The 144,179-nt window shown below is 42.1% G+C and overlaps 2 protein-coding genes across 10 annotated transcripts; both read left to right on the forward strand.

The window, feature by feature from the left end:
- Window positions 1-2,166: 2,166 nt before the first annotated feature.
- tbcela (tubulin folding cofactor E-like a) lies at window positions 2,167-32,607 on the forward strand. 3 transcript variants are annotated; one of them, XM_075474053.1, is made up of 9 exons: window positions 2,167-2,451; window positions 10,142-10,310; window positions 10,899-11,038; window positions 11,643-11,824; window positions 12,006-12,262; window positions 18,331-18,457; window positions 18,606-18,722; window positions 19,048-19,159; window positions 25,819-32,607. In XM_075474053.1, the coding sequence occupies exons 1-9, from the start codon at window positions 2,398-2,400 to the stop codon at window positions 26,023-26,025; spliced, it is 1,365 nt and encodes a 454-aa protein (XP_075330168.1). In that variant the 5' UTR covers window positions 2,167-2,397; the 3' UTR covers window positions 26,026-32,607. The 3 variants fall into 3 exon arrangements, with proteins under 3 accessions (XP_075330168.1, XP_075330167.1, XP_075330170.1); XM_075474052.1 differs by having other exon boundaries at window positions 2,169-2,451; window positions 10,139-10,310; XM_075474055.1 differs by having other exon boundaries at window positions 2,396-2,451; window positions 10,092-10,310.
- Window positions 32,608-36,939: 4,332 nt separating this feature from the next.
- usp2a (ubiquitin specific peptidase 2a) lies at window positions 36,940-119,361 on the forward strand. 7 transcript variants are annotated; one of them, XM_075474059.1, is made up of 15 exons: window positions 38,320-38,426; window positions 39,187-39,302; window positions 39,509-39,563; window positions 64,459-65,251; window positions 101,087-101,137; window positions 103,259-103,382; window positions 103,683-103,794; window positions 103,913-104,023; window positions 107,160-107,224; window positions 107,432-107,535; window positions 107,775-107,855; window positions 115,603-115,681; window positions 116,573-116,677; window positions 116,849-116,969; window positions 118,007-119,361. In XM_075474059.1, exons 4-15 carry the CDS (start codon window positions 64,517-64,519, stop codon window positions 118,089-118,091), a joined length of 1,773 nt encoding a protein of 590 aa, XP_075330174.1. In that variant the 5' UTR covers window positions 38,320-38,426; window positions 39,187-39,302; window positions 39,509-39,563; window positions 64,459-64,516; the 3' UTR covers window positions 118,092-119,361. The 7 variants fall into 7 exon arrangements, with proteins under 7 accessions (XP_075330173.1, XP_075330174.1, XP_075330171.1 ...); XM_075474058.1 differs by lacking the exons at window positions 38,320-38,426; window positions 39,509-39,563 and adding an exon at window positions 36,940-36,964; XM_075474056.1 differs by lacking the exon at window positions 39,509-39,563.
- The last annotated feature ends 24,818 nt before the right edge of the window (window positions 119,362-144,179 follow it).

Below are 144,179 nucleotides of genomic sequence, written 5' to 3' on the forward strand. Positions count from 1 at the left end.
ATCAGAAGCAGGGACCTAAAAAGACAACAACCTGATAAAGAAGGCTTGTTCTGTTCTGGGGATGGCTGTGGAACCTCTGGAGACAATAATGCAAAGAAGGATTTTGCATAAAATCAAGAGAATTATGGACAACCCTGAACATCCTCCCAATGAGACTGTTATCGGAAAACAGAGTCTCTTCAGTCAAAGGCTTCTTCAGTTTGGATGCAAAACTGACCGCTACAGGAAATCTTTCCTGCCCACAGCCATCAGCATCTATAATAACTCCTTGATTTAATTGAGCTACATCAACATTTAATTTCCCTCTGGGATAAATAAAGTATTTTTGAATTTAATTGAATTGAATTGAATTGAATTTAGCTGTGGGCAATACATTCCATCTGTTTTTGACATGTTTGGAGTGTATCGTCTATTCCATCTGCCTTTATACAGGTTTTAAGTGCATTTGATAGTCTTGAAATGTGTATTATGTGTAGGCTGCTAGTTACCTTCGTTTCCTTTGGGATCATTAAAGGGATTCAAATCTACTATACTACATTAAGCTCACATTAAGATCACCTACATTATGATCACCTCACACAAATGAGTGCTGTTCTACATGCAGCTCAGAAGGTGGGGCGGAGGGAGTGAGAAAGACTGTTAATATTGTAAATATAAATAAATATTTTTTTTCTGGTTCAGTTCCTTCAGCATTATGAACTACATGTACACAGAAACTATATTGTTAGCTTAGTCATTGGTAATTTTACATGTTTTCTGGTGGGCATTGAATTAATTTGAAGCTGAATAAAACATAATAGTCAAGCTGGAACATCTCCTGGATAATGGTAAGTTCAGTGTGGCTACTCTTTATAGAATAGTTAGGCCCGTTAACAGGAACAGATGGATATGAAAAAGAAAACATTTTTGTCCAATAACACATAAAAACTAGATACAGCTTAATTTGATGGGGGGTGCATAATTGAAATGCATGGAGCAAGTGCTCCAGATTGATTACAGATTGTTATCTGTAATCAACTTACATTTTAGCGAGAGTTCATTGAAGTTTATAGAGCCACTGCTCCTGATTGATTACAGATAACCTAACTCATGTAAGCAAGAGTTCACACGGGATTCGAAGGTGCTATTTTAAGAGGCATGTTGAAACGTGGTCGCTGGCCTTCGGCCAAGGGATAGCCTAAAGAAGAAAAAAAACTTAAGAAACGGGCTTGGTTAGAGACAAGAGAGAGTATGAGGGGAAAACTGAAATCGCCACCGCGGGATTCGAACCTGCACTGCCGCAAGAGATTTGCATGCTAAGCAGTCACTCTAACCACTGTACCACCACTTTGTTGTGTTGAGAGGAACTAGTCCAAGTACCAACTGTAACGCACAAAACATTAGTCAGCAATGTATGTCGATGGAAAACACTTTTACACGAACAAATGCATGGAAATGGATTCAAAATAACAGCGAAGTGCATGTGTAGGAGTTGTATTCCTAAAATTAAAGCTTTGTGAAACGACAATGCAGTGAACTTTGGCAACATTGCCACACAGAGATCTGTGCAGAGTTTTCCACAAAGCAGATCTGTGCTGAACTATCTTGGTCTGGCTGCCTTGATCAGCGATTGGCCGCAACCACGTCAAATGCATTGGCTGTCGGAAAAGAAGGAAGGACATTATTATTTTTTTATTTTTTTTTATTTATTTTTTTTACTTTATTTAAATAAGGTAAACACAAACAAGAAAATACAAACAAGTAAGGCAATTACAACAATATAATTTGTAGATAACATAGTAGAGGCATAGTATTTCGAAAAGGGTTAAGGTATTGTTGATAAGAAAAACTAAATAAAGAAATAAAATTTACAGCAAGGGGATTCGTATATTAGGATTGACATACATTGGTGGGCAATTCAATCAAAAATTCCATCAGGACTTTGTATGATTCAATACATTTCAGAGATTTTAAATATAATTGAAATTCAGATAAAAATATGTTAAAGACTGGGGATGATCTTAGCGAAGGACATTATTATCATATTAGGAAAACGCACGTCTTGAACGCGCTTAGATGCGCAATGTGGCACTTTAGGCTTGCCATAACTGGGGAGTTTGCTACACTTGTTAAACCCGGAAAAGCACACCGAGGACCAATCACAGCCGCTTTTGTCTGCGCACTTCCGTTGGTGGTCTGCGTGCGTCTGTCGCGTAGTCAGGATTTTTTTGAGGTGCAGAGCCTCTGCGTGGGGGAGTGGTCAAGATTTTGACGCTCGCAGAGGCTATGCGTCCGAGCGTCAGAGGCTTTGCGTCTGAAGCATAAATCAGGCTTTATACATCCATGGCAAAGACTGTTAGCTGGAAATGTGAAAGCCAAATGTGGGCGGACGTCACTTCCGGGATGTAGGGAGACCGAATGACAGCTGGTTTGTGTTCATCAACAAGGGGAATTCAAAACAGCAGTAAAAAGGTACGTTTAACGATCGCGTAGATTGTATCAGTTTCTGAGCTGTTTTCTGAGCGCGTTGTCATCATCTGGAGATTATTGACAGTATACTCATATCATTGTCATCTGTAATCCACGTCCAGTTGCATCGAGCTGCTGCTGGGGGTCAGACTCTCTGGACACTGCTGCGACTCGACCCTCAATCAAAGGCAGTGCGTGTATTTCGTTTAGCAGTCGGTTAGCAGTGGGTTCGTTTACTTGATGCCAGACTGAAAAATGATGTTGTTACTGTCTGTATTCGGTTGGCTGTGCTTTTGATGACAAAGCCAAATTTCAATGAAACATCTGTCAATTTTAGAAGCCATGGGCCTTTCTCCCCTATGTACGATATAATAACACTAATATTACATATTTCTTCATTCACCAAGATTTAAAGATCCGATCGGCGCTGATTTTATAGAACAAGAAGCTGTTAGCTAATAGGTTAGCTACTTCTCTTCCTTCTGCCTGATGTTGCCAGGTGCATTTAGTTAATTTCCTTTTAGTGATGGGTTGTCACTATACCACGTTGCATAAAAAAGTTACAGTTTTGCATAAAATAAATAAAGATTTGCTAAAAATGTACATGAAGAATTTACATGAACATAGTACTTAAAGCAATACAATGTAACTTCTCAAAAAGCCCATTATGGAGCTCCCCCTACAGGCTTGGAGGTAATGTACGGTTACACTGTCAAGGATTCAAAGGATTCAAAGGTTTATTGTCATATGTGCAGTTAGAAACGTGTTTCCCAGAACAATGAAATTCTTTTCTTTGTTGCCCGCACTGGATGTCCAAATGTATAATAATAAAGATAAGAAAGAAAGATTTACTGTCGTAAATACAACGCCCTTTCGCTTTTGACGAACCGGCGAGGAGTCAGAAGGTGCAAGCTATGTCGACCGAGAAGGTAAGAGTAATCAAATGTACCTGGGAGCGTGAGAGGGGTCTATTTGTTTTTGCGGTAGGTGTGCCAGAAAGCAAGTCGAAGTACTTCCGCTCAGCTCCCGGGCCGGTCCAGCAAAGTTACATAGCGCAGTTATTCCAACTCAGACCCCCGAATGGCATAGGAGAAAGGCCAATGGTAACATTAAAACAATTTTTTTCAAGCTTTTATTTTAAGGTAGAAATGTTACATAGTATTGCTTTATCTCATTTCGAGACGTTAAGTGACGAGAGCAACCACCGATAAGCGAAGAGATGTGCGGCTTCATTACACTGCGGTCAAGTGAGCAGATGTTCGTTTTTTCATGGTAAAGTGAGCAGGCGTTCGTCTTTTCCTGATTTAAAGTGCGCCCGCATTACAGAATTTATGGCAAATGCAGGAAGTCCATGATACAGAGCGTGCAAATATTTTACTCGACTGTAAAATCCTTTTGATCCATAATTTCTGACAATTGAACTCAGGACAATCCTGACTGTTCACTTACTCAGTATCAAACATATTCACTGTATCATTTTGGAGAAATTCAGCCTCAAAGTTCATTATTTTGAAGTGAAAAAGGCATTATGCGCGATATTTATGCTACTGTAAAATCCCTTTGATCCATAATTTCTGACAAAGGCTGTACACTTGAACTCAGGACCATCCTTACTGTTTAGTAATTCAGCCTCAAAGTTCACATTTTTAGTTTGTAAAAGGAGATTTTTTTTTTTTTTTAAATATCGGTTTTGTTTATTTGTTCAAAATAAGAATGAAGCTGAACAAATCAAGAGGATTACACTCCAAACAGAGGGAAAACTAAACAACTCAGCTGAAAACTGAAAACATCATTACAAACCCTCCATGACTATAAACTGTAGATATAGTCTGAAATCATTGTTGACGTTGTTTATTCATTGTTCACAAATCACACAATTCCATTCACTACCCTTTGCCTGCTGAAATGTTTCCGAGTCCTTGTTGATGCACTCAACATGGAACCACCTGCAACAGGTGTCACACTGCCTTCATGGAAATCACTAAGTATATTATGTACTGTTCTACAACCTATCTTCATTTGATTATTCTCCAGATCAAAATGTTGTCATTGTTGAAATCTCAATCTAATGCACACTTTCTTTTTGGAATTGTTGATAGGAAAACATGCATATCCCTATGGCTGAGGAGTGAACCTCAGATTGTCCTAGCACAGATGATTGGCTGTCATTTCTAATCCTTTTAGGCTCTTGTTTGCCGTCATCCACTTTTAAACAAGGCATGCAAAATGTGCGGAGAAAACCTTTTAAACAACTTACCCAGTTTGTTAAGTCAGGCCCTTTAAGTGGTGGTTTGACTGCTGAGCACATGGCACAGCTGGTCTCTGTGTTAATCACAAACAGAAAATTGAAAATATTAGATTTACCACTACTGCCACCACTAACAATTGTTCTTATGATAAATAAAATAATGATTTACTTGTTTTAGCGTATAGAGAATAGGTTTACAAAGTGTTTTTTTTAGAAAAAATTCACTAAGCGAGTGAATCAGTCAAAGTTTCTGTCATGACTTTGAATTTCGCATTCTTCAGAAATAGAACAAAATTATTTGAGAAATATCAAAAGAATTAAACTGCAGTGACAGTGTTTGATATAGAATCAGTTCTTGCAAACCTGGCTGATGTAATGCGCATAATGCCTTTTTCACTTCAAAATAATTAAATTTGAGGTTGAATTTCTTCAAAATGATACAGTGAATGAGCTTGATACTGAATGAATGAACAGTCAGGATGGTCCTGAGTTCAAGTGTACACGCCTTTGTCAGAAATTATGGATGAAAGGAATTTTACAGTAGCGTAAATATCGCGCATAATGCCTTTTTCACTGCAAAATAATGAACTTTGAGGCTGAATTTCTCCAAAATGATACAGTGAATATGCTTGATACTGAGTGAGTGAACAGTCAAAATGTTCCTGAGTTCAAGTGTATCAACCTTTGTCAGAAATTATGGATCAAAAGGATTTTACAGTAGAATAAATATTGCAAATAATGCCTTTTTCATTTCAAATGAATGACCTTTGAGGCTGAATTTCTCCAAAATGATACAGTGAATGAGCTTGATACTGAGTGAGTGAACAGTCAGGATGATCCTGAGTTCAAGTGTACACACCTTTGTCAGAAATTATGGATGAAAGGGATTTTACAGTAGGATAAATATTGCAAATAATGCCTTTTTCACATCAAATGAATGACCTTTGAGGCTGAATTTCTCCAAAATGATACAGTGAATGAGCTTGATACTGAGTGAGTGAACAGTCAGGATGATCCTGAGTTCAAGTGTATGAACTTTTGTCAGAAATTATGGATCAAAAGGATTTTAGTTGAGTAAAATATTTGCACGCTCCGTATCATGGACTTCCTGCATTTGCCATAAGTTCTGTAATACGGGCGCACTTTAAATCAGGAAAAGACGAACGTCTGCTCACTTGACCGCAATTTCTTTACGCTGGTCCTAAAACAGAGCAACAAACAAATCTGTAACTTTGTAAGTCAGCATGTCCTAAAATGTAGTTATACTATTAAAAAACAAATCAAAGCTTGAACATAATGTCTGCATAAAGACAAATGAGCACTTACCGCTTACTTTCATGGTCAATTTACAGTTATCCACTGAGACTAAAGCTGGATTTACAGTTGACGCGTCGCTCACGGCGGTGGCGGCTCTTGACGTCAAAATGACGTTTCAGGCCTGGCGCTTGCCTTGAAAAGACGACGCAGCGCGTTGTCGTGCACCAGTCGATTTTTGTAACTTGGCTGCGCCGAGAACGAATTAAATTGAATTAAAAAAATAAAATTATCCAGATACTGCAGCAGTAAAATTGATGACAGTGTTCCTGCTCTTGACAGTGAACATGGTTTTCTTCTCGACTTTCGTAGTTGTAGAGTAGTGGTAACCTTCACGTTGCAGCGACACCTCTGTGACGGAGAAAATTGCAACTACTGGCGCATCGACATACATTGGTCCAAGAGACGTTCGATGAGACCTCTCTCAGACCGTCACCACGGTCTTTCTAGTGTTGTGTCGTTCGCGAACGATTCGTTCGAAGGAACGAATCATTTGAGTGAATGTACTGAATGGAATCACTTCCTCAGCTGATTCGTTCCTTTCTCGGTTCAGTAGTTGAGCTCAGCAGCGACCATGCAGGCCGGCAAGGGAACTGGTGTGTGGTCTGTGAATCACTGAATCACCCGCTGCCACCCAGAGACCTGTTGCTGAGGACGTGATTCACGTTTGCGCTGCCACTCACTCACATGGAGTCAAGCCATATAAACATAAACACACACCTCTCCCATGTTTAAACAGATTTAGTTTCTCGAAACAAACTTAAAATGTCATGTAAACAAGTACTATATAAAACAAGTAGCAATAGAAATAAATATGTGAGTGGCTGAAAAAATAGTGGTAGAACAAATATACAAATGTCAAAATTATGAATAGAATTAAAATATGAAAATTGCAGAAAAAAATATGAATGACAGCTTATTACACATTTCAGATTATGGCAACAAATATATGAATAAAAGACCACAATATGATTAGCAGAGCAAAAACTGAATGAAGTACAAAATAAAGCAACAACAAAACAACGTTAAGCTTTTACTCCAAAGGCTATTTGATAGTCCATCCATCCATAATCTGCCGCTTGTCCGGGGATCGAGTCGCAGGGGCAGCAGCTTGAGCAGAGAAACCCAGACGTCCCTGTCCCCGGCCACTTCCTCCAGCTCTTCTGGGGAACCCCGAGGCGTTCCCAGGCCAGCCGAGAAACATAGTCTCTCCAACGTGTCCTGGGTCTTCCCCGGGGCCTCCTCCCAGTGGGACGGGCCCGGAACACCTCACCAGGGAGGCGTCCAGGAGGCATCCTAACCAGATGCCCGAGCCACCTCATCTGACTCCTCTCGATGCGGAGGAGCAGCGGTTCTACTCCGAGCCCCTCCCGGATGACCAAACTTCTCACCCTATCTCTAAGGGAGAGCCCAGACACCCTGCGGAGGAAACTCATTTCGACCGCTTGTATTCGCGATCTCGTTCTTTCGGTCACTACCCACAGCTCGTGACCATAGGTGAGGGTAGGAACATAGATTGACCGGTAAATCGAGAGCTTCGCCTTCTGGCTCAGCTCCTTCTTCACCACGACAGGCTGGTGCAGAGTGTCACTCATTTTAAAATGTGGTAGGTCACAACAAGTCATATGAGTATGCGCCGCGCCAAAGTGTAATTCGATCTATTTGGGCTGCACTGGTCATTGAAGGGTCAACCCACTTAGAGACACAGACAAATGAGCGCGTGAGAGAAGGCGGAACTTTGATTCGGCACTCGGTCGTAAGCCTCGCCCATAGCCTTGTATGTCATGGCCACAGCTAATCTGATGGACAGGCGCTCCGCAGCTGAAATGGAGTCGTGTCTGTGACATGCAGATGGGACTGCAGATGGAAATTAGCTTCTAAACTACAATCTGGTGCAGGTCATCTCTTTACTTTGTAATTAATGTACTTTGCACATGGTCCCTGACTAAATAAAATAAAAAAATAAACTTGAAATCACGGCACCGATTTCAGGTGATCACGGCACCGTAGCTCCATTTCAGCTGCGGAGTGCCTGTAGTTGGTGTCCTGCCGAGAGATCACGGCACCGATCCTCCCGAGCAGGTCATCAAACTGGGTCCTGGTGAGCCTGAAATACCGCTGGAAGCGGCTGTCATCCAGAACTCCTGGAGAAGACGGTGAAATTATCCGAGCTGAATGCACCACCGGATGATGTCACAGACCCAGACACGACGGCGTGTGCGTTTCAGACGAATCTCGGACTGCCACAGCAGGTACAAGGACGCGATGGTACTTATATCAGCCATGGTTGATGAGAGAATGAAATGGATAGCCCCTTGAACTATTTGCTCGTTTTTTACTCGCGCGAATAAGGTGAGTAAATTCAATTTACACCCGCGGCAATACTCGCGCGAGTAAGGCGGTGCGAATACATTAAGACACGAAGACATGATTTTATCCGCCAACTTTCACAAATTCACAGCAATGATTGCCAATCATTGCAGTGCAGCAAGAAACTCCGGGCACAGTTCAAACATAGCGCGCTGCGGGCTGGCAGTGGCACAGCTCAGCTGGGGTCTAGGGGGTGTGCCCCGTGACGTTTTTTTTTTAGAAACCAACCAGAGGTGCCTTATTGTCACGTCGCGGATATTCATAAGGAAAACCGGAAAAGCCAGTCGTTTGCCACACAGGCCAATTCTAGCTCACACAAAACAGCTTGAAACAAGGAGACAAGGACGATATTTTTGACAGAAACGATGCACAATGCATTCAATCATAGTGGTGACCACAGTAATATGTATATTTGTAAATGAAATAACGATGGAAGTGGATCTTTAAATGGTAAAATAAGGTGAATAAAGTAAAAAATCAGGGACATCCTGGATCTGTTTCTTCGCCGTTCTTAATTTTTTTTTAATGTACTGTAAAAGTATCAGATTGGGACTCGGTATCGGCAGATACTCAAAATCAAATGACTCGGACTTGGGGGCAAAAAAACCTGATCGGGACATCCCTACCTAGGAGTGAGTGCGAGCATGTGTGGGGTTGTTTGTCTCGTTTGTCTCTATGTGGCCCCTCGATGGACTGGCGACCTGTCAAAGGTGTACTGTCTCGCCCAATGACAGCTGGGATAGGCTCCAGCCCCCCTGCGCCCCTAAAATTGGATTAAGCGGGTATATATAATGGATGGATGGATAGGCAAAATGTGTGAATTTAGGGGTGCATTATGGTCTGTTTTTTGTCAATAGAACTGAGGTCCGTTTTCACCCTCTAAGATGTAGGATACATTAATATACCCCAAGGGCTAATCCTTTGACCTCAGAGGGACTATTGCAGGGATGTCCGCATCCGGTCCTCGAGGGCCGCTGTCCTGCAGGTTTTAGATGTTTCCCTACTTCAACACACCTGCTTGCTCACTTGACTAGCTGGTGAGCTGTGCATTTTCATAGAAAATTAATATAACCATTCTGATACTTAGGGATGCACCGATACAAGTATCCATGTGCGTGTACTCATACACAGTATTCATTAATACTGTACAAAATACATTTTTTACCTTGTTTATATGTCCACTGCCACTCACCACTCTCTGCCATTCTTATGACACACTGACCTTTTTAAAAAACTAAATATTTTCATTTAAAAGAAAATAACTGATATGAGGATGCTGCACAATAATCCTTAAAGGTGGGGTATGAGATCTTGGAAAAACGGTTCCTGCAAGCTATATTTTTGAAAATACACAACCTTGCCTCTCCCTTCAGCCCACCCCTTGAAACCACGCCTTCAAAACACATGAACGAGTCACGAGTCTGTGAATGCGCAGGGAGGAGGGGTGAGGGGGGCTGACGGTTGATTGGATTAATTAAACAACTGAATACCACGAGAACAGAAACAAAGACTGATCTAATAAAGAAAACACAAAGAGCACTGAATAAAAATACCAATAACTAAGTCACAAAAACATAACCGAAAACCCAGATCTTGACACAACCATGCTTCTGACTAGCACAGCTGTGTAAAAAGTCTGCATTCAGTCTAGTGCAATTATAATGTAGAGTGTAGAGTTTCTGTGAAACACCCACACTTTGCTGGTGCACAGTTAAAACCTGTGCATGCATACATCCAATCCCCTCCACTGCTGCACAGAAGGCTGCTCAGTGGGGAGAGGCCATGGAGCCACCAGAGGAAAAGGAGGGCCGTTCCTTTGTGGAGGTGATCAGTGAAAAGTACAGCCCAGAGAACTTTCCGGTCCGCAGAGGGCCTGGGATGGGGGTGGTGGTGGTGCCCACTGCAGGTGTCCAAGGCTCCCCCATGAAAGGTGAGTTGAAGAGAAATTATGGCTGGCTGCATAACTATCACACAGGTCTGGACATGATATTGTTACCTGACCTCATCATAAGGTCTGCAGAATAAGGCCAAGTCTTGGTATAGTTAAACATTTTGTTGTTGGTAGAGAGTGACACTTGTTCGTCATTTCTAGTCTCACACATTATTTACTGTAAATGTTCTCCACATCCATATCTGCACCTTTAGATTTGCATACTGACAATTGTGTTTACTATTGTCACCCAATCAGAACATTTCTAAATTTTATGATGCTTTCTAGTGGTGGTCAAATTGGAACAGTAAATTAATGAAAAGCTGCACCTATTTTCTTTTACTCTATTTCCAAAAAAATTATACTACAGTGAATCTAACGTACTGGCAAATTCGTTGCATAAACACTTGATAGTTTAAATCAGTGTAAACTATGATGATAACACTGATCTTGAACCATGACATCATGTCGTCGAGGATTGTTTGCTTTTCACCCATTTCATGTTTGTAACATCAACACACAACCTATCCTCCTGTTTGAATAATACTTACACATCCCTCCTTCTTTCTTGTCTCTCTTTCCTCTTAGACCGTCTGAATCTGCCCAGTGTGCTGGTGTTGAATTGCTGTGGCATCAGCAGGGCAGGAGACCAGGCTGAGATTGCTGCATTCTGTGCTCATGTCATGGAGCTGGACCTGTCGCACAACAAGTTGCAGGACTGGCATGAGGTGCTGTCTGTAAATTTTCGCACCTGTTTACTCAGCAGTTTTCATGGTGACAAGACATGCCATAAAAAGACCACATGCAACAATTAACTGACTGCTAAGAATTTGTTCCATTAGGAAGCATTTACATTAAAAACACATAAGAGAAGCATATTGAATGATCAGGAATATACAATCTATAATTTATTAAGACTTAGTTCCAAACCTATGCACATTTCTTGCTGTTGAGTACCATTTGATCAATAGTGTCTTGCTTTTTCAAGAAATTGCTGAGCTTTATTCAAAAGGTAAACTTTACATCTATATAACCAGTAGACATGAAATTGAGTGACAGAACAGTTTGGACTCCATGGAATTTGCTGCCAGATCACCAGCATGCTTAGGTAAATGTGTAAAAATAAGAAAAGGAAAAAAAATCTATGCAGGTTGTCATTGTCTGGTTTGATGATAAGGTTCGATTTCAAACGACCAGGTAAAGTCTGTGGATACACTGTCGCCCACAAAGTTAAATACTCTATTTTGCTGTTTAAATTCAGCTGTTAAAATTTTTGCCTATAGTGGCCAAACAAACGAAAACGACAACAACACATCATTGTCCATTTTTCAGATCAGTAAAATTGTTTCTAACATCCCCAATCTGGAGTTCCTCAACCTGAGCTCTAACCCGCTGGCGGGAACGACTCTCGGGCCACAGTCTGCTGAAGCCTTTTCCCGGGTGCGGCGCCTCGTCCTCAACAACACTCAAATACCCTGGGACACCATACTGCAGCTGACTCGGCAGATTCCTGAGTAAGAAGAGTTACACTAGAGCAAAGCTATTGAGACATAACAAGTTGACATTAATACCTTTATAGATAAGATATGAATAAATATCTTCATAACATTGACAACTGCTCTCTAAAACACACCCCTACACAGTCCTTAGTAGGACGAAAATGGTAAGTTTTCTGCTGTCTGTGTTGTCCTGCAGGCTGGAGGAGTTGTTCCTGTGCCTTAATGAGTACAGTAGTGTGAGTGCCTCCAATATGACATGCCCCACTCTGCGCCTGCTTCACATCAATGACAATAGCCTCCATGACTGGGCCGAAGTCCGCAAGTTTGGCTCCCTTTTCCCCAGCCTGGACACTCTGGTCATGGCCAACAACAACTTGGCCTCCATTCAAGACAGCAAGGATATTCTGCAACGCCTATTCCCCAACCTACGCAGCATCAACCTGCACAACTCAGGTCAGTGTTGGCTTGTTCTGTGTGTGTGTGTTTGTTGGTTTTAAACATGGTAAACAGTTAAATTGGGTGTTTTGGTGTCCCTTGAGTCTTTCATTTCTGAAGGGATTGCGAACAAGCTTCTAGGTTTCAGCAGCTTCTTGTGAAAAGTTTGTTTAGAAATATATAGTCAGCATAGTAGCAGCTGGTAAGATTAATAGTAAAAATAACACTATTTGCTAAAAGCTTTGTGTTTTTTGCAAAGTATTACAACAGAGTCCTCTAGATGTTAGCTTTCATCACATGAATCGTTTCTATTTGGGGGAAGTCATTCACAAACCATCAAAGAGATGAAGTGTCACCAGTTGGTCCTGGGTATGCCCCGAGGCATCTTCCCAGTACGACATGTCCGAAACACCTCCCCAGGGAGGCATCTGGAATACATCCTGACCTATGCCTGAATCACTTCAACAAGTGTTTTTGATGCAAAGCAGCTTTTACTCTAATCTGAGCCCCTCCTAGATGACCAAGCCAAGCCACTTTTGGAGGAATACTCATTTGCGCTGCTTGTATGCGTGATCTCGTTCTTTTTCGTCACTACCTACAGCTCATGAACAAAGGTGAGGTTTGGAACATAGAAAGACTGGTAAATTGACAGATTCACTTTCTGACTCAGCTCTCTCTTCACCACAAAAGATCAGTACATCACTGCAGACTTCTCATCAATCTCCTGCTTCCCAAAGACATTCATTTGAATTTCAGGTCACAATGCAAAAAAGTTGGAAATAATAATAAGTCCTACAAAGCAGGTTTATTATAGTTTTGAAATTTTCATTAGTTTTTATTTTTATTTAGTCTTTCAGTTTGGTTTTGATTTCAGTTTAGTTTTAGTTTTATGAGTGCTTAAATAGTTTGTTGTATTTTTATTTTGAGGAATTGACTAGTTTTAGTTTTTCAGGTATTTTGAGGAAAGCCTTGATTAATAGAAGCTGAAAAAGGTAGGATGAAGGAATGCATGACATCAAAATATGGATTACAAAAAAAAAAACTTTATTTTTTAAAGGTCCATGACCCATTTACATTGCTTAAATCAAAAGCAAAACTCAAAAGAAACTTTGACACTCCTTGAAAAAATTAAAAGACAAAATTAAAATTCCATAAATTACAATTTTTGGGAAATAAGGCCACAGTGTTAAATGATGAGAGCAGAGGGGAGGAAGACAATCAGCTGGAGATGAAGCTGCAGGACTAACACTATTAATTAAAGATTAAACATCTCAATTAGTGCTGTTGTACACAGTGTACACAGTTCTTATTCTAACAAGAAAAGAGACATTTATTACCATATTATGGTGTGTAGAATATACAAGTCTTAGTAATAATAGTAGATGGGACAAAGTGACGACAAAGTGTTGCTATTTACATGTATTTATGGGGAAATGGTCTGAGCAGGCTTAAGGTTATGGAGTGAGAACACATTAATCTGACTTGGTTAGAGGTTGGGGTGGGCAGGTTCCTAAACAAACCCATTCCTAAACAAACATACACACACAGGCACAGGTACTATTGCCACCACATATCTTTAGTTAAAGGATAAGACCGGTTTTTTGACATTGGGCCCTTGATTTCACATTATAGCATGATGTTCTACTCACCCCTGCTTGTTGTTGAACATTTGGAGCTGTTCCGAAGATATTTGAGAGGCGTCTGGCTGCTCTCTTGAGATATTCGGCCATGAAACGGTTTCCTATGGGCAAGCTTATACAGGCACAAACTATGCTGTTTATAATTTATTAATTACTGTACATTAGCACTGATAACGTGGAGGTGCGTCGCTTACTTAAAAAAATCCGGGTTATTGTAATTTTGATTTTTTTGTCGTAAAGTGGGTGTTACTGACGTCCTCGTCGTGCTACTACCACAGACAGCCCACAGACCTGCTGCCTATTCATTCATTCGGCTAAAATTCAAAATTAGTAACCCGGATTTTTTTAAGTAAGCGACGCACCTCCACGTTATCAGTGCTAGTGTAGAGTAATTAATGAATTATAAACAGCATAGTTTGTGCCTGTATAAGCTTGCCCATAGGAAACCGTTTCATGGCCGAATATCTCATGAGAGCAGCCAGACGCCTCGCGAATATCTTCGGAACAGCTCCAAATGACCAACAACAAGCAGGGGTGAGTAGAACATCATGTTATAATGTGAAATCAAGGGCCCAATGTCAAAAAACCGGTCTTATCCTTTAAGTAACTTGTTGTTAATCTTGAGGAAAACACGTTGCTCAAGAGAAGTTGTAGCCCGATTTCTCAGACCAGATGATAGTAGCCCACACATAGAGAAAATGCGCTCCACAAAAGCTTGGGAGGCAGGGGCACTGACTAAATCTAAAGCCACTGGGGACAATTTTGGATAAATGGCTTCCCTCGCCTTCCAGAACTCCAGTGGGTTGTCACAGACAATTCCTTTCTGAATCTCATCCATGTACTTTGTCATCTCACTTGATGGAGTGTTCATGACATTATTGCCTGACCTGCTCCCTTCCAAGCGGGATGCAAGATAGGAGTATCTCTTGAGGGCACAGGGCACAGGTGAGGCAGTTTCAGTGTCCCTTTCATCTGTGGTTGGATTAGACTGTCCTGCTAGGGTCTGTACAAAGGTCTCTGCTGCAGTCTGCAAAGATTTCAATTCTGGTGAGTGCAGAACAAAAGAAACACTAGGGTCCACAAGGCAGGCTCCTGCTGCAGTGGCATCGAAGCTGCAACAGTCAGGGTTGAGAATGCTAGCAAACTGATCTCTCAGAGACCTCAGCAGCAACTGAGCAACAGGCTTCAAAACAACAGTGGTGGAAAGTAGGTGTGCCTCAAGGTTTAAAAGGCATGGCACAACATGAGACAAAGACTGACTGTCATTCTGGAGCTGGTCAGTGTGCACTGCAAAAGGCTCAAACAATTTGAGCAGATTTTCGAGCTTGGCCCAATCACTTGTGAGGAGAGTGTCCATATTCAAGTCCTCCAGCACCTGATTGAGTTCTCCTTTTGTCTCCAACAGTCGTTTTATCATGTGTAGGGTACTATTCCAGCGGGTGCTGCAGTCCCGTATGAGAGTTTTGCCACATCTTCTCACCATTTGCTCGTTTGCAACAGATGACTTACGTACAGCATGAACCAAACGTCTTGCCTTCAGTATGGTGGATTCAACACCCGGGTGCTTCATTGCATCTTTTAGTGCAAGCTTCAAGGTGTGGGCCAGACAGGGCATTCTTTGGAATTTGTTACACTCTTCATCATTCTCCAAAAGGTTCTCCAGTTCTAAGAGAAAATACACAATGCATGCCAGTTAAAATGCAGCCTACCTGTGTAATGGGACACAGTCATTTAGTGGTGGCAGGAGCTGTCAAAAATTATATTTATAACCACAGACCAGCGTTTCTCAAACTTTTTCAGACCAAGGACCACTTAACGTTGAAAAAAAAAACCTCACTCCCATTACATTACATTACGGTCATTTTGCAGACGCTTTTAACCAAAGCGACTTACAATAAGTGCTTTCAACATCGGTAGGCAAAAGAACTTCAGGTCACAAGAAATCATAAGTGCATTTCCTTCCAAAACCAAACAGCTAAGAGCATAACTAGTGCTAGAGTAGGTGCGATAAGTCAGGTACCTCAGCCTCTCACCAACTGCACACCAGTCACAGCGGGGTGGGGATGCAAACCCTGGTTCGGGTAGGGGAAGAAATAAAAGAGGTAAGAAAAGCAGGAATGGGATTCAAATCCTGGTTCGGGTAGGGGGTAATGAAAATGTAGAGGGTGCCAGTGGTGGAGAAACAATAAGTGCGTAAGGAACTAGGACAGAGCAGGTGATGTCCTAAGAGGGCGGATCAGGGTAGTGTTTCCTGAAGAGGTGGGTTTGCGGTGAAAGATGGGCAGCGACTCAGCTGTCCTGATATCAGTCGGGAGATCGTTCCACCTTTGGGGTGCCAGAACAGAGAAAAGCCGTGACCTTGTCGATCGTGCGCAGGGACCCCTGAGTGACGGGGCAGCCAGGCGCCTGGTGGCCGCAGAGTGAAGTGGTCGGGCGGGGGTGTAGGACTTGACCATAGCCTGGAGGTATGAAGGAGCTGTTCCTTCCACTGCCCTGTAGGCCAGCACCAGAGTCTTAAACTGGATGCAAGCAGCTACAGGGAGCCAGTGTAGAGAGCGGAGAAGGGGAGTGGTGTGGGAGAACTTGGGGAGGTTGAACACCAGACGAGCAGCAGCTTTCTGAACCAGCTCCAGAGGTCTGATGGCAGAAGCCGGGGCACCAGCAAGGAGGGAGTTGCAGTAGTCCAGGCGGGAGATGACAAGAGCCTGGATATCCCCAAATATCCCCAAAACACCGAGTGGTCGCTCGGGACACACTTTCAGCAGAGCCGTAAAAAAAGATAATTTGGCCAACTCAAAAGGCGCCATTTTGTTACCCAAAGTCAGACCACTGATCTCAAAAGATTAGTGGTCACACGGCTATACAATGTACTATGGGTAAGGCAATGGCATCATCTTTATTGTACGGCTCTGACTTTGAGAGGATACAGGTCGTTTAGGCCATTGGCGTTTAGGCTGCAGTCTTAGGCCCCCCTGCAGTCATTTAGGCCGACAGAGGAGTCGTTTAGGCCACAGGGAGCAGTCGTTTAGGCCAGGCTACCTGAGCAGCTGAAATCTTTATTATTGTACATTCGTTATTATAAGATATAAGTCAGCTCTACTGGTCTGTCTGGGTAGCCTACATATCTATGGTAAATTATTTAATAACCAACTTTAGTGTGGAAACGTTTTTTTTACTTAATAAATGGTGATTTATAAATTCATAAAATTGTGGAAATAATCATCCGCATTGCCACATTCATTGGACAATAATGCTGTAATTATTTAGAAGCCCGTTAGATTTGCGTGGCTTGTGAGAATTAAAACAGTGATTTATAAGATAAGCATGCATTGTCATCGAGCTACCTGAGCAGCTGAAATCTTTATTACATCACTTTGTACATTTGTTATTATAAGATATAAGTCAGCTCTGCTGGTCTGTCTGGGTAGCCTACATATCTATGGTAAATTATTTAATAACCAACTTTAGTGTGGAAACGTTTTTTTTATTTAATAAATGGTGATTTATAAATTCATAAAATTGTGGAAATAATCATCCGCATTGCCACATTCGTTGGACAATAATGCTGTAATTATTTAGAAGCCCGTTAGATTTGCGTGGTTTGTGAGAATTAAAATAGTGATTTATAAGATAAGCATGCATTGTCATCGAAAGGGTGACTGATCTGAAACACCACATTCGTTGGACAATAATTATTAATACCTAATAATTTGTTATTCAGAAGCCAGTTTGATTCGTGGTTTGTGAGAATATTTTTCAAAATAAACATGGCCAGTGAACATGTGTTCATGTATAGTCTAGCCATCCAAGCCATCGAAACCACTCTCACCTGACTAGAGGTAGGTGTTGGTATGCCGGGCGATTAGTGCTGGCGTAGACCAATTAAATGTGCCAGCTGTGAACGAGGCGAGGGTATGGAATGTTAACCCATCAAAGCCACTTCCAGCTCTGTATGCAGAGCGATTACTATCCGCGCAGATCAATGACACACATGCCAACCAGCCATCTGTACATTTTCGCGCGCTCTCTCTAAAAATAGATAAACCAGGGAAGCAATTGTACACGCCCCAGCTACTGCGGAAATTATGTGATCAGGATTCCAAAAATATTCTCAGATATTTTTGTGAATAAAATATGTAAAAAAAATAAAATAAAATAAAAAAAAATTGTGAATATTTTTGGAATCCTGATCAAATAATTTCCGCAGTAGCTGGGGCGTGTACAATTGCTTCCCCAAAAGGAGAATATGAAAACTCCACACCATGGTTTAACCCTAACCCAGGACGTTTTTGTTTTGAGGCAATTTTACTGACCACTTCACCCCACCTCTCTACAGTAGAAAATCTACAGAGTAAGATATAAGCAGTCCAAAAAAATGTTTACTGTTACTTTAAATTGCTACATATGGTAACAAATTGAAGCATAACTTTTTGTGTGCATTGTCAGGTCTTAACCGATGGGAAGACATTGAGAAGCTAAACTTCTTCCCCAAGTTGGAGGAGGTTCGATTGCTGGGCATTCCCTTATTGCAGACCTACACCAATGCAGAGCGCCGCAGCCTAATGATAGCACAGTGAGTCCCATCTGTAAAGTTAGTGAGAAATGACCTCCTCTATGATTATGGAAGATGACTGTAGGGAGCTAAATTAGATTATGAGATATGGATCTCGATCACAAATATTTACTGCTTAACTGTATAAGATGTAGATGCTTCCCCCCAGGCTTCCCTCTATATCGCTGCTAAACGGGAGCATTGTGACTGATAGTGAGCGAGAGGATGCAGAGAGGTTCTTCATCCGTTATAATTTAGACTGTCCTGAGGAGGAGCTTCCATACAGGTACACTACACTCCCTGTTTGTACAGTATTGTAGCTACAGTGGTGTAGTGTATGTGTTCCTTTCTTTTCTATTTTAATCTCTTGAACTGCTTTTAACTAACCTAAACATAAGTTTGCGTGTTCTGGCTGTATCTACATGTTGTAATTGCTTATTGGAAATTGCTCTTTAAAACATACTCAGTTGTTAATTCTTGTTTTTCCTTTTAAGTCACTTTGGATAAAAGCATCTCCTGAATGCATAAATGTAAATGTCTGTGTGTCTGTGTGCTGTTTAAAAAGACCACAGACTACTTGTTTTTCAAGCTCTTCTGTTTTTCATCCTTAGGTATCATTCCCTTGTAACTAAGTATGGGAAGCTGGAACCACTTGCTGAGATAGACCTTCGACCTCGTTGCCAGGCCCAGGTGGAGGTTCATTGTGAGGAGAAAGTAGAACAGGTTAGTTTGGAAGTTAATAAGTCTAGATTTAGACCGTTTCCAAATGCAGATTCACACAACAGGGCTTCAAGTGTTGTCATTGAACCCCCCTTTCTTTTGTTTTATTCTCCTGTCACGCTTCCTGTTACTTGGAGTATCACTAGTAAATCAATCAAATTATTGTGTCTGCCTCAGTGCATACATAAGTAGTGTTTCTCGAGAATATTGTTTTTTTTTAAGTGTACTTGTCCCGCTAAGATTTCCATAGATGCAAATTATTTTCATCCAAGCCTTGTTCAAACTTATGAAGAAGAAAATAATGTAGTTTGGGGGAAAAAGCTGTGTTAAAAAAAGACAATTACTAGAATAGTAGAATTACTTGAGGCATTGGGTTTTCATTTAAAAATGACAAATCCAATTGTAAAGAACTCAGCCAGCTTGAAGTTCTAGTGGACCACCCCAACCTGAGGTCCCCACGTCCCCACAGGAGACTGCAGAGACTTTGATGCCTTTGGGTCTCGTGAGATCTCAGTCTGCTCTTTTACTGGATACACAATCTTCTTCTGCCCATGGCAGAACCTTGGTAACCTTGGAATTTTTTTGTGTAATTCACTTTTTTATTGCTTTTCAACAGTACAACAAAAGGAACAGCATATACATGAACAATGACAAGAATAAAACAACATAACATGAAAAAACAAAACAAAAAACAACCTACACTCAAAATATTACTCGCTAAAAAATGCTTACATAAACTAAACTAATCCAAACATAAAGGTAATTACATACATCAACATACACAGGGTTAACATCTCCAGTATCTCACCTGGCTCCCTCACTCCCACAGTCACCATCCAACAACAAATTAGATTTTTGTCACAGTTAAGACACATCTCGCTATCCACATAAAGATTATTCAACATATCCCCATCAATCAACCATCTCGCACAACACTTATGAAGGTACCCGATAGTTTCATGAATATCTCCTCCTTATTGTTCAGTCTGAAAATCAATTGCTCTTAGCTTGCTATTTTGTTCATTTCTCCTAACCACTCATTAAATGGTATAATAGTTTTGGTTTTCCAGTGTCTTAGAACAACCCTGCACCCTGTAGTAAGGGCCAATCTACACCATAAAGTTTGCTGGAATGATAAGTCTATTCCCTCTGTTGTTATGCCCAAAATACATAGGGCGGGGCTCTGAGATAAATTTGTCCTGAATACTTTGTTGATGAATAATATTAAATTTTCCCATAGGTTTTGTGTCATTTCACATTCATACAACATGTGTAAAAGTGTTCCCTTACTCCTCTCACATCTCCAGCTCAACTCGGATTCACAGAGCTTTAGTCTTGCCATCTTACAAGGAGTCCAATAAAGCCTATGTATGATTTTATATGTAATTAAGCGGGTCTGTATTTGTCTAGATGTCTTATACCAGGATCCAGTTATTTCTTTCCACTTCTCCGTAGTTATCTCGCCCCATAGATCCTCATCCCATGCCCTCTTGAGACCCTCAAGTTTTGGTGAGTGGGATTGTCTCATAAGACTGTAATATCTAGATGCCCCACCCCTAGTCCCCTGGTTGCCCTGTACTAGTTTTTGTAACTCAGTTTGAGGTAACAAGGGGAGTTTTCGTTGTGCAGACATTATACAGCTTCTTAATTGCAAATAATTCCAAAAGTCTCGTTTTGGGATTCTGTATTTAGTTGCAAGTTGTGCAAAAGACATAAAATTGTCCCCCTCAAAAACATCTCCAATATAACTAATCCCTGCTTCAATCCAGGACTTCCCATAGAGAGTTTTTTTGCCCACTTTCAATAGTTTATGCCAAAGGGATGACCTTCTAGTAAAAAAAAGGGTTTAGTCTAATAAGACGATGTGATGCTTGCCAGGTTTCCGTTGCAAACCACAACAGTGGGTTTCTATGTGGAATTTCTCCCTCAGTTTGTGAAATAAAAGCCTGTAACGGGATTGGCTCAGTAAGTTCTTTTTCAATCAAGACCCAACCCGGAGCTTGGTCCTCTGCAGTATATATTTTGGCCATCTGATTAAGAGAAAAGGAATAGTGGTACCAGTCCACTCTTGGCAGGTTGAGGCCTCCGTCCTCCTTTCCAGCACATATTTTAATTCTATTTAAACAAGGTCTTTTACCTCCCCATAAAAAGGCATCTACTGCTGTATTGAATTTTTTAAGTAGTGTAGGAGGGAAGCTCATGGGTAGTAGGTGTATGATATAGTTTATCTGTGGAACAACCATCATTTTAAGAATGTTTATTTTTCCCAGCAGAGATGACCCTAATTTAGCCCAGTTTTGTAGGGTGCTCTCGATTTTCAAAAGTAGGGAGAGAATATTTTCTGTCATTATGTCTTTTAAACCTGGTGTAAGCTTTATCCCTAAATACATTAGACCTGAAGGAAGCCATTTAAACTGCCAATTATGTGATGAAAGGAGGTTCCCACCTGATGACCCCAATGACATGTTGGTCAGCATTGCTCACTGATCTATATAGGGAGTATAGGGAATTATTCACTGAGTCTGGTCTATTTTTTTTTTCTTTAGCACAAGTTTCTTGTGTTTACCTTGAATCTAATCCATTTTATAAATGAGGAGCCTAATCCGAACCTAAATAGTGTCCTAAACAAATATCCCCACTCCACTCTATCAAACGCCTTCTCAGCGTCGATAGAGAAAGCGACCACAGGTTCAGGGTTATTTCTTACTTGCCAAATTAAATGAAGTAATCTCCAAACATTATCTGCAGATGACCTTCCTTGAATAAAACCAACTTGGTCTGGATGAATAAGACTGGGCAGGTGCGCCTCTAGCCTTATAGCTAATATCTTGGCCAATATTTTTTAATCTACATTAATTAGAGACACCGGGCGAGCTTCCACATTGCTGTGCATTACCTTTTTTATGTATCAGAGTAATTACTGCCGATTGCATGCTTTCTGGCATTTTGCCCCTTTCAATCGCATCCCTAAATACTATCACTAACCTTGGTGCTATTAAGTCCACAAATTCCTTATAAAAATCTGTCGGTAGCCCATCATCCCCAGGGGACGTCCCAGAGCTAATTTTTTTTATAGCATGCTGAACCTCTTCTAATGTGACATCTCCCCCTATTTCTTTTTGTTTTTCCTCGGACAGGGTCGGCAGGTGCGCCTGTGACAAGAACTTATCTATATCCTCCTGGTCAATTGTACCCTGGGATGAATACAATTTTTGGTAAAATACCTTAAATGTTTCATTGATCTTCCCCCTGTCTGTCATTAAGGTCCCTTTTTCATTCTCCACAGAGGTTATTAAAGTGCGATTATACTGTTGTTTTACTCTCTGGGCCAGAAATCTCCCTGCCGCTTCACCTTGCTCGTAGTATTTTTGTCCACATTGAAACAATGCATACTCTGCCTTCTTCTGTAGAATACAGTTTAATTCAAGTTTCATTTTGTTTAACTGTGTAAACACCGCTGAATCTAATTGGGATGTATATATTTTTTCAAGATTTTAATTTCTTTCTCCAATTTACAGTAGTACAGTAATCGCATTGTATTTTGTTTTTTCGAATAAGAACTGTGTTGAATTAAGCGGCCCCTCAAGCAGGCTTTAAATGCATCCCATTCTAGACCTGGGTCGTAAGTTGATCCTTCATTAAATTCCCAATACTCAAGAATTTCCTTTCTAATAAAGTTACAGGATTTTTCAGTTTGAAGTAGAGAGGTGTTGAGTCTCCAACGGCTTCTTGGGTTTTCAGATAAAGACCCCAAACCTAACACCACTTCAACTGGAGCGTGGTCTGATAATACAATATTAGCAATTGAGGTAATGATAGTTGTACTCACTAATTATTTGGATATTAGGAAATAGTCTATCCGCGAATATGAAGAATGTGGGTTTGAGTAGAAGGTGTACTCCCTATCTTGGGGGTGCAGAGTCCTCCAAATGTCAACTAGACCCAGCTCCTTTTTCTAAAACATCAATAGCTACTTGGGATTTATGTACTAATCTTGTATTGGCAACCTTTGACTTATCTAGGGCCGGGTCTCTTACTGATTAAAATCTCCCCTAATAATAACGTATGTATTCCCAATTTGTTTCACAACATTGCAAATGTCAACAAAAAAATCTGGAGAATCTATATTTGGTACATAGACATTAATAAGAGAGCATCTGTTGCCACATAGGTCTACACTGATAGCAACCCACCTGCCTTCCCTGTCCAAGAGTTGTTTGTGAATAGTGATGTTTAAATTTTTACGAATTAGTATACAGATGGCTTGATGAATAGGCACTATAAAATATTTTACCAACCCAATCCCTTTGTACCTTAGTTGATTCCTCGTTATTTAAATGAGTCTCCTGCAAAAGGCAGATGTTTACTTTTTTTAAATTTAGTTATAGAAGAAGTTTCTTCCTTTTAATAGCAAGATTTGCCCCTTTAATATTCCATGATATGAACTTAAGCATATCTTCCATATTAATATAACCCTTCCGCTATTTTACGCTCAAGCATCCTGCCAATCTCTGAGATACATGCCAGTGAAAGTGGTATCATGTGAGAAATGACCTGAATTTGATGTCTCCCTGTGTTAAATAGGTGCACATACGAAACACACACATAAAAAAAAAAGAGAAAAAGAAAAGAAAAAGACACACACAGACTGGAACACATATGAGAAACTTGAGAAAAACAGAACGGTTCTCCATAACCCTCTGAACCAAAACAGAATCCGTGGAACTCGAAGTACTGACCCGCCAAATACCGCCCCCTCCACACGCATCAAATACACACGCTTATTATCTTATAGGGTACAGAACTTAACTAAGCGTGTATTTTTTACAAGCAACCAAATACATCCAAAACCTAAGTCCTATAAAGAGCAGCTGCTTCTTCAATCCATCAAACGTTTTGCGCTTCTGGATAATGTCCTGTGAGAGATCCTGATAAAAAGATACCCGCTTGCCTCTCCATTCCACACGTTCCTTCTCCCGGGCCGCCCGCAGCACTGCTTCTCTGGCTCCAAACCTCAGGAAACGCACCGGGACATGTCGGTCCCTGTTGCCCCGCTGACCTGCTCTATGGGTGTTGTGTATCTGATCGAGCACTCGGTACTCGACAATGTTGGCCTGTGGCGCCCCAGGCTCTGTGATTGATTGCTTGTATCTGTAGCTAGGTTAAGCTGACGTACTAAAGAGAGCACCAGAAAGTACCTTGCCTCCGTTGCGTATTATTTATTAATATAGTTATGGTAACTCACGGTCCGGTCTGAGACAGACCTACGGTAAGGCCTAACAAAGAACTACAACAATGGGCACGCTCGATTTCGAAGTCCGGACTCATTTCGGTATCCAATGCTTCCTCCAGAAATGTCTGTACAAACTTTTGCATGTCTCGTCCTTCGGCGCCCTCTGCTATTCCAACTATACGGACATTATTACGGCGGCCGGCGTCTTCTAAGTACGTTACTTTTTCCTGAAGTTGAGCAATAGTTTTGGTAGCCGTGTCCACCACAACACGCAAGCTTTGGTCTTTATCTTTCAGGGCTGAAATTGGAGTCTCAGCTTCAGCTACCCGAGCTCCCAGTTTCTCCACCGCTGTTTGAACTGCATCCATGCCCGATTTTAACCCATTCATACTGGAAGCGATGTTCTGTAGCAGCGCTTTAATGTTCGTTAGCTCAGCTCCAGTATCCATCTGTAGTGGGTCTGTAGTAGCCGCCATGTGCTCCTCTGTGCCTTCCTGAGTCTGTCGAGTTACACTTCTCAGACCGTACTGTGTAAGGGTTTTCTGGACTTGTTGCATATTAATATCAAGTTGCAATCATCCGCACACTTATATTCTGTATTTAGGATATGTCAATCCTTATATAAAGGAGGGGGTAAGATGAACTGCTTCGTAGCGGATTCCCTACGCATCTTAGATGCTCGCTCCACCAGAAGTTCTACCCTTGGAATATTAAACAATTTCTATCCCTCCTCGTAGGTAACTTGTAAAGTTTGCTGGCTTGTTATCTCTGTTTATGAGCTTGACTGCCAAAGAAATCGGGTTAAGTGCTGCTTCCTAGCCCCTAGTTACTCATGCACCTCTGTGATAATGTTGGACAGAAACTTATCTATAGCTAAGAGGCAAACATGAGCATTAGCGGTAAACTGGACAATTTGATGCTAATGCTCAGGGGTTTTGTGGCTTTGCTAGTTAATTAAGTAACTGACCCAATTTGTTATTGGATTTTGTGACTTAGCAAGTAACCTGCAAGCTAAGTAAGCAATTAGAAAGTCAGAAAAACGTAGTCATACATTTTTGTGAGTTTTACTAGCTAAGTCGCACTAAGTAAACACACTAGTAGCTTACTTAGCTTGAAACAACTTACTAGCTAAGTAAACTAGTTGCTAAGTGACAAATCCTAAAATAGTTCGAGCCTGTTAGGCTACTGACTGTTTGCTATTTCTGAATTATTATTTTTGAATTATTGTTATTATTCTATAATTATTGATTATTGACAGAATGAACTGTCTGATTTTTTTTCAATCACATTCACCTCCTTGTCACCTGTTGGGTTGCAGCTTTTGAACATGCATACAGCTCAGCGTTTTTTTTTCCATCAACGGACGAAAACAAATCTAAGCACATAAAGAAATTTCAAATCAAATTTACGTTCATTGTCTTTGTTTCAGTTGAGTATCCGATTGGACCAAACCGTAGCTGAGCTGAAGAAGCAGCTGACAACTGTTGTCCAGCTGTCTACCAACAGCATGAGGCTGTACTACATCGACAAGTACAGCGCCTTCGGTCCAGAGGAAATGAAGTACAATACACGGGCTCTCCACTCCTACAGTATCCAAGATGGTGATGAAATACTGGTGGTGCCCAAGACCAAGTGAACAGCTGGTATCTAGCAGGCTGAACACAAAGTAATTGACTTGATTTTTGTTGAATGGTTGACTTATATTGCAAAATGATTGGAAAACACATATGTAACAGGAATAGTGTCCCACTTTTTGGAATAGAGAAAGACAGTAAAATGAGAAAAGGTTAAATCAATACAAGAATCATCATTGGACAATGGTTGGATGAAAATCTAGCCACTGGAGAGAACAGACAAATCTGTCACACTGTAGAACAGGCTGAGAGAGGAACTTGTAGTCAGCTCGCAGCTTCGGTGAAGGGAAAATTTGCTGTACCAGCAAAGCTTTGCTGGTGTTTTAAGTACACGGCATGTATAATAGCACCTTCATAGGCAAGTAACCAACACCACTTTCTTGCCTACCTGTCACAAGAGCTACCCTCATCAATAATGAGGGTTCACTACCAATTTGTGATGGACTACTGCTCTTGTACACACTTTAATCTTCAGCACAATATCAGGAAGAAATGGGGTTGTAAGAGAAAAATGCCGTAAACACTATTCCATGAGTTGGTGGTTAAACTTCCCTAGCAATTTTGTACATGTCCATTTTGTTTTGAGGTAGAGTAGAGCTTCTCCATATTTCTGTGTGCAATTGCCTAAGTTAGAGGATGTTACATTACATTTGTAAAGTAAGAAAAACAAGGGATACTTTAAAAAAATATTTGGTAGAACATATTGAATAATTAGAATTCCTTAGATCCCAAATCTCTTTTCATCTTTTTTAAATAACAGAGAGAAATTAAAATCATCTAAAAACTAACAGAACATAGTGCAATAAAAAACTGAATAAACAGTCAAATTAATGCCAGTCTCACACTGGGTTAAAGGGCAAAGAATAAAAGTGTGTTTTCCAAGAAATTTAAAAACACCAACTGAAGGAGCTTGTCTTATGTGCAAAGGAAGCTCGTTCCACAGCTTTGGGGCTAGGATGGAAAAAGCTTGATTGCCTCTCATTTTCCTTTGTGATTTGGGAATCACTAGCAGCATCTGGTCAGCTGACCTGAGGGAACGAGACAGGGTGTTGGGGTGGAACAGGTTAGACAAATAGGCTGGAGCAAGGCCATTAAGGGACTTAAAAAACAAATAAAAGAACTTTGATCCTGAAATAAAAATGAAGCCAGTGCAAGGAGGCTAAAATCGGAGTGATGTGCTCTCCTTTCTTTGTACGTTTTAAAAATTGTGCTGCCGCATTTTGAAGTAATTGGAGGCGTGACCCTGTCACGCCTCCAATTACCTGGCTAATTACCTGGCTAATTCCTGTTAAAAGAGAGTTACAATAATCCAACCTAGAGGTTATAAAAGCCTGGATTACTGATTCCAAGTTGCGTTCGGAAAGGAAAGGTTTGATCTTAGAGAGACGCCTCAGTTGAAAAAAGGATGACTTTAACCACACTATTGCGGCTAGATCCAACACCAATTAGTTCAGCGCCGCTGTGGGCTAAGCAGGGGGAAATCAATTGTCTTACGCGCACTCAATGATGTAATGTCCACACACTCATTCCGGTTTCTTCCGTTTATTGCTCTCCATATCATTCAGACTCCAATAGTCCTTTCCATTTGCAAAATAGAGCGTTGAGACAAAGGCTTTTAGTCCATGCGATGTGAGAAGTGCGATGCGGTACACAAAAGGATAGCCTTCCCCCGTACTCACCCCACGCCAAACTGAACTGGCGCACAGGTGCCAGGTAGGGCTAATTAAGGGCTTCCAATTGCGCACCACACACTCACAGTGTCACACCCATGTCCAATAATAACCAATAAACAAAAACACAAATCAAAGTGAACCAATAACCATAAAGTGTACCATAATGAAAACAAAAAATATAAAGAAAATAATTATGGCTCCTACACACACCATTAACTTGGTTATAAAATCTAAGGGCAGCATCAGCTTTTACACCTAAGTTGGTGACAACAGACCTTAAATGTGGGGTCAGATCAGACAGATCAGCACAAGGGGCACTGGTAGAAAAATTGGGACCAAATAAAACCACTTCAGTTTTACGTTCATTAAAACTGAGAAAGTTAAAGGGGAACTCCGGGGCATTTGAAGCGCATTTCCATTGCTAGAGGTTGTCAAATACTGATAGTAGGACACAGACAGGTGCAAATCTTTAATTCAATATTACTGGGCATGTATTGTTGTAATGTTTTAAATACTTGAACGCAGTTTTTCTAGAGAAGATAATTGCTTTGTATATGGGAGTATCGTCCATTGACTCTTTTGGGCTTTCACATGCGCGAGCGTACAACTAACCGGTGAGTTACATGCTGTTTATAAAGTTGTTTTGTAACGTCCCCATGCCAGTAATGTGAGAACCATGCATATGGTTTTGATGGTAAGGCTTGTGACTTTATTGTCGGATGGTTTATAAAGTGGTGTGATGTTTCTTCAGTGTGCAAGTTGTTGTTTTACGTGGAAGGGTTAGCGCTTGCCCCTAGCCACCACGTATTAGCCTCGCATGACAGGCTGCGCTAACAGCGCGATCTCCACACAGGGAGCGCAGATTTGCACCTGTCTGTGTCCTACTATCAGTATTTGACAACCTCTAGCAATGGGATTGCGCTTCAAATGCCCGGAGTTCCCCTTTAAGAGCCATCCACGACTTGATATCTCTAAGACAGTCAAGAAGGGGCTGAATAGAGTGAGCTTCCGACTGCCTGAGGGGGAAATAAATTTGACAGTCGTCTGCATATAAATAGAATGAGATCCCATACTTACGTAGGATAGTTCCCAGTGGCAACAGATACAGGGAAATCTGAGCTGAAGCTCTTGACTTCAGCTATGTGACTATACTCATATGGGTATGGCCACCAAGTGGGGGCGCTATCAAATATGGTAAAAAAAAAAAAAATTCACCAATTTCTCAATTGCATATATAAAATCTGATCACATAAATGGAAAAACACATTTAAATTTAAATCACACCTTTAAATCACTCCTTGTACTCTCAATTTAGTATTTACCACTTCAAATTTTAAGAAATATGCCCATTTTTAAAATAAACTACAATTTCAAAGGCGCCATTTTCGACAATCTGAATCAGAAGACACACAAAGCAGACGTCATGTTTTGCCCCCGTAGGCTTCATTGTGAGAAAAGAATTGTACCAAAAACACACTTGACGGGGAACATAAAAGATAATCTCTTAGTGAAAATTCTTGATCACATTCAGATCGGCTTGTTTTAGTTAAAACAGATATTAACAGTTAACCTTGTTTTATTATGCCATTGAAAGTAAAGCATTCTGTTTTATAGCTCCTTTATTAGCTCCTTTATCTAAAACGTGATCATTGCAGTTATTAATAGCTAGTGAAACTGCAAGGACCCTATTGTTTCTGAACGAGTTATTATTAGGGACTGAGCAGTGAAACTGCAAGGACCCTATTGTATCTGAAGGAGATATTATTCTTTCTTTCTTTCTTCTTCTTATTCTTTGCAAAAGGTACTCGAAAACTCGCACCACCTGCCATTTTGCAAGCACCACCTGCCAGTCGATGACATGAAAAAATCTGGACTTTTTTTTGGGGGGAGTCGCTCATTGACTCTGTAGCGCCCCCTACGATACTTAAAAATGGTCCCCACATTGGGGTTAGTTTCGCGTGGGGCTACGAAATTCGGTACACTCATTCATCATGCTCAGACGCACAAATAAGTGTCATGCCGCCATGGTCCCACGTCCACAGAAGGGGACCATTTTGGATGGAAAGTACGTTTTGGTGCCATTTTTGCCCGATTCAACGCCTTGCATATGATCAAACTCGTCCTACAGATTTAATGCTACAAGCTTCAAACTTGGCCAGGTTACTCTTAAGACATGGGGAGAAAAAAAACTAGAGAAACTTTTTCAAATCTCAAAGGGCATGGCCGTGGCGACGCCTCAAAGTTTGATGACTCGCCACAAAAGATGAAGTCACTTATAACTCTCACATACATTATCCCATCTGTCCCAAACTTTATAAGATGAATGCTGGACCAAGCCTGAACGCGCACATATAATCATAGTGACATACACCTGTAGCGCCACCTGCTGGTGGTTAGAAACGTCTTTTTTTTTTTTCCACACCTCACATTTGATCGAACTCCTACAGATTTAATGGTAACAGCTCCAAACTTGGCCATGTTACTCTTAAGCTGTGGGGGAAAAAAATCTTTAGAAACTTTTCCAAACTCTGAATGGTGTGGGCATGGCCAAGCGGTGAAAATCGTGTGATGGCGTTTGTGATTTGAAAGCTTTATCATCATTGCAAGGTCATGAAACTTGGCACACACATCCACCCTGACGACCTCGTACGTATGTAAAGGGTATCGTGTGTGGGCAGAGCTGCGTGGCTCCGGCTTCCACACCTGCCCAGATGTGCGCATGTGCTTGTACGTATGCAGAGGGTATCGTGCGTGTGGGCAGAGCTGCGCGACTACGGCGTCCAGCACGTGCCCCGACCTGCGCACAGGCTCGGTCCTGCTCAAGGCTGCTTGCAGCTTTAATTCTAATTGCTTTTTTTAAGCACTTTAATGCTTAATCTGCACATCTTATTGCAGTTTGTTTACAATACTAAGGATAATATCTAATATCAGCAATCATCCATAAACTCATGCTGCTCTAAGTTAGATGTGTTAATATGCACTTTTGATCTGCACTCTTTACAATGAAGTATTCCCTTATGTCAGTGTTTCATTTATCACGAGTTAGTCAGTCTATTCTGCACAAATTTACTGTCACCAAAGAATCATTATTATTATTTAAAATCTAAATAGAGTTTCGATTGATGTTGATATACTGTATCCTTCTTGTAAATGAGAAGAACTGATGTTAGATATTTAGAGCTTTTGATTTTTCCTATATCAATCAGCTTAGCCAATTCCTGACCCAGTGCTACTAATGAAGAAAACGTTTATATGTCTATCCACAAAATTAAATATTCACTTTTAGCGGCTCTTTGGAAACAAAGACTGTTGAGCTGTAGCTCCAGTTCATCCACCGCAGACATAATACATAAGCTCATTGTGCATGGGCCTCTCTTTTAAGTATTAATTACCTCAGGTATGTAAGTGCCAGAGTATTTCATTCCTTGCTATGATTTACCACTGTTTATTTTACATCATAACTAGTATATTTAAAGATGCAGTCATGTAAAAATGAAGGTACACTGCCTTTCATTTCTCAGGTTTGATGTGTCAGGACAGAATTAAATATATATATATTGGCCTTATAGGTGAGACCTTAGAATTTAAGTAGGGTGCACTCTCTTTTTAACATGCCTGTGACCCTTCACATAATGATGGGACCATGTGGTATAAGATTTACAAAGCTTAAAACATTTTTTCCTGTTTAATTACAGTAGTGCTGAATAACTGTTTGTGTATCATTAACCACAGCCATAGAAAGCAACGCAAAGAGGCAGTAGTGCAGTGCAGGCACCAACTTTAAAGTGTGGATCACACTTATCAACTGAGATTTGTTCAGAGACAGAACATGTATTTGTTTGTTTTCAGGGTGGGAAATTTAATGGTATGCTTGCTATCAATTTATTTAAATGTTCACACTTTTTTTTCACTATGTTTATGAGGAAAGTTGTCATTATGCCTGCTTAAATTTTTTGAGTAATCCAATTCATAAATTTTTGTTTTACATTAAATTGGAGGAAAACATTTCTAGTCCAGATTAAAAAAAATTTTGTTTGTTGAATTCAACATGACTTTCTTATGAACGTTATTTTCTGTGAATCCTGCTTTTTGCACCATCTGTTATGATCTAAAAATATTTGCAAAGCTTTTATACAGCACCAAAACCCCTGAAAATGTTATCACAGATTTTATGTATTTTTGCAAGTGCAAGTTAGGAAAAAAAAACACCCAACAGTCAACAGCCGGGCTAATCTGCTGCATTTGGACTGTGTGGGAGTTTGATTGACATCCCATATTTGATTGAAATTCTAATAGGTTAAAATAAGTAATATTACCATTTTTCACCTGAAAATCAAAACAATTAGAAGGAATAAAAAAAAGTCAGGCTGATTTATAAAATAGTTTTTCAGAGCTTTTTGGGGAAAATTCCACCTTAAATCCCTGGTCTATTGGCAATCCTATTGTTTCGTCCTGGGTATGTTGCATTACTCAGAATGAGTTAACCGTAAACATCAGATCCTGATTATATGGCATTATAAACCTCATTCCTTCTTTTTTTTTTCTGAGATGTTTGAGACTCTGTCAATGTTCTGTTCCACATTATCCAACACACGCATACTTGGGGATCTCAACATCCATGTTGATACCCCCACCAATCATCAAGCAGCTGAATTCCTTCATCCTCTGGATGTCAAATTGCCAACACACTCTCGTGGACACATTCTGGATGTAGTAATCACAAACTATTTAACTGTGCAACATCTCTCTGCTTATGACATGCCACTAATCCAAAGCGGAAGATTTCTTCAATCAATTCTGAACTTCTAGCAACTGAGCTTGTCTCAGAGCTTGTGTGTACACTGTGGGGTAGCAACAGTAGAATGAGCTGCCCCAGAACCTTAAAGTGATACTCCGGAGTAGATTCAACCTGGGGTCATTTGAACCGTGATATCCAGCCAAGTAGCCCACCCGCAGTTTTTTCGATATTGGCTGAACATCAGCTGAGTTACTGAGTTATCCCGAATAGCTTCGTACAAGGGTTTATGGATCCCGGTCCGTATCTCCAAAATTACCACACTAAAATCACAACAAAGTATATGCTATATTCTACATGTTTTTTTATGAATTTTTATGTTGTAGAGTTGTGAAATTATTTTATCAATGGAGAAATTGAGCAGCCTTGCTTTGTTGTCTACAGTAGTAGATCAACCCTCATCTTACTTTGAAGCTCCCAGCTCCTTGGAGTGACGTCGACGTAGCTTTAGCAGCAGAAAAGCTATCAGGCTTGTGTTGATAATAATAAACTCCTGGACTATTTGCAAACTTCCAAATGCATCGCTTTGTGAGTACAGACCATATTTGTACTACTGTAGAAGTTTGGTGTCATGGCATGTGATTTTAGTGTGGTAATTTTGGAGATACGGACTGGGATCCATAAACCCTTGTACGAAGCTATTCGGGATAACTCAGTAACTCAGCTGATGTTCAGCCAATATCGAAAAAACTGCGGGTGGGCTACTTGGCTGGATATCACGGTTCAAATGACCCCAGGTTGAATCTACTCCGGAGTATCACTTTAAGATTCATATTCCTGTCTCCCTTCCAGTATCCATTAATGCAGTTGACTTTTATAACACCAGCGTCACTAGCATCTTGGACCATCATGCTCCTGTTAGAGAGAGAACCGTTACCTTTTCACGCTCAGCCCCCTGGTTTAGCTGAGGAAAATGAAGGCAGCTGGTCGAGTGCTCGAGAGACGCTTTTTAGCACCTGGTCTGCTAGTCCACAAGCTAGCTTGTCAGGAGCACCGCACGATGTATGCAAGGTCTCTCAAGGAATCGCGGTCACTATTTTATTAATCTGTTATCTCAGATAACCCTGGTGACTCCAAAGTACTCTTTTCCTCCATCACCCAACTCCTTCAGCCACGAACAGCTTCAATCATTGACCCTACTAATGACCTCTGTAATAAATTTCTTTCTTTCTTCCATAATAAGATCCAGACAATCAGATCAGCCCTCACCACTCTCCCCCAAGCACTTAGCCCTCCTACCGATTCACAGCTCAGGAGCTCTCCCCCCTTTTGCTCTTTTCCAGAGGTCTGTGTGAAGGAAGTTGAGGCCACTGTCAGGGCCATAAAACCCTCTACATGTGCCCTTGACTCCTTCCCAACAGCCCTGGTTAAGGCCCATATTGCCTCTCTCAGTCACCTCATCACTACCATAGTGAATACATCCCTCCAATCTGGTCACATTCCCCCCACTTTGAAATCTGTATAATCAAACCCCTCCTTAAAAACCCTACCCTGGACCCCCAGGCCTTAGCAAACTACAGACCCATCTCCCACCTTCCCTTTCTTTCTAAGGTTCTGGAGAAATTAGTCTCAGTTTACATTCAAGAGCACCTCAATGACAATAGAATTCTGGACAAATTTCAATCTGCTTTCCGGATTATCAGCAGCTATGTGGTCTCTTTTCATTGCTATGCTCTTTTCAAGCTATGGCTTCCTGTCTCTGCCCGGATCACTTACAAAATCTCTCTGCTCATCTTCCACTGCCTGCATGGTAATGCGCCATCTTCCTTAAAAGACCTTCTCACCCTTCGCTGTCCTTCACGCTCTCTCCGTTCCTCCAACACTAACCTTCTTCACACTCCCAGAACTCGCTCCCGCACCATGGAAGACCGCCCCTTTTCCTGTGCTGCCCCTCGGCTGTGGAACGTTCTGCCTCCACATCGAAGGGCTCCACAGACACAGTTAAACACTTTAAAACAGGCCTGAAAACCTTTCTTCTTACCCAATGTTTTAATGATCTCCCTTTAAATGCTCTGTCCTGTTTTGATTTCTTTTTGCATTTAATGGACTCACTACTTTTATTTGTGTATTTTATTTGCAATTTACTGTCCCTGCTTTTATCTTATTATTTGTCTTTTATCCCACTGTAGGAATTTGAGACTTTGTTGTAAATGTAAAGTGCGTTATAAATAAAATTTATAATTATTATTATTATTATTTAAAGGAATACTTCAACATTGTGGAAAAGGCCCTTTTTGCTTTTTTTTGCCAAGAATTAGGTATAAAGATCGACAGCACTCTGTTGTTATGTATAGTTCTACAGCCATGAGAAGATTAGCATAGCTTAGCTCAGACAGGAAGCGGTGAACCTGGTTCTGTCCAAACAGGAGAAATTCCGTCTGCTAGCACCTGTTATGCTATATAGTGTAATAAAAATATGTTTGGTAGCAGTTTGCTGCCCCGCACAAAATATCCCAAGTTGCTGCTCTGAAATCACCTGCCACATATTGTCTCCTAACTTGATTTATATACACGAGAATCCACTATATTTCTTTACACGAGGACATAGCTGTAAGCATTTGTTCCAAGATTTTGTGGTAAGCTTAGTTAATTGGCTGTCTTTGATTCGTCACGTTAGTGTACAGACTTAAGTGTGGTATTCATATTCTCATTTAACTACTGGCAGCAAAGGAATATTTCATATGGACAAGGCAGCAAAGTGTTACCAAAAGTGCTAACGTTCATCACAAGTGCTCAGTTTTTCTTCTATCAGAAGATAGCCGGTTATAGATATTTCTTGATAATTCTCTTAGATTCAGTAGCCCATTGACTCCATCTTTACCCCTCTACTCTAGTGAGGGGTCTAATTCTCAAACATGATGATGATGCCAATCCTTGAGAGGGGGGAGGTTTCCTTAAACAAACACTATTTTGTTCAATTCTGGATTCCCTGCTGAAATGGAATCCATTCAATAACTCTATATCTTACATAGGCAATCCTCAAAACCTGATGCTAGACATCAGGCAGCTTTAGTACAGCACATCATGTTGAAATGGACACCTATGAGAACTAAATCAGTATTTGCTACACTGAATACATCAGCAAATACTTGAGTCATCATCTTCTTCTAGAAGTAATGCACTAGAACTCATTGGGGTCTCAGAAGACTATATTTGTCTTTTATTATAGATTTTGGATGGATTAAATATGAAGTGTCTCCACCTTTGCTTAGTCTTACATGTCAATATTCAAGATAATCATTTCACCTAATTGTATGTAACACTGAACTGTTCTTAATCTGTGACATTTGAAGAAGGATCTTGTTTTCAAGGAATCTGTATAAAGTCTTCAAAAAATCAGAATAAGTCATCGTTCTTGTGTTGGTGTATGCAGAGAAAGAATTCATCATGGAATGATAATAAACGGCTGTCTCCCTCCTAAGTTGTTCTGACAACATTTCATTTACAGCAGCAGCTTTGAGACTATAGCAAGTGTTTTGGATGTGATTCATGGTGCAGGATGTTATACTGATGTTTGATTTAATGATCAATTCATTTTTAATGCAAACTGAATCACCCCACACCTCAGTGTTGGGACTTAAAATATTTAAGACCTTAGACAGGATCTATCCGAATTCTTCAATCCAAGTTACTATAATGATAGTATTATGAAGGGAAAGTAGGGTATATTCTTCAGTGAGGGAAAGATTTACAACCAATTTCCCAAAAAGCTGTAACACTGTGTAAAATATAAATACAAACAGAATGCAACGATTTCCAATTACATTCAACCCCAAAAATTAAAACAGTTCAAAGACAACATATCAAATATTGAAACTTTGTTTTTTGATATAAAATAATTTTGTAAATAGGAAATATTGTACGTTTTTTTGTACTTACTTAAATTTACATGCTTAAAAAAATAATCTGGTCCTCTGTTATATTAATAAATACTTTTCCACGAAACTGAAAATAAATCACAATTTTATGTACAGCTTTGTAGAGCAGTGTACCATGCGAAATTGTTCTATTTTTTTTTTTTTTTTTTACAGGAAAGCTTTTCTTAATATACTTAAACGGAAAGTTGACAGCTCTCCCACACGCATGAACGTAGCATTTTTTTTCTATGAGAGAATTATCGATGTTTACGATCGTCACCATGACGACAGTTTGCTTCTCTGACCGGTGACGTTTCCAGTGAGATATGAACCAATCAGAAATCTGTAATGCAGCCGTGCTGACGTTACCATTAAAGCGAAATGACCGTTGCTTGGTTGCTAAAAACTCTACAACTGCAAGGGACAGAAGATATGGCTAAATACCAGCGTCTGCTTAATTAAAGCCCTGGTTAGTGTCATCGTCTGGTAAACATTATTGTTTACGCCTCCAAGCATTTTTTAAATTATGGTCCACAAAGAAGCAATAACCTGCTAGAGGGGCACTTTTTTGAGGGGGGGAGGGTTCGCTGGATCGGGATGATATCCAACAGCGGGGGTGAGTGAATGCAGTACGCCACCATAACCCCAGCACAGAAGGGGCTGTTCTGTTCGGTGGGACACAGAACAGCGTCCCACACTCATTCAAACACTGATGTTATCTCTGTGTAAAAGAAAATTCATTAATATCTGTCCTCCCTTTCTGACAAACACGTAATGTAACTGCTTCAGAAGTGACTCGGAAAGGGTTCCTTAGTGTTTTAGTGTTTTTTTTCTGGACTCCTACACTGTAAAGGACGAGTAAAGATGGAAATGTGGTTGACTTAACTGGACTTATTCTATCGTATAGAATGACAGGTAGAGGGATTGTGTCTCCGCTAGTTGGACGGTTCTGTTTCTACGGAGGAAACGTTTGCGCATTAACAGGGTCTCGCGGTTTGGCACGGTGTTCCTCCCCAGGCTGCACCGATTCTGGTAAACTAATTGATGCAGGAGGTTAACTGAGATTATACAGACGTATCATTGACGCAGTTTAGTTTATAATCGTTGTCTTTACTTTGTACCAAACTTCCCTCAGCGCCTAGGATTTGAGGGACCAATTAGTTGCCGTGTTCACATCCTCTCCGCCCCTTTCCGCCTGCCTCCGTTTCATTACTAAGCAACGCACCTGAAATCTAACTGCTTATCCTAACAACGCGTTTCATAACGTTTTTTTTCTACCGTCTGTATTGGAAACATACTGGTATTTGTATCACGTCAGTTCATTGAAAACAATGTTATTTCAGTACATCTGGTGTTTCGGTAAGCACGTCGTCCCATCTCCTCTTAGCGTCATGTAATGTTATACCCCGTCCAGAGCCAGTGCGCCACAGAGCTGTGGCTCTTTTTCCATGTCCTGGAAACGCATGTGAACTGTTTCCCAGTGCTCGAACATACTCGATTGCATTTGTAAATTTACCATTTTAAGACACATTTAAGACATCCTTATTGCAACGGTGTTATAAACATGTATGACCAGACCAAACTGGACGAGGCAAAACTTAGAATGTGTAAAGGCGCTTAAAATGAAGAGTATTTTGAAAAGACATATAGAATAATGTAAATGATAATAATAATGACGACAACAAAAATCTTGATCATAACTCTCAAAGTGATGGGGAGATTCTGAGCCCAGAAAAACTAACTGTATTAGAAGAAAAATACCCCCAGTGCAGTGGCTCTGACGCTGGGGAACACCAGTCCAGTCTGCTTGCTACACAGTACAGTGAACTTGATGCTTACCCAGCTCAGCTTATAAAAAGCTTTAATGCTAGTCCTTTTAGAGCAAACTGGAATGCCAGGGAGTGTTGCGAGACCTGTAGAGGTCATTGGCGCCTGCTATATTTACCGGCTCTGTAACATGATCCGCGGCATTCTGGATGGCTGTGCTCATACTATCCTCTCACACTCTGGGTCCTCAGTGTCCCAAGTAGTACCCCATTGCTTTCTGTCTGTTGACTTGGCTGCTCAGGACAACAAGGGTGAGCCTCTTAAAACCCAACTTAACTCACCTTTATTCCTCCCCATTTCCTTTTTTCTTTAGGTACCCTGCTTGACACTTGAGTTTGTATTGTATTGGCTATTTGGACAGCTTTAGGATACATCTTCCCAAGGGGACCAGGATAGAGGGTGAGGGATAAAGTTTCAGAAAGTTCAGTATTTTTCTGTCATGAATACAGCAGCTTAAGGTTCTGCATTCACCAGTTTTTATTTAATACTGAATATATTCTATTTACAGTATAGAAGTAATTGTCTGTGATGGTAAAACCTGAGATTTCAAACAAGTGTTACTACAGGGTAACTTTCAGGATTTCTAATGAGTAACTTTTCCACATTAGATGATACGATCTCGTGAAGGCATCATTTGTCTTTAATTGTTGGACATGACATCCACAGAATATATTGCTAGTTTGTCTGCATGCTCACTTCATGCTGAACCTGTCAATGAAACTGTTTCTGTGAGAAACAACACAATACAGATCAACACTGCACCAATTTCTGATATATTTGTCACTTTATCGGCTTAAAGGCCGTATGATGTTTCCCATGTGGTGCATTTACTGTTCATGGACAAAGAATTTGTGTAAAGGGAGCTGTCATTTAATACAACTCTGTTTCAGATATCAGTTATCTCAAACATTTTCCATCAGTCAACAGAAAATTACCAGTCTTTTTATGTTGCTGCTTTATTTTGTTGTTTTTTTGTGCCGAATGGTGTGACATGTGTGTGTCTTTCCACAGAATTAATCATTGTCTCAGAGCTTGTGTGTACACTGTGGGGTAGCAACAGTAGAATGAGCTGCCCCAGAACCCTCACAGTCTACAGGGACTGACACACACCGCTACAAATACAAAAGGTAACAACTTTACACACACACACACTTGCCTTTACACACACAGCACTGTCCTAGTTGGTATCGCCACGTACGTGTAGATCACAAGAGATTTCTTCTGTTGCTTCTGTTAATTACTTTCATTCAGCAATGATTGGAGAACTTACAAGTGTCTCAGTTTTATATTTGGTGAACCTGTGCTTCTTCTTTACGGTTGCTTTAATTACCAGGCCTACGCAGATGTGTCCACCTCAATTCATGGCTAAAAATGGGACTGGAAATTAGGTTTGTGCACGTGCTTATGATTTCATAATGATTCAAATTTATGAGAGAACCAAATAACAATAAAAGAACAGTGAAAGCAATAAAATACAACAAAATCGAAAGAGATAAAATAAGATAAAAGCGTCATCATACTAGGCAAGGCAAGGCATCTTTATTTATATAGCGCATTTCATACCACAGGCAACTCAATGTGCTTTACATAAAGACAAGGCATTTAAAAGAACAGCATAAAGCAGCAATTTAAAGAGAAAAAAAAATAGAATAAAAATTAAAAACACAGTTAAAATCAATCAAAGAAGAGGGGATAAAGAAAGATATAAACTCAACCATACGCACACCGAAAGAGAAATGTTTTTAACCTGGATTTAAAAGTGCTCACAGTTGGGGCTGATTTCAGTTCTGCTGGTAGTTTGTTCCAGTTGTGTGCAGCATAACAGCTAAAAGCTGCTTCACCGTGTCTAGTTTGAACTCTGGGCTCCACTATCTGACCTGAGTCAGCAGATCTCAGAGCTCTGCTGGGTTTATACTCTGCTAGCATGTCATTCATGTATTCTGGACCTAAACCATTCCGTGATTTGTAGACGAGTAGCAGAACTTTAAAATCTATTCTGTATCTGACTGGGAGCCAATGTAAAGACTTGAGAACTGGGGTGATGTGATCTGATCTCTTTGTTCTGGTTAAAACTCGGGCTGCAGCGTTCTGAATGAGCTGCAGCTGTTTGAGACTCTTTTGGGGGAGTCCAGTCAGAAGACCGTTACAGTAGTCAAGTCTGCTGGAGATAAAAGCATGAATCAGCTTCTCCTGATCTGTTTGGGACATGAAACCCTTAATTCTGGATATGTTCTTAAGTTGATAAAAGGCTGATTTGGTGACTGATTTGATATGATTGTTGAAGGTCAGGTCTGAGTCTATCAGCACGCCGAGGTTCCGGACTTGGTCTTTAGTTTCTAGAGACAGTGACTCAAGATGTTTAGTGACAGCAAACCTCTTCTCTTTGTTGCCAAACACAATGACCTCAGTTTTTTCTTGATTTAACTGAAGGAAATTTTGGTTCATCCACTTTTTGACTTGCTCTAGGCAGTCGCACAATGACTCTATAGGACTGCAGTCATCTGGAGACAGTGCGAGATATATCTGTGTGTCATCTGCATAGCTGTGGTAGTTGACTTTAGAGTTCTTCAGAATTTGACCCAGAGGCAGCATGTATAGAGTGAACAGAAGGGGTCCAAGAACTGACCCCTGAGGAACTCCACATGTCATAGCCACTCGATCAGATTGATTACTTCCAATAGTCACAAAATAACTCCGCTCCTCCAAGTAGGACCTGAACCATTCTAGGACTGTCCCGCTGAGTCCTGCCCAGGTTTCCAACCTGTTCAGCAGTATACTGTGATCCACAGTGTCAAATGCAGCGCTGAGATCCAACAATACCAGAACTGACACCTTGCCTGAGTCAGTGTTCAACCTTATGTCATTTAACACTTTAATAAGAGCCGTTTCTGTACTGTGGTGAGGTCGGAAGCCTGACTGAAATTTGTCAAGGATTCCACTGGAGTTCAAGAAGTTACTGAGTTGATTAAAAACCACTTTCTCAACAATCTTGGCTATAAAAGGAAGATTTGAGATGGGTCTGTAGTTGGTTAAAATGGAAGCATCCAATGTTGTCTTTTTTAGGAGTGGCTTGATGGCAGCTACTTTTAAGGGTTTAGGAAACGTGCCTGATTGAAGTGAGCAGTTTATTATTTGCTGCAAATCTGTTTGGACAGAGCTTACAATAGTTTTAAAGAAGTCAGATGGCATTGTGTCAAGACAGGATGTTGATGGTTTAAGATGCTGGACTGTTTCTTCTATGTTTTTTTGGTCAACTGTATTGAATTCTGACATCATAGTTGATTGATTCCTAGGTGGTTTTAAGGATTGCGTCATTTTATTATTTTGCTCATTTATGTTGATATTTAGCCTTATAGATTTGATTTTTTCATTGAAAAAACAAGCAAATTCATTGCATTTTTCTGTGGAACAGAGTTCGGAAACTATCTGTTTTGGGGGGGTTGTCAGCTTATTAACCATAGCAAACAGAGCACGAGTGTTGTTGATGTTCTTATTAATCATTTCAGATAAGTGTTGCTGTCTAGCCCGGAGTAACCCGTGGTTAAAATTACAAAGACTTTGTTTGTAGAGGTCATGGTGAATTTGAAGTTTAGTTTTTCGCCATTTACGCTCTGCTTTCCTGCATTCTGTTTTCAAGGCCTTTACCATAATAGTGTTCCTCCATGGTGTTCGCTTTCTGCTCAAGATCATCTTATTTTTAACAGGTGCAACAGTATCCATGACATTTGAGAGTTTCAAGTTAAAGTTATCTAAGAGTTCATCAACTGTCTCTGCACTCGCAGTTGATGACATAGCTATAACTTCCATAAACTTAGCACTGGTATTCTCATTTATGTACCTTTTTCTAACAGACACATGGGTTAACTGAATGTTTGGAGTTAACTGTAAGTCAGAGAACACACAGAAATGATCAGAGAGCGCCAAGTCCTTGATATCAACAGAAGAAATGTCAACACCTTTAGAGATAACCAGATCCAGTGTGTGGCCTCGAGTATGTGTGGGTCCGTTCACATGTTGAAGGAGGCCAAAAGTGTCAAGTAGAGAGCAGAGTTCTTTGGCATTAGTGTCCATGTTATTGTCCATGTGAATGTTAAAATCCCCAGTTATGATAAAAAAGTTATAGTCAGTGCAGATAACTGACAGCAGTTCAGCAAACTCATCAAAGAAAGTTCCTGGGTATCTTGGTGGTCTATAAATGATTAGGAAGATAACTTTTGGATCCCCCTTTACAAAAAAACAGAGATATTCAAAAGAGCTAAAATCACCAAGTAAAATTTCTTTGCACTGAAAGACTGATTTAAAAATGGCGGCAACTCCCCCGCCCTTCTTACCACTTCGACACTTATTGATAAAACTGAAATTTGTTGGTGCGGCCTCATTGAGAATGGTATCACAGCTACATTCAGTCAGCCATGTTTCACTAAGAAATAAAAAGTCTAGATTATAGGTCATGATCATGTCATTTACTAAGAGGGATTTGTTGGTTAGTGATCTGATATTGAGTAGGGCTAATCTCGTGGAGACAACAGGTGATACTGGTGTGTTTCGGGGTTGACACACTATATTCAATAGATGGGTAGATTTAACTGAACCTTTTTTATTTCTCACCAGTTTGACCACTTTTCTGTTACCTGTCATCACAGGGATTGAAAAGGCTGTCTGAACTCCATAGGGCCCTGACTTTATCTGGGGAAGAGCATTCTTGATATCAGTATTACAGCCTGGACCCGGCACATATCAGTCAGACTCAGAGATATGATGATTCAGAGGCGGTGGGGGGGCTTGGTGACTTTGGTTTGAGGGTTGTTTCCAACGTGATGGACGTGGTGGAATGGGAGGGGCTGGATGAGGTGGGATGTTAGGGGGGAAGAATATGGGATTTTGGCATGGTGTCAATTGTATTCCAATATTGAGAAAGCTCTTCATCCTGTCCGGGAAATCCAGAAGTGAGGAGTCCAGACTGAGTGGAGAGTGCTGGGGGCTGGGTGGGGTCCGGGGGGGCGAAGGCTGGGGGTTTCCCACTGGGGCTGGGAGAGACTCCGCCTGTTGGACTGCCGGGGCTGGTGAAGACTCCGCCTGTTGGGCTGTTGGGGCTGGTGAAGACTCCTTATCTTGGGGTGAGGCTGATGACGTTGCAGACTCCTTATCTTGGGGTGAGGATGATGACGTTGCAGGTTCTTTCTGGATCTGCTCTCCTCCATGGTCAGTCCTTGTCTCAGCGCCCTCAACAGAACATTGTCCTATCTGTCCTTTTGGATCGTTTTGTCCCGTCTCGTCCTTGATAGGGGCTGCTGGTGTGTGACGCAGAGAGTAAAAAATGTTGGAGCTTAGCAACTTAACTCCTGACTTGTTAAGGTGAAATCCATCTGCCTTAAAGAGGTGCCTGCGTCCCCAAAAGATGTTGAAATTGTCAATAAAGTTCGTTGAATGAGCAGCACACACGTCTTTGAGCCATCTGTTTAGCATCATCAGTCTGCTGAATCTCTCATCTCCTTTCCAAACTGTTGGTAGAGGTCCACTGAAAAACACCTCTGTACTTGTGCATCGAACTTTGTTTACCAGGTCCATAAAGTCTTGTTTTAATACCTCCGATTGTTGCTTCACAACATCAAGGGCTCCTGTGTGTATGATGAGAGATTTCAGTGTCGGATGCTCAGCAACAATGTCCAGGATCTTCTTTGAGATATCAGACACCATGTCGTTACTAAAACAGAGTATTTTGGTGTTTTTCTTGCTGCAAAAACGTTTCATCTCATTCACAGCTCCGTCACCCACTATCAGAGTTTGAGGCCCAGTGGTTAGCTCTTTCTGTGGCCTTTTAGCATATAATTTAGCCTCTTACCTTTCTCCGGTCTTGGGAGATGAGCGTTCTTTTGGAGAGTCAGGATTTTGAGAAAGTGGAGCAAATCTGTTCTCTAGCAGAATTCCTGTGTCTTGTGGCAATTTGCTCCTGGTTTTGGTGGTGGTCTCGGTCCATCGTTGCTTTTTCTTTGGTATCGGGGTAGAGACATTCCTGTGTGATAGTGCAGGCCACTCGGAGTCATTGTGGGTCTCCAGGTGTTGGGTTCTGCCTGATAACCGTCTTCCCACATCTGAGGGAGGCGATTTGTAGTGTTTTGGCTTAGCACCAAGGGAGTTCCAGGGATGACTGGTTGAATATTTTCCATTTACACCAGGCTCCTGCCGTGTCTCGGTGGTCCCAGTTAGCTTCCTGTTAGCCTGCTCCCTTTCAGTGTTTTGGGATACTGGCAGAGTAGTTTCATTCCCATATTGTCCATTTATCTCCACGTTCACTTCAAGCCGATTAATTTTTGTTTCCAGTATTGCTATCTTCTGGAGTAGCTTGTGGTAATCGTCAGTGGAAAAGGGAGGCATCTTGCTGCTAATTAGCTTCAGTTAGCTGAGCTCCTCCAAAAGCAGGAAGCTGCAACGGAATTTCCACACGACAGTTTCCAGATGACTTTCTGATAAAAATGATTAAAAAAAGTCTTGGTTCACTTAAAAGAAAAAGAATAAAATTATATCCAAGACTTGTGGAAAGAAGTAAAATGATTTAAAAGCAAATAAAGCAAAGCAATAAGCAGCAGGAGGAAGCAGAGACACGTCTGCACTCTTCAGAAGCAGGAAGTGCAACTGGGTATTAAAAGCAATCCTAAATAAGTAGGTTTTTAGCCTAGATTTGAAGAGGCCCAGGTCAGAAATAAGACGCAGCTCGACGGACGGGGAGCTTATTCGAGAGCCTGGGGGCAGCAACAGAAAAGGCTCGGTCACCCCAGTGTTTGTATATTAACCTGGGCACTTCAAGCAAAAATTGATTTGTTGACCTCAGAGCTCTACCAGGATTGCGGACTGTTAAAAGCTCAGATAAATATGATGGGGCGAGGCCATTAAGAGCTTTAAAAACAAACATTAAAAGTTTAAAATCAATTCTATAAAGGACAGGAAGCCAATGGAGGGAGTTAAGAACAGGAGTGATGTGCACATGTCTGTTAGTGTTGGTGAAAAGACGGGCAGCAGTGTTTTACACAAATTGAAGGCGACTGAGAGAAGACTGGGAGATGCCAACATAAAGTGCATTGCAATAGTCTAACCTTGAACTTATTAGTGCATGGATGGCTTTCTCAAGGTCATGACGACTTAAAAACATTTAAACTTTGGCCAGGAGACGCAACTGGAAAAAACTAGTCCTGACAACATTGTTAATTTGTTTGTCCAACCTCAGATGACTGTCAAAGGTCACTCCCAGATGTCTGACGGTTGAACTAAGCTTTGAAGATAAGGTGCCAAAGCCAGCCGTCACAGTATCCCCAAACACAATGCATTCAGTTTTGTCATCATTTAAATTAAGAAAATTTTGGGCAAACCACTGCTTAATATCAGCAATACAATTAAACAAAGAACATTGTGCACTGTTACTATTTGGCTTCAATGGTAGATAAATTTGTAAATCGTCTGCATAACAGGGAAAGAAAGGTTGTGCCTGGCTATAATTGACCCAAGTTTTAGCATGTACAATGAGAATAGGATAGGGCCAAGAATAGATCCTTGAGGGACTCCACAGGAGAGAGGAGCACTGGAAGAGGACAGGTCATCAACCATAACAGAGAAGGTTCTACTGGACAAGTAAGACGCAAACCACTTCAATGCTATGCCGTGGATGCCAACATAATTACTTAGACGTGACAGGAAGACTGCATGGTCTACCGTGTCAAAGGCTGCTGTGAGATCAAGCAGAACTAAGACAACAGGCTAACTCCCTAGGATAATTTTATGTATCTAATATATCTTTCATCATCCCTTAGTAGATTGACATAGATGGATAGGTGTTTCAGATAATAATGGTGTGTTACTGACCAAAGGAATGAATAAAGAATTAAACTAGTTACGTGCCGAGATGGAAGCATCAGACACTGTAGCCCACAGATTCGGTCCCCTCTGTGGTCACTGCTGCTTTTGTGGCCTTGAGTGTGAGTCGCCAACAGACAGTAGCAATAAATGCTAACTGGTTGCTCCTCTCTCAAGGTCGTGCAGTGAAGAACTGTAATCAGTAGGACCGGAAAATGTTATAAAATGGAATCTTCTCCCCTGTTGCTAAACTTGAGCTCAATGTTTTGGTGGTGTGACTTGTTACTGACAGTTTGAGAAAAAGGCCCCAGAGCCTTTTTAAACCCTGCTGGTGGGGTTTGGACGAGCAAAATTATTGATATTGAATCTCCTCTTCTGTAGCAATTTCATGAACCAGATGTTTTATAGTTATTATTTTGAGTTTATAGTTTTATTTGTCCCTTTATTCTTGTACCTACACTCCAGTTATATTCCCTTTCCTCCTGCACTGAGATGATCTGGATCTGGAAAAGGTCAAAATGAAGTGTTGAATGCCGTCTAAACAGGTGCTCGGGATAGAACTGAAGATGGTTGTCAGACAAGTGTATTTGTAAGGTGCATGCCAGCTACTTATTACAGGCATAGAGGAAGGTCAGAAGCATTAGTTTGGTCTTCACAGATATGGTCAGATAAGTGGTCTCTTATCTGTCTACATTTCATAGTATTTCTATGGCAGTCTGAAAGACGGAACCAAACCCAGCACTGCTCAGAGATATTCCACATGAGAACCATCTACCATGTCAAAGACAACATTGACAGGGAGTTGTTTGTCTGTTGTGTTAATTTTTGCTGGTATAATGAAATTTACTTGAGTTTCTGTTAGTGTCTCTAAGATAAACAGCTGTGAGTTATTAAGTTCACAGACGTGCAGCTGCTGTATGAGTAGTTTTTGTTTGTGTTGTCTAACAGAGGACTTGTGTGGAAGGCTTTGACCATTCAGTTGGATTACTTAATAATAATACTTAATAATCTATTGAGCAATGACTAGTTTAATGAGTGCAGTCTGAAAAGGGTTGGTCATTTTACCAAATCATTGCTTTCTCTGTTTTCTAACTTTTTTTCTTTTACGGCTGTCAGTATCACTGCTTTGTTTCACGGTGGCCCTGAAGTGCAAATCAGAAAACACAACGGCAAAACAGAAACCACAACGGCAAAACAGAAAACACAATGGCAAATAAGAAAACACAACAGCAAATTAGAAAACACAACGGCAAAACAGAAAACACAACGACGTCAACCAAACCAGAAAAGGTAGGTACCCTCGCGCAAAATGAATCGTTGCTGATTAGAAAATTTATTTTGAAAGTATTATTTAAAATGTAAAAGTCTAAAAAGTTAAGGCCACTATTATCATATGAGTTCATTATTACTGATTGTTAAATATAGTGTTTTTTGTTCCTCCATATAAAGTTTAATAACATCAAAATAACATTTTGAAAACATGTAAACCATAGTCTTTCCTACGGTGGCTGACCCATGCAAACGCGTTGCAAATGGCAAAACAAATCCAACAGTAAAACGCTGCAAGAAATCAGAAAAACGACCAGAGCAACGCGACGCAAACGGCGTGTGCTCTGGTCGTTTTTGTGATTGCCGCATTTTTCTCTTGCAGCATTTTACTGTTGGATTTGTTTTGCCGTTTGCAATGCGTTTGCACGTGTCGGCAGTCCAATCAGCGACGAATCATGTCGCCCGAAGGTACCTATCTTTTCCCCGGAAGAAACGATGATAGATAAGAAGGGCCCAAAAAGTTTGGTGGTGTGGAGGTATTTTGGTTTTTTGAAGTCTACAAAACAGAGTAGTGTGTTACGTCGAGAACAAATTATGTCGATATAATTGAATTTAAAATACCTTTTCTGTGTTGATCTGAAACAGACAAAGACAGGGAATACCACTAATCTTTTTCATCACCTGGAGTAGCACCATCCATTTGAGCACGGAGAATGAAAGCTTTTTTTGACCGGTCAGATATAGGATTTTGATTTAAAATATATGTTCTGTGTTTATCTGAAACAGTTGTATAGTGTCATGGTGGAGGGTATGCGGCAGATGTTCCCCACCAACTAGTTTAGAACTGAGGAAGCCTTTCGGAAGAGAGGTGAAACAGCAAAGAAGTCCAGTTACCCTTATTCAGGCTTTTAGAATTAGTTTTCTGTGTTATAAAGCTACAAGATTCTTTATATCCAAGTTGTTTGAAAGAGCCCACCTCTGTCAGGGAGTACTGTTCTTGGTATACAGTTAGGTACACAGTAATATTCTGATATAACTTGGTTAAGACATTACTCTGTATGTGATGCTGCCATGTTAACAACAAATTCCCAGGAAGTAATAGGCTAATTAAGTTTAACTATGACTTATCCAATCTTAGTTGTATTTGTGTGTTGACATATAAATAATACTGGCAATAATATGTCCTCACAACATCTTTACATGTTTTTGTTTTGAGATCAATAATATTTCAATGAGATTAAATGTTGGTGGAGTACATGCTCACTGGAGTACATGGTCTTCTCCTGTCAGTTGGACCATGCAGAAAATGGTAGTTTTTTTGTTTTGTTTTTTTATATAATAAAGCTTTGGGGAATAAAATGTAACAGAAATTGCTGCTGACATGGTACATGACCACATGGTTAAATGTTACGACAAAAAAAATCATCGCCTTCTAGCGATTTTGAACAGGTGATGTGTTCTTGTCTGACAAACACCAACCTTTTTCATGTGTGACCAATGATTCACTCCTTCCTATGTAGAAAGTGTCTTCAGAAAAACGATTTATAGAATAAACTGACACGTTCACAGTTTGTTGAAAGTGAACCAAATGGACAAATCTGACCATAATGTCATTATGAATGAATGAGTGGAAATTCAGTCTGATTAAGAAAGGATTTTGATTTTATGACTAATAATATTAAGATACTTAAAAGTGTTAAGAGTCCACTTTGGCTCAGACTTATGCAGCATCCACTAACATGCAGACATTAATGGAATATTGATAGCTCACTTTGTGCTACTTGTTCCACCTTCATTTTGCTGAATGTGTTTCCTGCTTCTTTTAACTGCAGCAGATTCATCTGACCCAGCACCACATTTATTTGTTCACTAGAAATCACAGTACTTGCCTCAGAACTGCACTCAGTCTGCGAAGACTGAGCAAACCACACAGTGCCTCACTACACACTCAGATGCACGGACACATTTACTCTCACTCGAAATCACCAGAGAGCATCCACGCTGCTGTTACATTAATGCAGTGTCACCCCGGGGCGCATCGGCTGAGAAAAGCTGTGTCATAACACACTTGAGTTCTGTGCTCTCCAGTGCATCGTGGGTAACCTGTGATGACATTTTGTGACGTAAGAGACCTATCTCACTGACTCACTTTGAAGAATGGGCCTCATGCAACAACCATGCGTATGAACAGATTTGTTCTTAAGTCCTGCGTACGAGTGATTTAAGAGAACTTGTGCATTCACCAATTTTTTCATATTTTGAGTATTCTTTCAGGTACAAACAGAATTTACGAGTGATCCAGACCTGTCGTAGGAGTCACGTAAAATAGTCTGCTGTTATTCAAATCGAGTTTGCTTAACTAATGGATTGTATATTTAATTACTTTGAAGATATCATAGATAACTGGCGACCTGTCCAGGGTGTACCCCGCCTCTCGTACGATGACTGCTGGGATAGGCTCCAGCCCCCCCGCGACCCAACCGACGGATTGAGCGGGTATAAAAAATGGATGGATGGATGGATATCATAAATAAATATAAACATTATACCCCATAATTATGCTGACATTATTCTGTTTGACTTAAATTATGCACTAATTTAAGGTTAATTTGACTATGTATATAACAAGGTCAATGGGAAGTGTAACCAGCGGCTGACTTGCTACCTTTGGATGCTTTAGCTCGTCAAGGCTCTCGGAAGAGAGCGTGTGTTACAAGAGCATGTTATCCTTGCGGAGACAGACAAATGGCTGGCATCGCGATTTAGATTGCCAAGGACTGTGCTGCTGCAAATATGCAGCTTGCTAGAGCCACAACTCCAGAGAGAAACACGCCGATCAAACCCAATTCCTCCACATGTCCAGGTCTTCACTACCCTTCATCACCACCCATAGTACATCGATTTCCCATACATAGCTGTCGAACAAGTACAAATTAAGAGGAACTTTCATGCCATAGCTGGACTGCCAAACATAATCGGAGCAATAGACTGCACACATAAATGCATCAAAGCACCCGTGCCGTTGTGGAGCGCACTGCTGAAGGCCAGGTGGATTATTCTGGCATGTTGCGTTTTGCACAATATTGCCATGAACGAAGTTTCTCCCACTACCTGAACCAGCCCATGCCAGAAGACCCCCTTCAAGGACCACCCCATCAAAATGCCATCATGATGAGGCAACAACTGATTGCACGACTGTCGTTGCAGTCATCGAGCGCCTGGCCATGGTGACTTGTTTTTTTTAAGCCATTTTCATATCAAACCATTTCTTCTTTATTTCGGTGACATTCCGAACTACAGGTGACACGGAATTAACAGCACTCGTAATTGCTTTCCATTTCTTCGCTTTAGCAGGTCCCGTAATTCCACTGATGACACTGCTAAAAATGACAGATTTTCCTTTTTGGATCTTGGAAGCAGAATTTCAATATCAGAGCCCGTAAAGTTGTTCTTTTTGTGCCTTAATGACATTCTCATGACTCAACACTCAACACTTCCTGGCACAGGAGAGAGGAAGCGTAGACTTATATGGTATTATTTTGGGTGTGGAGTATGCAAATTTACAATCCTTGTGCACGTGCACTTAAATACCCACGGGTGGCATTCATCATTTACGCAGGTCATTTAACACTTTTTCCGAAGTTAAGAGCGTTTGTTGAATCTGACGTGGTGTGTTCGTATGCACAGATGGGGACTCAAGTCACTGTGACTTGGACTCAAGTCGACTTGAGTCGCTGTTTTGACGACTTGTGACTTGACTTGACAAAAAATAAAAGACTCGAGACTCGACTCGTACTTAGAAATTAAAGACTCGGCACTTGACTTGACTTGAGACACGATGACTTGAGTGTTATTCAGTTCATGTTTTCAGTTTGAATATAAAATTAATAAATGAATTAAAAAAAAAATATCGATTACCCGGTAGGAGCGCAGGCTGAGAATGGCGTTATGATTGGATACCTACCCTGTCAATCAGTCATGCTCTCTCTATATACCTTAAGTGTTTATTGGAGAGAATAAACTCATATCAGGAGGGGTACCGAGAGTCCTTGTCTTCGGCTTTCGTAATTACCATTTTGACGGAAAAAGACGAACAGCACAGTGCAAGACTGCAGCGTCAACATCTCGGACAGCCAGACGACAACTTCGAACTTTGTTCGTCATTTGAAGATCCATTCTGACCAGTAAGTGCTTGTGAAATTAGCTAATTCAATATAAACACAAGAAACTTGTGCTAAAGAAAATAAAAAATAAAATAAATAAAATAAAGGACCAGACTCAGTGAATAATTCCCTACACTCCGTATTATATAGATCAATGAGCAGTGCTGACCAACATATCATTGGGGTCATCAGGTGGGAACCTCCTTTCATCAGTGTTTCGTCTAGTTGGGCCCACGACACCTCCAGGAGGCTAGACAATGACCACTGGCGTCCCAGAGTCACCCCCCTAATGCCAGCCAACACTGCCCCTCACACCACAACAACCATAATCTACCTCAGCCTCTCACCAACTGCACACCAGTTACAGCGGGGTGGGGATGCAAACCCTGGTTCGGGTAGGGGAAGAAATAAGAGGTAAGAAAAGCAGGAATGGGATTCAAACCCTGGTTCGGGTAGGGGTAATGAAAATATAGAGGGTGCCAGAGGTGGAGGCAGGACAAGACACACTAGCAGATTCAGCAGACAAACTCACCTAAATAGTCCTATAATCACTAAAATACCAGCAAAAACAAAGCCATACAACTCACTCTCACCAACTGCACACCAGTCACAGCGGGGTGGGGATGCAAACCCTGGTTCGGGTAGGGGAAGAAATAAAAGAGGTAAGAAAAGCAGGACTGGGATTCAAACCCTGGTTCGGGTAGGGGTAATGAAAATATAGAGGGTGCCAGAGGTGGAGGAAGGACAAGACACACTAGCAGATTCAGCAGACAAACTCACCTAAACAATCCTATAATCACTAACAATGCCAGCAAAAACAAATCCATACAACTCACTCCAAGCCAACTCACCCAAAATGGCCGCCTGGTTTCAAAAGGATCACATGTGCCAAACCCTCCACTTAAATAGCTTGAACTTCTTCTTTGCTTTTTCAAAAGTCTGTTTACCCTAAGTGCCCCCCCTGCTGGGCCCCCAGTCGCTATTGCATCTTCTAATCCAAATCCACTGGCTGGATTTTACTGCTTTATCTGAAACCTCCTTCACTATTTTTCTCACACTCTGTCCACTTACACCCAGCTCCCTCAACAATGAGACAACAGACTTTGCAACAAATCCTCTACATCCTACTTCCACTGGACAGATTCTAACCTTCCATCCTCGCTGCTCTGCTTCTGCCCCCAACTCCACATATCTAAGCTTTTTCCTTTCATATGCTTCCTCTACTAATTCCTCCCAAGGAACAGTCAGCTCTATCAAATAGACTCTCATTCTACTCCTAGACCACAAGACTATATCAGGCCTTAGGTTTGTAGAGGCTATTTCCTGGGGAACAACAAGCTTATTTCCTAAATCTACCTGCATCTCCCAATCACAAGCATCCTCCAAGCTACCGTGCCTCCTTATCGTCTTTTTAACTTTCTCCCCCTCTTGAACAAACTGAATTGCAACTCTCTGTACCTTGGACCCTCCTAAGTTTACCTGCCTTCGTTTATCTTCAATACCTGCAGCTAAACTTCTTAATACTTGGTCATGTCGCCATGTATACCGGCCTTGTGACAGACTAACCTTACAACCTGACAAAATATGCTTTAGAGTTGCAGTACCTGAACATAACGAACATAACGGGTCTCCATTTACCCAGAGTTTTAGGTTCTGGGGAGTTGGCAATACATCATATGTTGCCCCTATCAAAAATCTAATACTCCTTTCCTCCATACTCCACAGTTCTTTCCAACTAAGCTTTTTCTTTTCTACACCTTCCCAATTCACCCATCGTCCCTGCTTAGCCTGAGCCACTGCCTTTGCACCCCTTAACAGCTAATATGATCCTGTTAGCCTAGTCGGTAGTTAGCTAACGTTAGCTTGATATGATACGGGGTGGACAGGTTGGACACATTGGCCAATGATGTTTACTGACAGTTACTTATATCTTGTCTTTTTACTTTATTAAGATCAGATTCCGCAGGCAAAATTGCAATAATAAGGAGACTTGACTTTGACTTGACTTGACCTGTTACAGGACTTGACTTGACTTGCCCAAGAAAAAATTACTTGGGACTTACTTGAGACTTGAAAGCTAAGACTTGAGACTTACTTGAGACTTGCACATGTGTGACTTGGTCCCATCTCTATTCGTAGGAGACCTTATGAAAAAAGTGAGAGAAATTTAGAATAAAAATACGAAAATGTTCTTGCATGAGGCCCATTGTATTTTCAACAGAAGCACATTTCAGGAAGATACGCCCAGGAAAACACATCCATGTTTGCATGTTTATAAAAAGAAGTCAGTTAGAGGATATAAACATTGACTAGTTGTCTTGATATTTAGGCTAATTAAGCTTAAGATCAGATTTATGTACAGGGAAATACATAAAATTTGTCCTCCGCTTTTAACCCATCCAGGTTGACACCTGTTGAACACACATGTACATGCACAGGGACACACACTCAGAGACAGATGCCATACACTGGAGCAGTGGGCAGCCAATTACAGCGCCCATGGGGGTATGTTGCCTTGCTCAAGGGCACCTCGTCCGTGACGAGGAGGTTGACTGACACCACTCCAGCTGTCAGGTTCACCAATCTTAGAGTGGCGAGAGTGGGAATCAAACCGCCAACCTTCTGGTTATTGGACGATCCACTCTAACCACTGAGGCACGGCCGCCCTAATTTTGAGGGACTCCTCATTGAAGATAGCTGAGATTATTTTTTTGATTTGTTTTTTTAATTGTACTTTAGTTTCAGACCTTTCAAAACAAAGCACATTTGTTTGGACCAGATACTGGCCATCTAAAGACTGTAAGTCCAGTCTTCTGTTGGTTGAGAGGGATCCTAAACATCAAAGTCACAACTGAGAGGTGCTAAAATGTTCTCATGAGCAGAGGGGAGCGGAGGGATATTTATCTGTGGTTAGTACAGACTGCAACAACTGTCCTATTGCACATAGTCATATATTTAATATTTTAGAAAATGATCGAATTTAAAACCATCATTGAATAGTGAAGCTTTAAAATAAAAAATGAATCATACCCACAGTTTACGCCCATCTTTGCTATGACAGCACTGGTGATTTGATTTTTTTTTCTCTCTCTTGAGAATGTTTGTGGAAAAGTACGAAGGTTTCAACCTTGTGACTCTTTACTTTGTCCACTATTTTTTTGTTCTTGTTGTTGTCTGGATTATCTTGCCTTTGACTTTCTCTTGGATCCAGTTCCACAAATTAAAAGTGAAGTTCATGACAGGTTTTGAAACTTGCGCTGTAGGTGAAACATCATCTCTTCAGCTCTTTGCCAGCAGAATACCAGCAGTCAGCTGCTAAAAACTTCTTGCACTGCACTCATGGAGTCACCTCAGCCTCTCTGCTGAAAGCTTTTTGAAGACACTTTTTGTAGAAACTTGGCAGAGCAGCTTGTTCCTCCACAGCAGGTCAAAGTTGTATTCATCTACTTATTTTTGCTTCTATCTTATCGTGTTTCCAGCTACACTGAGGTTTGTTAGGCAGAGACATTTTCTTGGTGATTCTAGAGCAAGGATAGGAATGCAGCCACCATCTGTAGCTCTGATAGTAAGTTTAAATTGGTACCACTGGTACTTTTAAGTAATTTATGTATTGTTGTGTGATGGAACATTGATACATATGTTACATGGGAAAGTTTGTCATTTTTATTTTTTATGAAAGTTGTTTATGACGTTCAGTTATTGTCTCAACTCAGCAAAGAACACTGAGAAAAGTACTTTATGAATAAACTGGACCTGACTTGATTTGACAAACTGCCTTGTATTGGTTGGAGTGGCTTGCAAAATTATTTACCTAATGTTAGGGCTGGGCGATAAAACGATAGCTATCAAGGAATAACTTTCCCTCGATAAAGATATGAAACGTGGTCGATATACTTTTCGATAGATTACATTCGTCCATCTTTTGACAGACAATACGAATAGCCAATGACAATGAGAGTTGAACTAATCACGTGACTGGAATAGAGCCATGCCAGCAGCTCGTCGTGGCGTGTTTGTTTGTGTTGCTGCAGCCGTATAAAAAAATAAAAAGAAAAGGTGCTCCCTCGGAAGAAACAACAGAAGACACAGCCCAATGCTCAAGGGATGACATTGTAGATGCCATTGTTGATAATAAGGGCCCAAAAAGTTTGGTGGTGTGGAGGTATTTTGGTTTTTTGAAGTCAGACACAAAACAGAGTCGTGTGCACTGCAAATTATGTCAAGCACATGTTCCGACAAAGACAGGGAATACTTCTAATCTTTTTCATCACCTGAAGCAGCGGGACCCGTTTGAGCGCGGAGAATGCAAACTTTTACAAACACAGCCCGAAACAAGTGCTAATCTTCCCCCAATAACAAAGCCTGTGCAGCAGCAACAGAAGACCACAAAGTCCGCTTTATCCAGCGCCGTGCCATATAAGAGACATCGTGATATTACAAATGCAATAGCATATTATATTGCACTGTGGGAAAATAAGGGGTTCAAGTGGATGCTAAAAGTTATGGATAGGTAATGGATATCGACTGATATCAAAAAACATATTGTGATCGCCCAACCCTACCTACTGTGGCCTTTTTTTCCTATTTTTTGTGTTACATGATAGCTGAATGTATTTTTTTGGCTAGATTTCATGTGAAAGATCTGAAAAAGAAAAAGAAGCAAATTGGTGAATTGGTGCCTTTTTTTGTATTTTCATGTATTCATCCCCTTTGCGAGCCCCCTAAATAAGATCTGGTGCCACCAATTACCTTCAAAACTATCGTAATTAGTCAAATAAGGTCCACCTGTGTGCAATCTAAGTGTCACATAATCTCAGTATATATGTATATATACACCTGTTCTGAAAGGCCCCACAGTCTGAAACACCACAAATCAAGATGCACCATGAAGACCCAATTATGGTTGGATTGTAAAAAACATCTGAAACTTTGAAAATCCCAAAGAGCACCATCACAAAATGAAAAGAAAAATGGCACCACAACAGACCTGCATAGAATGCTTAAAATAACCCTGAAGGAAAGGAAAGCTCCACAGGGCTGGGCTTTATGGAAGAGTGGCCAGAAAAAAATCCATCACTTATGGCATATGAAAGAATTGCCAAATATATGGAAGGAGAACACCATCCCCTCAGTGAAGCATGGTGGTGGCAGGACAATGACCTGCACCATACTGCTAAAAGAGATTTAGGGGAAACGTTTGAATATGTTGGAATATCCTTGTTAAAGCCCAGACCTCAGTCTAACCTGATGCTGGTCATCAATGGAACCTATCCAACTTAAAGGAGCTGGATCAGTTTTACTTGGCTAAAATCCCAGCAGTTTGATCTCTTAGAGACATACCCTAAGACACTTGCAAAAGGCAACTCTAAAGTACTGATTTTCAGGGGCAGTGGTGAATTCATATGGGTAGGATAGAAAGGGGGGAAGGCATGCAGTGAAGAGCCTGGACTTGAAATGGGAACAGCTGTGTCAAAGAGCTTCACCCTCTGTATATGGGGTTCCTGCTCAACCAGTTCAGCCAACTGGAGCCCCATTTAATTTAAAAATTCAATATCACCCTTGATCCCAAGTTTTTGTCATAAGATGTCAGATGTCAGTTGAGTCAAAAGCAGCTCCAAGCGCCAGCACAACCATCGTCAGAAGCAATGAGGCGGTCATTTATATCTTTAATGTAATGTCAGTACTATAAATCAGGACTGAAATTCTTAGCCCATTATTCTGCAAACAAACAGTTTAGATTTAAAATGGGAGTTTTGATTTAGGGCTGTCTTTGGTTAAAACATCAAGACAAAGGGTGGGCTTTTTAAAGGGATAGTTTGCCTCTTTTGACATGAAGCTGTATGATGTCCCATATAAGCAATATCATTTATGAAATTTGACTTACCCCCTGTGAGCCGATTTCCGGCCTTGTTTTGGTGTTGACAAAGCTAGTTGGCTGGGGTTGCAAAAATAAAGCCTTTTGCTTCTCAAAACAATGTGTTCAAAGGAGTAATACATTTGCATCACGAAATCATTGTGCAGGAAAAAGTCAGACCTCACAATGGCTTCGCGCTATTTTTTCTCCCTTCGTATCACTGCGTGCAGCCACCTGCTGATAGCCGCGCCTGTTATGGTGTTTGCTGCTCGGAAGCAGGGCACTGCTCGGTCTGCATTTCGCTCTGCATGGTCTTCGCAGCATACGGTCTCAAGATAACAAGATAAATAACTCGTTATCTCGAGAAAACGATAACGGCACCTCTTGTGCATCATTCGGTAACCATGGAGACGGCCTGGGCCCCTCAGCTGGTCACTGATGAAGTTGACTATATCAGCAGGATCACTTAGGTGTAAATGCCTATTGAGCTGTAGTCGAGCCAGCCGTCTCCTTAAATGACGCGGGCTGATATGAAAGTTAGCTCTACAAGACAAACAAATCGCAATTTCAGCCTGTGTTAGACCTCGACAGAAGTAAAATCTGATACGTTGATCTATGTCGGGTTCTCCAAAATCTGACATTTTCAGCTTGAGCCCGTTCCTGGAAAGGCTTTAAGAACACTAAGAAACTCATCATGAGCATTCAAGAAAAGATAGTCATCTCGTGATCTCGAAAACCATTGTTAAATTAACTCGTTATCTCGAGAAAACGATCAGAAAAAAGTTTATACGTACCACGTCCGTTCTCGGCTTCCGTAGTAGAAGCAGTGGAACTGAAGAACTCATTACTCCGGGGCATTTGAAGCGCAATCCCATTGCTAGAGGTTGTCAAATACTGACAGTAGGACACAGACTGGTGCAAATCGACGCTCCCTGTGCGGCGATTGCGCTGTTTGCGCAGCCTGTCATGCTAGCCAAATACGTGGTGGCCAAGGGGCAAGCAATAAACCTTCCACGTAAAACAACAACTTGCACACTGCAGAAACGTCACACCACTTTATAAACCATCCGACAATAAAGTCACAAGCCTTACCATCAAAACCATATGCATGGTTCTCACATTACTGGCATGGGGACGTTACAAAACAACTTTATAAACAGCATGTCACTTTAAAACATTACAACAATATTACTGGGCATGTATTGTTGTAATGTTTTAAATACTTGAACGCAGTTTTTCTAGAGAAGATAATTGCTTTGTATATGGGAGTATCGTCCATTGACTCTTTTGGGCTTTCACATGCGCGCGCGTACCAACAACCGGTAAGTGACATGCTGTTTATAAAGTTGTTTTGTAACGTCCCCATGCCAGTAATGTGAGAACCATGCATATGGTTTTGATGGTAAGGCTTGTGACTTTATTGTCGGATGGTTTATAAAGTGGTGTGACGTTTCTGCAGTGTGCAAGTTGTTGTTTTACGTGGAAGGTTTATTGCTTGCCCCTTGGCCACCACGTATTTGGCTAGCATGACAGGCTGCGCAAACAGCGCAATCGCCGCACAGGGAGCGCCGATTTGCACCAGTCTGTGTCCTACTGTCAGTATTTGACAACCTCTAGCAATGGGATTGCGCTTCAAATGCCCCGGAGTTCCCCTTTAACAGAACTTTGTCAGTGAAAAAAGTCAAATCAGTGCTGCTGAGTGTTAAAGGAAATATGTTGTTCAACAGCGCTTTGTCAACCTAGTCACAGTACAGAGCATGTATCTGGGATTATACTTGTTTTCCTCTGTTAGCAATAAATGATTTATGGTTATATCCCTACGCAACCCCTAACCCTAACCCTTTTTTTGTAAAATGTAAGCTATCTTTCCAGGCTAAGCAGAGCTTAGATTTAATGTAGTGCCATTTTCAGTTTGTTCCAGTTATAAGTGTCAATTTTAAGCCACAATAGTGGACTGTGCACTTATTCTGAATTTATTCTATTTTTAATGAAGCAACAGAATCAAGAGTTGATCATAGTCAGTGGTTACCTGACTCCCGCCCTCTGGTATTCGCATACCATCTGGGACGAGCCCACAACCGACATGATTTCAAATGGGGCTATTTTTTCTAAAACTCGTGCATGTGATTTGATGAAGAATCTGTCCGTCATCTTGACTGAGACGCCACTTCAGCCACTCCCAATGACTCAACCCGTGACGTAGCTCAGAGCTTACCTGACTCCCGCCCTCTGGAGCATGAATGGGCGGCCATAACGCGGCCATAACACCTCCCATTCATCCAAAGTCCCACCCAGCGATTAATGATTGGCTCTGATTATTTTCTAATCGGACGAAACACATATGACTCCCGGGCTCCTCAGATGGTTGTGTGAGGAAAGGGAACGCCCCCGCGTGTAGTTGGTGAACGCAGCCAGATGACGTGAGTCAGGTTAAGTCAGTGGGTCTACAGGATGAGATTAATTCGATTATAGCTATAGTTGGATTATGCTCCTTGTTTGAGCAAGGGTAATTATCCTTGGATATATGGTGGTGAATGAATCAAATCATTGGCACAAAGCATATCATACAATAGGTGGCACTGTACTATTGCTTATAAAGCCACTTCCGGTTGATCGCTTCCCCACCAACAACAATAACAAACTCAGGCTTTCGAGAAAGATGGCGAGCGAAGAGCAAGATTAAGCTACTTCCCTCTACATTTCGTTTCTGATGAGCATGCTTATTGCACAAATGAGATGCACAACGGCGCATTCTCCATCGCATTGTTTGTTTCTTTCCACCGGCGGCGACAACAACAGTAACATTGTCTCCTTTGACTTCCAGTTCACGATCTCGGGAAAAAATCTCGAGCATCCGCAGATCGCAAAGTCCAATTCACCACGTGCTTCACCGTCTCCAAGCACATTTAGTGTGACTTTCAACTGAGTTATCTCGGTGTCTTAATCCGATCGCGAGTAACCCCATCCGATTCAATTTCTTGTCAAATTAAGGTGTATACATGAATTTAATAACTCAGTGTTATTTTAATTTAGCCCTTAATCTGATTTTTAAAGTACCCCCACTGAGTGAGGCTGTACAACTGTGAAAAAGACAGTCCAATTGTGTGGTAGTTAAATATGGGGAACTGCTATCCACATGGGTGGTACAAGGATGCAGGAAATAATAGTTCCTTGAGGGTACAAGGTTTTTTTTTTTTGTTAGCAGTGGCATAATCATCTTGGTGTAGCCAGGTTTTGTTAGAGAAGAAATTTTATGATCAATATTAAGATTGTTTAACAGTTAAGATTGCAAGGAAAGAGATAAAAAATTATAATACTCCACATTTAATTATTTTTTAAGTTGGCTGCAAGTAACAGCATGGTTCAATAGTCACTCGTGACATTTTGACAACATGTGTCAAGTTGTTTATTTGGATTTTTTGGGGAGTATCTAACAGAGGTAAAAGAGAAATGAAGTAACTCCATGCAGTTGGATGACAAGGCAGGTTTCTTTTTTTTTTTTTAATATATTTTTTGGGGCTTTTTATGCCTTTATTATAGGACAGTGAAGAGAGACAGGAAGCAAGGGGCAGAGAGAGGGAAATAACACACAGCAAAGGGCCGTCCGATGCAGGATTTGAACCGGGGCCAGCTGCACGAGGACTATAGACTACATGGAGCATCTGCTGTACCCACTACGCCACAGACCGCCCCTGGCAGGTTTCTTTAAACTGTCCATGATCTGGTTTGTAAATGGAATCACAGAGGAGGAAGACGGTATATTTGTCAGCCATTTGGGAATGAAAAGCTGCTCACTGCAACATTTAAGTAACTTATATAGTAACCTTTTAAATAACTTTTTACCAACTGAATCACGTCAATTACTGCAGTATGATTACTCCAGGGCGATTCCCTATTTACTTGGTTAAATACAGAAAGTTAAAACCTTAAATACCCCCCCCCCCCCCTCTAAACCTCACAATGACCAGATTACTTTTAAAAAGTGTGGGTTTAGTACTTAAAGCAAAGCCAACGTCTTGCTGCTAGCCTTGCAAGTTTAGCATTCCCACAGCAGCATTGCCTGCCTGTACATGTTTTGGCCAGCAGTGTGTGTTGGCCTGTCTGCAGCGCAGTGCTCCTGTCCCTACTCCAGATCCATATACTGAATTATTGATAAGCTGGGGCTCACAAAAACACAAGGAGAGAAAGAGTAGCACATGGAGAAAGCCATAGTGACCCAGAAGAAGGGGAAATTACACTGAACAGAAGAAGGCACACCCAAAGGGTAGGCTGAGGAAGAAGAGAGCGAGAGGGGATTGGAAGCAGAGAGACACAGATTGAAGAAATTAGAGCCTGCCTCACTGAACTCAATGCGGATCAGCAACACCAGATACTTTTATTTATTCAGATGGTGGCATGAGAACAGGAGATGGCCACAACAGGGATAATCTATGCTGCCTGCCTTTACCTCCAGCACGGAGGTGGACTCTCCCACTTTAGTTGTTGGAGAGAGACCACAGAGTGCTTGTGATGGGGTCCTTCAAGAACATAAGAGATATTCTATTCCGTGTTTCCAGTCATTTTTCCAAATGAGCAGAATTTGAAGCCTCGCTGAAGTTGATCCTTAGATTGTGTGCCAGCAAGCAAGCAAATTAATGTTACTCGTGTCATCACAGACCTCTTGATTGTTTGATATTCTCCTCAGAGTTGAATGACCGAAAATTAATTTATAGTAATGATGTTACTGGCTGCAGTATAATGTTCATGGTAAATCTCAGACCTGAACAGCCAGGTCATTGTGAAGACCAGATGCATAGCATAGCCCATAATACTAGTCCATTAATCATTTGGCTTTAGAAAGATACACTTGATGTATTTCACTCAAAGTCAAAACAGTAGAATGTAGCATGATTGAAATAATAGTTTTTTTTAAAAGAAATTCAACCACTTTCACAGCCAAAAGCTGACTTAAAGTTTTACAAGTATCTCCTGATGTCTTTTTAAAAAAAAATGTTTTCCAGAACTAGTGAAGATGAAACGAAAGTTCCTAGTTTTACATGAATTAATGTTACAGGGAAGTTTTTGCTGAATGTTAAGGATATTTTTTTATGGTTTATGGAATTTTAATCGGTTTAATTACAACATTTGACCAAATGATTTGTCTGACTGGAAGCAATAGTAGTTTGCATTTGCATATTCACACTACACGATTTTATCAGGAAGCTACTATTAAAACCTGAGACGGTGCCATTTAAAAAGTGTAATCCTTTGCAATGTGAGAGTTATGGATCAAAGTGCATTTTAAGTGTGTACTGCCACGTCTTGACAACCAAGGGACACATATACTCCCAAGTTTAAAAAGCTAGGAGCACATAAAGAATGTCAGAGGTGTAGTGGAAATTTATCGCATAATCTGCTTTTGTTATATGTGATATAAGACCATATAATATGGCTGAATAATCAAACAAAGTACAGTTACATGAAAAAGAAATTACAACTTCTTTCAGTTAAAAGGTTTTGTGTGTCAGTATACGATCTGTTCCAAACCATGTTATTTTATACAGTGAGTGAAAAACTAAGTTTGCTCTTACTACTTACACAAAAATGAAGGATGGTAAGTGGCAGTCAGGTGCTGCAAATCAGTGTACATGATTACTTGATCATTAAATGTGAGCACCTCTATAAAAGCAGAAGTTTTGGGGAGTTTGCTGGTGTGGACCAGACAGGGAGGAAAGACATCAGCAATGATCTTAGAGAAGAAATTGTTGCTGCCCATCAATCTGGGAAGGGTTATAAGGCCATTTCCAAAATATTTGGAGTCCATCATTCTGCAGAGAGAAAGATTATTCACAAGTGGAAAACATTCAAAACAGCTGTCAATCTTCCCAGGAGTGGACGTCCCAGCAAGTTCACCACAATGTAAAAAACCCAAGAGCTACATCATCACAGACTGGGTCATCAACAGGACAATGATACCAAACACAGCAGCAAATCTACAACAGAATGTCTGAAAAAGAAAAGAATCAAGATGTTGCAATGGTCCAGTCAAACTCCAGACCTCAACCTGATTGAAACGATGTGGGGGGGACCTTAAGAGAGCTGTGCATAAACCAATGCTGCAAACCTCAATGAACTGAAGCAACGTTGGAAAGAGGAGTGGGCCAAAATTCCTCCTATATAAATTTTGTTGCTTCACTGAACTTAGGTCCTTTAATGTCTGTGATAGAGAGTGCAATCTGCTTTGCAGCCACCTGTTGGGGCAGTAGCATCAGAGCCAGTGTATGAAAAACTGACAAATAAATCTGGCACTTTACAAGGAGCCACTCTGTTCCTTGCAAAGTGCCATTCTGATTGTGCAAAGCAGAATATTACAAAAGCTGCCCAACAAAATGGACCATACTGCACATCATCTGCATCACATATGGATCAAACATCTAAATGTTGTCATGCAGAGACTGCTTCAGCTCCACTTCAACAAATAATGTTAGGAGGTCATTCCTCCTCACAGTTTTACTACACAGAGAGTTTTTTACGATGATTAATAACTGTTTTGTTTGTTCATGCTGCAAAAATTATTTCCCATTTTGTAATTAATACAGGCTCATTCAGTTCTTTTCAGCAATGTAAGAGATGAAATGGTCACAAATGTAAACACAGTAACTTAAAAATGTTTCATTCTTTCTGTAGAATAACAGAAATGAAGAGTTTCAGCTTGCACTCAACAATACCTTTTTGTAGTTTTGGATTTAACATGATTAGTAATTAACAAACTTTGTTGATAGTTAAAGAAGAAATGCTTTTCACTGCAGGTTATGTGGAAAAACACAGAAAACCTGAGGCTTTTGAAACTAGACTGCAGTAATGTAAATTAAATGTGATTGATTTAGACATGCTGACAGAATCCTGTAAAAAGCAGGGAAATGATTGTTGGTATTTGTCACACAGAAATTTGATTTGATCATGGATTTTATGTTTTTTATGAAGGTATGACATTTAAGGCCAGTGCTGGCTATTCTTAAATCACTGTGTCTCTTTAAAACCAGATTAGTGCTTAGTGAGGCAAGAATAAATAATTGCCTAACTTCTGCTTGCGTTGTTGCTGTAGTGTAAGCATTGATTTGATTGTAGCTGATGAGCTAATACAGAGCTTGTGTCTCTTTGCTGTGTCTGCAGTCGATGCAGTCTTCCAGAGGCTCTCCCTCCCTGTGGCTGACAACCCAGCAGCAGCAGCATGTCTCGCGTCTCCTCCACTGCCAAGCGCTATGCTGGCCCCTCCTACACCAGTCACTACAGCTCCTACAGCTCCTCCCTGACTCCAGGCCTTAGCTCCTACGGGGAGCGGGACAGGCTGTCCACCTACAAGTCCCCCTCCTCCTCCTCGGGTTACTCTTCCTCCAGCTATCTGAGCAACTCTGCCGTCCGCAGCCGCAATTACAGCACCTCTTCAGACCCTGACCGTGACCGGGGTCGAATCATCCCACGCACTGACATCCTTGGAAGCAGCAGCAGCAGCCGCAGGAGTGAGAGCCTCAGCAGAACCTCTGTTAAGAATTACGGAGGGTCTGGGCTGAGTGGGGGGTCAGCGTATTCCGGCTACAGTTCCTACTCTTCGTCCCCAGCCCAGTCCAGCTACCTCTCCTCTTCACCAGCTGCCTGCAGCATCTTACTCAATCGACGAAAATCTGTATCACAGAGTGACTTGAGCAGGGACTTGGCCTCTCTGGGCCTTAACGACGCTTCCTCCTGTTCCTCCTTCCCGTCCTCTTCCACCAGTGCCCTGCGAAGCTACCGTAGTCGAACTGCTGATATAGCCGACTCATATGGCGCCGGGTCCCGACTGGGCATTTCAGGTCTGTCACGGAGCTCCACTCAGGAGGTCTTCAGCAGCAGTAGCAGATCATTCAACTCTTCAGCACGGGAGACGAGCAGTAACGGGCTGTCTGACTCTCCAAGCAGGGACTCCACGGTAAGACAAAGTCCTCTCTTCTTGTCCTGCTTTTATTGGAAACGTTTACCTCCAGAGGATCAATAAAGAAAAGCTGAGTAAGTGCTGACTCAAATTGAAGCTGCAGTTGTTACCACGGAGGCACACTGGTTTCATGTCATTTACTCCACATATGGTACAGCATCAAAATGCTTTATTACTACTGGTACCACAGTTTTTTACCAAATGGGGGCACTGTTGGTCAAATTAGTTTCAGTGCACTTGAAGTCCTGGATTTGTTCAACTTTCTTTCATGTTCCCTTGTAAGCTTTTTGTGCTGTTCAGTAAAACATTCTTTATGATAATAAGATCCAGTCCTATCACATGCAAACCAGAGGTAATTATTCCACTGTATATAAGAGTCCCAAAACCTTGGTAATGTGACAAATGACACATTCTAACCCAACAATTAACTAGCTTATACCTTTCTTAGGGAGCTGTTTGGCTATAATGAGCTCGGTCTATAGGTCACTTGTCTCTTCTCTAAGTTCAGTATTAATGACCTGAGTTTCTTCCATGCTGATGAGAAAGCACAACTGACCCTATTCCCTTCTAGATTACTCCCAGTAACTGCTTACATGAGTGGGAGAGGGAATATGTAGTCTGGGAGGGTGGAAGGAGGGTTGTGGAGTGGGAGAATAAATCTTCTTTGAAAGGTGTTTTTAGAGCATTTCAAGTAGTTTTCACCATGTAGTTAAGATATAATCTTCAAACAAATTCAGACACAAAGCATTAAGGTATCATTAGTTACCATGCACTCTCAGATGATCATAATTTGATTATTACTTTAAATGAAGCATATAGTATTTATTACAACTCTGTTTTAGCATGTTCAACTCAAGATAGTACTGCATGGTACTACATCAAAAGGAATGCTCATCTCTTGAAAAGAGATTAATCCCTATTAACTGGTTCAATTTTTAATGTATGTATTTTTGCCACTAGTGGCCATATTCAACAGTGGGTAGATGGGGCAGAAAGAGTGGGGGAGGACATGAAGCAAAGGCTGGAAAGTCCAACCTGGACTGGCGTTGAGCAACTACAGTTTCCATACATGGGATGCAAGCCCAACCAGTTGAGCTATACGGCCCCCTACTGACTCCCTTCTTGTTGTTAGAATACAAGTCATGTCAGCGCTGAACACTCTGGAAGTGGCTTTAACCAAGTTATCTCGGTGTCTTAATCCTACTGTGAGGAACCCGGTCCGGTCCAATTTTTAGTCAAACTAAGGTGTATACATGAACTTAATAACTCAGTCTTATTTTAATTTAACCATTAATCCGATTCTTTACAGTACCATGTAACCCTACTGAGTGGCCTACTAAATTGGCCTAAAGAGTGAGTATCCATGGTCGTTTGTCTCTGTGGTGGCCCTGCAATAGACCGGTGACCTCTCAAGGGTTTAGCCCGCATCGGATGAAAAGGGTATGGAAAATGGATGGATGCATGAGCACCTTTATTTTCCAACACAGCCTGAACCCTTTTAGACAGGCTTTCTGTCATTTCTTTAAGTAGTCTTCAGTAATAGTTCTCCAGGCTTCTTGAAGGACATCCCAAAGCTCTTCTTTGGAAGTTGGCTGACTTTTGTTTCATTCTCTGTCAAGATGATCCCACACTGCTTCAATAATATTGAGGTTCGGGTTCTGGGGAGGATTCATCTCTCTATAAGACCTGTTGCCACTGATTTTCAGTCCACTTCTGGTGTCATTTGGCATACTTCAGCCTTTTATCTTCCCTTCTTGACAGCCACTCTTTCATGCAGATCATTTCTGATTAAGTTTTGGCCAAAAACATACAGATCAGCTTTGCTGTGGAAATAAGCTGGAGTACCCAAAGAGTACCCAGAAAAGATTTGAAATGAGAACCTTTTTTCGGTAAGGTGACAGTTCTAACCACCACAGCACAGCCAAGTCTGGCTTCTTAGAAGCAAAACATAAAGAAACAAAGGGTGGCTCATTTGATGCAGGTTTTCAACTGTGTAGCTGACAGTTAATACATAACTCAAGGCAGAGCACACATCATAATGAGCAGGCAGCATTACACTTAAAGTATTTTTAAGTGTTTTTTTATGCTTTTTTGAATTCTCAGAGTTCTTCAATAGTCCAACCATGCAGAAAAAAACACAGTTTTAGATGATCTGATGAACTTATTTGTCTCTTTACAATTGTTTGATCATATGAACAAAACATTATAATGACACAGTTTTTTGATTGTCTCCTTAGGGGCCGTTGTTACCTAACTTTAAGTTTAGAGGCAGCTCTTTGAAAAGAAACTTAGAACCTTACATTCCTTGTTTTCTGTATTTTTCTTTTGCTTCCTGCAGACTTACTGTAAGGGGACGTTGGCATGCCTAAGTATACACTATTGTGATTTTATGGTGAAGTAGATCTGCTGTTTGTCCTTTGTGTCTAGACTTTTTGTTGATAGAGTATTTTTAGACCATCTGACCACCTTGGTCAGACAGCTTATAGTTTGATTAGAAAAAAAACACACACACAGTCTGTTACAAAATGGAGCTTTTCTGACAAATAAGGGCCAATGCTTAACTGGCTCAGTTTTGTAAGCTGTTATTGTTGGTCTGTTTGATTTGTAGCTTTTGTAGGTCAGTGCCTAGAATGCCTGTCGTGACACCTTAAACTGCTGTTCTTTGTATGGCGCTGTGCCAATCCATGTGCAAACCTGCATCAGTTCTGGGACCCTGATGTCCCTTCTACTATTTTTAATTTAAACTTAATTATACGATATGTTAATAATATACAGAGTTCTCCGAGTGCTTTGGAGTTAATTTTACAACATCTATTTATTTGCCCATACAGTTAATTTTCTAATTCCTTATCTTGGTTAGAGTCATGGTGGCAGGAGGGTGTACAGTTGCTCAGATGTTCTGTTTGGCTTCTTAACTTCCTCTAGATGTTACAGGCTGAAGCTTTTTCTGTCTGAACATCTGCTGGTAGAGCTCATTATCAGTTGTGCAAACACCTTGAGGTAATTTCTCAGATACACTGGTTGAATCAAGTTAATTCAAAGAACTTAACCCACTTGTACACAGCATGTCTTGTCAACAGTTTAGGATTGTGCTCATCCACTTTGAGGAGCGCTACTTTAAATGTTGTGGCTCCTTTGTTACCAGAATTTGATGAAGGTAGGCCAACTTATGAATAGCTTTCCTTAGTGGGTCAGTTATTTCTTCACCACCACTGAGATTACATTACACATAGACTTTGCTGCCATTGGTCATGACCATAATACAATTACCAAGCATGAAAGTGCTTCATAGTGAGTCATAGCTGACCACAATTCAGTGTAACTTCCACTTGTTAAGGATATCAATATAGTGTGTGCCCATCACAATAATTTTCATATTAGTCTGCTTTCTTCATTGAAAGAAGGGAGGGTTCACATTTTTAGGTCTTCATCTGTAAATGACTGTATAGCTCTTTTCTAGTCTAGTTGAAAACTCAAAGAGCTTTTACACAACAAACCACTTTCAACCATTTACACACACACACACACACACACGCACACACACGCACGCACACACACTTGCTACCCACAGCTAACTATTGAAATTCATGTTAACATTTTACTTTTAGTAAACATCCTTGGGAGGCTTTTATTCCACCCTTTCATTCATCCAGATTTTTCATGTCTGCTGTGAACATTTGGACCTAACAGTTTGTTATTAAAAAACTTTTGAGGGCTTTTTAAAGTACCTGATTTATGCTTTCTCTTCCGAATTATGAGCAGATCTGCACCAAATATATTGATTAAAGATCAGTTAAAAGTATCATTTGGTAGCTGTGATGTAGCAAACATCCTCCTTTGTGTTCTCTCCAGTTCTTCAGTGAATTGCACAGAAGACTTCACTATGTTCTGGAACTGTGAACTGGAACTGGTTCCATTATGTTTTGGTACCCTCCCACATCCTCTCTTAAGGAGATGTCAAATCAAATCATCCATCCATCCATCCATTATCTTCCGCTGGTCCGGGGATCGGGTCGCGGGGGCAGCAGCTTGAGCAAAGAGACCCAGACGTCCCTGTCCCCGGCCACTTCCTCCAGCTCTTCTGGGGGGATCCCGAGGCGTTCCCAGGCCAGCCGAGAAACATAGTCTCTCCAACGTGTCCTGGGTCTTCCCCGGGGCCTCTTCCCAGTGGGACGGGCCCGGAACACCTCACCGGGGAGGCGTCCAGGAGGCATCCTAACTAGATGCCCAAGCCACCTCATCTGACTCCTCTCGATGCGGAGGAGCAGCGGTTCTACTCCGAGCCCCTCCCGGATGACCGAGCTTCTCACCCTATCTCTAAGGGAGAGCCCAGACACCCTGCGGAGGAAACTCGTTTCGGCCGCTTGTATTCGCGATCTCGTTCTTTCGGTCACTACCCACAGCTCGTGACCATAGGTGAGGGTAGGAACATAGATTGACTGGTAAATCGAGAGCTTCGCCTTCTGGCTCAGCTCCTTCTTCACCACGACGGGCCGGTGCAGAGCCCGCATCACTGCAGACGCCGCACCGATCTGCCTGTCAATCTCCTGCTCCATTCGTCCCTCACTCGTGAACAAGACCCCGAGATACTTGAACTCCTCCACTTGGGGAAGGATCTCATTCCCGACCCGGAGAGAGCATTCCACCCTTTTCCGGCCGAAGACCATGGTCTCGGATTTGGAGGTGCTGATTCTCATCCCAGCTGCTTCACACTCGGCTGCGAACCGCTCCAGTGAGAGCTGAAGGTCACAGCCCGACGACGCCAACAGAACCACATCGTCCGCAAAAAGCAGAGACCCGATTCTGAGGTCGCCAAGCCGGACCCCCTCAACGCCCTGGCTGCGCCTAGAAATTCTGTCCATAAAAATTATGAACAGAATCGGTGACAAAGGGCAGCCCTACTCTCCCATGCTCCCTCCAGGATCCTGCGGAGGGTATAGAGCTGGTCCACTGTTCCACGGCCAGGACGAAAACCACACTGCACCTCCTGAATCCGAGATTCGACTATCCGGCGGATCCTCCTCTCCAGTACCCCCGAAAAGACCTTACCAGGGAGGCTGAGGAGTGTGATCCCCCTATAGTTGGAACACACCCTCCGGTCCCCCTTTTTAAAGAGGGGGACCACCACCCCGATCTGCCAGTCCAGAGGCACTGCCCCCGATGTCCACGCGATGCTGCAGAGGCGTGTCAACCAAGACAGCCCCACAACATCCAGAACTCAGGACGGACCTCATCCACCCCGGGGGCCTTGCCACCGAGGAGTTTTTTGACCACCTCGGCAACCTCAGCCCCAGAAATGGGAGGCCCCACGTCCGAGCTCCCCAACTCTGCTTCCTCATCGGAAGGCGTGTCGGTAGGATTGAGGAGGCCCTCGAAGTATTCCCCCCACCGACTCACGACGTCCCTAGTTGAAGTCAGCAGAGCCCCGCCCTCACCATACATGGTGTTGACGGTGCACCACTTTCCCCCCCTGAGCCGCCGGATGGTGGACCAGAATCTCCTCGAGGCCGTCCGGAAGTCGTTCTCCATGGCCTCCCCGAACTCCTCCCAAGCCCGAGTTTTTGCCTCAGCAACCGCCGAGGCTGCGTTCCGCTTGGCCTGTCGGTACCCATCAGCTGCTTCCAGAGTCCCACTGGCCAAAAAGGCCCGATAGGACTCCTTCTTCAGCTTGATGGCTTCCCTCACCACTGGGGTCCACCAGCGGGTTCGGGGATTGCCGCCACGACAGGCACCGACCACCTTACGGCCACAGCTCCGGTCGGCCGCCTCAACAATGGAGGCACGGAACATGGCCCATTCAGGCTCAATGTCCCCCACCTCCCCCGGGACATGGTTGAAGCTCTGCCGGAACTTCAACAAAGTATATGCTATATTCTACATCTTTTTTTATGAATTTTTATGTTGTAGAGTTGTGAAATTATTTTATCAATGGAGAAATTGAGCAGCCTTGCTTTGTTGTCTACAGTAGTAGATCAACCCTCATCTTACTTTGAAGCTCCCAGCTCCCTGGAGTGACGTCGACGTAGCTTTAGCAGCAGAAAAGCTATCAGGCTTGTGTTGATAATAATAAACTCCTGGACTATTTTCAAACTTCCAAATGCATCGCTTTGTGAGTACAGACCATATTTGTACTACTGTAGAAGTTTGGTGTCATGGCATGTGATTTTAGTGTGGTAATTTTGGAGATACGGACCGGGATCCATTAACCCTTGTACGAAGCTATTCGGGATAACTCAGTAACTCAGCTGATGTTCAGCCAATATCGAAAAAACTGCGGGTGGGCTACTTGGCTGGATATCACGGTTCAAATGACCCCAGGTTGAATCTACTCCGGAGTATCACTTTAACACTCGTGTGCAACACATGTAGCGTGTTTATTTTGGTCTATACCCAACATTTTTTTGGGGGGGGGGGGTTTATGCCCCACAAATCAGACGTTTCCTAAGATTAATGTGTATGTTCAAAAGCATTGAAACTGCAAGGACCCTATTGTATCTGTAAGGATTATTCTTTCCGTCTTCTTTCTTCTTATTCTTTGCAAAAGGTATGCGAAAACTCAGGAAATTTTGCGAGCACCACCTGCCAGTCGACGACATGAAAGAATCTAAACTTTATATTTTTGGGAGTCGCTCATTGACTCTGTAGCGCCCCCTATAATGCTTAAAAATGGTCCCCGCATTAGGGTTAGTTTCGTGTGGGACGACGAAATTCGGTACACTCATTCATCATGCCTAGATGCACAAAAAAGTCTCATGCCGCCATGGTCCCATGTCCACAGGAAGGCGGCCATTTTGGATGGAATGTGAGTTTTCGTGCCATTTTTGACCGATTCCACGCCTTGCATATGATCGAACTCGTCCTACAGATTTAATGCTACAGACTTCAAACTTGGCCAGGTTACTCTTAAGACATGGGGAAAATAAACCATTGGCCAAATTTTTCAAAACTTAAAGGGCGTGGCCGTGGCGACTTCTCAAAGTTTGATGACTCGCCATCACTCGCCACAAAAAATTAAGTCGCTTATAACTCCCACATACATTATCCAATCTGTCCCAAACTTCATACGGTGATTGCTGGACCCAGCCTGAACGTGCCATATAAAATAGTGACATCCACCTATAGCGCCACCTGCTGGTGGTTGGAAACGTCTTTTTTTTCCCACAACTCACATTTTATTGAACTCCTCCTACAGATTTAATGGTAACAGCTCCAAACTTGGCCAGGTTACTCTTAAGACATGGGGGGAAATAATCATAGAGAAACGTTTCCAAACTCTGAACGGTGTGGGCGTGGCCAGGCGGTGAAAATCGTGTGATGGCGTTTGTGGTTCTAAAGCCTTAACATCATCGCAAGGTCATGAAACTTGACACACACGTCTAGTCTGACGACCTCGTACGTATGTAAAGGGTATCGTCTTTGGGCGGAGCAAAATGGCTCAGTGGCGCCCCCTACATTGCTTAAAAAGGGTCCCCGCATTGGGATTAGTTTTGCGTGGGACGACGATATTCGGTACACTCATTCATCATGCACAGACGCACAAAAAACTCTCTTGCTGTCATGGTGCCACGTCCACAGGAAGTCGGCCATTTTGGATGGAAAGTGCATTTTCGTGCCATTTTTGACCGATTCCACGCCTTGCATAAGATTGAACTTGTCCTACAGATTTAATGCTACAGACTTCAAACTTGGGCAGGTTACTCTTAAGACATGGGGGGGAATCATTGGCCAACTTTTTTGAAAACTTAAAGGGCGTGAGCGTGGCGACGCCTCAAAGTTTGATGACTCGCCATCACTCTCCACAAAAAAATAAGTTGCTTATAACTCCCACATACATTATCCAATCTGTCCTAAACTTCATACGGTGATTGCTGGACCCAGCCTGAACGCGCACATATAAAATAGTGATATCCACCTACAGCGCCACCTGCTGGTGGTTGGAAACGTCTTTTTTTTCCCACAACTCACATTTTATTGAACTCCTCCTACAGATTTAATGGTAACAGCTCCAAACTTGGCCAGGTTACTCTTAAGACATGGGGGGAAATAATCATAGAGAAACGTTTCCAAACTCTGAACGTTGTGGGCGTGGCCAGGCGGTGAAAATCGTGTGATGGCGTTTGTGGTTCTAAAGCCTTAACATCATCGCAAGGTCATGAAACTTGACACACACGTCTAGTCTGACGACCTCGTACGTATGTAAAGGGTATCGTCTTTGGGCGGAGCAAAATGGCTCAGTGGCGCCCCCTACATTGCTTAAAAAGGGTCCCCGCATTGGGATTAGTTTTGCGTGGGACGACGATATTCGGTACACTCATTCATCATGCACAGACGCACAAAAAACTCTCTTGCTGTCATGGTGCCACGTCCACAGGAAGTCGGCCATTTTGGATGGAAAGTGCATTTTCGTGCCATTTTTGACCGATTCCACGCCTTGCATAAGATTGAACTTGTCCTACAGATTTAATGCTACAGACTTCAAACTTGGGCAGGTTACTCTTAAGACATGGGGTGGAATCATTGGCCAACTTTTTTGAAAACTTAAAGGGCGTGAGCGTGGCGACGCCTCAAAGTTTGATGACTCGCCATCACTCTCCACAAAAAAATAAGTTGCTTATAACTCCCACATACATTATCCAATCTGTCCTAAACTTCATACGGTGATTGCTGGACCCAGCCTGAACGCGCACATATAAAATAGTGATATCCACCTACAGCGCCACCTGCTGGTGGTTGGAAACGTCTTTTTTTTCCCACAACTCACATTTTATTGAACTCCTCCTACAGATTTAATGGTAACAGCTCCAAACTTGGCCAGGTTACTCTTAAGACATGGGGGGAAATAATCATAGAGAAACGTTTCCAAACTCTGAACGTTGTGGGCGTGGCCAGGCGGTGAAAATCGTGTGATGGCGTTTGTGGTTCTAAAGCCTTAACATCATCGCAAGGTCATGAAACTTGACACACACGTCTAGTCTGACGACCTCGTACGTATGTAAAGGGTATTGTCTTTGGGCGGAGCAAAATGGCTCAGTGGCGCCCCCTACATTGCTTAAAAAGGGTCCCCGCATTGGGATTAGTTTTGCGTGGGACGACGATATTCGGTACACTCATTCATCATGCACAGACGCACAAAAAACTCTCTTGCTGTCATGGTGCCACGTCCACAGGAAGTCGGCCATTTTGGATGGAAAGTGCATTTTCGTGCCATTTTTGACCGATTCCACGCCTTGCATAAGATTGAACTTGTCCTACAGATTTAATGCTACAGACTTCAAACTTGGGCAGGTTACTCTTAAGACATGGGGGGGAATCATTGGCCAACTTTTTGAAAACTTAAAGGGCGTGAGCGTGGCGACGCCTCAAAGTTTGATGACTCGCCATCACTCTCCACAAAAAAATAAGTTGCTTATAACTTCCACATACATTATCCAATCTGTCCTAAACTTCATACGGTGATTGCTGGACCCAGCCTGAACGCGCACATATAAAATAGTGATATCCACCTACAGCGCCACCTGCTGGTGGTTGGAAACGTCTTTGTTTTCCCACAACTCACATTTTATTGAACTCCTCCTACAGATTTAATGGTAACAGCTCCAAACTTGGCCAGGTTACTCTTAAGACATGGGGGGAAATAATCATAGAGAAACGTTTCCAAACTCTGAACGGTGTGGGTGTGGCCAGGCGGTAAAAATCTTGTCATGGCGTTTGTGATTTGAAAGGCTTTTCATCATTTCAAGGTCCTGAAACTTGGCACACATGTCCACCCTGTCGACCTCGTACGTATGTAAAGAGTATCGTGTGTGGGCGGAGTAAAATGGCTCAGTGGCGCCCCCTGGAAATGTTCAAAAACCCCTCCGCATTGGGGTTATTATGTGCTTGTACGTACGCAGAGGGTATCGTGCGTATGAGCAGAGCTGCGACTCCAGCGTCCAGCGCATGCCCCAACTTACGCACATCCCAACGTACGCCATCTCGGTCCCGCATACAGCTGCTTGCAGCTTTCTAGTTATTTATTTATTTATTTTTTTATGTGACTGCCTGTGAATCAATGCATACACTTGATATAAGGGCTCTTTCAGTTTCATCATGGAGTGGACGTATGCACTATGACTAATATATTGTTAACTGGAATCACCTTCAGAATACTAATACACTCCCAGAACAAAGGTTAAACCCAATTTTGTGATGGTAATTTCAACACCATAGTTCAATATTACATTACCGTATAGCGTATAGCGCAATATTACTGGGCATGTATTGTTGTAATGTTTTAAATACTTGAACGCAGTTTTTCTAGAGAAGATAATTGCTTTGTATATGGGAGTATCGTCCATTGACTCTTTTGGGCTTTCACATGCGCGCGCGTACCAACAACCGGTAAGTGACATGCTGTTTATAAAGTTGTTTTGTAACGTCCCCATGCCAGTAATGTGAGAACCATGCATATGGTTTTGATGGTAAGCCTTGTGACTTTATTGTCGGATGGTTTATAAAGTGGTGTGACGTTTCTGCAGTGTGCAAGTTGTTGTTTTACGTGGAAGGTTTATTGCTTGCCCCTTGGCCACCACGTATTTGGCTAGCATGACAGGCTGCGCAAACAGCGCAATCGCCGCACAGGGAGCGCCGATTTGCACCAGTCTGTGTCCTACTGTCAGTATTTGACAACCTCTAGCAATGGGATTGCGCTTCAAATGCCCCGGAGTTCCCCTTTAATAGGTTTGTGTAAGTGGGCTTTGGATATCCTGTGTGATTTGTAGCCCCACACAAAGGGCAATATAACAGAATCAAGCTTCTTAAAAAGGATGCATTTAAATACACAGGCAGGTTTTGAAAGAGATAAAGAAACATTTTTGACCGTCAAAAGTCCAGTTTAACATGCGGGGCCCACCATTTGGCCCTTACAAAACATGTGCATACTGCAACTGCAGTGGGGTCCCCATTTTTGGATCATATGAACATAGAATAGCAAGGATACACCCATATGTTTAGCCTGCTGATTAAATGTGCTCCTTGGTTGTTTGTTGTGTACACACACTTGATTCTGAACCACAAAACTGTTGCTGGGTACATTCTGAACTTCTTTCTCTTTTTAAAGGAAATCAGCTCAAGTGACACGCACTTTATGCCAGTACTTTATCTGAAGACTGGTACAGAAACACTTGCTGTATTGATATCAGCTAGCCATTTCATGAGAGCAAGAAGAGGACTGATTTTGATTTTAAAGACAGATTTGAGTATTCAGTTTTCTTTCTTTTAAATGCCCTGGAGTTAGCTGCCCAATAGTAGTGTTTAAAAATAGGCAGTCCAAGGCCACCCTTCTTAATAGGTTTGTGTAAGTGGGCTTTAGATATCCTGTGTGATTTGTAGCCCCACACAAAGGGCAATATAACAGAATCAAGCTTCTTAAAAAGGATGCATTTAAATACATAGGCAGGTTTTGAAAGAGATAAAGAAACCTTGGTAGGCTCACCATTTTAATAGCGTTAAGCCATCCAATCATGGATAAGGGCAGTATCCTCCAGGACTCGATATTAATAATGAGTTTCTCTAATGCTTCTGTGAAGTTAAATTTGAAAAGATGCTTTGGGTTAACCGTCAGTTTCAGACCCAGATATAAGAAACAGTCCTTCAATACTCTGAAAGGCAACATACTCAGGAAGTCCACAGTAAATTGATCCACTAAGGGCATAAATTTGCTCTTTTGCCAATTTATGGTATAACCAGATATCTGTCACGACCTGAGACACAGTTCTGATGGACTCAATTGCACAACTCAGTGAGGTAATCCAAAAGGTATTTATTTCCAGAATAGAGAACCAAAGACGCTCCGAAGAGGATGACAAAATAATGCAAACTAGAATGAAGTAACGCTGGACTTAAACTTGGTGAGGGACAGAACAAGACGAACTGACAACCAGACAAAGGGAGACAAAGACTATTTGAACATGAGGTAAGGGGACACAGGTGGAACCAATCAGGGGCGGGGTTGACAATCACAATGGGGGGAAAGCACACAAAGGGAGGAAGTCAGGATCTGAAACAAGAGGGGAAAATGTGAATACAAAATAAAACAGGAAGTGCATGACAGAACTGGACATGAGTGACTTGACTAAACTAAAACCTACAGGACCCACACATGAAACTAAACAAGACATGACATAACATAAACATGATTAACAAATATGACGAGACATAACAATATCTTCCCAAAGGAATTGATATAATCCAGTAGGATGGGGATAGAGACCGCTGGGTCAGCCAAACAAATAAGGAGATTGTCTGCATAAAGAGTCTTAATGTGGTCCAACTTGATACCTTTAATGTCCGGATGACCCCTAATGCCAAGTACCAAGGGCTCCAGTGCGATGTCAAACAGCAAGGGAGACATTTGTGATTATTTTCAGCTCATAGTTTAGAAGTGCAATGGGCCTGTAACTGCCAGGGTCTGTTTCATCTTTATCTTTTTTTAATAAAACACAAATGTTTGGTTCAACAAGAGAGGATGGGAGCAATGTTCCCTCTAATTTTTCATGTGTCTGGGCATACACACAAGCTCCCTGAGCACACTGAGTGAGGACCACTGTGAGCAACATCAGATGTGCATGCTGTGGCCACACACCAGTATCACACCTGTTCAAAACCTTGGATCATAGCAAGTTACATGGCTTATTAAAAGAATCAAATCACAGCAGCAATTTTCAGTTTACTTTTAATATAAGTGATTTGGCCCACTTAAAATGAAAAAGACAAAAATCTTGTTGTTCATGAGATGTGTAGTATGTTATATGTGAGAGCCATGCTTGCAGCCTGCATGTTTTGCAGAGTAGACCTTTCTCATTCGAAAAAGAAAAAATTTCACCCAGTTTCACGGCTTGTTCTTCTATTTGCACATACTCAGACAGCCATTCCATCCTAAAAGAACCGCATTTCTTTTTTACTTTGGCTTGGTGAGTGGATGTGTCGCTGGTGCTGCCCGTTCGTTTCGCCATGATAAGGGTTGCATCTCTTGACTCCTAACTCCGCCACACTGTTGTTGGCTAGCTAACCTGCACGGCGTGTGTGGGCAGGGCACATATGAAAGCACTATCAATGCTATGATTGGCTGCATAGCGTAAATAAACCGTATCGTATCATTGGCTGAACACCTGTCAATCACTGCGTTATATTGAAAAATGGTACAGAAAAACACATTATTGGCCTAATTAATTAGATTAGATTAGGTCTAGTATTAGATATTAATTAATACGTTTATGGTGAATTTTATTTTATGCGCTGCATAGATTTTCTTGTGCGCTGAGAATGCAGTGCGCGATTGCGCAGGCGTGCAGCTTTGAGGGAACATTGGATGGGAGCACCTTGTTTTTAAATGTATCTTGAGTAGGGCTGGGCGAGTTAACTCGTTATTATCGTGTTAACGTGTAAACTATTTAAAGTCGATAAATATTTTATCGCGCATTAACGCATGTTTTATTATAGTATTATTATAAAAAGCTTTTATTTTTTAAAAGTCTGTTGCTGTCTGCTGCGGAACCGGAAAAGAAAGTAATTGGCGGATCCACCAAACACGGAGAAGGGTACGGAACTTTTACTTGGCCATTTTCATTTTAAAGTTCTTCCAGACGGCGGAGTCGACAGAACCAAAGTCATCTGTAAACATTTCCAATATGCCGCCCATTGATTGGATGCGAGACTCCGGTTCTTTTCACAGATGTTTATTAATGTCACATCAACACCGTAGAACTAAATGTTCAAGTAAACAAAGTAAAAGACACCAGTTGTTGTAATCATTAAAGAAATAGCATTCTTAGCATTGTCGCTGGTACCAATAAATAATCAAAGTAATACTGGCCACTTTAGTTTGCTTCTCAACCAACAGCAGTCATTCCCCAGAGGCAATCTTCACGGTCAAAACTAGGATTCTTTAACTTACACTTCTCCTATATATCACATTCATACAGTTACAGCAAACACCACGAAGCATGGAGTAATAAAATAAAAATAAACTAGCAATTAACATCACTGTTACAGGTGCTCCTCGGTCTCTGTGTGAAGCTCACGGAGCTAACCGGCGCTACTTCCTCTTTTACTTGTTTCAACATAAAAGCACGTATTTCCAAATAAATTTTTAAAAAACTCCTGCATTTCCAGCCAAGTTGAATTGTCTTATCACCGTAGTAGTTCCAGTCTAAATCCAGTGTTTTGCCTTTCACTTAAAGGCAAAACACACAATTGATACCAGCAAGTCATTCAACGAAACAGACAGTGGAGCGAGGCTTCTACATAAAAACTACATAAAAATGCTGATGTTAAAAGTGTGTTTGCACAAAAAGTGTTATGGCACTTTCATTCATATGGCAGTACATTTAAAATAAAACTAAATGCTATACACTACTTTTGAATTAATTTTTGGATTTTGCGTACAAATGCGATTAAATCGTGATTAATCAGGGAAATCATGTGATTAATTAGATTAAATATTTTAATCGCAGCCCAGCCCTAATCTTGAGTCATTTGCAGCAAAATAGGAGCAAGGAGATCATGGAAGGCTTTGTAAAACTCCGGCCCAAACCCGTCTGGTCCAGCTGCCTTTCTGTTCTGGACTTTCTAAAACACAATTATTCCATATCCTTAAAATCCTTATTTCCTAAAAACTGAGCCCTCCTCGCTTCTCATCAGATCCTGGCCTGTCTGTCAGATAACCATGGTCTGTTGATTAAAAAACACTCTTGTTTTTTAATGTTTTGTGAAATATTAATGAGTGTGCTCTGACACAGACAGGAATGTTGTGAATCTTAGGTTTTGGTTGCAACCACGAATATCTATTTGATATTTTCCAGCTGACTTCTAACATGTGTAACCCTCTGTACACTTTGACTGTCTGCTTGTTTGTGGGTAATGTTAGGAAGATCTTGGCAGTCATTTTTCCTGAACTTAAACTAACTTCTAATTATTTTATGTGCCAAGGATTATGCACTAAAATCTCATTAAAGGCTTCTTTGAGGGCTGCATAGTCTAATTTCAGAACCACTGGGTTCTGAAATTGATTGTTGTTAGGAGGTACATTTACATTGAACGGTGTCTATCTTTGCTGGCAGCGTGGAAAGACACGGGCCTGTGACGTAGGCAGTACGGCTGGAGGCGGTGTCTGACTGTCTACCGGGCCAGAGGAGGCGGACCTCCCGTCCTGTACAGCAGAATTGGAGCTCAATACGCGTTTACTGCCACTCACAGCTCTTTCTTACGGAATGGAGCTGCGCGTTTCTCACACATTTAAAGGACGATACAGCAAGTTTTCTTTAGCAAGTTTTATGTCTCGTTTAAACGCGTTTATTCATGTTCTCGGGGTTATTATATAAGAGATAAAGCACATTTCGAAGGTAATCCACTGGACATAATGTGAGGTTGGTACATTCTGTTTGTGAATGAATGAGTGACAACACTTAGATGATCCCAGAGATTAAAAAAAGAACAACGCACAACCGCTCAGAAAACCTTCGCTGTCGTTTGATTAACTCGGACCAGTAGACGACCGACCTCCTCCGCCAGCATGCCGAGCATGCGGCAGTCCTACACTGTGACTGTACCCGAGGAGCCGCCTGCTGCTGCCTTCCCGTTTCTGAAGCAGGAGATGCGGAGAAAGAGCAGCATGTCGGGATCGGTGCTTGTGTCAACTTTCGTGGGGCTTCTCATAAACCAAGCTAAGGTAAGCAAGATGTGTGCTGTTAGCTCTGCTTCCTTTGAAATCCTGACCGTTTATAATGTATAAAAACACGTGTTTATATACATTATTGTGTGATTTGTGGAGCAGTTTGACTCTTACTGAATCGATGCTAAGTGTGGGATGCTTTGGCTGCCGTGTGTCACCTGAACGCACCGCGGTGGGTGGTAACGCTCAGCGTAACGCGCATTATACATGTTCAGTGATATTTATGTTTAAATAGTGACAGCACATATTGCGTTGAATTGATTAATTCTTTTAAAGGCTTTCGTTTGTTTAAATTAAAGACAATTGATCATAGCTTTGTTGGGATAGTAGTGGCTGCTTCCAGGGAGTAATGCCTAGGTCAGTCGATAAAAGCTGGACATGCTTCCATATTTCACATTTTCAGAAAAAATATATCAAGTCAGTTGAACGCAGAAGTGAGTCATTCGCAGCTCTCTTAAGCCGCTGTGCTCTGTTGTACCAGGATCACTAGGCCTGCACTGGCGAGTCACTGTTTATATAACAGCATATAATCCTTCTCTTACCTCCTTCTGTACTGCTCTGTGTCGAGCACTTTCTCATCAAAGTGGAAATAAATAAAGATGTGTCATTCTTACAGGGCTTTAAGAATGCAGTGAATTCTCAAGGATACTTCCATTTCTTCTGGCCCTTTTCTTATGGACACAAACAAAGTGTGTGAGTACATGATGTACAGAAAACCCAGTGGAGGTCCTGGTTTCTTGTGCGCCGTGGGCAAACACCCCCCTCCGCCTCCCCAGGACAAGAAACATTATTCTGCACAAACTACCTCTCTATTCAAATAATTAAAAGTGATAAATAATATAATAATAATAATAATTAAAGCTGCAAGCAGCCTTGAGCAGGACCGAGCCTGTACGCAGGTCGGGGTATGCGCTGGACGCTGTAGTTGCGCAGCTCTGCCCACACGCACTTTACCCTCTGCATACGTACGAGCACATAATAACCCCAATACGGAGGGGCTTTTTAAAATTAGGTGGCGCCACTGACCTCAGCAAGAGGCTAATAAACACACTACTGCACATTAGGCTATTGCTATCTGTTTCATTGACATAATGGCATAGTGCATACCTTCATCTTTTGTCCTTTTCTCTTCTTTTCCTGAACTGGGCACCTGACGGCTTTTTTTACCTTTTATTTTCCATCCTTCATTGAGCACGCACTTGACTTGAGAATCAACTCTGTGGCGGAAAACCCTCTGACATAAACCGCGTCTGTCTACCTTTTTTTTTTTCTTCCCCTCATGCATGCTGCGCCCTTTCACAGATTGCGCCCTGGGTGAATGCCCACTTCGCCCATAGCAAAAACCACCCCTGAGAAAACCTCTGAAAGCTCGAGCCACTTTTGGAAAAAGGGCACCCAGGAGTACTGTCAGCTGAAAGCAGACATTTATGTTTTCTGCTAATCTGATTGATTTTGATTGAAGTAGTTTTTTTTTTTTGTTAACTGAAAAGAAAAAAAGCAGCTACTGGAGATATGCAGATATTCTTCTATGTGATTTTCTTTCTGAGGTCAACATGCACACAACAAAATAATTTTTTCTTTGCAAGTCAAAAATGAATTAAAACATATGTGTTCAGTGTATACAGCGTGTTGCATATCAGCATAACTTATAAGTGATACTTTCAGTGGTACTCATGATGAGAGACATTTCCAACCACAGTAGATAAATGCTGTAAATTTTCCCTACATGAAAAGATGAGAAATTACTTCACGTTTGTGAGTCTTGCTGCTATTAGGGTGTTCGGTGTATGTGTCTGTTCCTGGGCTACAGTGTGGAGTGGAGCTGCTGTGTGCCAGCTTCTGTTATGTAATGAGAAGCTGCATGAGAATACACTCCAGGCTCAGTTGTTTTGTTGTCACTGTCCTCTTGCTCCTCCCACCCTGTCCATCCCCCTCCACAGACCACAGGCACACTGCGCCCCAGCGCTGCCAGCTGCAAAGTTCAAGGTTGTTTTGTGCTACACACCCTCTTCTAGAGCTCACTCTACTTAAATACGGTGCTGAGGAGTTTGACAATAGTTAGTATGTATATAAATACGATGATTCATTGCATTAATTTATGCTACAGTGTGATTTACTGTGATATATGCATGCTGTTCGACAAAAACATCTGCAATTAAAGTGTTAATTCATCCTGGTACTCAATATATATGATATTATAATATAAATAACAATAATATTACATTTTTATATATTCATCAAAAAAAACCTGATTTATCAGAGAAAACAAGAAATTTGGTTGCTAGACAGAAGATGATATGAATGATGTCATGAAGGGTGTTGTGCTTTGTTACACATCAGTATTTGGTTATTGCCAAGCCACTTGTCGGAATTTCTAATATAATATGTTAGGATTAGACAAAGGCTGTGGTGGGCCTCCAGGTTTTAGTGTAATGTAAACACAAGAATGTTAGCTATTGACTCTGTTACTCTGATAGAGACATGCATAGCAGTAGAGATATGTGAACATGGACAGAGCTGTTATATAAGAAGCCAGTGTACCGTTTTATGATCACATGCTTTTTTTTGTCATTATCTGAGCAATTATTGGATTGTAGAGTGATTGCAACAATAGTTAAAGGGCATGAATAGTATCTTTCCTCATTCGTGGGCTTGATGAAATGCAACCAAGAGGTAATTTCACAGCACATAGCATTTGGGTTGTGTATTAATTTATACTGTCCCTGTCTTGCACCCACTAATTCAGGCAACTCTGACGACCGATTTTATCCCTTGTAGAAAATAAAAAGGTCACATACAAACGTACGAGTTAGGGGTGCGCGATCTGACGATATAAAATCGTGACTGGCGAGGAAGAGTGAAGAATCGCAGGCGATCTACCAAATTAGAGAAACCGTATAGATCGCCTTTGCCAATCAGCGCAATGATTTTTTTTTTTTAATGCTGGTTCCCGCCGATGCGGCAGACGTAGGGCGTCCTTAATCTAACCGACCAATCATAGCGAACTGTGCGTCGTGACACTTTCTTACACGCCTCCATGTTGTGTTTGTAAAAACGCATGGACAGCCATGGCTGAAAGCCAAGCCGATGAGCTGGTGAAGAAGAGGAAATCCACCTCTGTAATTTGGAATTGGTTCGGGTTTTCTTCTACCCTAACCCACTGCTGTTGGTCCACATCAGGAATGGGAACAGCAGCAGCGGCACCATCCACAGCACATCCATAGCGGCGCATGGGAGAAACTCACGGCCAGCAGCAGCACTCTCGGGTCGGATGAGGAAACCGCTAGCTCGTAAGCCAACTACGGTGCAAGAGAAAAGGGATGCACCGCGACCGTGACAAACATTACACAGTTGAAAAGTATTCCTTTAGGGCGCTCTGGTGATGGCAGTGCGTGACTGTGGCTGCAGTAAATGAACATGCAGCGTTGCTCATCTGTTGCTAAATGGCATCATGAGGTGGAGTCAAGTCGTCATCAGTGGTTCGTTTTTCTATTTCCGGTTGCTTCACTCTCACTGTGTCAGATGTCATCAATTAGATCATTATTTTTCATCTTGAATTGGGTTACAGTTGAATTACAATGTGTTGATTGCCAAATTCTTTATTTTACTCCTTAGCTCTTCTGTGGTTCAGCATGTCGACTTAACTCTACTGTAATTGGTCTTTTTTTTTTGGATGGAAGATCGTGATAAAAAATCGAAATCGTGATTTTATGCAAAAAAATCGTGATACAACATTTTTTCCATATCGCCCACCCCTAGTACAAGTCGAAGAGAACAAAGGTGGTCACTCATTGAGATGGAGAAAAGCTGCTTATGATGATCTGCCCAACAGTCAGACAGGTCAGAACACACTGTTCTCCAGCTCTGTCTCACTTTGTGTTGCCAGCCAATCACTTGTTGGCCTCTCGAACTGCCGGGTGGACCCAGGCATCCTGCTGCTGCTGGTGTGAAGGCAGAGCTGGCACTTGTTATTGCTGTGGTGTTGGAAGTACATCACCGGTATTACTAATTTGATGATAATCTTCCATATTGATTCAGATTTAGCATTTTAGGATCCATTTATAATATAATAGTCTCATCACGATTGAAGTTTACTCAGAGGAGGCGATGTGAACAATGGCTGCCATGTGGTTTATTGTAGCACTTCCTATCGTAAGCCCCTTTCACACTGCGACCCGCTACTTTAGCGGGTCCAAATTGCACCTTCGACCCGTGTCGAGCAATGTGAACGCTTGGCGTGTTGGTGAGTCGTGTCGCCTGAAGCCGAGTTCAGGGGGCGTTGCCTAGTGGCAGAGCGTCACACGAAACACATAAAATGCTGGGCGTGTACAATGACATAGGCACAAGCCATGCGTCGGAGGTAGGGTTAAATACACCTTGAGGACTCGTTTTTGCAATTGTATATGCAGTTCATGGAGATGTTATTTTACGGGGTGTGGATGGTTACAACGTGGGATGCCGCCGAAGAACATATGCGGAGAATACAAGAGCACTATAGTCCCCGAAATGTGGCGGTAAATAACGTCCTCTGCTCGGAGGCTGAGGAGCTCGCGGACCTCCTTGTCTCCCCAGTTGGCCATATTAAAAAATGTCTCGAACTTGATGTAGGCTAAAACAGAGTAAAACTTGTCCTCACCTGTCGCTGTTGTTCTGAATCAGCTGTCCATTCTGTCTTTTAAACTCCTCACGTCACGCCACGCCCACGTCCGACCCGCGTCGATTGCGTTCACACCAAACTCGGCTCGGCAAAAAGACTAGGGTCCGACGCAGGTCGAAAGGCGAGTCGAGTTGACGCGGCAGCCCGGGTCGGCAGTGTGAACGCAACAGCGGACACGCTAAATTCACGGATTAAACGCGGGTTATTCGTCAGTGTGAAAGGGGCTATTGATAGGAAATCAAAACTTAGGCCATGACGGATGACCATAACGGTTCATCTCTGCTACGTCACGGCAGAGATGAACTAGTTATCAAATTTGTTGCCGATTTAAATATTTTTTAAAATAAATAAATAAATAATAATAAAAAAAAATAATTAAATCAATTTTCAAAAATTACCTGTAATATGCTTTTGCTTACCCACCTGTAGATTGCATGTACAAGATGTACTTGAAACTGCATTTATAAAGGAATATTTAACTATCCCAACTTTGTGAGCTAATCTTGTAGCATAGAGTGATCTGTATAAGTGGTACAATTCCGTACCATAAACATTTACCAGGCTACAATTTCACATTTGATCAATGAATTTCAGGTGACGAGTAAAAAATGGTGAAACGGTGCTCAAAGCTTTCTGTTTTGTTATTCTGTTTTCATTCTAGCTGTCAAAGTAAAAAATCCTATCACTTTCTTGTTAATTCATTGCTGGTAGTGTTATAAATCAATAAGCAATAGGGCTCTGTAGCAACATTAGAAATTTCTATGGCAGTTTGAGATGTTAGAGGTGGTGTGGCTCAGGGAATCGCTCTACTTAAACATATTGAATGAACAATATGCCATTTCTGCATTTTCTTTCTCTAGTCTGTAAACATAGCTTCTTTGTCATTTAACTGAGTGCTCCAGTGATGACCATACTGCTTATTTGGCTTCATCTATAACCTGGACCATCTATAACCGTGAATGCCTCAAGTCATTCACCTCCAGTTCTTCACTCTCTCTCTTACACACACACACACATACACTCACGCACGCACCCGCACACTCACACCCACACACACACTCTCTCCTTGCTCAGCCCTGTCACTGTGATGTCAGGGTGTCCTCTAGCTTTCCACCTCACAAAGAAAGTAAGAAAAGCGTTGTTATGGAGACAGCGCTGGCGCTGGGACATTGTTTCACCATCATGACGTACACCAGGCTGACTGAAGGATCAGCCAATTGTGTGTGGACAAGCAGTTGTTATTAAACGCAAAGCTGCTATTTTTGGGACAGGCTGTTGCGTTACTCAGCAGAGCGCAGAAAAGTCAGACATACACATTTCAGCAGTGGGCTTTGAAGGTGCTGTACATGTGTATGGCAGAATAAGAACTGAGGTGACCAGAAATAGTTCTGCATCATCATGGAGTCATCACCAAAGTGTTGATGGTCTCATGCGCGCATTTCTGTATTTCTGATATACTGGCAAGGCTAATAAAGTGTTCAATTCACTGCAAATAATTCCGAGAAAGGAGGCTTTAGATAAGCTACAGTTGATTAAACTGTATATTTTCATCCTCTGCACACTGTACTGACTCTGTATGACTCCTGTGTAAGAGACAGATGACAAAGCTCATTTATATAATAGTAACAAGCTCTCTCTGTTTCAGTGCTCATAGTAAGATGAGCTGCAGGCACACATTAGTGACCAGATGGAACATGCTTCCAATCATGTGAACCTCTACAAGCCCAACAGCAGATCGCAGGACAAGGATGCTCACTTTGGGAGCATTTAGGATCAGATTAGGACCAGACTCAGTAACTTGCCTTTATGTTTCCCAAACTATTAGCATTTTTCAACTGTTATTACCGTTAATGGCAGGAAATGGAGTTTCTGTGCCCTCATTACTCTTGAACTCACTGCATGTTTATCAGCACATAAAAAGATTAATAATATAGAAAGAGAAATGTCATACATACGCTAATAGTATTTAACTGCCCTTCATTCCACTCTTGTGTCACTTTAAATGGAATTGCTGCCAATCAGTTATTCAAGTGATAATTCACACATTAATTAAAGATAAAAGCAGGTATCGGGCTGCCACTGTGTGTTTTTAATCGATGGACAACCATATCAGTCTTACGTGTACAGTAGGCATGATATTGTGCCTCATACCAGTTCCTTTAAATCATCTTACTGCTGATACCTTTAGGATTGTTCACCTCAGTGGACTACTAGGTCACTGAATGTGTCAGGTAGCGTGGGTGCGAGGCGTGGAAGGACACGTATGCGGACTTCAAAAAAGCAAACTAGATTTATTATTCAAAACAAAGGTCAACACAAAGCGCGGCTGAGCCGGATAACGAACTAAATTGAAAAAACAAAACAATACTAAGACGATGAAAAAACAATGACTGGACAACCCAAAACCTGGGTGGGAGGGAGGGGCTCGAAGCCGGAGGCGGTCTGGCGGGCGGCCAGACTTCTGGCGACGAGGCAGAAGCAGCCGGAGACTCTCTGGCAGACGGCCAGACATCCGGTGACGGCAGAGCCCCCCCTTCAAGGGATGTATCCCAGACATCCCAAAACCTGGGTGGGAGGAAGGGGCTCGGAGCTGTGGTTCTTTGGGCTGTGGTTCTATTGGCTCTGTTGGCTCTATGGGCTCTGTGGGCTCTGGCTCTCTGGGCTCTAGCTCTCTGGGCTCTAGCTCTCTGGGCTCTAGCTCTCTGGGCTCTAGCTCTCTGGGCTCTGGCTCTAGCTCTCTGGGCTCGGGGTCTGTGGGCTCTATGGGCTCTAGCTCTCTGGGCTCTGGGGCTGGGACTCTCTGGGCTGTGGGTCTCTTGGCTGAGGGTCTTTGGGCTGTGATGCTGGAGAGGTGAGGGAGGACGTGTACAGCGTGGCAACTTTTTCTGGCTCCATGCCGAAAATGTCCAGCACCACAGCGCGCTGTACACTCCTCGCCTCCGCCCAGACGTGTGACAGGTGCACAGCCCATGTCTGGAGAACTCGCTTCTCCAAGAAGAAATCCACGAGGTCATTGGCCACTTCCAATTTCCGCCAAGAGCTGCTATCCCGCTCCAAGCGGCACCAGAGGTCCCTGACCAGCTCCCAGAACGCCTCGGAGTCCGCTGCGTCCATTTTTGGCCAGATCCTTCTGTCAGGTAGCGTGGGTGCGAGGCGTGGAAGGACATGGATGTGGACTTCAAAAAAGCAAACTAGATTTATTATTCAAAACAAAGGTCAACACAAAGCGCGGCTGAGCCGGATAACGAACCAAACTGTGAAAAACAAAACAATACTAAGGTGAAAAAACCGCCTCACTGATGAAAAAACAATGGGCCTCATGCAAGAACCGTTCATACGCATAGATTCGTTCTTAAATCGTGTGTACGAGTGATTTAAGAGAATTTGCGCATTCACCAATCTTTTCGTATTTTACGTTTTCTTTCAGGTACGAACAGAATTTACGAGTGATCCACACCTGTTGTAGGAGTTTCGTAAAATAGACCGCTGTTATTCCAATCAAGTTTGCTTGACTAATGATTGTATATTTAATTACTTTGAAGCAAACATAAATAAATATATACATTATACCCCATAATTATGCTGACATTATTCTGTTTGACTTAAAGCTGCGGTCGGCAACTTTTTTTTAGACATATTAGCTTGAACTGTCATGGGATTCTGGAAGTAGAATATTAAATAGGCTGTTTAGGAAAAATAACGAATTCTGTAGCTCCCTCTGAAGCCTGTAATCATGCTTGCAAAAACCGAGCACTCCCGGCTGTTTTTAACCAATCAAGTTAGGGTGGAGGAATCCTACCTGTCAATCACAGCTTGTGCACACGCTGCTGAGCGTGAGTCTGCCCCAGCTTGTGTGCGCTCACACTGGTGTGAACTCACGTGCACAACCTCGTCCACAGAGGGGGAGGGGTTTGGGGGGCGATTCGGAGCTTGTTAGAGGTTGGGGGAGGGACCTGAAAGTTGTATCAGTTCGAATTTTCCGACTCGCAATTTTGAAAACCTGCCGACTGCAGCTTTAAATCATGCACTAATTTAAGGTTAATTTGACTCTGTATATAACAAGGTCAATGGGAAGTGTAACCAGCGGCTGACTTGCTACTTTTGAATGCCTTAGCGCGTCAGGCTCTTGAAGAGACCGTGTAGATATCTGTAAGCGCCATTTGTTATTGTTTAGTTAGTTGCACTGATTTGTGCTGATGTTGTTGGAGGAATAAGTTCCCGTATGCTTTGAATTTAGAGCCAACTGTGTTTCCGTTGACGTTGAATGCAGTTTACGTAGAGAGCGCAGGAAGTGAAGTTTTGTTGTTAACCATGTGTAAAAAATAAATGAAAATATGGCGGAGCAACACAGTCGTTTTACCGTCTGTGTCGGCACACAGCCAGCTCAACGAGTAACGTGGTCTCATGTAATTTCTCAAGAGTGGTTAAAAGAGTAAGAAACAAAGAAAGAAAAAAAGAACATAAGATAGCCACTACATTAAGTACAACGACTTGCTCAGCAATACGACCGTAACGTCGCCATGATGTCCCAAGTCCGAACACGAGACAAGAATATGGATCCAGATAAGTGAAAGTACACGAACATTGAAGACGGAAATTAGACGACAAGCATGTTGGGTCTTCAGAAGATGACACTTATGGAGAAAGCCATTCAGTGCTTTTTGTCATAGACTGTTTCATGAACACTTGTTGAATTAGACGTGTAAACAATATAGCAGATGACGGCGCTGCGACGAGATCAAGAACACAGAGCTGCGGCAGCAGTAACTACCGCAAAAGGGAACCAAAGCCCACGGAAAGGGGGCTAGAAGAGCTAATTAGCAGATTTATAAATTCAAGAAGAGCAAAACTATCACAGTTAACATCAAAAATGAATAAAATGGCCTAATGAAAGCCAATGAGAGTCCAGATATTGTTGATGAACATTTGAATGAATACTCAAAACTTTTGAGAGAGTTTGGTCATGCAAATGACGGTGTACTCAGACTGTTGCCTGATGATGAAAAGAATGCAGATCAAACATTTTGGTTCAAACCAAAGGATGAACAATTCAACAAATTTATTAATGAAGTTGAAGAATGGATCTGTGCATCACGGCCACAGCATCAAGAAGAAGTGAGCCCAGATGACAGCGTATCTGTGGTTGCTACACCAGCGGAGTATGTATCGGTGCTCCATATGGAACAAGGTATAACGGCTGCCCATTTCTTGAGACCATCCAGATCATCTAGATCAGCCAGATCCTCAAGATCTTCCAGATCATCAGGATTGTCAGGATTGTCCATCTCATCTATACGTCAGAGGGAACAAGCAGAACACGCCGCCTTACTTGCACAAGCAGCATCCCTGAAACAGAAAGAGGCATTGGAACTTGAAGAGTGCAAGTTAAAGGCAAAGAAAGATCAGCTTGAAATCGAGACCGCAATTGCTGCATCTTCAGCAAAAATAAAAGTGCTGGAGAACTGTGAGCATGAGAGCCAACAACCTACAACTGCTCATTCTGAGACAAGATCAGTGGACAATCTGCTATCCAGACAAGAGCCAGCAGCAAAGTGTGAACCCGCTGAAAGGTCACAGGTAAATAACAAGGTGAAACAAGAAAATGAGACACAGTACACTAATACCAGTGATGATGCAGTTAGCCTGTGTAAAGTGATGCTGAAACAAAATGACATCACTGAGATGTTAGTCAAACAACAGACACTGACCCATTTGCCTCAAAGAGACAGATCCGTTTTCAGTGGTGATCCCCTTGAGTTTAAATCCTTCATAAGGGCATTTGACTATACCATTCATGATAAAACTGATAATGACATTGACAGGTTATACTACCTTGAACAGTTTACAAGAGGAGAGCCCAGAGACTTGGTCAGGAGTTGCCAACATATGAGTTCATGTCAAGGCTACAGTGAAGCAAGAAAATTGTTAACTTATCACTATGGCAATGAGCTGAAAATCTTATCTGCCTACATGAACAGAGCTCTCAATTGGCCACAAATCAAGCCAGATGATGCTAAGGCTCTCCATAGTTACTCTCTGTTCTTAACTGGTTGTAACAATACAATGCAAGACCTTGATCAACTGCAAGAAATGGAGAATCCCACTAATCTTAGAATCATTGTCTCCAAGTTACCATATAAAATGAGAGAGATGTGGAGAGTTTCTGGATTCGATATTCAAGAAGCTCGTAGAAAGAGACCAAGATTTGCAGATCTGGTCAGATTCATAAACAGACAAGCTAAAAGAGCTGCAGATCCTCTCTTTGGTGACATAAAGGATACTGAAGATAAGGGGAAACATTTTGCAAATATGAAAACAGCCAGAGCAACCAGGCCTAAGGGGAGTACATTCGCTACAAGTGTAGCACAAGCTGCAAATGAGAACCCACCTGAAAACTGTAAAAGCTCCTCTCGTCAAGTTGTTGATGCCTTTCAGAATCCATGTACATTCTGTGAAAGACAACACACATTGGCAGAATGTCTCAAAATAAGAAAGCAGCCCCACAAGGAAAGATTGGAGTTTCTTAAAGGAAAAGGACTGTGTTTTTCATGTCTGACTCAAGGTCATATGAGCAAAGACTGTAAAAAGAGAGCTTCATGTGAACACTGTTCTAAGAAACATCCAAGCATGCTTCGTGTCACAAGGGAAGATGATAATGAAGCGGTTAAGAGCAGTGAAAAAAGCACCACAGAAAACACGACAACTTGTGAAACAACACACATCTCAAGTGGAGCTTGTTGTGCCACCGGGGCCGGAAAAGACAGTTGTGTCTTGGCAATTGTGCCTGTGTGTGTAAAGGCGAAGAAAGGCAACAAGGTAATAGAGACTTACGCATTCATAGACAATGGAAGTCAAGCCACTTTCTGTGATGAAAAGTTAATGAGACAGCTTGGTATTGAAGGCAAGAAAACTCAAATATTGCTTCGTACGATGGGCCAGGAAAAGTTAGAGCCAAGCTACCAAGTTTCAGGTCTAGAGATTTGTGGTCTGAAAGAGAACATTTACATTGATTTACCTGAGATTTATACTCATAAAGACATTCCTGTGTCCAAAAGGAAAATTCCTGTGCAGGAAGATTTGGAAAAGTGGCCACACCTTCGTGGCATCGAGCTGCCAAAAATAAAGGCAGATATAGGACTGTTGATAGGCTGTGATGTGTACAAGGTCATGGAACCATGGCAAATGATCTATAATGAGGATGACGGTCCATATGCAATTCGAACTATCCTCGGTTGGGTTGTGAATGGTCCCCTCAGGGGTCATGGTTGCATTTCTCCACCTGAAAGTGGACAAAGTGTTTCTGTCAATCGCATCTCCATTGCCAATGTAGAGAACTTGCTTGTACAACAGTTTAACTATGACTTTCCAGAGAAAGCTAGTGAAGAAAAGCAAGAAATGTCACAAGAAGACATACAGTTTATGGACTCTGTTAATGAGACAGTGAAAAAGGTTGATGGACACTATAGCATAGGTCTTCCCTTAAGAAACAAAGCTGTCAAGATGCCTAACAACTACAGTGTAGTCGTTCAGAGAGCAGAAAACCTGAAAAGGAAACTTGTCAAAAACAAAGACTTTCATAAAGAGTATCAGAGAGTCATGTCTGACCTAGGGGTGCGCGATCTGACGATATAAAATCGTGACTGGCGAGGAAGAGTGGAGAATCGCAGGCGATCTACCAAATTGGAGAAACCGTATAGATCGCCTTTGCCAATCAGCGCAATGATTTTTTTTTTTTTTTAATGCTGGTGTATGGTGTGTGTCCCCGTTAAAAGACACGGATACAGATGTCCAGTTTGTGGTGGATTTATTTGGCTGTGGTTCTTCTGGCATTTACACACAATAAACCCAGGATGTACAGGCTAATGTTAGGTGAAAACAGCAAAGGGAAAATTACAAGCTGTTCACTGCTGCATCGGGAGGAGAAACGAAACTTTACAGCGACATCGTCTCACGCACAGGTGCGGTACATTCAGGAACATCGGAACGTCTATGGTGCGTTCACGAACGTTGGACGTATGAAAACTCACCGTAAAACACAATTTAAATTAATGTATTTAACTGAAAATAACCAAACAACATGGGCTTTCTAACAGGTGGAGTCAAGTCGTCATCAGTGGTTCGTTTTTCTATTTCTGGTTGCTTCACTCTCACTGTGTCAGATGTCATCAATTAGATCATTATTTTTCATCTTGAATTGGCTTACAGTTGAATTACAATGTGTTGATTGCCAAATTCTTTCTTTTACTCCTTAGCTCTTCTGTGGTTCAGCATGTCGACTTGACTCTACTGTAATTGGTCTTTTTTTTTTTTTTTTTTTGGATAGAAGATCGTGATAAAAAATCGAAATCGTGATTTTATGCAAAAAAATCGTGATACAACATTTTTTCCATATCGCCCACCCCTAGTCTGACCTAATCAGTAAAGAGTATGAGGTGGGAGTACCAAAGGAAGAGACTGTGTCTAACAATGATAGAGTGTGGTACATACCTCATCACGGGGTATATCATCCCCAAAAAGGGAAACTTTGTGTAGTTTTTGACTGTGCAGCATCATTTCAGGGCAAGTCATTGAACGCAGAACTTTTACAAGGACCAGATTTAACAAATCCACTAATAGGAGTGTTAACAAGATTTAGACATGACCACATTGTTTTAATGTCAGACATTGAGGCAATGTACCACCAAGTAAAGGCTGATTTATGGTCGGAAACCAGGTCGTCTGCGTGTGTGTCGCAGTTAACGCAGACATGCACCCGCCCCTTACGCAGACACTCTGGTGCACCTCCCCAAAATTGTAACTCACCGCAGACAGTGCCGCAGACATCGCCGCAGGGAGGAGAGAAAGGAGGCCTCTGATTGGTCAACTCTACATCCGCTCTACACTATGCGTATTTCCGGTTTGCTAACCGACTAATGGTGATGCTAACCGTGACGATTCTTTTGCCTCTCTGCCAGCTCCAGTAGTAGCAATATTTCTTCTATTTCTATATCGATCAGCTGCATCTCAATCAAAGTGCGCATTCGTCCAGTCGCCATTGTTGTTGAATGACCTCCGTAACCGTAACACCCACAATCTTAGCTTGTTCGTGATTGTCCCTCTTGCGTTGTGGCGTGGGATTAACATAGCGCAGACAGCGCTTCAAAAGTAGGCATAAATCAAAAATAACTGCGTCGTGTCTGCGACAAGCTCACTGCGACACACTGCTGCGAGAGTATACACGGCCCTTAAGAGTACCACCAGAGGATCAAGACCTCCTGCGATTCCTCTGGTGGCCAAATGGAAACCTGAATGAGCCCTTGAAAGAATACAGAATGGCTATGTAGATGATTGCCTTTTGTCAGTGTCAATGAAAGCCAAGCAGTTGATGTGGTCAGGGACTTGACAGCACTGTGTGAGAGTGGAGGATTTCATCTCACAAAATGGATGAGTAATAGCAGGACTGTTCTAGCCTCCATTCCTGAGTCAGAAAGAGCAAAAGAGGTTAAGGATTTGGACCTTAGTCATGATGCATTACCTGACGAAAGAGTCCTTGGAGTGAACTGGTGTACAGAGTCAGATGTATTCAAGGTCAGAATTAATGCAAAGAATACACAACAGACTAGACGTGGCATCCTGTCATTTGTAAGTGCTGTATATGACCCGCTGGGGTTTTTGTCACCTGTCATCCTTCCAGCTAAAATGATCCTGCAGGAGTTGTGTGGCAGGAAACTCTCATGGGATGAAGTTATTATCTGGGCCCGAGCCCGGCCCTGGCCCGAGGGGGTGGAGCCCCAGCCCGGCCCGGTCCGACAGGTTATCAGAATTCTCAGGCCCGAACCCGGCCCGACTTTTTTTTTTTTTTTTTTTTTAACCTCCCATAACAATGTTTTAGCGATAGAACGCTATATTCATTGAGTGCGTTCGTAAATTCAATCTGCCGCTCTGAAAATGGGATAACGCTCTGCAGTTAGAAAAAAACAGCATTCTATTTTTCTGTGAATAAGCAAACGGTTTCTGACAGATCAAAATGGACATAAAAGAGCAGGTTAAAATAGGGGCTCATGTTTCGATCAGCAGCTTGAGAACTCGTAGGCACAGACCATCTGGGGAGACATCACGCAATCGTGCGCTCTCACCACGGCTCGGAGTAGATTCACCCTATAGGGTCATTTGAACCGTGACATCCAGCCAAGTAGCCCACCCGAAGTTTTTCCGATCTTGGCTGAACATCAGCTGAGTTACCGAGTTATCCCGAATAGCTTAGTACAAGCGCTAACGGAACCTGGCAGTATCTCCAAAATTACCACACTAAAATCACATGCCATGACACCAAACTTCTACAGTAGTACAAATATGGTCTGTACTCACAAAACGATGCATTTGGAAGTTTGTACATAGTCCAGGAGTTTATTATTATCAACACAAGCCTGATAGCTTCTGTGCTGCTAAAGCTGCGTTGACGTCACTTCTGGGAGCTGGGAGCTTCAAAGCACCACTCTGCTTCAAAGTAAGATGAGGGTTGATCTACTACTGTAGACAACAAAGTATATGCTATATTCTACATGAATGTTTATGTTGTAGAGTTGTGAATTTATTTTATCAATGGAGAAATTGAGCAGCCTTGCTTTGTTGTTGCTACTGGGACTACTTCAGCCAGCTCATCTGTGTTTAAGGCATGTCGGAGGACTGTGTGAGTCCGTATGCCTATATAAGGGAGGTGCTGGTGCGGGGCAGAGCAGCTGCTGCTGCGTTCAATTGTTTTCATTTAAACACAACACAGTTCTTTAATTAGCAGGTTTTTTGTTTTTTTAATAATTCAGTTGAATTATTATTATTTTTTTTAATAATTAAATTGAAAAATAAAAGTGCCTGAGCCCGGCCCTTGTCCGAGGTAATTATACGGTCGTCGGCCCGAAGCCCGGCCCTCGGGCTGTCGGGCCGTCGGGCCCCTCGGGCCTAGGGCTCCAGTGCAGGACTCTACTTCCAGTAGATGCTAAACATCCTGTGATCCTTCCTAAGAACCATCATGTGTCAACCTTGATCCTCAAACATGTTCACCAAGAAACAGGACATAGTGGAAGGAATTATACATTGTCCAAGCTAAGAGAAAGATTCTGGGTTCCACAAGCAGACTCAGCTTTTAGAAAGATACTTTCAAAGTGTGTAATATGGAGAAAGATATCAGCAACCTGGTGAACAGAGAATGGCAAATCTGCCACAAGATCGCCTGACTCCAGACAACCCTCCATTCACCAGTGTAGGAATAGACTATTTCGGACCTTTTGAGGTCAAGTGTGGGCGGAGTATGGTCAAGAGGTATGGGGTCTTGTTCACATGTCTTGCAGTCAGAGCAATTCATATAGAGGTTGCTAATTCTCTTGAAACTGATTCCTGCATAAATGCCTTCAGACAATTTATAGCCAGGAGAGGCCAGGCATACTTGAAGTACTGTTTATGTGAAGAAATTAATGATGGTTCATGTAAATGAAGGGAACAAAAGTAAGTTCATTGCATATTCAGTGTTTCAGATAAATGACGCTTTAATGTGTAGAAATGTAATTGTTATGTCCCAGCAGTAACAATTAGGGGCCGGAATGTAAGCGCCATTTATTATTGTTTAGTTAGTTGCACTGATTTGTGCTGATGTTGTTGGAGGAATAAGTTCCCGTATGCTTTGAATTTAGAGCCAACTGTGTTTCCGTTGACGTTGAATGCAGTTTACGTAGAGAGCGCAGGAAGTGAAGTTTTGTTGTTAACCATGTGTAAAAAATAAATGAAAATATGGCGGAGCAACACAGTCGTTTTACCGTCTGTGTCGGCACACAGCCAGCTCAACGAGTAACGTGGTCTCATGTCATTTCTCAAGAGTGGTTAAAAGAGTAAGAAACAAAGAAAGAAGAAAAGAATGTAAGATAGCCACTACAATATCCCTGCGGAGACAGACGAATGGCTGACATTGCGATTAAGACTGCCAAGGACTGTGCTGCTGCAAATATGCAACTTGCTAGAGCCACAACTCCAGAGAAACACGCCGATCAAACCCAATTCCACCACACGTCCAGGTCCTCACCACCCTTGGATTTTTGGCCACTGGAACCTTTCGGAGGGAGATTGGAGACAGGTCGGGGGTGTCCCAGTCCTCTGTGAGTCGTGCGCTCCCCTTGGTCATCAAAGCTCTCATCAGTGTATCCCCCATGGTACATCAAATTCCCATACACCGCCGTCCAACAAGTACAAATTAAAAGGGACTTTTATGCCGTGGCTGGACTGCCAATCATAATTGGAGCACGAGACACATATACGCATCAAAGCACCCATGCTGTCGTGGAGTGCACTGAGCTGAAGACCAGGTGGATGCGTCTCGATACAGCGGGGGGCAAACTGCTCTATAGCCCACAGAAGGCATGCCAGATTTGCACAATATTGCCACGAACGAGGGTCTCCTACTATCTGAACCAGCCCAGGCAGACCAGAAGGTGTGGTGCCAGAAGACCCTACCTCATGGACCACCCCATCAAAGTGCCATCATGATGAGGCAACAACTGATTGCACGGCTTTAGTTGCAGTCATCGAGCGCTGCCCATGGCGATACGTTTTTTTTTTTAATCTATTTTCATATTAAACCATTTCTTTTTTTTTTATTTCGGTGACATTACGAATTGAATACAATGAATTAACAGCACTCCTAATTGCTTCCCATTTCTTCACCTTAGCAGATCCTGCAATTCCACTGCTGACACTGCTAAAAATGACAGATTTTCCTTTTTGGATCTCTGAAAGCAGAACTTCAGTCTCAGAGCCCGTAAAGTTGTTCTTTTTGTGCCTTGATGCCATTCTCATGACTCAACACTCAACAACATTTGCTGGCACAGGAGCGAGGAAGCGTAAGCTTTATATGGTATAATTTTGGGCGTGGAGTATGCAAATTTACTATCCTTGTGCACGTGCTCCTTATATACGCACAGGTGGGATTCATCATTTACGCAGGTCGTTAACACACTTTTTCCGAAGTTAAGAGCATTTGTTGAATCTGACGTGACGTGTTCGTATGAGACCTAAAAAGTAAGAGAAATTTAGAATAAAAATACGAAAATGTTCTTGCATGAGGCCCAATGAACTTGACTTGACATGACATTACTTAACTTAGCGCTGTGTGGCGTGAAGGGTATTGACGGGTAGGATCTGGCAAACACAATGAGGAAACCTGGAAACTAAATACTGACTGAGTAATAGGTGAGTGAGTGCAGCTGAGGGGAAAAAACACAGGTGGTGCGAATGAAGGTGATGGCAGAGCAACAGACGCTATGGGGAAAACATGGCAAAACTAAAAACTAAACATGAGCTCGAAAACTTAAAACATGACAGAAAACTAAAGCTTGGTAAAACTAAGAACTAAACAGGAACTAAAAACATGGCGAAAACCCCATGGATGTGACAGAATGTATGAACTCTGCTCTCTCTCATCTGTTGCCTTTTGAACTCTGATCTACAGTGAAATTAGGCCATTTTTGGTCTCATAAGCCCTATTCGGACGGGACTAGTTTAATGTGGGGACCTGGGGTAAAGTAATAATAACCGGGAAATCTAGTCCCGTCCGAACGCGCCATGTCAGTAAAGATAGCGGAGTATGTCGGTAAACTTTGCCGAGAATTCTACCTCCTGTGAAACGGTCCGGAGTATCTACCATAGGTAATACTAATCCCGTGCGAATGCGACCTTCGGTAATAAGTACGGAATATGTCGTCACATCCTTTTAAAGAGAGAAACAATTGGTGTGTCTGTTTGCAAACATGGAGGTTCTGGATGAAGCGCTGCTTGCAAGCACGCATGGTCGGCACCATGTCTGTTTACAGATGGGGTTTACGGAAGTGAAATGAAGACGTGCATGGCATCCAGGATGTGACGGTTGTGCGTAACCAACAACTCCTCCCATGTTAGATGAATATTACAGGGATTTCTTGTCCCGTCCGAATTGATCATTTCTTCTCCCTGGCGTCGTCTGGTTAACCAACATTACCATACGTCCCCCCATTGAACTAGTCCCGTCCGAATAGGGCTTTAGACATGGGAGATAGATAATACCTGCTTTACCTTTGTGTTTTTATTATGTCCAGAGCTCGTCTGTGACCACTTTGGTCACTTTTTGTCTCCATAGTAAGATAACAAGCTGTTAGTACCACTTTAAGCACTATATATCTCTATTTCATCTTTCTATGCTCAGTAAAATTATCATCTCTTTGTGTGGGTTCACCTTGGATTTTGCCCATTTTCATTGTTATCCTACTGCTTAGGATTCTCAGTGAATGTGCTTTGGCTTCACCTCAGATGAGGGTAACGGGAACAATGTGAGTGAGATAGATTTCAGCAGCCAGTGAGATCAGGTGACTGGTGTTGGACTGCAGAGTTGAAGTTTAAGTCAAAATGCTGCTTCCTTGACAGCTAGTATGCTTATAACTGGTATTATTGATATAGGAACTAAAAACAGGAGCAGTAAGGCAAGAATGTGGTTGGCTGACACGGAGTTCAGTTTGACTCATCTCTAAAGCATAACTGTGTGCTGCTTCTGCTTTGTTGTCAGGGGCACCAGCACATTTCTTCTCCACCCCCATGTTCTTTGTTAGTTCTTCATCTGGCAACTCAGTTATATAACCACTCCACTTATGTAATTAGATTTAACTGCAGTGAGTGATGACATAAGGCATTTCATGGCATTGTGAGATTTATAAATCATTGTGTATTTCACTGCGCTAAAACATCTCAGTTTAATGCTTTCTTACCCCAAGAAGTGTGATGTTAAAATACAAAGGTACAGCACAGGACATCCTTGTTATCTGCTGTTGTTGATCACATCTTTGCCATGGGAGTGATTACCAAGAGTGAAACTGAATTCAAGAAAACAAAAACAAGTTACCCTCTGAAGATAATGGTCACCAGGTAAATTGTCCTTTCTGTCATTCATGTTGCAATCTATACAGTGCAATCTGCTTTGCAGCATCAGAGTCAGAGACTCAAAGAAACTGAGCAAACTGATAAAGAAGGCTGGCTCTGTGCTGGGGACTGCTCTGGAGCTGACTGTATAAAGACCAATGCTGCACGAGTTAATTAACATAGGTGATGGTTCTGCCCACCGTCTACATTACATAGTGATAAACCAGTGGAGTGTGTTCGGTGGGAGGCTCCTTCTGTGCTCTGCTGTAGCACAGAAACATGTACCAGGTCGCTTCTTCCAGCATCAATAACCAAGCATATGAATAAGCTGATATATAAGTGATATATTTTCCCTTTGGGGAAAAATAATGTATTCTTTCATTTAATTCGATTTCATTGTCAATAAAAATGTTTTTTGAGATCATTGCATTCTGTTTTTATTATGTTGTTTCACAGCATCCCAACTTATTTGGAATTAGGGTTTTACATTAATCACCAGTCTAGTGAGAGGACTATGATGTGAACTGTCATAGTCCATTGTGTCTGTTTTGTCTTTCAGAACTCAAAGAGTGCCCAAGGCCTGATTGGACTGAAGAACTTAGGAAACACTGTATGTAAACTTTATGTGTAACTAAGTTTGTTTCGAGCTGGAACTCTTGTAATAGTATTAAGTTATTCTTCGCTGATTTACAGTGAAGTCCCACCTGATGACCCCAATGACATGTTGGTCAGCACTGCTCACTGGTCTATATAGGGATTATAGGAAATTATTCACTGAGTCTGGTCCATTTTTTCTTTAGCACAAGTTTCTTGTGTTAACCTTTAATCCAAATCTAGCCTAGCTAGTGACTGCTGTGAATAGGGCAGCTGACAACAAGGGAAAGACCATGTGACAGATTGGAAAGACAGTTGACAGAAGGCAAAGACCCCAAAGGTGTTTCAACCAGCATAAGCTACAAGTACATTAAGGAGAATACCCCTAGGATCAGCGAGAGCAGGGGTGTGAAGATGAGTCACAGGCAGACTACATGGCAACTGACACTGGAACGAAAATGACTAGGAGGTGGAGATGTGACTAAGTGAAGGATGGGGGCACAGACCTATTCTCTAGGGCTAGAACTGGGCAGAATAGTTCTCAGAGCAAAGAGAGTGTGGCTGGAGAAAATAAAAGTGGTAGGCTAGATGGAAATAAGCTCCAGGTTTGTCCTTGTGGCTGGCAGAAAGTAACGTCAGTTAGAGGCCTTAAAATGCATCAGGGAAGAAAGAGATGTGTGGTAAAAGAAGGCCAAATTTCTGTTAGCGTTAAAGGGAAAGTTCACCTCTTTTGAAATGAAGCTGTATGACATCCCATTCTAGCAATATAATTTATGAACATTTTCTTACCCCTTACTGCGTACTGTGAGCCGAGTTCCAGCCTCGTTTTGGCGTTGACGAAAGTAGTCCGGCTAGTTGGCTGGGGTTTAAAAAATAGAGCGTTTTGCTTCTCAAAACAACATACGTTCAAAAGAGTAATGCATTTGCATCACAAAATCGTTCTCCAGGAAAAAGTCAGACCTCACAATCGCTTGGCGCTATTTTCTCTCCCTTTGTATCACTGCGTGCTGTGTAGACCATGCAGACCAAAGTGCAGACCAAGGAGTCCCCTGCTTCCGAGCAGTAAACACGGTAACAGTCTGCAGATGGCAGCACGCAGTGATACGAAGGGAGAGAAAATAGCGCCAAGCGAATGTGAGGTCTGACTTTTTCTGGACACGTTATATGTGGAGCAGAATACACACAGGCAGTGCTGTCATGCCTTCATGTGTGTGATAGTTCCTTATACACAGTAATGATGTTTGTTGTTTGCACACTTTTTTCTCTTTAAGTGCTTTTAGATTCTTATCTTAAAGCTGCAGTCTGCAACTCTTTTTCAAGCATAATGCCTGGAACTGTCCGGGGATTCTGAAAGTAGTACATTAAATACCCCAATACAAAAAAAAAAAAGAGTTCTCTAGGTCCCCTATATGTCCCGCTAGGTCCCTCCAAAGCCAGCAGGTTTGTTTACAAAATTGCAGACCGGACCGGTAAAAGGTAACCAATCAGGTTTACGAGCTGGGCTCTGCTGCCTGTCAATCACCGATTGTGCACGCGCGATACAAGGTAGGCTCGTCCCCACGCTTATTTATCTAGACTATTGAACTTCATTACGGGCTAGTCTACTTACTGTGTCTTCCATGATCGCAAATGACAGGTGAGTTGATGAATGAGGAGTCGTGTAGGCGCATCTGGCGTGCACGTAGACGTGCACGAGTTCTCATGTGTTTTGAAGGGGCGGGACAGGAAGTTGAATAACTTTTTATTTTTCGGTTAAAAAATAAGCATTTCTTGCATTTTGCGACTACGGAGGTCACCGTTTTCAACTTCAAGCGTTCTGATAGATCATGTAAACTCTTAAAATGCCAAAAAGTAGGACTTTACGTATGACAACAACAAATCTTGCAGACTGCAGCTTTAAAGATGGAAGCAGGTGTAATAAATAAGAGGTACCTGTTGCCTGGCAACCAGGACAGATTTCAGAAAGATGTGATCACTGTTATTATATTTGGACAGGAAATATCCAGTTTTCAAGCTTTCTAAATGCTTCATTCACAACAGAATATATTTCCATATTTGGAAATATTTCCATTTACAAATTAACTTCTTTTTCTGTAATTCTAGTAATCTGTATTATTTGTGTTGTTTTTCCTCACAGTGTTTCATGAACAGTATTCTGCAATGTCTCAGCAACACACACAGCCTGCGAGACTACTGCCTGCACAACGCACACCGCAGAGACCTTAACAACAACAGCCGCACAAACACAGCCCTCATGGAAGGTGAGAGACGAGTCACACAGGCCCGAAACAAATATACCTCCATGCTGTAGACGTGAAGCACTCGTTAGCTTTTTATCTCTAAATTAGATGTGCATGCATATAAACAGGAGTTAGGAAAAGTGGTCAACTTATTTATTTTGCATTCTAAATGTCTTTTCTAAATATTTTTGGTTACATGAAAGTTTTGTCTCAGGAAAGAAACATGAGTTGTACCTTTATGTCCCCATCAACCTGATTACAGTTTCATCATTGTATTTTTGTCCCACCTTGTGAGTAATTTGAGTAATTGTGTTTCTGTAGAATTTGCCAAGCTGATTCAGACCATGTGGACATCATCCAGCAGTGAGGCGGTCAGTCCATCTGAGTTCAAAACTCAGATCCAGAGATATGCTCCCAGATTTATGGGATACAAGTAAGCTTTGTTAATCTCTGCTCTTATTTTTTCAAGCCAATTGTACACTTTTAAGAGGTCTAAATTTTGCTTTTGTTTGAGAATAATCCAACTGTGATTGTTGCTCGTGTAATTGCAGCCAACAGGATGCTCAAGAGTTTCTGCGTTTCCTCCTGGACGGCCTACACAATGAAGTCAACCGGGTCACTGTCAGGCGGAGAGGCACCGTGGAGGACTTGGACCACCTGCCGTAAGTCATCACACAGTCTGTGTGTCTGAGCACGCTGCTCTTTCTCTGAATACACAAGTGTTTCGTAAACTAGGGAGTGGAAATACCAGTTAGTGTTTTAATTGGACTGTTTAAACATTAGCTACCAGGCTGAACATAATTAGACTTTATCAGTATTATTTATTATTATCAGTAATGGGCTTCTTTACAATGCTTACATCAAACAGTAAGTTTTCGTCCATATTATTTGCCAAGAGAGTTCACCAGTGTTGTTTTGGTGGCTGTTTACATTCCACCCTCAGCTGTTGCCGACACTGCATGTGATGTCATCAGTTCCGTTGTTGCTAAGATACAGACACAACACCCCAATTCTTTCATACATTTCCAAATCAAGACCTCCCCTGGGTAAATCAGATCACAACCTTGTTTTTCTCTGTTCAGCATATAAACCCCTTGTCCAGAGACTACCTGTCACAAAAAGGACTGTTAGAAAGTGGTCACAGGAAGCTGAAGAAGTCTTACAGGGTTGTTTTGATGCAACCGATTGGATTTCTCTTTGTAAGCCACATGGAGAGGACATTAATGCCATGACTGAGTGTGTGACTGACTATATAAACTTCTGTGTGGACAACACCATCCCCACCAGAACAGTGAGATGCTTCCCTAATAACAAACCCTGGATCACCAGTGAGCTAAAGGAACTATTGAACAAGAAAAAAAGAGCCTTTAGGGAGCGAGACAGGGAGTTACTGAGGAGTATACAGAAGCAGCTCAAAGTCAAGATCAGAGAGAGCAAGAAGGTGTATAGAAAGAAGCTTGAGAGTAAACTGCAGAGGAACAATATCAGAGATGTGTGGTCAGGAATGAAGAAGATCACAGGCCTCAAGCAGAGGGAGGATCGGATGGATGGAAGTCTGGACAGAGCAAATGAGCTGAACACATTCTTCAACAGGTTCAGTTCAGGAACAAGCTCACCATCCTCCCCTCCTGTTCCCAGCCAAAGAGACATCCCACCCTCCTCTGACCCACAGCTTTCCTGTAACATCTCCACCTCCACCTCAGTCATGGATTATTCTGCTTCCACTAGTTTGTCTTCAACCCAATCAGGAGATGCTGCTGTCCCATTTGCCTCCCCCTCCCACTTTTCTGTTTCTAGAAGTCAGGTGAAGAGGCAGTTGGAGAGACTGAACCGGAACAAGGCTGCAGGTCCAGATGGTGTCAGCCCCCGAGTCCTGAAGGCCTGTGCAGAGCAGCTCTGTGGGATTCTGCAACACCTTTTCAACCTTAGCTTGACCCAAGAGAAGGTACCACTGTTGTGGAAGACATCCTGTCTGGTTCCGGTACCAAAGAAAACTCACCCTTCAGACATCAATGACTACAGACCTGTTGCCCTGACATCCCACATCATGAAGGTCCTGGAGAGACTCCTGTTGACCCACCTGTGTAAGCAAACCAGCACATATCAGGACCCCCTGCAGTTTGCTTATCGCCATGGAGTTGGAGTTGAAGACGCTATCATACACCTGCTTCACCAAACCCACTGTCATCTGGACAAAGCAGGTAGCACTGTGAGGATCATGTTCTTTGATTTCTCCAGTGCATTTAACACAATCCAGCCTGATCTGCTTCGTCTGAAACTCCAGAAGACTCAGGTGGAGGCCTCAACAATCACCTGGATTAATGACTACCTGACAAACAGACCACAGTTTGTCAGACTGAAGAATTGTGTGTCTAACCAGGTGATCAGCAGCACAGGAGCACCACAGGGGACTGTACTCTCACCATTCCTTTTCACTCTGACACTTCAGAATTCCAGTACAAGTCAGACTCCTGTCATCTACAGAAATATTCAGATGACTCTGCAGTTGTCAGGTGTATCAGAGATGGACAAGAAGCTGAGTACAGAGAGCTGGTGGACCGCTTTGTGGTATGGTGTGGGAACAATCATCTCATCTTGAATGTTAACAAAACAAAGGAGATGATTGTAGATTTCAGGAGAAACAGCGTCAGATCAAACCCTGTTTCCATCATGGGAGAAGAAGTGGAGGTGGTTGAGGAATATAAATACCTTGGTGTTCATCTGGACAACAGACTGGACTGGAGACACAACAGTGAAGCCATCTACAAGAAAGGACAGAGCAGACTGTACTTCTTGAGGAAGCTAAGGTCCTTCAAGGTTTGCAACAAGATGTTGCAGATATTCTACAAGTCTGTTGTTGAGAGTGTCATTTCCTCTTGCGTCATCTGTTGGGGCAGCAGCATCAGAACCAGGGACCTAAAAAGACTCAACAACCTGATAAGGAAGGCTGGTTCTGTTCTGGGGACGACTGTGGAACCTCTGGAGACAATAATGCAAAGAAGGATTTTGCATAAAATCAAGAGAATTATGGACAACCCTGAACATCCTCTCCATGAGACTGTTATCAGAAAACAGAGTCTCTTCAGTCAAAGGCTTCTTCAGTTTGGATGCAAAACGGACCGCTACAGGAAATCATTCCTGCCCACAGCCATCAGCATCTATAATAACTCCTTGATTTAATTGAGCTACATCAACATTTAATTTCCCTCTGGGATAAATAAAGTATTTTTGAATTGAATTGAATTGAATTATATAGGTTAAGGAGGAAACACTGTGTAAACAAGACGCATATTAACAAAACATGAATTAAAGCTTTGATTTAAAGCTGCATTCTGCAGTTTCACCTCATGTGTTTAGTTGTTACCTCTCTGTGGTCCAACAGGGCTTATTGCTGTCCTCTTAGAGGTCAGTTATCTAAAAATTGACTTGATCAGATTTAAATGTCTCAGCTTCACTCTGCCCAAATGTAAAATAACATGCAGAAACTTATTCATTTAAAGCTTTTTTAGGGCAGGCTTTTGCAAGCTGTCTTTTAAATTCAAAGTATGGATCTGTACCACCTAAATATTCCGGATAAAAGTCAGGTCTATTATGCACACATTATCAACCCTTTCGACTGCATCAGAACACCTGAGTATGTGTGCCTTCCCTGCCATCTTCTTTATTACAACAGGGGATGTTCCATTTCAGTGTTCGTTATTAAAAACTGATCCTGCTTATTATGCTACTTGACAAAGAAAACTTGAAATTAAAGGGTTCTTTAAGATTCTAATTCTAATGTCTCACTTCCCCTCTCAGAGACGAGGAAAAGGGAAAGAAGATGTGGAGTAAATACCTGGAGAGAGAAGACAGTAAGATAGTTGGTAAGTAGAATGAACCAAAATCTGTTCCAAGACCACATGACAGTTGATCTTTCATATACTGGAGCTTTAATTTTATTGCTTCAGCTTTAGGAAATGCTTCAAAATATGAGATAAAGTAAATGTGTTTACATAGAAAGATTCTTGCATATTGTGTCTGTTAATCTAAACATCAGGCACATTTATTTTCTATAATCTTTTGTCTTCCAGACCTGTTTGTGGGTCAGCTGAAGAGCTCTCTGACCTGCAGCCACTGTGGTTTCTGCTCCACTGTCTTTGACCCCTTCTGGGATCTCTCTCTGCCTATTGCCAAGGTTAGACAACACACAAACACACACACACACACAGTCAGATGCAACACTGTTTTGAGATGGTTGGGAGTCTCCTGATGATTTGAACAGCATTGAAATACATTTTGATTCATGTGTTCACTGATTGTAACACAAGCTCTTTGGTGTCTTTCCTGCGTTTGTGCTTTGCTTTGTGTGTTTTGTGTGTACTGTGTGATTGTTTGGGCGCATGCTAATGTCAATGCATCTATGTTTATGCTCAGAAGGGCTATGGTGAGGTGAGTCTGATGGACTGTGTACGGCTCTTCACCAAAGAGGATGTCCTTGATGGGGACGAGAAACCGGTTGGTATCCATGACAACAACTCACTGTTGTCGAAATCTCATGCCGAGTGTGATATACACACCTTCTTTAGTACACACCCCATTTCCAGAAAACTTGGCAAGTTTTCTGAAATGCGACAAAAACTCTGTATGTGTTCATTAGTACGAGTCCAAAGAAATGATTTTCAGTGTCCTCACTGACAATCCATCCATCCATTTTCTATACTTGATTGATCCAGTTCAGGGTCGTAGGGTCTTCACTGTCCAGCTTCTTTGTATTTAGAAAATATAAACAAACACTCAAAGTTGGGAGAGAGGCAAGGAAAGACAGACAAGTTTTTAAAATCTAGTTTAGCTTTCTGAAAGATTCTCCAATCAGCAGATTACCTGGTGACAGGTGAGGGTGTCAGAATTGGGTATAAAAGAAACATCCACCAAAGGTTTAGTCTTTCCAACAAGGATGGGGTCATGGCTCACCACTTTGTTCCAAATGGTCAGAATCCTTAAAAATTTGCAATGCAAGATTGTGAAGAACTTTGGTCTTTCAGCATCTACAGAGGGGAATATTGTTAAAAAAAGATTCAGGGAGTCTGGGGAAATCTTAGTGTGGAAAGGACAAGGACAGAAACCACTGAGTAACCTTTGACAGCACTGCATGAGAAACCATCATCCTACAATGATAAATACAGCCACATGGGTTCAGGAGTATGGGCTCAGAGCTCATCTCAAGGCGGTAGCATGAGATGTCTGTCACGGCGGTGTCGCACCGTGACGTCAAAATGACGTATCAGGCCTGGCGCTTCCCTTGAAAAGACGGCGCAGCGCGTTGTCGTGCACCAGTCGATTTTTGTTACTTGGCGGCGCCGAGCACAACGAACCGGATGGACCGATGTGAGACCAGGCTCAGTGAGGAGGTGCGTTTGTACAGACAGCTGTACGAAACTGCAGTGAAACAGCACAGGGAGCACGTAAACTCCCAAAACTGGTTCACAGAGATGGGCAGAACTTTGGGGAAAGAGGGAGAGTTCTGTAAGAATGTGTGGAAGAAGCTCAGACAGATACGTGAAGGCAAAGAAGAGGGCAGAGACTCTGTTGATGCCAGGGGCTTCAAACCTTCACCTCTTTTAACTGAATTAAAAAATTAAAATGATCCGAAAACTGCAGCAGTATCATTAATTACAGTATTCCTGCTCTTGACAGCGGCATTGTTTTCTTCTCCACTTTCGCGGTTGTAGAGTAGAGGTAACCTTCACGTAGCAGCGCCACCTCTGTGACGGAGAAAATTGCAACTACTGGCGCGCAACGACTTGCGCCACTATATAGGGTCCTATGGCGGGCACGAACTCGTGACGTCATCAACACCGCTCGCGCGAGCGGACGCGGCAACCATGCTAGAGCCTTAAGATGGACAGAAAGACAGTGTACACGTGTTCTGTGGTCAGATGAGTCCACGTTTCAGCTGCTTTTGGGAAAAACTGACGTCTGCTTCTACAAAGATGAGAAAGAGGCTGTTATCAGAGAAAGGTTTAAAGCCAGCGTCTGTGATGGTGTGGGGCTGCATCAGTGTCCATGGCATGGATGGCTTCATATGTGTGAAGGTACCATTGATGCAGAGGTGGATGTTGGAGTTTTGGAGAGACAGATGCTACCATTAAGGTGACGTCTTTTCCCGGGAGGTCCGTGGTTATTTCAGAAGGATGATGCCAGACCTCATTCTGCACAACTTCCAACAGTGTGGCTTCATACACACAGAGTGTGTGTGCTTGACTGGCCTGCCTGCAGTCCACATCTGTCTCCTATTGAAAATGTATGGAGCATCATGAAGAAGAGAATCAGACAACAACAACCACGGACTGTTGAGCAGCTGAAACCTTGGATTCAGATTCAATGTAAACACAAGAAACTTGTGCTAAAGAAAAATAAATAAAAGGACCAGACTCAGTGAATAATTCCCTATACTCCCTATAATATAGATCAGTGAGCAGTGCTGACCAACATGTCATTGGGGTCATCAGGTGGGAACCTCCTTTCATCAGTGTTTCGTCTAGTTGGGCCCACGACACTTACCTGACTCCCGCCCTCTGGTATTCGCATACCATCTGGGACGAGCCCACAACCGACATGATTTCAAATGGGGCTATTTTTTCTAAAACTCGTGCATGTGATTGGATGAAGAATCTGTCCGTCATCTTGACTGACACGCCACTTCAGCCACTCCCAATGACTCAACCCGTGCTTCATTTGTAAAGTGGGAGGTCCCGGAGCGCAGAGGATGAGTGGCTCCGGTGCGAAAAAAAAAGCGTGCGGGGGCGCTTTCGAGCAACCCTGTGCGCCACACAGAAAATAATCTGGGCATGTATTGTAGGCCTAATAACGATAGTCACATCAAATCCGGCGCCGCTTTACAAACTCTGGCTAACTGTCCAATAGAACGGAAGTGTGCACCCTCCTTTTCCGTAATATAGATATTTTCAGTATCTCGTTTCATGACGCCGCCCATTCATCCAAAGTCCCACCCAGCGATTAATGATTGGCTCTGATTATTTTCTAATCGGCCGAAACACATATGACTCCCAGGCTCCTCAGATGGTTGTGTGAGGAAAGGGAACGCCCCCGCGTGTAGTTGGTAAACGCAGCCAGATGACGTGAGTCAGGTTACCACGACACCTCCAGGAAGCTAGACAATGACCACCGGCGTCCCAGAGTCACCCCCCTAATGCCAGCCAACACTGCTCCTCACACTACAACAACCATCTTTTACAGCCACAATCTACCTCAGCCTCTCACCATCTGCACACCAGTCACAGCGGGGTGGGGATGCAAACCCTGGTTCGGGTAGGGGGAGAAATAAAAGAGGTAAGATAAGCAGGGATGGGATTCAAACCCTGGTTCGAGTAGGGGGTAATGGAAATATAGAGGGTGCCAGAGGTGGAGGTAGGACAAGACACACTAACAGATTCAGCAGACAAGCTCACCGAAACAGTCCTATAATCACTAAAAAATGCCAGCAAAAACAAGCCACTCTCACCAACTGCACACCAGTCACAGCGGGGTGGGGATGCAAACCCTGGTTCGGGTAGGGGGAAAAATAAAAGAGGTAAGATAAGCAGGAATAGGATTCAAACCCTGGTTCGGGTAGGGGGTAATGAAAATATAGAGGGTGCCAGAGGTGGAGGCATGACAAGACACACTAGCAGATTCAGCAGACAAACTCACCTAAACAGTCCTATAATCACTAAAAATGCCAGCAAAAACAAAGCCATACAACTCACTCAAAGCACAGCCATTATAACGAACAGCCTTGCCACTCTGTATTAAGCCCCATTGTACCGGCTTTTTGGCTGCAGTTCCACCAGAATTCCACTGGGGGCCTCGGTGGAGACCAGAATGAATGGGGCCCAATGGAGCTAGATGTTACAAATGGTCAGTTTCACCTAAGTCTCCTCAAGAGCGCTCAGATTTGAATGTAGTTTCTGAGAGCTCAACATGGGTTTCAAGTCAAAAATCTACTGAACGAGTACATATATCCCTTTGATTTCTTACAGGTTGGCTTCTTGTTGTCCACAACGCGCTAGCTTTGTGCTAATGACAGCTGGTCGACCAGCTATGTATGACGTCATATACACTTCAAATCCTTTTTTTAAGCAAATGAGTGGCTCTAAAAATCTAAAACTCAGCCATGGGTATTTTCTAAACACCCTCTTTCGAAAACAACATTCGAATTACTAGAGAAAAAATTATATCTTGAGATAAGGGCACGAAAGGGCGTATAGCTCCATAGGACTCCATTCATTCTGGTCTCCAAAATTGGGCGCCCCACGTGGAAAGAGGGTGGAACTGCAACCAAAATCGCCTCGTTGGAAACCGGAAATGCACCGTGAGTGGCGTATCTGTCCTATTATAGAATCTGTGCTCAAAGCCAACTCACCCAAAATGGCCGCCTGGTTTCAAAAGGATCACATGTGCCAAACCCTCCACTTAAATATCTTGAACTTCTTCTTTGCTTTTTCAAAAGTATGTTTACCCTAAGTGCTGCCCCTGCTGGGCCCCCAGCTGCTATTGCATCTTCTAATCCAAATCCACTGGCTGGATTTTACTGCCTCATCTGACACCTCCTGCACTATTTTCCTCACACTCTGTCCACTTACACCCAGCTCCCTCAACAATGAGACAACAGACTTTGCAACAAATCCTCTACATCCTACTCCCACTGGACATATTCTAACCTTCCATCCTCGCTGCTCAGCTTCTGCTCCCAACTCTACATATCTAAGCTTTTTCCTTTCATATGCCTCTGCTACTAATTCCTCCCAAGGAACAGTCAGCTCTATGAAATAGACTCTCACTCTACTCCTAGACCACAAGACTATATCAGGCCTTAGATTTGTAGAGGCTATCTCCTGGGGTACAACAAGCTTATTTCCTAAATCTACCTGCATCTCCCAATCACAAGCATCCTCCAAGCTGCCGTGCCTCCTTATCGTCTTTTTAACTTTCTCCCCCTCTTGAACAAACTGAATTGCAACTCTCTTTACCTTAGACCCTCCTAAGTTTACCTGCCTTCTTTTATCTTCAATACCTGCAGCTAAGCTTCTTAATACTTGGTCATGTCGCCATGTATACCGGCCTTGTGACAGACTAACCTTACAACCTGACAAAATATGCCTTAGAGTTGCAGTACCTGAACATAAGGAACATAACGGGTCTCCATTTACCCAGAGTTTTAGGTTCTGGGGAGTTGGCAATACATCATATGTTGCCCCTATCAAAAATCTAATACTCCTTTCCTCCATACTCCACAGTTCTTTCCAACTAAGCTTTTTCTTCTCTACACCTTCCCAATTCAACCACTGTCCCTGCTTAGCCTGAGCCACTGCCTTTGCACCCATTAACATTTCCTCCTGTCTACGAACCTGCTCAACAACTAGCTTTCTCTTCTCCTTGGGACCTGCTCTACTCCACACCGGTTTGCCTGGGCCAAGCCCCAAGCCTCCCCAGCCCACAATCTCTGCATGTCTAAGAGTTGCTTCTGCCTCCTGAGCTGCCATTCTTGGTTTCCACTTCCTCCCCTTGGTTGGGTTTGGAACCACCTTACTAACTACCACATCTTTACTCCCAGCTAACAGGAGCTCTGTCCTAACTTTAGTACATTTAAACTCCTCTACTAGACTAGATACTGGGAGCTGGAGTATGCCTTTCCCATACAGTGCCACAGTACTTAAGCATCTAGGAACACCTAGCCACTTCCTAATATAAAAACTAACTATTCTTTCCATTTTTTTCTACAACAGATAATGGAATCTCATACACAGACAGTGGTCACATCAACCTAGGAAACAATCCAAACTGCAGACACCACAGCTTCAACTTTCCTGGAAGCTCTGATTTATCTATTCTATCTAGTCCCTCAGCAACATCTTTCCGAAACTGCACTGCCCGCTCTCCATCATTCATGTCTGCCTGGTACCAGCTGCCTAAACTCTTTACTGCCTTTCCCTAATTATGGGAATGCTTTCTTCATCTATTACAAACTTTCTATCACTTAATTTCCCTCTACTTATTGAGAAAAAGAAAGAAAGAATGGACACAGATTCCTCTGCAAAACTGCAGCAATCAGTATCCTCAGTTCCCAAACCATTAAAAAGTGTCATTAAAAGGAAGCTGATGGAACACAATGGGAAAAGCATTGAGTTATATAGCAACTTTTACTTTGATGGACTGGCGACCTGTCCACGGTGTACCCTGCCTGTCGCCCAATGACAGCTTGAATAGGCTCCAGCCCCCCGCGAGCCTGAGTTGAATTAAGTGGGTATAGAAAATGGATGGATGATATAACAGCTTATACTGAGTGTGCTGCTGCTTCAATTTTCTTATTTGTATCAGTTGTCAGTGACATTGGTCAGTAAAAATGTGCCCTGTTAGCAGTGTTGTGCGTGAATGAGTTCAAAAGAACACGTTCATTGAACACGCTCATTTTTTCGCGAACGTTGAACTGAACGCAACACGTTTTTTAATAAAGAACTTGAACGTGAATGAGTTCACATTATGTGTCATGAACGGCAGACATCACTGTAAATGAACGTTGGAATTTGTTTTCCATTGAAAACTGAGTGACATCTGTTTTCTCTTTTGAAACGCAACGAGAGAAATTCCTCCCTCCTGTATTCTCGCTGGTGCCGCTTAAATCATGTATCACCAGACAGAAATGGTTTTGACATTGGGTGCGCAATGCATTGCGGGCAACGTAGTGTCCGGCTGAAAATAGTTGAATAACATACTGGCTTCTGAACGACGTTACCCGTGATGAATTGCGCGCGGAGGGCTGGAGGAGCGAGAGAGAGAGAGAGAGAGAGAGAGAGAGAGAAAGCGCTGAAATTAAAAAAAAAGGCTAGTGGAAGTGATGGCACGGAGACAGACACCGATTCTCCTTATGAACATTTAAAACAATTTTACACTCTTGCAAACCAAGACCCCGACGGCAAAAATCTTACTTTTCTGTGTAAGATATGTCCACCTGCGCAGCAAAAACAAGTTAGGACATCAACAACGTCCTTCTCGAATTTGAAACGGCACATTGAGTTAAAACATCCCATCCAGTGTGAATGCATATATGCACGCCCTCGAGGGTCATAAGGGAGGAAAGGGAAAAAAGACCCCCTGCCAACCCCAAACGCAAATGACAATGCCAACTGGTCTACCTTGTCTGTACTGCTGCAAGTTTCATCACCTGGTAAGAAACCCACAATTGCAGTGTCATGAGCAAATGTCTACAATGAGCAGTTTCAAAGAACGTATAGTGATTTCTAGCTCGTAGTATGAAAAAAAGTATTTATTTGAATATCTCACGAAAAAAGTAAAATGAACTGAACTTTGAACTAGTTCAGCATTAAAATTGTGAACTTTGAACGTGAACTGTTCACTTTGAGCATGTATGAACTGAACTTGAACTAGTTCAGAAAAGCTGTGAACTGGCACAACACTGCCTGTTAGATAAAGGTGCACACAAATGACAAATTTAAGTTTTGTTTATAGTATTTTAGAAATCCTCCCAACCATTTTGGAAATGGAGTGTGTATTTAGACTCTGTGACATTTAATAATTTCTTGATGACTTAATCAGCTTCTGTAGTTTCTTTGCTAAGTGTGTGAAGATGTCTTTGGAAGTATTAGAACAGTGCATTACAGAAGACCCACAGCGCCCAACAGTACAAAAGCAGCTTTTAAAGTCTTCAGGCTGCACTCAGTTGGATTCTTGGAATGACTTCACTTTGTTCAAAGCAAGCTTTGTCAAATCAGTATTCTCATAGAACCTGTACACCCACCTTTAGGCAACTATGTACAGTATGTACCAGCAACCCACAACATGTTCTCTGAGATGTCTGATTCATTTTTACCTATTAGTTTGAATGAATTCATCTCAGTTTGAATATTATTTACTGTAAATAACTAATAAGAATAAAATCTCAGTGTTTAGCTGAGAACTAAGGATACAGTCCTACAGCTCACTGTTTACCAAATACTCTAGTCTAATACTTGCAGCATGCAATAACACAGGAACAAACATTTAACTGCACACATCCAGAGTGCATACACGTTCTTAAGTTTTTTGGTAGTCATTTCAAATTTAAAAATGTCAACATTTCCACAGCAGAGTGTGTTTTATAGCACTCGGATAGCCCAGTTTCTGTGTTTTGCCTTTGGGTGTCAGTACACATGAAGCCTGCATGTTTCAACTGTTGGTGAACTTCCTCTGTGTTTCCTCTCCACAGACGTGCTACAGGTGTAAAGCCAGGAGGAGGTGCACCAAGAAGTTCACAATACAAAAGTTTCCCAAGATCCTAGTGTTGCGTATCCTTTCATCCAGACACCAGGATCTGTCAGACATGAGCCGAGAATATGATGGAGTAGTTAAAGATGGAAAAACGTTGTTTTATATAAATTTCATCATGAAAAGATTGATATAGAAAAAAGGATTCAGAAAGTGCTTTGTTTCAAATGGGGCTTCAGACTGTAACCATTTAGGCGCATTTGAATTGGTCTCTAGTGTGAGTGGAATAGAAGAAGAATAGAAAGAGTTTACATCATCATAACAATGCTGGAGAAGTGCTCCTTCAGCTTATAAGGCATAATTGTTATAAGAAAGAAAGACTGTGAACTGCTGTTATGGTCTGATATGTGTTGGAAAACTATTTTGCAAACTCGATAAACATCATAAGTAATCCCATAACTTCTGGGACACAGATGGGATGATGAAACTGCTGCTAGCATTGTTTTAGAGGCAGGAACCACACTGTAAAGACAAAGCTATGATTCTCTGCACTCCAAGATCAGAATTTTGGAAATAAAAAGGAATCCAAGTGATTCTGACTCTCAGAAACAACAAATGTGCTTGCTGGAAGTGACACCGATGTGTCAAGCAGTTAATTAGTTGACATGTAAGTAACTCAACACTTGAATATTTATTCCATCTTCACAGTTGAGCACACATAAAACCAAAATACTGCTTTATTTTAAAGAAGTGGATTGATGTTAAGTGATAAAATCTATCTACAGTATGACCCAAAAAAAGATTAGTCATCAGTATAAAATTCTCTGAGCTATAATTAGTTCAAACATACAGGCAGGAAAGCTTTGTTTTAGAAACCCTGATGAGTATAACACAGTGTAAGATCATTACATGCATCCTGTGTGTTATAGTAAACACAAAGCAGTTGCTCCTTGACTCTCCTCATCGTCCAGACCTGAAACGCTTCTCTGAGGCACGAAGAACCAGCAAATTGTCCACCTTTGTTAATTTCCCCATGAAGGATCTTGACCTGCGGGAGTTTGCCTCTGAAAACAGCAGTAAGTACTAATCCTAACATACAACCAAACAAAAACAGGTTCCCCTTGTTGGCAGTGATGGCATGTAAACTCAAAAGCTGCACACTGACATGATCAAAACCTGAGACTATACTTCATATTAGGTAAGCAGTAACTTAAAAGTTAACTCTTTTTGTATCTCTCCTCTCACAGCAAATGCAGTGTACAACCTGTATGCAGTGTCCAACCACTCAGGTACCACCATGGGGGGTCACTACACAGCTTACTGTCGCAATCCCAACTCGGGAGAATGGTACACATTTAATGACTCCAGGTGGGTTTGAACTCCAACACACTTAGAGGTCAAAAGCTACACATGTAATGTACCTGATGATAAGACAAGCACCACATACTGCAGTCAAACACATACAGGAGAGGCATGGAGAACTGCAGTATGATGACATCCTATAGCTGCAAAAATAGCTTCACTACATTAATAAACAGTTATGAAACCTGAAATCATTTAAACTGTTGCTTATTTCAACAAGCTCAATTCTACGACTAATTTCTATTAATCAAAGCATTCATTGCAGCTGCATTGAAAATTCATCTTAGAAAATATGTGTGAACTTTTACATGTTACTTGAAGATTAGGAGTCTTTCTAATGAGTCACATTATAGTAAAGTCTATTGTTAAGTACACAATCACATTAAGAGGTACTATGACAACACTCTATTTGCAAAGGTAATTAAAATGGTGAGTGTTTAACACTTCATCTCTGCTGCCAGTGTTGAGTAATTCATCACTCAACACTAAACTCCTAAGACACTGTGACACACACTGTCCCACTTTGTTGTTGTATCCCACTGTGACACCTAGCATGATACAGGACATTATCACATTGTTTGGCTTTTCTTACAATGTCACAGTTGTTATATAGTGTGATATATCCTGTTAATGTAAAACTGTTACTAGTTTTTTAACCTATGGATTGGTAACTAAAACAACCCTGTTAAACATGAATATGCATATATTTATGACATGCTAACTCACTCAAAGGATTATGGGAATTCATACAGAAATATGTAAGAATATTGATAAAGATGTCGATAAAGACAAAGGACAAAAGGAATGTACAGGAATATAATATTACAGACACCACACCTGCAGGAGTGTCTGATATAACAATCACATGCAAATCAATAGTTTGTCTCACCCTGAATGTAACAGTGCAACACAGTGCAGATGTTTCAGATGTGAGCAGAAAAGAAATGACAAATGAGTCCAAAAGACTTAAGTGGCCAGAATTTCAGGTGTCTTCTGTTTAAAGTTGTGTATATCAAAGGTATTGTTTGAATCTTCCCTCTCAGAGTAACGCCAATGTCCTCCAGCCAAGTGCGCAGCAGCGACGCCTATGTCTTGTTCTATGAACTTGCTTCCTCTTTGCGGATGTGAGCCTTCTATAGGACGGCGGGCTGCGACACCGTTCTGACAAAGAGATAAATGGATGGAAAATGAGACTGCTGGAGCCTGGCCTGTTTTGGACTGGTATTTGAAATCTTTCACTTACAAACACACATGAAGACACATCCTACCCCAGCAGCTCGGAGGCTGCAGCTGCAGAGGCTAACGCTATGAACTGGACAGGAACCCAATCAACCAGCTCTGCTTTCTGTATCTCTGTCTCAACTCCTGCATTATGTTCAACCTGGGTGGACATGTGTGTTTGCTGCGTGTGTGTGTGTGTGTGTGTGTGTGTGTGTGTGTGTGTGTGTGTGTGTGTGTGTGTGTGAGTGTGAGGCAGACGCAGGGCAATAATCCCATTTCACTGACCAACCAGGTGAATCTGTCTCCATCTCAGAAGTCCCTCTATGCACTGAAAACCAAACTGACGTCCTGACTGCGCCTTCACTTTTTTCTGTTCTTGATCTCCTTGCTTGCCTCAAACCATTAAACTGACTTGTTGCATTTCTCTGGACCTATTTTTCCTTCTTTAAATGTAAGTGGGTTTTTTTGTTCACTGAAGACATGGGATTATCAGTAAAGTACCATGAGCATTATCAGTACTTTGGAATGTGGATAAACTGTGCTTAGAGTGACTGTAACAGAATTGGTCATGGTTATGAGAAACTGTCAGCCCACTGGCCCGCTTGGTGTCCGCTGCAACACTCCCATGTCCCATGTTAGTTCTCCTTCATTCTTTTCTTCTCTTAGAGTCGTCGGGAGAGTTGGTGGCACAGTGAGCATTTAAAATGTCAGAAGATAACCCTCTAGCTTGAGTTTTATTTAATTTGTTTCTCCCACGTGTGATTGCAACTGATACTTTAAAAGTACTGTGAATGGATGAACGGACCGTCCAAGTCTGCTAAGTATGAATAATATAAATAATAATGGTAATAATCCTCATTGTTAGTGTGGGGTGTTTTTGTTCCTCTCGTTTCATGCCATTGAACAACACAGAAATAATGTTTTCAAGAAGAAAAAAACACTATATCTGTATATTTTTATATCCTGATGCAATATAGAGAATGTACTATTCAATGGTGCTGGAAGTGACCCATAACTGTTTCAGTTGGTTATTTACTTGGTTTCAAGAAAAAAAAGTTCTTATTTATGCTTACACATGTGATGAGTCACAACTTTTAATAGTGGCAGTCAAACACACGAGTATACAAATAAAAAAAAAATACATATATGAATAAAAGTCAAGAACTCAGTGCTTTTACTTTGTGTCTGTCTTCTTTGGTGGATAATGCAAAATTCACAGCTCATAAAGAAGGTAACAGCAGTGACTAGTGAACAGGTGAGCAATAGCTAGCAATCAATCAAATTTTATTTATATAGCCCTTTACAATCGCCAACTGGTACTCAAAGTGCTTTACAACAGGATAAAAAACAACAATACGTAAAACAAAACATAAAACACGACTCAGAAATGGTAAAAGTGCTAAAAGTGCTGCAGGGCATTAAAAGCCTTCCACAAGTGCAATAAAATTAATTGAATAAAATTTGTATAAAATTAAGATAGTTAAAAAAAGAGCGGATAGAATGAGCATAGTGGCCCTAATCAGAGTTGGAACGCCAGTCTAAAAAGATGGGTCTTAAGCTTCGATTTAAAAAGGCCGAGATCAGCGATGGTGCGGATATCAGGGGGCAGTTTGTTCCACAGTCTAGGAGCAGCAATGGCAAAGGAACGATCACCCCACTGCTTAGATCTCGACCTTGGGACCTCTAAAAGAAGCTGACCCGAAGAGCGCAGGGTTCTACTGGAGTTGCGAAAAGTTAAAATGTCCGACAGATAAGAAGGTGCCAAGCCATTAGTGGCGTTAAAAACAAACAACAGGAGTTTAAAATCGATTCTGAATCGTACCGGAAGCCAATGAAGAGACGATAGCACAGAAGTAATGTGTTCGCGCCTAGAAGTGTTTGTTAAAAATCGGGCAGCAGCGTTCTGCACAAGTTGAAGACGTGAGAGAGAGGTCTGACTGAGGCCAACATAGAGAGCATTGCAGTAATCCAGTCTGTATTGATAAAAGCGTGGATTGCCTTTTCAAGGTCCTGCCGACTAAGGAAGGGCTTCACTTTGGCCAACAGGCGGAGCTGGAAGAAGCTTGTGCTGACGACTGAGCTGATCTGTTTGTTAAACTTCAGCCCACTATCAAATGTAACACCAAGATTTTTCACATGAGATTTAAAATGCGGGGCCAGAGAACCAGAATTTAAAGTAAAAGCATTTAACATCACTGAAGTACCAAATAAAATACATTCAGTCTTGTCATCATTCAAGAGTAAAAAGTTCTGTGCGAGCCACTGCTTTATGTCCGAGATGCAGTCCAGAAGCTTGGAGAAAGCAGTGTCATCATTTGGTCGCATTGGCAAGTATAACTGAAGGTCGTCTGCATAAAAGTGGAAGGACAAGTCATGGTACCCCACAGGACAAGGGTGAGTCTGAGGAACAGAGGTCACCAATTATGACAGCAAAACTCCTGCCTGCCAGATATGACCTAAACCATTGGAGAGCGGTGCCACGGATGCCTACATACTGGTCAAGGCGGGATACAAGGACTGCATGGTCTACTGTATCAAAGGCCGCTGTGAGATCCAGCAGCACCAGCACAGCAGGGTTCCCAGCGTCGACAGACAGCGCAATATCATTGTGCACCTTTAACAGCACAGATTCTGTGCTATGTCGGGATCTAAAACCAGACTGAAATTTATCGAGAACAGAATTGCTCTCAAGAAATGCCTGTAGTTGAATAAAAACTACTTTTTCTAAAACCTTAGAAAGAAAAGGCAAGTGGGAGACAGGTCTAAAATTTGAGAGTACAGAGGGGTCAAGATGAGGTTTTTTCAGGAGGGGCCTAACCATGGCGTGTTTGAAGGCAGCTGGAACAGACCCAGAGCTAAGACAGGTATTAATTAAGACGAGTAGACTTGACCCAACAGAACTAAAAACCTCCTTTAAAAGCTTAGCTGGAATTATATCTAAGGGGCAGTTCGTGGGTTTCATGCCACTAACCACCTTAGTGAAAGCCGACAGCAAGACGGTCTCGAACCGCTCAAAAATAGCCGGAGGAGCACACTCAACAACAGGGGACATATCCATGTTCCTGATATTCTGCCTGACAGATGCCACCTTATCGGTGAAAAAGGAGACAAACTCTTCACAGGTTGAAGTGGAGGCATCGGACAGGACAGTAGGGCGTGGATTAACAACAGAGTCAATAGTGTTAAATAGCAGTCTTGGATGATGGGAGCTATTGGCTATAATAGAGGACAAGTAGTTGGATTTGGCCTCTTTTAGAGCTCTCTGGTAAGAAGCCAAACTGTCCCTTAACCAGCCCAAGGATACATGCAGTTTATCCTTTTTCCAACACCGTTCAGCCTGTCTGCATTGTCGTCTGAGCAGACGGGTGTGGCCATTCAACCAGGGATCTGACCTGGTGTTGGAACGTTTTTGCCGGAAAGGGGCAACAGAGTCAAGAATCGCAGAACAGGTGGAGTTAAAAGTGGAGAGTAGGAAGTCAGGGCAAAGGGGAGTAGGCAGCGCCCTGTCATCAAGCAGCTGAGAGTCCCTGAAGGCAGCAGCAAACTCATCAGCCGTTGTTGGAGAAAAGGTACGGCATCTGCGAGCTGGGGGAACAGGCTTATTGGCAGGTAGGGGGGGCAGCAAAATCAAAAACAACAGGGAGGTGATCCGAGATAGCAGTGACGACTATTTCTCTGAGGGAAACTGAAAGCCCACGGGAGATGACAAGGTCAAGAGTGTGCCCACGGTCATGTGTTGGTGCATTGACAGATTGTGTAAGATCAAAGGACTCCAAAAGGCCATTAAATTCGTTGGCCTGTTGATTGTCAGCACAACAGACATGAATATTAAAGTCACCACAGATGTTAGTTTGCTGGTTGTGACAACAGCTCTGACATCTTAACACAAAGATGCTCTGACATCTTAACACAAAGAGCTTCGGTCGGCATTGCAGACCGAAGCTCTGAATACTTTACATATTTAAAGCAAAATAGTTGCACCGTTATTGCCTTATATATAGCACATTGAGTTGCCTGTGGTATGAAATGCGCTATATAAATAAAGATTGATTGATAACATGAATGATAGCAGGGAGTCTGAAGAGTCAGTAAGTAGAAAACAATAATGTAAAATAAAATGTAATTTCAATAAATAAACACACAATTCATCCATCCATTTTCTATATCCGCCTAATACAACTCAGTTTGGGGGGGGCTGGAGCATACCCAGCTGTCATTGGGGAAGAGGCAGGGTACACAGGTCAGATAAATGTATCTATTTTTCTACATATTTCAATTCCTGTTGAATTGAATTGAAAACCTTCAGTTCCTGTTGAATTGAAATATGGGTTGTTATTTGGATTGTTTAGAACGTATCATTGGAACTAGTAAGATCATACTTTTGAGAATGAACCCCAGAGACGCATGTATTTCTTCTTGTCAGAATAATCATGCATGTTCATGAATGCAACAAGGAATAGACATTCCTAGAGAGTGTGTACTCTCAAAGATTACCTTGGAGGATAAGATATTGAGATACCTGTTAAGACTCTGTGTTACGGGGTAACAATAAAGTGTCCTGAGCTGAGGAAATAAAACAATGAGAACTGATGGCTGATGTTCAATGGTTATTTATTGGAAGAGAAAAGTAATATTATTCAACCAAAACCTAGAAGAAAAACACAAACCCAACGGTACCTGCGGACAAACAAGAACCTAAATGATTAAAGGGACACTATGTAATAAATTAAGTCATTTATTAGCTCAAATCAACATATTCATTCATAAGTTAGTCCTCATTGGTGTAAAATGATCTCTGTCAAAAATCTCACTTATCCTCCTGAGTGAAGAATAACTTGTCTGTATCTACATAGAGCAGGTAAGCTCTATGGAGGCTGCCATGTCCTTCCGGTCTATGAAAAACGACGAAGTGCAGAGAGGGACATAAAGCACTTCGAATCGCGATTTCCCCACCAGGCCTACAAGCGGAAATGACGTCATTGTGACGTCATTTCCGCCAAATGGCTTATTACAGCCGCTAATGCTAAATAGATTTTATTCCTTGGCACATATGTCTTTGTGTTCATTAGCTTTCTTTTTGTAAGTGCATCATCTTCTTCTTTTTATTATTATTCCTATGCTCCCCCTGGATATCTTCTTTTTGGCGTTATGCTCACATTTGTAAACTGTTATTTTGTTGATTTACTAATAAAGTTTAAAAAAAAAAAATTAAAAAAAATGCTAAATAGATTTTATCTCGTAAATGATCCCACTAATAATGCATTGATTATTACCAAACTTCTGCCGTAGTACACATAGGCTCTTAACTCACAAAACGAGGCATTAGAAAGTTTGTAAGTTTACCGGGAGTTTATTTACCACTGCTAATGCTCCTATTGCTAACGCTGCGTCGACGTCACTTCTGGTAACTCCTGGAATATGACTAATTGCATTGCTTACACACCAAAGGAGATGTTATGTTATCTGTCATCTGTATTTATAGTGTTGTTGTATGTGTGTTATGTAATCCTTTGTACTGTGTGTCTTGATTTCTTTTTGTTTGTATGGACCTTGAGTCTGAAGCTATAGCTTCTTGAATCTTGACACATTCCGCTTGCCGTAGTTCAAGAAGTTGCAGCGCACATTTGAAAACGTGAGGCGCTAGAGAGCAAATTCATTCAACTTTGCAAAATAAAATTGCACCACCAAATGGGGGAAGAAATTACATAATGTCCCTTTAACAGACCAACAAAACCCAAAATCAAACTGTCAACCTCCTTCCACTGAAAAAGTTATGCTTCAGACAACCTGCATAAGCTACTGCAACAACACTCCACAATAGCTGGCTCCACTGGCTTCCCGGTTGCGTCTTCCAGCATCTTTTAAAAGCAGCCCAGCTGATTAGACCAAGTCACTCACAGCTGGGACAACTTACCTGCTCACCAACTCACCTGGCTGCAGCCCACACACACACACTCTCTAAATACGACCCTGGGGTCGTAACACCATGTGAATGAGATAGTGGGCCAATCCTGACCCACAATTGATCTTCACCACAGACAGTTCAACTGGCTCTGTAATCAGTTCAGCTTTGCAGGAACAAGTGTAAATGTAGCCTTACACTGTCAGTTAAATGTTACCCAATTCCGATTTTTTGCTCTCATGTGACACAGATCGGATATGTTTTTTGACCATGTAAATAGGACAAGGACGCATGCATTCGGATATTTTGAGATCGGATACAGGCCTCCTTCATATGTGGAAATTTATCAGATACGAATCGGATATGTGACAATGCGACCACCGTGTAAACAGGCAGATCGGGTATTCGTACACATTGCGTTCCACACGTCAACCTCGGAGGACGGTCTGTAGCTCATCAGCTCGTGGAAGCTGTATGTACCGATGCCACTGCTCGTCTCGCACGACTTGGCAGAAGTTGTTTACAATCAGGCACACTGATGCGTTGCTAATGCCAAATAGGTGAGCCAATGTGCGATAGCCTGCACCTGTTGCGAGCCACCAAAGAGCGACACCGACACGCATTTTCAGTGGAATCGCCCGACGAAATGTGTGTCTTGGTAGGAGAAGAATGGGGACAAACTCTCGCACAGTATATCAAAAGTATGTTGGCTCATTCTAAAATTGCTGACCCACTGCTCTTCATCAAAGCCCGCCACAACATTCTCCCACCAGTCCTGGGATCGGTCTCGCACCCAGACACTCCTCTGAACAGCTGAGGAGGCAATAATTGCAGCGTGTGCACAGGATGCCATAATGGCCCTTTTCCTCCTTCTCTGCCTTAAAATCCTAACCTGACTCACGTCATCTGGCTGCGTTTACCAACTACACGCGGGGGCGTTCCATTTCCTCACACAACCATCTGAGAAACCTGGGAGTCATATGTGTTTCGTCCGATTAGAAAATAATCAGAGCCAATCATTAATCGCTGGGTGGGACTTTGGATGAATGGGCGGCGTCATGAAACGAGATACTGAAAATATCTATATTACGGAAAAGGAGGGTGCACACTTCCGTTCTATTGGACAGTTAGCCAGAGTTTGTAAAGCGGCGCCGGATTTGATGTGACTATCGTTATTAGGCCTACAATACATGCCCAGATTATTTTCGGTGTGGCGCACAGGGTTGCTCGAAAGCGCCCCCGCACGCTTTTTTTTCGCACCGGAGCCACTCATCCTCTGCGCTCCGGGACCTCCCACTTTACAAATGAAGCACGGGTTGAGTCATTGGGAGTGGCTGAAGTGGCGTGTCAGTCAAGATGACGGACAGATTCTTCATCCAATCACATGCACGAGTTTTAGAAAAAATAGCCCCATTTGAAATCATGTCGGTTGTGGGCTTGTCCCAGATGGTATGCGAATACCAGAGGGCGGGAGTCAGGTAATTAAAATCCTGCCAATGTTGGGCAAACTTCTCATGTACTTCTCACTAGCATCACACCAATGTCAACGTCGTCCATTTGCCTCAGCAGTAGAGTTTGGTAAACACTTAAGTAGGCACGCGCGATGTTTCAGGTGATAGGCAAGAGTAATCGCGTGAATCAGATATGAGTCACATTATTAAAGTACGTGTAACCACACGTTAAAAACAATCGGATTGAGGCAAAAAATCAGATCTGGGCATCAAGACTTGCAGTGTAAATGTAGCCTAAGTAATCAATGTAGAAGTGCGGCAGCACAAATTTCTTCATGTTGCTCTGTTTATGGTTCCAAGTTTCACAGTCACATATCTTCATGTTTTAAAGACTATAGTCACTAAACAGGATGATATTCATTGTAAAACATGTGTTGTGCATTGCCTCCTGAACTCCTGTGTGATTGGTCTAACTCTTTTATTGATCAGAGCCACTTCTCAGGAACTCCGCTGCAATGAACTTTGAAACCAATTCAGTGGCTTAGCCCAGCGTACATAATCCTTTGTGGTTTTGTTTGTGGTTTCATGCAGTCCCACAGGACAAAGCTGTAGGGTTTCAAGAGAATTAACTTGATAAATAAAAACAAATATATGGCTACTGTGATAAGTAATATTATAACTGACAGTTGTTAGTAGAAGTAGTTTAAAGCAATACAATGTAACTTCTCAAAAAACCCACTATGGAGCTCCCCCTACAGGGTTGGAGGTAATGTACGGTTACACTGTCGTAAATACAACACCCTTTCGCTTTCACGTTTCACGTTTGTTGACGAACCGGCGAGGAGTCAGAAGGTGCAAGCTATGTCGACCGAGAAGGTAAGAGTAATCAAATGTACCTGGGAGCGTGAAAGGGGTCTATTTGTTTTTGCGGTTGGTGTGCCAAAAAGCAAGTCGAAGTACTTCCGCTCAGCTCTCGGGCCGCTCCCGGGCCGGTCCAGCAAAGTTACATAGCGCAGTTTTTCCAACTCAGACCCCCGAAGGGCATAGGAGACAGGCCAATCGTAATATTAAAACTCATTCTAGCCGCACGATTTTTTTCAAGCTGTTATTTTAAGGTAGAAATGTTACATAGTATTGCTTTAATATTCGCTATTTGTAATGCCTCGGGGATCCAGTAGGGGGAGCACGCACCTCTTTCTCACTCACTAAAGACGAGTGAAGGAGAGAGCGTCTGTGTCTTTTATTCATTCTCCCATCACTTTTTCCCTGGTTTAAGGTATTTATATGCAATGTTAATTTGTTAAGAACATGTTAATAAGAGTTTTCTCTGATTGTAGGTTGATTGACAATAGGAGAATCGCTTTGAGTGTCTTGGAAATCGTGTAAAGCTCATGGACACAGGTTCAAGCTAAGCGGCTACGCTAGCGAGTTAAGAGTGTTAAGGAATGTGCTTACTTTTTTATTTGTCCAAGTTCGACTCACTAAAGCCGAGTGAAGGAGAGAGCGTCTGTGTCTTTTATTCATTCTCCCATCACTTTTTCCCTGGTTTAAGGGTACAACATTTGGAGGCACCGCTGGGATGATAGAAGTGAGGCCGGCTTCCCAAGACAGAGGAAGACACCACATGCCAATCAACCCATTAAAATAACCCAGGTGGCAGAGTGTGCAGCTACGATTGAAGTAAAAACCTTGCCAAATAAAGCGTGTATCCTGAGGTGCAGAGAGTCCACCAGGGGCAGCGAAATTCACGGCAGCAGGCAAAACGTCATCCCACAGCTGTTCACATCACTCACCTGTCAAAATGGACCCAGAGGTGGAGAACCTTCGGTTTGAGGTGAAAGGAACTCTTTTTCAACTTACAACAGACCAGCTAATGCAAATCAGTGACTTTTTGAAAATATCAGGAACAAACCAAGAAAACGTTATTGGCAAAACTAGAAATGCTCTTGTGTCGTGACATGATAAACACCTTGCGAGAAGCTAGAAAAGACTACATGCCAGGAAAAGCAAGAGGTAATGGGGAACAAGAGAAATTAATGAGAGAACTAGAGCAGCTAAAACTTATGGTACAACAGAAGGAGACTGATGCAAATGCAAGAACAAGCTAACAAAAATGCACAGAGTACAGTGAACAGTGAATCTGTCCGAGTTCACAATGCCTCTGCCTGCGCAAACAGTGCACCATGGCGCAAAGACTATAAAATTTCAGGTCAGATTGGCGAACCTGGACAAAAGGACAGACTTACCTTCTCCAGCTTGGCTCACCAAATTGAGAACGGTCTCAGTAAAGGGTACCCTGAATCAGAAATAGTGGACGCTGTTATCAGAGCCATTGTACCCGGTCTGCAGCTGCGCAGCTATCTTGAGGGTAAAAGTGATCTATCTCTGCCTAACCTTAGAAGGATCCTCCGCTCGCACTATCAAGAGATGAGCGCAACTGAGTTATACAAACAGCTCACCACAGAAGTTCAGAGCAATAAAGAAGTTCCACAGAACTTTTTAATCAGAGCAATGGATCTAAGACAGAAAATATTGTTTGCATCACAGGAAGCTGAGTCTAGCCTCAAGTATGACCCTGCACTAGTGCAGAACATGTTCATGCACACTGTACACTCTTGTCCATCATGCTGAATTTATTGTACAAACAACGTTTCGGCCAGTGTGGCCTTTCTCAAGTTTTTACAAAAGTTTTGTCGTGGGCTGCAGCAGATATGCTGCAGCCCACGACACCTGACGAGTTGCTTTTGGAGAGGTTAAATATGGCATGCGCAAATGAGAAAGAGAGACAAGATAAAAAGAGACAGACTGCACCACAGCGACACACAGGTGTCCACGCTGTTCAGTCCAGCGATGCAAGTGGAGAAAAGAAATGTCCGGCTCGACAAAACATCACCACATTACCTTCAGATGTTCTGTCAGACCTGAAGGAAATCAAAGCAGATCTAGTCCTGTTGAAAGATCTCAAGGCAGAGGTATCACAGATCAGAGAGTGCATTCATAAGACAGAAGCTACACCAAAGCCACACCCTCCTGCTTGCAAAGGGACAGACTATGGGGCACTCAACCATCCAGTTTATGACCAGCCACAGTTCATGGCCTGGAACAAAAAGAGAGTACCAGCTTTCCATCAGCTAGGTGTACCAGTGCAGGAGTACCGTGCTGCTGGTCACCCAAGGTTCATGACAGGAACCGCCCAGTTTCAGCAGGGGTTTGCACCACAGAGATATCCAGTGTCACGTCCCCGACCGAGATGTTCTGTGTGCCAGCAGCGAGGAGAAGAATACTGCCAGCATTGCACCAGGTGCGGGAGTAGTGAACACTTCCGTGCAGGCTGCAGAGGATACAGAGGACTACCCAGTGCTGCAAGAGAGACTCATTTAAACGAGGAATGGTTGCCCCCGAGGGACAGGGAGTGACCAGATCAGCTATGGTGTCCCAAAAATGCATTAACTGTGGAGAAAAGGAGAAACATCAGAAGTTTCAACAATGCTCAGTGTGTAAAACAACACTTTACTGTTCTGAGAAATGTCAGCATAATCACTGGCCGGAACATAAAGAAAACTGTAAACCTTCCACTCCCCACAAACCAAAGACACGACAGACACACTCTTGCAAGACTATGACTGACAAGAAAAGAAACATCCTGACAAAAAACATTCAACAGTGACAGAACTGGTGGGAAAAAAATGTCTCCTCAACTGCTACTTACAAGGGAAGAGAACTGAAGTGCTCTGGGATTCTGGCTCACAGGTGTGTGCAATTGATGAGGTATGGAAAGCAGACCATCTTCCTGACATTAAACTGAGGGACATAGCAGAGATAGTTGATCCAGATGATCCCTTGCAGATTGAAGCTGCTAATGGTACTGAGATGCCATATGTGGGGTGGATAGAAGTGATCTTTAGGCTAGCTGCTGGTGCTGAGGAGTTCTTTGTCCCCATACTTGTTCTGAAAGGCAGCCAGCAGCCCCGCCCAATCATTGGCTTCAATGTTATTGAGCATGTTGTTATTAACAGCCAGAAAAAAACAGACAAATGATGCAGAGGCAGAGAAACTGATAAACACAGTTAAGATGGCCTTCCCAAAGTTAAAGAAAAATACAGCCAAGGCATTTATCAAAGCAGTTAGTGTTGAGCGAACAAGTGAGTATCTGGTGAGAACAGCCTGTCAGAAGATGAGCATACCAAGTCATAGTGTTGTCCAAATAAAATGTAGAGTGCATGTCAAACCCTTTAAAGAGGACACCACATTAGTCTTTGAGCCTGATGACAATCCCCAGTGGCCAGAGGGACTTGAATTCTGTGACACACTTGTTCAGGTGAGAAAAGGGGAACAACCAAATATCCTCCTTAGTGTGCAAAATCCCACTGATCATGATGTCATGTTGACAGGAAAGGTAGTTATTGGTACAGCACAGTCAGTCACATCCATGTATCCACTCAGTACTGCTAAGGAAGCACACTCAGCTGTTGATGTAAATAACATTCAAGCTCAACATACCAAAGACAAGGAAACGAGTACAGAGCCCTGGGACCCGCCCATTAACCTCAGCCATCTAGATGAAAGTCAGAGACAGGTTGTTTGTGAGATGCTGAGGGAGGAGTCAGACTCATTCTCCCGATCAGATAGCGACATAGGTTGTATTGAAAAGCTTCAGTTGAAAATTCATTATTATGAAATTATGTTTATTGAGTTTTTTCAGGTCTCCATATGAGTCAAAAGTTGACTTACAATCTTTACATTCAGGGAGTGTCCATGAAGATACATCAAACAAACATCAAACACACCAAAAACTTCACAATGTGCTTAACAAAAGAGGTCGAACAGTGAGGACCTCATTTAAGAAATTACAGGAAAAAAAACAGAAATCCAAACGCACATACCAAAATAAAACTCAACAAATAATACAAGACAAAAACAGTAATTATAATCATATAAAAAAAAACAAAAAACGATAAGAATGGAACAAATAATGGGGGGGGGGGGGGGGGGGGGGGGGGGTTTGCAGTGATTACTATACACCGTACATCCCAGAACTATATACTAGGTCTGAAATGATCTTCCACATAATCTATAAATGGTTGCCACACTTTCCAAAACTTCCTTTCTGAGCCTCTCAAGGCAATCCTCATTCTTTCTAATTTCAAGTAGGCCATAACATCCACCACCCAACGTCCATATGATGGAGGGATATCAGCCTTCCAATTTAATAATATGAGTCGTCTAGCTAACAGAGATGTAAATGCAATGACTTCTGACTGTGAATTTGTAAATGATGATCCCAGAGGAGTTATTCCAAAAACACCCATCAAAGGATCGGGATCTACCTTTCTACTAAAAACTTGGGTGTAGGTATAAAAAATATCACACCAAAATGTTTGCAATTTAGAACAGGACCAGAACATGTGAAACAATGTTCCTGGAGCCAGGTGGCATCTAAGGCAGGTTGCATCAGTATTAGGGTATATCTTTGCCAGTCTTGCAAAGATATACGGTTTATGGTTTAATGCAGTTTAAGATACTTCATAGGGTTAATTTATCCCTTGATAAATGAACCCTATGAAGTATCTTAAACTGCATTAAACCATGCCTGACGCATATAGAGGAAGAGTGTATTCTCTCAATTGCATATTGCCAATTCACATCCAATATCTCTATTCCCAATTCCTCTTGCCACTGTTCTTTAATACGGTCGAGTGTAGGTGTGTTGACACTTTGGATTATTTGATACAACCTAGACACAGATCCCCTCCATGATGGGTCATAGTGAAGGCACTCATCAATCCAATCTTTATCTGGCTGGTCTGGGAATGAAGGGAAGCTATTCCTAATATAATCTCTCACCTGTAAATACCTAAAGAAATGTGAATATGGGATTGAATATTGTTGGGTTGCTAGTTGGAAAGTTATAAATGTGCCATTAACAAAAAAGTCTTTCACACAAGCTAAGCCTCCCGCACTCCACCTCCGAAAAGTTGTGTCCAACAAAGATGGTGGGAAAAGTGGATTTGCTACTATTGGACTAGATGGTAAGCTAGTCTTGTGCTTAAAATGTAACCTAAACTGAGAACAAATTCTAAGTGTAGCACTCACTATTGGATTAGTAGTCAAATATTTCTTACTAAGAGGTGCTGGGGCACATACTAGTGCAGCCAAATTCACTGGGGCACTCACACTACGCTCCATCAATGCCCACAGTGGTTGTTCTTCCATTGGCCTAGATGACATCCAGAACTGGATTTTGTGTACATTGGCAGCCCAGTAGTAATTAATGAAGTTTGGTAATCCCAAACCCCCTTCCTTTTTATGTCTTTGTAAAAACTCTTTCCTGATTCGTGGAATAGTTTTGTTCCATATAAAAGAAGATATCAGCTGGTCTAACTCTTTAAAGTATGACTTAGGAATAAACACAGGTAGTGTCTGAAACAAAAACAGAAATTTGGGTAAGATAGTCATTTTAACAGAATTCACTCGCCCTGCCAGTGACAATGGCAAGGTTACCCACCTAGACAACTCCATTTTAGTCTTATCCAATAAGGCCTTAAAATTTCTATTAAAGAGATATTTAAATTGACTTGTTACTGTAACCCCTAAGTAAGTGAAACTATCACGTATGACTTGAAATGGATATGAGTCAAAAGACATCTGACTAGCCTGTTTGTTCATAGGAAAAATCAAACTCTTGGTCAGATTCACTTTAGAACCAGAAATCCGTCCAAAATCTGATATTATTCGTAATACTTCAGGCAGTGAGCTATTTGGGTTTGAAAGAAAAAACATTGAGTCTGCATACATTGAAACTTTATGTATATACTCCCCTCTTTTAACCCCTGAGATCAAAGGGGAACTCCTAATAGCCATAGCAAGTGGCTCGATGGCGATGTCAAAAAGCAGGGGAGATAGTGGGCATCCCTGCCTAGTGCCTCTACCAATGGGGAAATAGTCTGACACTACTCTATCAGTGCGTACAGCCGCCTGAGGGGCAGCATACAGTATTTTAACCCACATTTGAAATGTAGACCCAAAACCAAACTTCTCCAGGACCGTATACAAGTAATTATGGCTTATGCGGTCGAGCGCCTTCATCGCGTCTAGTGAAAGAAGAACTTCAGGGACAGGTGATGAATCTGAGGAATACAGTAAATTAAACAACCTTCGCAAATTGCTGAACAAATGCCTGCCTATTACAAAGCCAGTCTGATCTGTCTGTATAAACTTGGGTAAAACAGATTCAAGTCTAGAGGCCAAGATTTTGGTAAGTATTTTGTAATCACATCCCAGTAGACTCACTGGCCTGTAAGAGCCGCACTGCAAAGGATCCTTATCCTTCTTGAGCAGCACAGATATTATTGCTTGGGTCATTGTTGGAGGTAGAGTTTCGTTGTTAAAACATTCTTCATACACCTCTAATAAAATCAGGGCCAATTTTGCAGAGAACTTCTTATAGAACTCAATGGGGAACCCATCCGGTCCTGGAGCTTTACCTGATTTCAGACATGTTATAACTTTCACAATTTCCTCTTGGGTTATCGTACGGTCTAAAGCCACCTTGTCAGACTCTTCAATGTCTTTAAATTCCAGACCATCCAAAATCTTGCTTATGGAGTCATCATTAAGAGTTTCACCAGTATACAAATTTTTAAAGAACTGCTTAAACTGTCCATTCATTTTCCTTTGATCACACGTAACTGAACCATCATCCAATGCTATTTCTGTAATTTAGTTTGCAGAGGCAGACTTCTTAAGCTGATGACTTAACAGTTTCCCCGCTCATTCCCCATGCTCATAATGTTCACTACGAGAACGCACATACAGGTCCTGCATTTGGCTTGTTGTTGAAATATCATATTCGGTTTTTAACAAAAGCCTCTCCTTGTAGAGTTCAGGGGAGGGTGTAGATGCATGCTGTTTATCAATTTCCTTTATTTTGTCCTGCAATTCTTTCTGCCGTCTATATAATTTCTTGTTCTCACTTGCTGTATACGAAATAATCATACCTCTAATGTAAGCTTTCATAGTCTCCCAAAGTGTGCATCTACTCACTGTAGGGGAGTTATTAGTCAGTAGGAAAAAATCTATCTGATTTGACAAATATGTCACAAAATCCTCGTCTGAAAGCCATCGTGGGTTTAAGCGCCAAACTAACTGAGCTGAAACTTGTCCAGGGAAGCTAAGTACCATATTAACCAGGCCATGATCTGAGATTACAATAGCGTCATAAGTAATTGATCTAAACAAAGGCAATAATGTATCATCTATCAGAAAATTATCTATCCTGGAATATGATTGGTGTACCTGTGAGAAAAAAGAATAGACTTTAGAATGTGGGTTGTGGTGTCTCCAAGGATCAATAACTCCATATGCTTGCATGAAAGAGTTTACAGCCTGGGTTGTCTTACTAACCATTTTGGTGGTAGGATTTGAGCGGTCTAATTTTGGACACAAAACACAATTCAGATCACCCCCCAGTATCAACTTGTGCGAGTCCATAGATGGAAGGAGAGAAAAAAAATGTTGGAAAAAACCTGCATCTTCCCAATTAGGTGCATATATATTAGCTAACACCACTGGCAAACCAAATAGTCTCCCTTTAATTATGACAAATCTACCATTTCTGTCTGAAATAACTTCACTTTCTGTGAATTGGACCCCTGTGCATATTAAAATGGCTACCCCTCGAGATTTGCAATTAAACTTAGAATGATATACCCATGAATAGCCCTTCTTATGCAGTCTTCCATGGTCTTTAAGGCGTAAATGAGTTTCTTGCAAGTATACTATATCTACAGACATTGTCCTGCGCAAATACTTTAAAGCATTTAACAGGGTGGTTAATGCCGCGGACATTCCATGTGACCAACCTTGTCTTTGGCTCAGCCATGGGCAAACTACTCAGATCATGCGATGACATAGGGAGTTAGAATTCTAATGTATAGCATTAACAATTGTTTTCTGTAAAGAGTCACTGCAAAAAAATAATAGTTTGAGGGAGAGGGACACACACATAAAAAACGAAAATAATAATAGAAATAAGCAAAAATAGAACAGTGTGGAATAACAACACAAAGAGAAACAAAACGGTTTCTCTGCATAGGATGCTCCATAAGTCCCAAATGCGATTAAAAGCATTCAGAGAATGGGAGAAAGCTTACCATGTCTCACGCTAGAACTGACACACTTAGGATAACGTTAGAAATGTCCACAATATTAGAGTAATTTCACTCAACTGTCCTTATATCACACCAGTTTGGGGTAACCTTGTAGTTACTTTAATCATGTCAAACCTGTTACAAAACCACTGCAGCCCACCTAATGCATTCTTACTCAGCTGCCGTAATTGCAGCATTGATTATTTTCTCAGTAACATGGTCCTTGGCTTTATTCGGGTCTAGAAATTTTCCTACCGTACCGTCTGGAAGTGTAATTTTCAGCTCAGCAGGATACATGACGCCAAATCGGAGCTTTGCGATTTTGGCATCTCGCAGCATTTTCTTCACGTCATTAAACTTGGCTCGGCGCTTGCTAAGCTCCAGGCTGTAGTCATGTATGTCGTCGCCATCGGTCGTCTTTTGAAGTTTCCCCACCGCCTTATTGAGAATCTTCACTTTCTCTTGGTAGTAGTGGCATCGGAGGATGACAGTTCTGGGCGAGTTTCCCTGTGCACTATCTCCTTGGTCGGCGTTGCGCAGAGCTCGGTGTGCTCGGTCTAGCAGGGGTGCTCTCTCCAACTCCAACGTTTCGCCAAGCATCTGAGACACATATTTCACCGTCCCCTTGGCATCTTATCTCCCTTCTTTCACTCCGATTATCCGCAAATTGCAGCGACGTGATCTATTTTCCAAGTCCTCATTTCGTGCTTTCAATTTGGTTATGTCTTTCTTCATCTCTGCGACTTCACGCTTAAAGGTAGGGTAGGAGATCCTGGATTTTGAGTCCAGCGAAGCTGCATTTTGAAAATACACAGGTAAAAAGTCCCAACCCTTTTCTTCACTTTTCCCCCGAAGGCACGCCTCTAGAGTACATGAACGCGCACGAGCACGAAGGTGCACGAGCGCTGTTCTGACAGCAAGCATCGATCGTTGCCGTATTTAGTTTATGCTAACTATACGTTTAATAATGCTAGGTGCTAGCCAAGCTGGCTCTAGTTTAGCTTCCTGCCAAGCTTCTGGACGTTCACGGAGCAGGGTACGCGCACAGGGAGAAGGAGGGGGAGGGAGAAGCAGATTGCAGTTTGATAGACGGCATCAGTATCCAATCATTGTGAACGGTCCGTTCACAATGATTGGATACTGTTTTTCCTAGATTGTACGTTCTAGAGGCCACTAAAACTTTTCATATTTGTGTCAAAACTTTTAATTAATTGGTTGCAATGGGGGTGTGAAGAGTATTTCAAGCAATATGTAAAAAAATGTTCCAGAAAAAGATCCCCTACCCCGCCTTTAAGGGTGCCGATTATGGTGGAATGTTCGTTAGTCGCCTCCTCCACTTCTTGGAACTGCTGCTCCAAAGCATCGATTCTGCCATTTACATTGTCCATACCCACTCTCAATTCCTCCCTAAACTGGTCCACCTGACTTGTGATGTCTGCCGTCTGAGCTTCCATTTTCTCTTCGATTTTCGCCAAAAGTTCTTGTTTCAGAGATGCAATCGCTTGAAGTATTGGATCTTGTCCGGACGAGCCAGCCATGCTAATCGGGGTGTTAGCTGGCTTAGCCGATCTGCCACGACCCGACATAACTGAAGATAACTGAAGAAATAGACGATTTAAAGTAAAATACAGTAGTCTTGCAGGTAAAATATGGAGTTATCCCTCGACTGGCGACAGTTGACTTTGCATTGATTTGTGGACTTTCTACATCGGGTCAATTCTAGCGGAGCTCCCCCAAAACACGTCTACATGGCTCTGCTACCGGAAGCGACCCTTCAGTTGAAAATTTAATTGAAAGATCCTGAGCCTGTAGCACGAACCTATATGTCTGTCCCCAAGCCCTTGAGGAAATGAAGGACTATTTTACAGACTTGATTGCGCAAGGCTGGATAGAGAAATCCCACTCTTCCTATGCTTCGCCCATTGTTTGTGTAAGGAAGAAATGTGGCTCTTTACGTCTGTGTATAGACTATCGAGAGTTGAACCGCAAGACTCATCCTGACAGGCAGCCAATCCCCAGAGTCCAAGATATTATGGATGGCCTTGGAGGAAACACCATGTTTTCACTTCTAGATCAGGGAAAGGCGTACCATCAGGGGTTCATGGCGAAAGACAGCAAGCACTTGACAGCTTTTGTGACACCGTGGGGTTTGTATGAATGGGCCAGGATCCCATTCGGACTCATGAATGCTCCGGCGGCTTTTCAACGCTGTATGGAGGAGTGTCTAGAGGGCATCCGAGACAAAGTGTGTGTCCCATATTTAGATGACACCCTAGTGTTCAGCAAAACATTTGAAAACCATGTCAATGATGTAAGAACAGTGTTACAAAGACTGAGGCAGCATGGAATCAAATTAAAACCAAGCAAATGTGAGTTATTCAAAACAGAAGTTCGCTACCTTGGGAGGATAGTATCAGCGGAAGGAAATAAAATGGACCCTGCGGACACTGCTGCCATCAGAGTTTTGAAAGACAAAAAACCTAAAACAGTTGGCGAGCTAAGGCAGGTTATGGGACTGTTGGGCTATTACCGCCAGTACATAAAAGATTTCTCTCGCATTGCCAGTCCGCTATATGAGCTAACTAAGGGACCCGTCCTCGCAGAAAGGCCACAAGCTGCAGGGAGAAAACTGCATAAAAAAGGAATTGTGAAAGTGGTGTCTTCTCACGCACCAATTGAATGGACAGATTCACACCAACAAATCCTTGAGCAACTAATAGACTGTCTAGTTCAACTTCCTGTCTTGGCATTTCCAAATTTTTCCCAGCCATTTGTCCTCCATACAGACGCATCCAACAAGGGGCTGGGAGCCGTGCTGTATCAGAAACAAAATGGGAAGCTTCGTGTTATTGCATACGGTTCCCGCACACTGTCAATAGCAGAAAGAAATTATCATCTCCATTCAGGTAAACTGGAATTTCTCGCTCTTAAGTGGGCGATTACAGAAAAGTTCCGCGACTAGCTGTATTATGCCCCCTTTTTCACAGTTTACAGCGACAACAACCCCTTGACTTATGTACTGTCCACTGCTAAGTTGAATGCCTGTGACGCTTTGCTTTGCGGTAAGACGTATTGCATCACTTCCTGTTACCTTGCTTGTGCACTGTGGAATTTCTTGCTCCGCTTGGAGTACTGATAATCACTTTATTTCTATCTATAACTTACACAATTTTGCATTTTTAAACTCTATAGCTTACAGTTCTGTTCTAACACACTCCTACAGATCTTCAATCTTTATTTTCACTTTTTAACGGTGTGTCTGGTTCTCTAGCGTAGCATGGCTACCGGTTCTCTTCCTCCTTCTCCTGCTTTCACCTGCTCCGTGTGTCAGATGTTTAGTTACTCCTCTGCCTCCTTTAGCGATAATGGTACATGTAACAAATGTAGTCTTTTTGTAGTTTTGGAGGCGAGGTTATCTGAATTGAAAGCTCGGCTCTGCACTGTTGAAAATCAACCGATAGCGAGCCAGGTCCCTTTAGCCAGTGTGGAGCCACCTAGCGTAGCTAGCTCAATTAGCCTCCCCCTAGCAGAACCCGAGCAGCCGGGATTACAAGGTGGCTGGGTGACTGTCAGGAAGAGGCATAGCTCTAAAGTCAAGCCCGTTGTTCACCATCGACCTGTCCACGCTTCTAACAGATTTTCCCCACTCAGCGACACACCCGCTGAGGAAAAAACCCTGGTAATTGGCAGCTCTATAGTCAGAAACGTGGCATTAGAGGCACCAGCGGCCATAGTCAAATGCATTCCAGGGGCCAGAGCGGGCGACATAGAATCCTATTTAAAACTGCTGGCTAAGGATAAACGTAAATATGGTAAAATAGTTATTCACGTCGGCGTTAATGACACCCGGTTACGCCAATCGGAGGTCACTAAAATTAATGTTGCATCGGTGTGTAATTTTGCCAAAACAATGTCGGACTCCGTAGTTTTCTCTGGACCCCTGCCAAATCTGACCAGTGATGACATGTTTAGCCGCATGTCGTCCTACAATCGCTGGTTGTCTAGATGGTGTCCAGCAAATAACGTGGGCTACATAGATAATTGGCAATCTTTCTGGAGGAAACCTGGTCTGATGAGGAGAGGCGGCATCTATCCCACTTTGGAAGGAGCAGCTCTCATTTCTAGAAATATGGATGAATTTATTTGCCACCCTAAAACATGACAACCCAGGGCTCAGACCAGGATGCAGAGTTGTAGTCTTACACACTTCTCTGCAGCTTCCCACCTGCTGCTACCCCCCCAATCGATTAACACAAAAGGAGCAAATCCTCTTGTGCAAAAAGAAATTATTAAAACAAAAACTTTAACTGAACAAAAACATCAAACTATTAAATGTGGTTTGCTGAATATCAGATCTCTCCTTTCCAAGTCTCTGTTAGTGAATGAGTTGATTTGTGATCATCATATTGATATATTTAGTCTTACAGAAACCTGGCTGAAACAGGAGGATCATGTTAGCATTAATGAAGCAACTCCCTCTGACTGTTTAAATGTTCACGTTCCTCGAACCACAGGCAGAGGAGGAGGAGTGGCAGCTATCTTCAGATCAGGGTTACTAATCAGTCCCAGACCCAAGATTAGTTTGAGCTCTTTTGAATCTGTGATTCTCAGTTTTTCCCACCCAAAGTGGAAATCACAGAAACCTCTTGTGTTTGTTGTTGTGTATCGTCCACCTGGCCCTTATTCTGAGTTTCTGTCTGAATTCTCAGAGTTTTTATCCCAGTTAGTGCTGAGTACAGACAAAGTCATTGTTGTGGGTGACTTTAATATTCATGTAGATGTTGAAAATGATAGCCTGAATATGAACTTTAATTCTATATTAGACTCTATTGGATTTTCTCAGAGTGTTCACAGACCGACTCACTGCCTTAATCACACCCTTGATCTTGTGCTGACTTATGGCATTGAGAGTGAACAGTTAACAGTGTTCCCTCATAACCCTGTCTTATCTGACCATTTTCTGATAACCTTTGAGTTTACATTACTTGACTATACAGTTTCTGAGAAGAAATTTACATATAGAAGGTGTCTATCAGAGGATGCTGTAACCAGATTTAAAGAATTAATTCCATCATCCTTTTCTTCACTGCCATGTGCAGATATGACAGAGGACGACTACATAAACTTTACTCCAGCAGCACTTGACTCTCTTGTTGACAGCACTATAGTTTCAATGCGTACAGCACTGGACAATGTTGCCCCTCTGAAAAGGAAGGTAATCAGTCAGAAGAGGTTGGCTCCTTGGTATAATTCACAGCTGCGTGCTTTAAAGCAGACTGCAAGAAAGCTGGAGAGACAGTGGCGTTCCTCTAATTTAGAAGAGTCTCAGTTAGTCTAGTCTAGTTTAATAACGTATAAGAAAGCCCTTCGTAAAGCTAGAACTGCTTATTATTCATCATTGATAGAAGAGAATAAGAATAATCCCAGGTTTCTTTTCAGCACTGTAGCCAGTCTGACTAAGAGTCCGAGCTCTGCTGAGCCAGTTATTCCTTTAACTCTCAGCAGTGATGATTTCATGAGCTTCTTCATCAATAAAATTGTTTCTATCAGAGAGAAGATTGATGGAGTCCTTCCCACTATTATCACTGATGTATCATCAAGTACAGCAGCTTTAGAAGTATCTTTAGAACCTGATTTATATTTAGACGGCTTCTGTCCAGTTGATCTCTCTGAACTAACAACAACAATAGTCTCTTCTAAACCATCAACTTGTGTTTTAGACCCAATCCCAACCAGACTGTTCAAGGAGGTTTTCCCCTTAATTGACACTTCCATATTGGATTTGATCAATTTTTCTTTGTTGACAGGATATGTACCTCAGACTTTTAAGGTTGCTGTAATTAAACCTTTACTTAAAAAACCTACTCTTGATTCAGAAGTGTTGGCTCATTATAGACCTATATCCAATCTCCCTTTTATGTCTAAAGTTCTTGAAAAAATAGTTGCAGCTCAGCTTTGTGATCACTTACACAGAAATAATCTGTTTGAAGAGTTTCAGTCAGGATTCAGAGTGCATCATAGCACAGAAACTGCACTGCTGAAAGTTACCAATGATCTCCTCTTAGCCTCTGATAGCGGACTTGTGTCTGTGCTTGTCCTGTTGGATCTCAGTGCTGCATTTGATACGGTCGATCACAGTATCTTATTACACAGACTTGAACATGTTATTGGGATTAAAGGAACTGCATTAGGCTGGTTTAAGTCATATTTATCTGATAGATTTCAGTTTGTTCTTGTAAATGAAGAATCTTCCTCACACACCAGAGTAAGTCATGGAGTTCCTCAGGGTTCTGTGCTTGGACCGATTCTTTTCACTTTATACATGCTTCCATTAGGTAACATTATTAGACAGCATGGCATAAATTTCCATTGCTATGCTGATGATACTCAGCTGTACTTATCTATAAAACCAGATGAACCCAATAGGTTGGTCAGACTACAAGCATGTCTTAAAGACATAAAGACCTGGATGACTCAGAACTGTCTGCTTCTAAATTCAGACAAAACTGAAGTCGTTATCTTTGGACCTGAGCGTTTCAGGGAGAAATTGTCTAGCTATATAGTTACTCTAGATGGTATTTCCTTGGCTTCTAGTTCTACAGTGAGGAACCTTGGAGTTATTTTTGACGAGAACTTATCATTTGACTCGCATATAAAACAGGTTTCTAGGACTGCCTTCTTTCATCTTCGTAATATTGTTAAAATCAGGAACATCTTGTCTCAGAGTGATGCAGAAAAACTAGTCCATGCATTTGTTACTTCAAGATTGGACTACTGTAATTCTTTATTATTGGGCTGTCCCACATATTCTCTGAAAAGCCTCCAGCTGATCCAAAATGCTGCAGCCAGAGTTCTGATGAGAACTAACAGGAGAGATCATATTTCTCCAGTTTTAGCTTCTCTTCATTGGCTCCCTGTTAAATTCAGAATAGAATTTAAGATTCTTCTCCTTACATATAAAGCTCTTAATGACCGAGCTCCATCATATCTTAAAGATCTCATTGTAAGATATTTTCCTAACAGAGCACTTCGTTCCCAAACTGCAGGTTTACTTGAGGTTCCCAGAGTTTCTAAAAGTAGAATGGGAGGCAGAGCCTTCAGTTATCAGGCCCCTCTCTTGTGGAATAAGCTGCCAGTAAATGTCCGGGAAGCAGACACCCTTTCCACTTTTAAGACCAGGCTTAAAACTTTCCTTTTTTATAAAGCTTATAGTTAGGTCTGTTGAATCTGATAGTGTGTCTGCTAGTGTGTCTTGTCCTGCCTCCACCTCTGGCACCCTCTATACTTTCATTACCCCCTACCCGAACCAGGGTTTGAATCCCATTCCCGCCTATCTTACCTCTTTTATTTCTACCCCTACCCGAACCAGGGTTTGCATCCCCACCCCGCTGTGACTGGTGTGCAGTTGGTGAGAGTGAGTTGTATGGCTTTGTTTTTGCTGGTATTTTTAGTGATTATAGGACTGTTTAGGTGAGTGTCTGCTGAATCTGCTAGTGTGTCTTGTCCTGCCTCCACCTCTGGCACCTTCTATACTTTCATTACCCCCTACCCGAACCAGGGTTTGAATCCCATTCCCGCTTATCTTACCTCTTTTATTTCTCCCCCTACCCGAACCAGGGTTTGCATCCCCACCCCGCTGTGACTGGTGTGCAGTTGGTGAGAGGCTGAGGTAGCTTGTGGCTGTAAAAGATGGTTCTATATATGGATCTATATAGGGAGTATAGGGAATTACTCACTGAGTCTGGTCCTTTATTTATTTATTTATTTTCGTTAGCACAAGTTTCTTGTGTTTACCTTGAATAGGGATGGCTCAGGTGATCCTGAAACATCCCATAGTTAAGCTGCTATAGGCCTAGACTGCTGGGGGGCCTCATCTGTCACACCTTTCCTCACTTTACTCTCTTTATGTATATGTGACATTATTGTGGTCATTAACTCGTGTTTCCCTGTTCCAACAGATATCCTTTGAATGGTGTTACAGTGCCGCCGCGGCCCCCCCCCCCCCCCCCCCCCCTTTCTGTCTTCTGAAACCCCAGCTGGTCGAGGCGGATGGCCACCCTTCCTGAGTCTGGTTCTGCCAGAGGTTTCTTCCTGTTAAAAGGGAGTCGTTTCTCTCCACAGTCGCCTCAGGCACGCCGCTCAGGCCGGGAGATTGGACCGAAAAAACAAAAAGTTTTCAGTGCAATCTGTTGGTTTTCTTAGCTAGGAAATTGTTTTTGAATTGGCTCTATATGAACGAATTGGATTATTTTATGAATTATGATTATTATTAATTAATTGAATTCCAATTGGCTTGAATTGGACTTACTATCTAAGTGCCTTGAGATGACATTTGTTGTATTTGGCGCTATATAAATAAAAATGAATTGAATTGAATTGAATTGAGTAGATGGGTCGCAGAACTAGCAGACTTTAACTTCACCATCAAATACCGCCCTGGCAAAGAGAACATCGACGCTGACAGTTTATCTAGAATGCCAGTGGATGTTGAGAGACTGATGGATGAGTGCACGGAGGAAATGTCTTATGATGCAGTGGGAACAACTGCTCAGGCAGTAGAAACACAGCTGGAGTCAAATGCCTCATGGTCAATGGCCATCTCTGTTAAGAGTCTGTTCAATGCTCAAGGTACCTCAGTTGTGTCGTTAACACCAGCACAGATGCAGCAGGATCAGAAAGACGACTCATATATTGGACCAGTTTTGCAATGTCTGGAGTGAGGCCCTTGCATCAAGAACTAAAAAAATTCAACATACAGAGCTGTTGTCTCCTCCAGGAATGGGATAAACTGGAAGCAGATGAAAGTGGAATCTTGTGGAGAAAGACAGTTCACAGAAAACAACTTGTATTGCCTGAAAAACACAAAATTACAGCATTAAAGGAGCTGCACAACCAGATGGGGCACCAAGGCACTGATCAGAGATCGCTTTTTCTGGCCATACATGCAGCGTGAAATAGAGCAATATGTTAATGAGCTGTACTTGTCTGAAACAAAAAAAACCTTGCCGTGAGACAAGGGCCCCTCTTATGAACATTGTCACAACCCAGCCCTTTGAACTAGTGTCAGTGGACTTCCTCCATCTTGACAAGTGTAAAGGCGGCTATATAGTCTGGTGATTGTAGATCACTTCACGCGTTTTGCACAGGCATACCCTACAACATCAAAGTCTGGAAAAACAGTGGCCGATAAGATATTCAATGATTATGCTCTGAAATTTGGTTTTCCCATGCGGATTCACCATGATCAGGGAGGTGAATTTGAGAATCAGCTCTTCTCACAGCTGAGCACATACTGCAGGGTGGCTGGATCAAGGACTACTCCTTACCATCCACAGGGGAACGGCCAGCTAGAACGTTTCAACCGAACTCTAATGCAGATGCTTAAAACTCTCACAGGTAAAGACAAGATGAACTGGAAAGGTTCTCTGAATAAGCTCATATTTGCTTATAACTGCACACGTACAGAAGTAACAGGCTTTTCCCCATTTTACCT

This window comes from Odontesthes bonariensis, chromosome 9, assembly GCF_027942865.1.
Source record: "Odontesthes bonariensis isolate fOdoBon6 chromosome 9, fOdoBon6.hap1, whole genome shotgun sequence".
NCBI classification, from domain to species: domain Eukaryota; kingdom Metazoa; phylum Chordata; class Actinopteri; order Atheriniformes; family Atherinopsidae; genus Odontesthes; species Odontesthes bonariensis.

What these genes read in the sequence shown, in the direction of transcription:
- tbcela (XM_075474052.1), top strand. Translation starts at nt 2,398, where the DNA reads ATGACAGCTGGTTTGTGTTCATCAACAAGGGGAATTCAAAACAGCAGT. An exon ending in CCAAGGCTCCCCCATGAAAG is followed by an intron (nt 10,311 to 10,898) that starts GTGAGTTGAAGA and finishes CTTTCCTCTTAG; the next exon opens with ACCGTCTGAATCTGCCCAGT. An exon ending in GTGAGGAGAAAGTAGAACAG is followed by an intron (nt 19,160 to 25,818) that starts GTTAGTTTGGAA and finishes TCTTTGTTTCAG; the next exon opens with TTGAGTATCCGATTGGACCA.
- usp2a (XM_075474058.1), top strand. Translation starts at nt 64,517, where the DNA reads ATGTCTCGCGTCTCCTCCACTGCCAAGCGCTATGCTGGCCCCTCCTAC. An exon ending in CTCCAAGCAGGGACTCCACG is followed by an intron (nt 65,252 to 101,086) that starts GTAAGACAAAGT and finishes TTTGTCTTTCAG; the next exon opens with AACTCAAAGAGTGCCCAAGG. An exon ending in TTGATGGGGACGAGAAACCG is followed by an intron (nt 107,856 to 115,602) that starts GTTGGTATCCAT and finishes TCCTCTCCACAG; the next exon opens with ACGTGCTACAGGTGTAAAGC.